This window comes from Dendrobates tinctorius, unplaced genomic scaffold (genome assembly GCF_039654945.1).
Source record: "Dendrobates tinctorius isolate UK_male_01 unplaced genomic scaffold, ASM3965494v1 ptg000079l, whole genome shotgun sequence".
Classification (NCBI taxonomy): domain Eukaryota; kingdom Metazoa; phylum Chordata; class Amphibia; order Anura; family Dendrobatidae; genus Dendrobates; species Dendrobates tinctorius.
Genome location: NW_027361747.1, coordinates 15,911,966 through 16,056,144, shown reverse-complemented (window position 1 = coordinate 16,056,144; position 144,179 = coordinate 15,911,966). Strand labels below are relative to the sequence as shown.

Sequence of the window (144,179 nt, the reverse complement as noted above, 5' to 3'; positions counted from 1 at the left end):
TAGCATGCATGTAGTATATATGTAGTATGTATGTAGCATGTAGTATGTATGTAGCATGCATGTAGTATGTATGTAGTATGTATGTAGTATATATGTAGTATGTATGTAGCATGCATGTAGTATATATGTAGTATGTATGTAGCATGTAGTATGTATGTAGCACGCATGTAGTATGTATGTAGTATGTATGTAGTATATACACTCACTGGCCACTTTATTAGGTACACCTGTCCAACTGTGTGTTAAGACTTAATTTCTAATCAGCCAATCACATGGCGGCAACTCAGTGCATTTAGGCATGTAGACATGGTCAAGACAATCTCCTGCAGTTCAAACCGAGCATCAGTATGGGGAAGAAAGGTGATTTGAGTGCCTTTGAACGTGGCATGATTGTTGGTGCCAGAAGGGCTGGTCTGAGTATTTCAGAAACTGCTGATCTACTGGGATTTTCACGCACAACCATCTCTAGGGTTTACAGAGAATGGTCCGAAAAAGAAAAAAAATCCAGTGAGCGGCAGTTCTGTGGCCGGAAATGCCTTGTTGATGCCAGAGGTCAGAGGAGAATGGGCAGACTGGTTCGAGCTGATAGAAAGGCAACAGTGACTCAAATTGCCACCCGTTACAACCAAGGTAGGCAGAAGAGCATCTCTGAACGCACAGTGCGTCGAACTTTGAGGCAGATGGGCTACAGCAGCAGAAGACCACACCGGGTACCACTCCTCTCAGCTAAGAACAGGAAACTGAGGCTACAATTTGCACAAGCTCATCGAAATTGGACAGTAGAAGATTGGAAAAACGTTGCCTGGTCTGATGAGTCTCGATTTCTGCTGCGACATTCGGATGGTAGGGTCAGAATTTGGCGTAAACAACATGAAAGCATGGATCCATCCTGCCTTGTATCAACGGTTCAGGCTGGTGGTGGTGGTGTCATGGTGTGGGGAATTTTTTCTTGGCACTCTTTGGGCCCCTTGGTACCAATTGAGCATCGTTGCAACGCCACAGCCTACCTGAGTATTGTTGCTGACCATGTCCATCCCTTTATGACCACAATGTACCCAACATCTGATGGCTACTTTCAGCAGGATAATGCGCCATGTCATAAAGCTCGAATCATCTCAGATTGGTTTCTTGAACATGACAATGAGTTCACTGTACTCAAATGGCCTCCTCAGTCACCAGATCTCAATCCAATAGAGCATCTTTGGGATGTGGTGGAACGGGAGATTCGCATCAGGGATGTGCAGCCGACAAATCTGCGCCAACTGTGTGATGCCATCATGTCAATATGGTCCAAAATCTCTGAGGAATGCTTCCAGCACCTTGTTGAATCTCTGCCACGAAGAATTGAGGCAGTTCTGAAGGCAAAAGGGGGTCCAACCCGTTACTAGCATGGTGTACCTAATAAAGTGGCCAGTGAGTGTATGTAGTATGTATGTAGCATGTAGTATGTATGTAGCCTGCATGTAGTATATATGTAGTATGTATGTAGCATGTAGTATGTATGTAGCATGCATGTAGTATGTATGTAGTATGTATGTAGCATGTAGTATGTATGTAGCATGCATGTAGTATATATGTAGTATGTATGTAGTATGTATGTAGTATGTATGTAGTATATATGTGTTATGTATGTAGTATGTATGTAGTATATATGTGGTATGTATGTAGTATGTATGTAGTATGTATGTAGTATTTTTTTTTTTTTTTTTAACATTTAACACATTAGCCGGATGATGGGACTACTACTGTCCCATCATTGGCTAATGTGTCAATCACTGTCATGGTAGCATGACAGCACAGCACAGCCCCCCGGCAGGCCGGCACAGCCCACCGGAGCCTGCACAGCCCCCCCTGGCAGGCCGGCACAGCCCCCCGGCAGGCCGGCACAGACCACCGGAGCCTGCACAGACCCCCTGGCAGGCCGGCACAGCCCCCCGAAAGGCCCGTACAGACCCCAGAGAGGCTGTACAAGGGAAAAACAGGATTTTTCTTATTCCGATACCGGAAGTCCCATAGACTTGAATGGGACTTCCGGTATCGGAATCGGCGATACCGATACTTTTTTTTAAGATCGGCCGATCCATTCCGATCCGATACTTTGAAGTATCGGACGGTATCGCTCAACTCTAGAGATGAGCGAACCTTTCAAGGTTCGGATAGACGAACAATGTTTGCCAAATGGTTCAATGAACACACCCGATCCTCATTGACTTCAATGGGAGGCAAAACCAAATGCATAGACAACACCTTCCGGGGGACAAAAAGCTGCCAAAACAACTAAATTAGGGGCAGACACCAGGAAAAGTGGCATCATTTGACCCATCAATTGAATTATAAATAAATAATTTAAATAAATTGATGTGGGTTCCCCTGTATTTTTGATAACCAGTCAGATAAAACTGACAGCTGCTGGCTATGACCTTCAGCTGTCAGTGCTAGCAAGGCTGTTTATCAAGAATAGAGGGGTCCCATGCTGTTTTTTAAATTATTTAAATAAAACATTTTAAAAGATGGCATGGGTTCCCCCCCATTTTTGACAACCAGCCAAGTTAAAGCTGACAGCTGGGGGCTGGTATTCTCAGGCTGGTGATGGGTCACGGATATTTGTCCACCCAGTCTAAAAATAACAGCCTGCATAAAAGGCGCATCTATTAGATGAAGGAAAATAAAGTTGGAACCAGCTCAACACACCGGAAACATTTTAAGTTAACAAAGTCTTTATTGGAAAACTTGGAGATAATGCGTTTCCTAGTGTTTTTGCTTTTCTGAGTACAATCCTGACACCGTCTTGCAATATATCCATAACAATGGGATCATCATATAAAATAGGTAAATTGTGCTGCACTGTTCGGGAAATGGACTGAAAGTATGGACTATGTGTCAAAACCAAAGTTAGTGCATTTTTTTGCTTTAGGTTCGGATTTCTTATTGATTAAATCAACTCTGTCCTGATTAGTGGCAATTTTCTGTGCTTTGTTTAAACTCCACGTTGGATAATGACGGTCAGATAAACGTCGTCTGATGTTTTCAGATTCAATCCGAAAGCTCTCAGTGCATTTGTCATCAGACAGGGTTTTGGGAAGGCCGTATCTTATGGTAAGTGTTTTTTTTTTAATTTTTCTATGTCAGCTGCTTTTGATATTAGTGTTAGGACTCACAAATATGGGGATCCTTGACGTGGGTTGCGAGCTTATTTATTTTGGCCAAAATATTAACCAATACCTCATTTAATGTATTTATCATATGCATTAATTTTTTGCACTTTTTATCATATCATTTTTTGCAGGATGCAGCTAATCCTCTTTTTGTTGACTTGGTTTATTAGGGCGTCTGTCCCGGTGTGTTGCATATTATAGTGCTGGAGCAGCCCGCCTGAAAATAAAACGGCGTCATTAATAAGCTGCCAGCCAGACACATTGCATCACACTTACCTGTGTGACTGGCATCCTATGCAAGCCATATCAATGTGCAATTTTTTTCTACTAGGCAGCCAACCCCTCCATAATCTGGTAGGTGTGGGGGTGGCTGTTTTTATCAGTAGTTTGCACCTGTGCTGCCCCTTGCAGGGCTGGCATCAGCACCTGGCGCACCCGGGCAAGTGCCGGGGCCCTGGCGAGAAGGGGGGCCCACTCACGCTGTCTGGGTACTCGCCGCCACGCCCCCCATGCACTAACCCTATCCTTCGCCCTCTCCAAGAGCCACCGTCCACAGCCAGCAATGAGTCATCGCGAAACGCTATGTTCTCTTCTTGTGTGTACGAGGTGTACAGAGCGGAGCCGTATGTGTACGAGGTGTATAGAGCCGAGTGTGTACGAGGTGTACAGAGCGGAGCCGTGTGTGTACGAGGTGTACGGAGCAGAACCGAATGTGTACAGAGCGGAGCCGCGTGTGTACAGAGCAGAGCTGCGTGTGTACAAGGTGTATGGAACAGAGCCAAGTGTGTACGAGATGTACAGAGCGGAGCCGCATGTGTACGAGGTGTACGGAGTGGAGCCACGTGTGTATGGAGTGGAGCCGTGTGTGTGCGAGGTATGCTGAGCGGAGCCGCGTGTGTACGAGGTGTACGGAACAGAGCCGCATGGTTACGAGGTGTACGGAGGGGAGCCGCATGTGTACGAGGTGTACGGAGTGGAGCCGCATGTGTGTGGAGTGGAGCCGTGTGTGTGCAAGGTATACCGAGCAGAGCCGCGTGTGTGCGAGGTGTACTGAACGGAGCCGCGTGGGTACGAGGTGTACGGAGGGGAGCCGCGTGTGTACGAGGTGTACGGAGCGGAGTCTCATGTGTGCGAGGTGTACGGAGCGGAGCCTGAGGTGTACAGAGCGGAGTCGCGTGTGTACGAGGTGTACGGAACGGAGCCCTGTGTGTAAAATGTACGGAGCTGATCCGTGTGTTTACGGAACGGAGCGGAGCAGAGCCGAGTGTGTACGGAGTGACACCACATGTGTATGGAGCGGAGCCGTGTGTGTACAAGGTGTATGGAGCGGAGCCGTATGTGTGTACAAGGCATACAAACTGGAACCATGTGTGTATGAGGTGTGCGGAGCTGTGCGTGTACAAGGTGTATGGTGGGGAGCATTCATAACTCCCAACCGTCCCGGATCCAGCAGGACAGTCATGATTTTGAGAGAGAGACTGCTCCAGCCGGGAGCTTACTTTTCCTGCAGACACAGGATTACACGGCGGAGCCCCAAAGAGCACTTTAAAACTCGCACGTGATGTTCTACCGGAAGTGACGTGCTTGAACTGACTGGAAATGAGGTAATTTCGGGAGGAGGGTTTGACGGAACCATGGAGGCACTTCAGGGAAAGCTTCAGATCCATCACCATGTCCTCCAACAGCGCGAACAGCGGGATCGCCTTGAAATCGAGGATGCCGGCCATGTGAGCAGATCATGATATGTCCTGCATCGGGAGGCTCAGGTGGGCACTACAGTGGGAGCCGGGCTGCTATGGTATCTTTATAGAATATTTCTTTCTGTTTCTTTCTCTCTCTTTGTTCTTTCTTTCTGTTTCTTTCTCTCTCTCTGTTCTTTATTTCATTCCCATCTTTCTTTCTCTCTCTCTGTTCTTTCTTTCTTTCCCCTCTTTCTTTCTTTCTTTCTTTCTCTCTGTTCTTTCTTTCTGTTCTTTCTCTCTCTGTTCTTTCTTTCCTCTCTTTCTCTCTCTCTGATCTTACTTTCTTTCTCTCTCTCTGATCTTTCTTTCTCTCTCTCTGTTCTTCCTTTCTCTCTCTCTCCGTTCTTTCTTTCCCATCTCTCTCTGTTCTTTCTTTCCCCTCTTTCTTTCTCTGGTCTTTCTTTCTATCCCCTATTTCTTTCTTTCTTTCTTTGTTCCTTTCCCTCTTTGTTTCTCTCTACCTTTCTGTTCTTTCTTCCCCTCTTTCTTATTTTCTCTCTGCTCTTTTTTCTGTCTACTCTTTCTTTCTCTCTCCCTCTCAGTTCTTTTTTTCCCTCTTTCTTTCTTTCTTTCTTTGTTCTTTTTTTCTGTCTACTCTTTCTTTCTCTCTGTTCTTTCTTTCTTTCCCCCTCTCTGTTCTTTCTTTCCCCTCTTTTTTTCAGTTTCTCTCTGTTCTTTTTTTCACTCTGTTCTTTCTTTCTCTTTCTTTCCCCTCTTTCTTTCTCTCTCTAATCTTTCTTTCTTTCTCTCTCTGTTCTTTGTTTCCCTTCTTTCTTCTTTCTTTCTGTTCTCTCTGTTCTTTCTTTCTCTCTCTGTTCTTTCTTTCTCATCTTTCTTTCATACGTACACTACTAATCAATAGCCTCCTACACATGAACGCGTTTTGCCACAGAGCGTGTGTCCGTGTGGATCACATGCGTGTCCGTGTGATCCACACGGAGACAAGTCCAATTTTGGCCGGCACCACGGATGCCACACGGCATGAATCGTGGTATGTGTTAAAGGGGGGCCCACTGAGACTCTTTCGCCCGGGGCCCTCAAAAACCTGGAGCCGGCCCTGGCCCCTTGCCTTTATTTGTGGAGGCCTGCTGCATCCTGCTAGGTATGCAGTTGTCATCAGACAGGGTTTTGGGAAGGTCATATCTTATGGAATGTTTTTTTTTTAATTTTTCACTGTTACCTGTTTCAAATAAGAACCAGCAGAATTGTGAACATGCTGCAACTCCAGATCAGCAGTAGCTTAGCATTCTGCATTTAACCTATAAAATCATATACCCTAATGTACAGATCAATAGTCTGGTGTGCTACATAGATTGACTACTCTTTCTGTTGTAACCAAACTAATTTGGTACTTGTGTGAGTGAATGGCCATAAGTATTTGACAATAATCTTTCAAGAAATGTCACAATACAAACTGCATGCATTATTAAATCTTACACCTGATAAGGCTGGTCTACTTACCTTGAAAATTCATGCTAGAATAATTATTTTTGGAAGTTTACACTCAATCTCTGCTCAGCAAGCCTGACTGACAGCTCCTCAGTATCCCTCCTCTTCACTGCTGAGATCTCATACTGCTCAGTAGAAGCTGTAGCTGTCAGGTTGGTTGGGCAGAGACTGAAAATAATGAGAAGTCAGCAAATCATATAATATTTTACAGGTGCTGCATTCCTAGAGAAAGATGATGACATATAACAGTTTAGGTACAGGCATTTAAAAGAAATGACACCTTGTATTCTAAGTATATATTTACGAGATGTTTCTAAAAATGAGATGGGAATATTCCTTTAGTGTATGTTCCCACAGAGCATATTGCGGATTTACTGTGGATCTCCAGTGCTATCCACAGTGGTATCTACAAAGAGTGAAATTCGCGCTGAGATCTGCAGCATAAATTGACATACTACAAATCTCAAACCCACGGCTCTTGTCTTTATACACTCTAGTAAAGCAGCTCTATACGGAGGTTGGAATGTATAGGTAACAGCTTACACACCTTTAGAGATAGAACTGCAAACTACTTCACTTAGAAACATGCTTTAAGGTAGAAAGGAAACTTGAGATAGTTGGATCTTTGAACTCAACTGAAATATTCTGAGCACTATTTTCTCAAGATTATTTCATGTCATGGAAAAACCTCACTGAAATTTTTTAGCTTTAGGTTCAGAAACCTAAGTTGCTCAGAATATGAGAAATGAATACGGTAAATATGATTGCTATGAAAGGTCATAAACCTTTCTTTTAGGTCCATGTTCCAACGTGAGAAAACATTGCTTTTTTTATGCATTTCTCCACATCAAAATGTGCAGTGGAAATGTATTCTGATTATTGCATTTTTTATGTGTCCTTATGATGTAATTTCCCTTTTTTATGCATTTTTTGGGTGCAGCTCTGGTGTTCAAAGTCTATAAGGTAAAAACGAACATAAGTATAAGTTTTCATGAAATCACTTCCAACTTGCTTGACCTGTTAGGCCTCATGAAAAACATTCTTTCATATACGAGAAAATTGGACTGATTATTCTGACCAGACTTTGATTAGAGTTTGATCAGAATGCGGTACGAGTGTCATCCGATTTTCTCAGACGTGGTGAAAAAAATTCTCCACCTTCTTTAGGCCGGTTTCACACATCAGTGGTTCTGGTACGTGTAGTGACAGTTTCCTGACGTACCGGAGACACTGACACACATAGACCCATTCAAATGAATGGGTCTATGCATATATCAGCATGTTTTCACGGACCGTGTGTCCATGTGCAAAACATGGAGACATGTCAGTGTTTGTGGGAGCGCACGGTCCGCAAAACGTGCTGAACATGTGCACATGGAGAACAGTTCACACTGTCCTCCGTCTTCACGGATGGCTGCCAGGCAAGAAGCGCTACTGTAAGCCGCTGTTTCCCGGCGGCTGGTGCTGAATGCTGCTGTCATTCTTCTCTCCTGCTCTGCCGGCAACAGAGAGCAGGAGAGAAAAAATGAATGAAAACCCGACGTGGGGTCCCCCTTAGTTTGTGAACCAACCTGGCAAAACTCACAGCTGGGGGCTGCTATTCTCAGGCTGGCTAGGGGCCATTGATCTTGAGCCCCCCAGCCTAAAAACAGTCGGGTTAATAAGGGGTTAATGTCACCTTGCTATTGTAAGGTGACATTAAGCCCGGCTTAGTAATGAAGAGGTGTACCATGTATCCACACGGACACACGGACAGCTCTGGTACCATTTTTTCCGGTACTGGAATTATCTGGACATGTGATACTGCCCTTATTCCGACTGTACGTGAAAATCTGACCCATTGACTTGATTTGCGAATTTTGACTGAACCTTCGGATCAAAATGAGACGTCTCCAATATTTTTCACGGATCACTCAGTTCGAGGAAAAAAAGTTGGACAAGTGAATGGCCCCATAGACTATCACAAGTAAGTGTGCTACCTGTGGAAAAAAGGGATAGCACTCGTACGCAAAAATCGGACATCTGCATGAGGCCTTAAACACAGTAGGTTTTTTTCACCAAAAAGGCCAAAATGTTTTACTGATGTGGCCTGACAGTGACTACAGAGATTTCGAGCTGTAGTATTTTACATTGTAAACCACTTATAATGCATGGCATGATTTAATGTAAATGAAAAAAGCAGGAACTTTATTTGTTTTTTTTAACATTTTGACATTACAAATTTTTTTAACCATTACCGCAAATATTTTCAATGGGACTGAACCTGGAATTACTATGCAGATAGTGCACAAATTGATATTTCAATATATTTGTTTTGTTATTGTTTTATTCACATTGTAGTAAGAGTAGAGGGGATGTCTGATCAGAGACAATAATTTTCCATTTGGAACTGCAGATAATCATTTGATCACTGCACATCTGGCTCCAAGTACTTTAACCCCTTAACGACCGCCGATACGCCTTTTAAAGACGGTAGTTAAGGGTACTTAAACCACAGTGGTGTTAATTAACGGTGCTGTGGAAAAAGTGTATAGCGCCCCCCAGAGTCGGATTTTCTCTAGGGTTTCGGCTGCCGGGGGTAGCCGAGACCCCTGAGAACATGATTCAGGTCAATTGTTACCAACCCCGCTTTTGCAAATGCTGTTATTAACCGTATAACGGCGACAGCAAATAAAAATAGCCGTGATTTTGCTTTCTCTTTCTCTCTCCTCTGATGTGATCGCACATCAGAGGAGAGAGAAATAGGGTCCCCGATCCCCCCTTGGTACCTCCCGGTGGTCCTCGGGCCCTCCTGCCTCCTCCAGTGGGCACCGCTATCTTGGTCTGGGAAGAAAATGGCGGGCGCATGCTTAGTGCGCCCGCCGAATCTGCAGGACGGCAGATTCCATGCATTCATTCAATATACATTTTGATAACTGTGTAAACCCTGTCACAGTGATCAAAATAAAAAAAATGGTAAATAACCCCCCCCTTTATCACCCCCTTAGTTAGGAAAATATAATGAAATATAGAAAATATATTTATTTTCATTTTTCCATTAGGGCTAGGGTTAGGGTTAGGGTTAGAATTAGGGTTAGGGTTGGAATTAGGGTTAGGGTTGGGATTAAGGTTAAGATTAGGGGATAGTGTTGGGATTAGGGCTGGGGATGTGTTGGCATTAGGGTTGGAGCTAGAATTGAGTGGTTTCCACTATTTAGGCACATCAGGGGGTCTCCAAATGCTACAGGGCGCCACCATTGATTACAGCTAATTTTGCGTTCAAAAAGTCAAATGGTGCTCCCTCCCTTCCGAGCCCAAACGTGTGCCCAAACAGTGGTTTACCCCAACATATGGGGCATCAGCGTACTCAGGACAGATTGCACACCAACTTTGGGGGTCTAATTTCTCCTGTTACCCTTATGAAAATAAAAAATAGTGGGCTAAAAAAATCATTTTTGAGGAAAAAAAATGATTTTTTATTTTCACGGCTCTGCGTTATAAACTTCTGTGAAGCACTTGGGGGTTCAAAGTGCTCACCACACATCTAAATAAGTTCCTTAAAGGGAATCTGTAACCTATTTTTTTTACTATAAGCTGCGGCCACGGCCTTTAGGGGCTTATCTACAGCATTCTGTAATACTGTAGATAAGCCCGCGATGTAACCTGAAAGAGAAGAAAAACACGTTATATTATACTCACTCAGGGGCTGTCCGGGTCCGATCTTGGTCCGATGGGTGTCACGGTCCGGTCCGGCGCCTCCCATCTTCTAGTGATGACGTCCTCTTCTTTGCTTTTCATCGCAGCTCTAGGACTCTGCCCTGCCCTTATGAGCTGCGACAGGAAGCAAAGAAGAGGACGTCATAGCTAGAAGATGGGAGGCACTGGACCGGACCATGACATTTTTTTCAATTATTTTTTTAATTAAACAGATATTGCATTTAAGGCCGGGGTCATACTTGCAAGAAACTCGTACGAGTCTCGCGTTTCAATACCCGGCACTGCAAAACTGCAGATCTTTTTGCTGAAGATTTGCCTGACTCAATGGAAGTCAATAGGTGCAGAAAATCCGCAAAAAAGAATTTACATGCTGTGGAAAATAAAACGCTGCAAATCTGCATGTATTTTTCATCAGCATGTGTATAACAAATCTCAATTTCACATTGATTTACATTGGTAGTGCAATACACTGCGGATTTGATGCAATTCCGCACCTCCAAAAGCATTGCTAAAACGCGTCAAAATCCGCAACATGTGCACACAGCCTTAAGGATAATTCAGGTTTTTGCTGATAGGTAATAATACGAAGTTTACCAAAACATTAGAGACAAAAAAATGATATAAAGTCTATAAATGCTTGGTAAAGAGATAGTGAGAGTGGTACTAACGTTTTTTTTCTACAAAAAAGTGGGTTTAATTCAAGACCGCAATACGTATATATACTGACCTGAGATATAAGAGAATATCATCCCCATAAAGGTGACAATCCAGCAGTTTTCGGCTGTCCACTATATCTGACAACTTGCCGTATCACAAATTATCGGTGTTGACACCGTCCATATCTGTTTAACCCCTTAGTTGCTGCTGTCAAAAGTGACTACATCAAATAAATGGTTAAAAGATTGTGGGGGCTTTCACTTTAATCTAATTGACACACCGAGATCATGATTGTGTGGTCCTGATGTTTGCCATAGCTGTTCATGGCCAAATAGCGGCCTTAGAGTCTCCCGGCTATAGCGGTCAGTTCAGAAGTTAGCGACATTTAGGTGGTAAACAAACACTTTTTCATTCCGGCTATACCACTTTGCATTAATTCCTGAAAATCACCTGAAGGGTTAATAAACTACCTTACAGCGGTTTTCAATATGTCAGGGGGTGCTGTTTTTAAAATGGTATCACGTTTGGGGTTTTCCAATATATAGCACCCCTAAAGTCACTTCAAACCTGGATAGGTCCCTCAAAAAAATAAATTTTGTAAATTTCTTTGAAAAAATGAAAAATTGCTGCTACATTTTTAAACCTCCTAAAAGGCTAACAAAATAAATTACAGTTTAAAAAATTGTGCTGATGTAAAGCCGACATGTGGGAAATGTGGTTTATTCATGTTTTTCTGTGGTATGACTATCTGGATTAAAGGGATAATCATTCAACGTTTGAAAACTGCAATTTTTTTTACATTTTTGTCAAGTTTCTGATACTTTTATAAATAAACACAAAACATATCAATCTAAATTTACTATTATCATAAATTATAATGTGCCGCGAAAAAACAGTATCAAAATCACTGGGATTTGTTGAAGCATTCCAGAGTTATGACCACATAAAGTGATATTGGTCAGAATTTAAAAAATTGGCCCGGTCACGAAGGGGTTAAAATATATGAAAGTAAATAAAACTACATGCAAACCAAATGACTCAGTTAGCAGTTATAGAAGCAACATAGAAAATACAAACACTGGATAATAGCTTTATTTTACAATTCTACCACTCAAAAGTTAAAGGAGATTTCCCACAAACAAAAGTTCATTTTAATCAATAGATATTGGAATAATAATAAGCTCCACAATTGGATGTGTTTAAATACGATGTTCCTGTGACAATGTTATAAATGTGATCTACTGAGGACTGTGTAATGGCTGTGTCTGACCGTACAGGAACATGGTCTGATAATACCACAGCTCCTGGGTAGGGGAGAGAAAAAAACTATACAGAAATTACAGCAGGGGATCAAAAATATTTCTTTCTTTGAAGTAAAACATTGTTTAAAAACAGGAAGGGAAATGTTTTATCCAACAAAAAGAATCATTTGTAACCCCAAGCTGTCCTGTTTCCATACTCTCTTTTGCATCCTCCCCTGTAGATGTGGTAAGATCAGTAGTGATGAGCGAGTGTGCTCGTTACTCGAGTTGTCCGAGCATGCTCGGGTGACCTCCGAGTATTTGGACGTGCTCGTAGATTGTTTGTGTCTCCATAGCTTCATGATTTGTGGCTGCTAGACAGCCTGAATACATGTGGGGACTGCGTAACAAACAAATTGAATGCTGCTGACTGGCATTATCAATTCCTTGGATATCTTTTTGTATCCCTATCCTGTTTTATACAGTTCAACTACCTTTTCCCATAGATCCGTTGACAATTCTTTTGCCTTCCCCATGACTCACCATCCAGAAACGTCAGTGGCTGGATGAAAGATGCAAGAGTCTGTCTGGATCCCAGATACTCATTCAGCTTTTATGCACACACACTGATTACAAGCAAACAGGTAACAGGTGAGGATGCTACCTTTAATAGCCAGTCAAACCCATTTGTGTCAACTTCTGTGCATGTTATCAGGCCAAAATCACCAGGATACATGAACTTTTGATCAGGGTCAATTGGATGTTTTGGGTTGTCATCATGAATGAAAAAGAGAAAACACAGTAGCTTGACAATAAATGACTTCATCCAACCACTAACCATAAGTTGGGAAAATGTTTTGGTGTTATCATTCATAGTCTCTGAAAAAAGACCAAGAAAGAAAAAAATCTACCGGGGTATGTAAACTTTTGAGTACAACTGTATGAACAAAATACTCAGACACCTACATATTACTCCTACAGGAGCTTTTATGACCTCCCATTCTAAACCCATAGACATTAAATTGACCCCCTTAGCAGTTATAACAGTTTGGAGAAGGCTTTTCAGATGATTTTGGAGGTGTCTGTGGAATTTTTTGCCTATTTATCGGGAAAAGCATTGTTGAGGTTAGACATTGATGATGGACAAGAAGACCTGACTACAAAAACCCCTGAAAAACCACCCTAAAGCATTATCCTTCCTGACCCAAAACATTACAGTTGGCACAATGGCAAGAGTTCAGTGGCAGCATGCTTTACACCACTCCATCCGAAGCTTGACATTTGCTTGGTTATGAAAATATTGCATTCCACTTTTTGGGAAAGAAAACCCATGCCATGAAGCTTCCATGGCACAGTTTTTGTGCTAAGGTTAATGCCAAACAAGGTTTGGGCCGCCGAGGTTATTGAGTAGCATGCTAATTACTGTTATAACATAACATAGTAACATAGTTATTAAGGTTGAAGGGAGACTTTAAGTCCATCTAGTTCAACCCATATCCTATCCTAACTTGCCCTAACATGTTGATCCAGAGGAAGGCAAAAAAAACCCATGTGGCAACAGTAAGCTTCACATTGGGGAAAAAAATCCCTTCCCGACTCCACATACGGCAATCAGACTAGCTCCCTGGATCAACGCAATATTAAGGAGACTAGTGTATATACCCCGTAATATTATACTTTTCAAGAAAGGCATCCAGTCCCTTCTTAAATTTTAGTAGTGAATCACTCATTACAACATCATATGGCAGAGAGTTCCATAGTCTCACTGCTCTTACAGTAAAGAATCCGCGTCTGTGAGTATGCTTAAACCTTCTTTCCTCCAGACGTAGAGGATGCCCCCTTGTCCCCGTCACAGGTCTAAGAGTAAAAAGATCATTAGAAAGGTCTTTGTATTGTCCCCACATATATTTATACATTGTAATAAGATCACCCCTAAGCCTTCGATTCTCCAAACTAAATAACCCCAAGTATAATAATCTGTCTTGATATTGCAGACCCCCTAGTTCCCTAATAACCTTGGTCGCTCTTCTCTGCACCCGCTCCAGTTCAGCTATGTCTTTCTTATACACCGGAGACCAGAACTGTACACAGTATTCTAAGTGTGGTCGCACTAGTGACTTATATAGAGGTAAAATTATGTTCTCCTCATGAGCATCTATGCCTCTTTTAATGCATCCCATTATTTTATTTGCCTTTGCAGCAGCTGCTTGACTCTGGCCACTAAATGTGAGTTTGTCGTCCACCCATACACCCAGGTCTTTTTCAGTGACTGTTTTGCCCAGTGTTTTACAATTAAGCACATAATTATACAACTTGTTCGTTCTACCCAAGTGCATGACCTTACATTTATCCCCATTAAAGCTCATTTGCCATTTATCAGCCCAAGCTTCTAGTTTACATAAATCCTCCTGTAATATAAAATTGTCCTCCTCTGTATTAATTACCCTGCAGAGTTTAGTGTCATCTGCAAATATTGAAATTCTACTCTCTATGCCCCCTACAAGGTCATTAATAAATATGTTAAAAAGAAGCGGGCCCAAAAAACTGACCCCTGTGGTACCCCACTGCTAACCGTGACCCAGTGTGCTCCATTAATAACCACCCTTTGTTTCCTATCCCTGAGCCAGCTCTTAACCCACCTACACATATTTTCCCCTATCCCCATTGTTCTCATTTTATGTATCAACCTTTTGTGTGGCACCGTATCAAAAGCTTTTGAAAAGTCCATGTACACCACGTCCACTGCATTCCCTTGGTCCAGTCCGGAACTTACCTCTTCATAAAAGCTTATCAGATTAGTCTGACAGGAACGGTCTCTTGTAAACCCATGTTGATATTGGGTCATAAGGTTATTCTTCTCCAGATACTCCAGTATAGTATCTCTTAGAAAACCCTCCAGGATTTTACCCACAGTTGAGGTTAAACTTACTGGCCTATAATTTCCAAGTTCAGTTTTTGTCCCCTTTTTGAATATTGGCACCACATTTGCTATACGCCAGTCCTGTGGTACAGACCCTGTTATTATGGAATCTTTAAAGATTAAAAATAGTGGTCTATCTATGACTGTGCTTAATTCCTGCAGTACTCGGGGGTGTATCCCATCCGGCCCCGGGGATTTGTCAATTTTAGTGATTTGTAGATGCCGCCGTACTTCCTGCTGGGTTAAGCAGGTGACATTTAATGGAGAATTTTTATCCCTGATCATGTTATCCGTCATGGGATTTTCTTGTGTAAATACTGTTGAAAAAAAGTCATTTAGCATATTGGCTTTTTCCTCATCCTCATCCACCATTTCACCCAGACTATTTTTAAGGGGACCAACACTATCATTTTTTAGCTTCTTACTATTTATGTAGTTAAAGAATATTTTGGGATTATTTTTACTTTCTCTGGCAATGAGTCTCTCTGTCTCAATCTTTGCTGTCTTGATTTGCTTTTTACAGAATTTATTTAATCTTCTGTATTTATTTAATGCCTCATCACTACCTACTTGCTTTAATTCTCTAAATGCTTTATTTTTATCTCTTATTGCACCCCTTACAGCTCTATTTAGCCATAGTGGTTTCCTCCTATTTCTCGCATGTTTATTCCCATACGGTATATATTGTGCACGGTTCCATGACAATTGTGTACAAGATAATTGTGTACGGACAATTGTGTACAGAAAATTGTGTACAGGCCAATTGTGTCCAAGGACAATTGTGTACAAGGACAATTGTGTACAGGGCAATCGCCTTGTACACAATTGCCTTGTACACAATTGTCATTGTACACAATTGGCCTGTACACAATTGTCTGTACACAATTGTCCGTACACAATTATCTTGTACACAATTGTCCTGTCACCATTGTGCACAGGTCCTATTCAGGATGCTAATAAACGTCTCCCATTTTCTTTGTGTATTTTTATGTCTCAGGATATCGTCCCAGTTAATTGCACCAAGATCATCTCTCATCCGTTGGAAATTTGCCTTCCTGAAGTTTAGTGTCCTTGTAACCCCTCTACTACACATCTTATTAAAGGATACATGAAAACTTATTAATTTGTGATCACTATTACCCAAGTGACCCTCAACCCTTACATTTGATATGCGGTCTGGCCTGTTGGTTAATATTAGGTCTAGCAGTGCCCCCCTCTTGTTGCGTCCTGAATCAGTTGTGAAAGGTAATTGTCTCTCATCGTTGTCAGAAACCTGTTACCCTTGCTGGAACTGCAGGTTTCGGTTCCCCAATGTATTTCAGGGTAGTTGAAGTCCCCCATAATAATGACTTCTCCTTGAGTCGCTGCTTCATCTATTTGCTTTATGAGGATATTCTCTGTAGCTTCCATTATTTTTTGAGATTTATAACAAACCCCTATCAGTAATTTATTATTTTTCCCCCCTCCCCTTATCTCTACCCACAGGGACTCTACATTTTCATTAGATTCATATATATTATCACGAAGGATGGGTTTTAAGGATGATTTTACATATAAACACACGCCTCCCCCTTGCTTATTTGTACGGTCATTTCTGAACAGACTATAGCCCTGTAAATTAACAGCCCAGTCATGGCTCTCATCCAGCCATGTCTCAGATATCCCCACCATGTCATAATTATGTTCCAACAACATTAACTCCAATTCCTCCATTTTGTTGGCGAGACTTCTGGCATTAGTATACATGCACTTTATGTATCTCTCTGTACCTCTATTCTTTCTTAAATTATTAACTGTTCTAACCCCACCCCCCATGCCACCTCCACCCCCAATGTCATTATTTGTGCCCAGGTCTCTATCTGCACTGTCTTCCCCTCCTATAAAAGGAATACCCTCCCCCCCGTCCCTAGTTTAAACACTCCTCCAACCTTCTAGCCATTTTCTCCCCCAGCACAGCTGCACCCTCCCCATTGAGGTGCAGCCGGTCCCTAGCGTAGAACCTGTAGCCAACTGAGAAGTCGGCCCAGTTCTGCAGGAACCCAAACCCCTCCTTCCTACACCAATTCCTGAGCCACTTATTAACCTCCCTAATCTCCCGTTGCCTCTCTGGCATGGCACGTGGTACAGGAAGTATTTCCGAAAATACCACCTTGGAGGTCCTTGCTTTAAGCTTACAGCCTAATTCCCTGAAATCATCTTTAAGGACCTTCCACCTACCTCTAACTTTATCATTTGTGCCAATGTGCACCATGACCGCTGGATCCTCTCCAGCCCCTCCCAGTAATCTGTCAACCCGATCAGCGATGTGTCGGACTCGAGCGCCAGGTAGGCAGCACACCGTTCGACGATCCCTGTCTTTGTGACAGATTGCCCTATCTGTTCCCCTAATAATTGAGTCTCCCACTACCAGAACCTGTCTGGCCTGCCCCGCTCTCCTATTTCCCCCCTTACTGGAGCAGACACTCCTCCGGCTTTCAGAGGACATGCCTTGCTGCAGCAGTGCTACTCCTGCACTAACACTCCCCTCATCTGCCAACTTAGCAAACTTATTGGGGTGTGCCAGATCAGGACTAGCCTCCCTGGTGCTCTTCCCTCTACCCCGCCTTCTAACTGTCACCCAGCTAGCTGCTTCATTGTCCTGCAGCTCCAACCCAGCATCCCCCTCATCTATCCCATTGAGCGTCTGCTCAGTGAGCAGAAGACTCCTTTCCATATTGTCTATGGATCTCAGTGTTGCCAGCTGCACATTTAGATCCAGTATCTGGGCTTCCAAATGCACAACGTGCTCACATCTTGCACAGCAGTATGCACCCTCGACTGGCTGTTCAAGGATTTCATACATGCGGCAAGACGTGCACTGGATGGCATTGGCAATAGTGGAGCACATCCTAATGGGGATTGCACCAGACAATAAGATAAGCAAAAAAAAAAAAAAAAAAAAAAAAAAGTATTAATATAACAGCAAATCAGTAAGACCTCCCTTGGAAACTCCCTGAATCCAAAGTCACTGAATTTCAAGTCACACACTTACCACAGTTCGCACTTACGCTCAGGTCACACTCAGCTCGTTCACACTCGCTCAGGAAGAAGCTTTAAAAGAGTTTTTTTTTTTCCCCTTTTACCAGCACACCACCTTGCTGCTCAATGCACTTCCACCTTGGTACTAGGTGACCCCGCCCTCTACTTTTATGTGGTCTTCACTTTGTGGCTGAGTTCTGTGGTTATTAAATGTTTCTGCATTTCAAAAAATGATTGAATGACATTAACAGTGGAATATCTAGAAAGGAAAAAACTTCACAAACTGACTTGTTACATTAGTGACATCTTATTACGGTACCAAACTCGAATTCGGTGAGCTCTATTGAACAAGCCATTCTTTCTCAAATGTTAGCAAAGGTAAGCTGCATCGTGACGGGTTGGATTTTATACATCAACGGTCAAAAGTTTGGACATTTCCGTTCATGCAAGGGTTTTCCGTGTTCTTGCAGCAAAACCATGAATAGAAAGACAACACAGGTTGCACAAGCTTCTTTGCCTAGCAGGAGAACATGGGTCCCCTTCTTCTTCATTTAGCACTGTAAAGACGAACAACATTGTAGTACCTGCTCTATTAATTTCTGAGGTGTTATACAGAGGTCAAATGATCCCATTCTCTCAAGATTGCCATACAGTGGACCATTAGTACTTGCATGTCCCCTGTTCCCACGCTGGGTGCCACTCCTCTGACGTGATAGTGTGAGAGCTGCCATCAGGCACAAACAGGCAGGCTGTGGATCCCCTACTCTAATGTCATGTGAAAAGAGCCTGAAGCATAGGAAAGACTGCTTCTTACCTTCACTACTTTCAACATAAAGTTGAAGGCCATTGCCTTCTAAAAAATAAAAAAAAAGCAAGTAAAGTCATCTCCTATGATTCCTGTGATATTTTGTATATTTTAAGCCATTTCTTAATTATATCTAATTCTGAGAATAATGGATGGAATCATCACATGGGCATTACCCTGACTGACCCCTAATGTCAGATCTGTCATAATTCTGCTCATCTAGGAATTTTTTTTTAATCATGTTTTTTATTGAATTTTTTTCATTTTATATAAACAAACATCAGAAAATGCAATAAATATGGCGGTCGTTAAGAGACCTTATTCCCACATTGCCAAAATGGCAATCGGAAATAAGTCTATAGCACGGCCCGGCAGACAAAATTCCTGCAGGTAACAGCTGTACATGATAACTGGCACCCTGCGGTATTGGTCCTGGCCAGTTTTGTAACCAATCGCAGCCAATTAACCCCTTAAGTAAAGCTGTGAATCGAGACAGCGTTATTTAATTGGTGAAAGGGGGTTAAAAGACCCCCTTTGTAATCATCGGACCCCCTGCAATGAGAATTGTGGATGCCGAGGGTTAACCTGTAAGATTCTGCTTTAAGCAGGGTCTTAAAAGCACAGTCACTGTGTCTTTGGCAGGTCTCATGCAATGCAGTACACGAGTACTGCATTGTATGAGACGAGAAATCAAAGTATATATGTCCCACAGTGGAACTACCGTATATACTCTTGTATAAGCCAACCCTTGTATAAGCCGACCCCCCTAATTTTGCCACAAAAAACTGGGAAAACTTATTGACTCGCATATAAGCCTAGGGTTAATGGTGGTCTAAGAAGATGCTCCATAGATAAAACCCCACCATATGCTGCTGCACAAGGGTTAATGCTGGCCCAAGAAAATGGTCCATAAACACCCCCCATATGCTGCTACACAAGGGTTAATGCTGCCCCATAAGATGTTCCATAAATACCCCCATAATATGCTGCTGCACAAGGGTTAATGCTGCCCCCGTAAGATGCTCCATAAATACCCCCCATATGCTGCTGCACCAGGGTTAATGCTGCCCCATAAGATTCTCCATAAATACCCCCCATATACTGCTGCACAAGGGTTAATGCTGCTCCATAAGATGCTCCATAAATACCCCCCATAATATGCTGCTGCACAAGGGTTAATGCTTCCCCATAAGATGCTCCATAAATACCCCACATATGCTGCTGCCCAAGGGTTAATGATGCTTCATAAATACCCCCCATATGCTGCTGCACAAGGGATAATGCTGCCCCATAAGATGCTCCATAAATACCCCCCATATACTCCTGCACAAGGGTTAATGCTGCCCCGTAAGATGCTCCATAAATACCCCCCATATGCTGCTGCACCAGGGTTAATACTGCCCGATAAGATGCTCCATAAATACCCCCCATATGCTGCTGCCCAAGGGTTAATGCTGCCCCATAAGATGCTCCATAGATACCCCCCATAATATGCTGCTGCACAAGGGTTAATGCTGTCCCATAAGATGCTCCATAAATACCCCCCATAATACGCTGCTGCACAAGGGTTAATGCTGCTCCATAAGATGCTCCATAAATACCCCTTATTTGCTTCTGCTGCAATAAAAAAAAAATGACATACTCACCTCTCCATCGCTGGGAGCCAGGTGACGGTGTCCTGAGCCCCCGACACCGGCGATATTTACCGGTCACTGTTCCATCGCCATCCACAGCTGTGTCTCCCGGGTCTCTGCAGTGACGTTCATTCATCAGAGGGCACGCACTGACTACATCATCGTGCCATCTGCCGTCACAGCAGGAGGACCCGGAGAGATAGCAGTGCACGTCGATGGAACAGGGACAGGTGAATATTTCTCTGCCCCATCATACTCACCCCCTCCTGGTGCAGTTTTCTCTGCAGCCCCTGCTTCTCCATCGGTCATCTGCTTCCTGCATTCAGCGGTCACGTGGTACCGCTCATTAAACTCATAAATATGTGCATATTCATGAGTTTAATGAGCGGTACCACGTGACCGCTGAATGCAGGAAGCAGACGACCGAGAGAGAAGCAGGGTCTGCAGAGACGTGCCAGGAGGGGGTGAGTATGTTCTCTAACACCCCCACTTCCCCTCCCACCCCTGGTATATGACTCGCGTATAAGCCGAGAGGGGGACTTTCAGCCCAAAAAATGGGCTGAAAATCTTGGCTTATACACGAGTATATATGGTAAGTGGAAAAGTAAAAAAAGTAACATAAAATATGTAAAAAAGTAAACAAACAAAAAAAAAAGCACACACGAATCACAGCCGTTTCGCCACTCAAAATGCAGCATTTGTGATAAAACAAAAATAAACAAAGAAAACTACAAAAATGGTATCCCTGTGATTGGAATGACCAGATCTATAAAACTGTCACATTATTTATTCCGTGTGGCAACCGCCGTAAAAAAATAAGTAAAAAGCATGCCAAAAATGCAACTTTTTTCATCGCACTGACTCACACAAAAAAAAAAAACACCACAGACAAAGCACAGTGATAAAGTCCAAGACAATAATATATATATTGCAAAAATTTATTGTATCAAAACAGATCATAAGACAGACAACTAAGCTAAAAAGTGACAGGCAGAAACCGCTTAAGCCAAGGCGGTGAAGACATAATGAAGAGCCCAGTAGATAACCAGAGGGCACATAATTATGTGGGTAAATGTAAACAGAAGCTCATGTGAAGTTCATGGCAGTGCACAATAAAGTGAAGTCACTGAACTGATTCATTAATTATAAATACCCCACATAAAGCAGTCATATAAGAGGTTAGCCACACATAAAGAATGCAACCAAAGGAAAAGTTGTGAACATACCGAGTACCACCCTGTCTCCCGCCCACCCCGACATACGTTTTGGAGGTTTTCCTTCCTCAGGGGGCGTCCCTACTGGGATCTCCATTATGTCTTTACCGCCTTGGCTTATGCCGTTTTTGCCTGTCACTTTTTAGCCTAGTTGTCTGCCTTATGATCTGTTTTGATACAATAAATTTTTGCAATATATATATCATTGTCTTGGACTTTATCACTGTGCTTTTTCAATGGTGTTTTCTGTTCTGACATACAGTGTGTCTTACACTGTCCTGCTATATAGGCTAGTGGTACTTCGCATATAAATCCTTACTATTCAGGATATTTGTAATATGACATTCCATTATAACGATGTTATACCATACTAGTCTTTAGTGCTTTTCCTGTAGCTATGACTCACAAAAAAAGTGAATAAAAAACAATCAAAAAGTCATATGAAAATAAAAATGGTATAAATGAAAACATCAAACCGTCCCACAAAAAAAAAGCCCTAATTTGGCTCAATTGGCAAAAAAATAAAAATGTTGCAGCTTTCAAAATATGGCAATGCAAAAACAAACTCATTTTTATAAATTAATGTTTTTAGTGTGTAAAAATAACAAAGCATGAAAAACCATATAAATCTGGTATCGCTGTAATTGTACCGACCCAAAGAACAAAACTGTCTTATCACTTTTACCGCATGATGAGTGGTGCAAAAAATAAAAAGTTAAAACAATAACTGAACTGGGTTTTGTTCATCATGTGTCTGAAAAATCTGCATAAGAAGCGATCAAAAAATATTATGTACCCCAAAATGCTAATTAAAAAAACTGCAACTCGTCCCGCAAAAAATAAGCTTTCATACAGCACTGTTCGCCAAAAATTATAAACGTTACAGATCTCAGAATATGGCGACAAAAAAACTATTTTTTTAAAAAAAGCATTTTTACTGAGTGATAGCATCAAAACCTAATAAACAAATACAGGGGTCTGTGCACACGGTGCGGTTTCTACTGCGGATCCACAGCGGATTTGCCGCTGAGGATCTGCAGCAGAACTGCAGGTGATTTACAGTACCATTATAGCCTATGTAAAAAAAAAACGCTGTGCACATGCTGCGGATTTTTCCGCGCGGTTTTTGTGCGGAAAAAAGAAAGCAGCATGTCACTTCTTTTGTGCGGTTTTGCTGCAGTTTTCCACCTGCTCCATTCTACAAATCCGCAGGTGGAAAACTGCACAAAAACGGCAGCAAAACCGCAAAAAAAGGAAGAAATCTGCAGGAAAAATGCAGGTCATTTGACCTATGGATTTAGTAAAATCCGTGCGGAAAAATCCGCGGGAGGATCCGCACCGTGTGCACATAGCCTAATACTGGTATCCCTGTAATAACAATGACACAAAGAATAAATCCTCCTTATCACTTATACTGCACGGTGAGCCGCGAAAAAATAAAAATAAGAACTATTCTTGTACTGCTGTCTATTTGTTCATTCTACCTCCCAAAAATAGGAATAAGGTTCACTTTCGTCCTGCGCTCTCTGCTGAGTGCATATATCGGGGTTTCTGTAGAACCACTCACTTATGAGACAGCTGGAGTCACTTTGGAGCCATGTGAGCCAACAAGAGACTCAAGTAGAAGAAGACCCTGCTCACATGGCTCCAGCTCTTTTACTCTGATAATAGCAGGTTTGAATTCCGACCATTTTCTGCAGATGCAATTTAATTATAAGAAACGTCTTCCTGTTATTAACCTGCTTTATTGTTCATCTGATATCTTTTTTTTGGCTGGGGTCACACTTGCATGTGCAATTCGAGAAACTCGTGCGAGTCTCTCGCATCAATACCCGGCACTGCTAAAAACACGGACCTATGCGGAAAATAATGAGCATGCTGCGTTTTTAGCCGCGAAGCATTTTCTGAGCGGAAAAAAACGCATGCATTGGCACAAAAAGCCAAAAATGCATTAAATTGAATGGGAAGCTTCTTTTAACCCCTTACTCCCATGTGACGTACTATCCCGTCCATGTGCCCTGGGGCTTAATTCCCAGGGACGGGATAGTACGTCACAGCGATCAGCGGCGCCCACTTGGTGAGCGCCGCTGATCGCGGCCGGGTGTCAGCTGATTATCACACAATGTGTCAGGGGTGGTCACGGACCGCCCCCGACATGTTAACCCCTTGCACACCGCGATCAAACACGATCACGGTGTACCGGGGGTTAAAGGGAAGCATCGGCAGGGAGGTGGCTCCCTCCATGCTTCCCTGAGCCCCCCACAGCAGTGCAATGTGCAGCGCTGATGTGGTGGGCTCTATCCCTGCAGGTCCCCAAATCCAAGATGGCGACGGGGGGGCCTGCAAGGAGCTGGCTTCCTCATGCCTGCAAAGCGTAGGCAAGGAGGAAGCCATGTGTAGTGCCTGTGACAGATCGCTGATCTGTCACAGTGATCTGTGATGTGACAGATCAGCGATCTGTCACAGGACAGTGCTGTCCCACCTGGGACAATGTAATAAAGTTAAAAAAAAAAAAAAAAGTGTAAAAATAGTTTTTTAAAAATCGCTAAATAAATTTAAAAAAAAACAAAAGTACACATATTTGGTATCGCCACGTCCGTAACAACCCGCCCTATAAAACTGTCCCATTAGTTAACCCTTTTAGCGAACCCCTTAAAAAATAATAATTAAAAACTAAGCAAAAAATAATGATTTATTGTCATACCGCGGAACAAAAAGTGCAATAACGCGCGACCAAAAAGACGCATATAAATATCCATGGTTCCGCTGAAAACATCATCTTGTCCCGCAAAAAACAAGCCACCACACAGCATCATCAGCAAAAAAATAAAAAAGTTATAGCTCGCAGAATAAAGCGATGCAAAAATAATTATTTTTTATATAAAATTGTTTTCATTGCATAAAAGCGCCAAAACATAAAGAAACGACATAAATGAGGTATCGCTGTAACTGTACTGACCCAAAAGAATAAAAGCGCTGTATCAATTTTACCGCAGGCGGAACGGTATAAACGCGCCCCCCAAAAGAAATTCATGAAATTCATGGTTTTTGTTCATTCTGAGTCCCAAAAATCGGAATAAAAAGCGATCAAAAAATGACACATGCCGGAAAATGATACCAATAAAAACGTCAGCTCGTCCCGCAAAAAATAAGACCTCACATGACTCGGTGGGTCAAAATCTGGAAAAATTATAGCTCTCAATATGTGGTGATGCAAAAACTATTTTTACAATAAAAAGCGTCTTTTAGCGTGCGACAGCTGCCAAAAATAAAAACCGCCATAAATAGTAAATCAAACCCCCCATTATCACCCCCTTAGTTAGGGAAAAATAATAATATTAAAAGAAAATGTATTTATTTCCATTTCCCATTAGGGCTAGGGTTAGGGCTAGGGCTGAGATTAGGGTTAGGGGTGTGTTGGGGTTAGGGTTGGAGTTAGAATTGGGGGGTTTCCACTGTTTGGGCACATCAGGTGCTCTCCAAATGCAACATGGCGTCTGATCTCAATTCAGCCAATTCTGCGTTGAAAAAGTCAAATGGTGCTCCTTCCCTTCCAAGCTCTGCCATGCACCCAAACAGTGTTTTATCCCCACATATAGGGTATCAGCCTACTCAGGACAAATTGCAAAACAACTTTTGGGGTCAAATTTTTCCTGTTACCCTTAGGAAAATAAAAAATTGGGGGCAAAAATATCATTTTTGTGGAAAAAATGATTTTTTTATTTTCATGCCCGGGCGTTATAAACTTCTGTGAAGCACTTGGGGGTTCAAAGTGCTCACCATACATCTAGATAAGTTCCGTGGGGAGTCTAGTTTCCAAAATGGGGTCACTTGTTGGGAGTTTCAATAGTTTAGGTACATCAGGGGCTCTCCAAACGCACATGACACCCGCAGACCATTCCATCAAAGTCTGCATTCCAAAACGTCACTACTTCCCTTCCGAGCCCCGACGTGTGCGCATACGGTAGTTTTCTCCTACATATAGGGTAATAGCATACTCAGGACAAATGGTACAACAACTTTTGGGGTCCAATTTCTCCTGTTACCCTTGGGAAAATAAAAAAATTGGGGACTAAATGATCATGTTTGTGGAAAAAATACGATTTTTTTATTTTCATGCCCGGGCATTATAAACTTCTGTGAAGCCCTTGGGGGTTCAAAGTGCTCACCACACATTTAGTTCCTTAGGGGGTCTAGTTTCCAAAATAGTGTCATTTGTTGGGGATTTTCACTGTTTTGGTACGTCAGGGGCTTTCCAAACGCGACATGGTGTCCGATCTCAATTCCAGCCAAAAACGTCAAATGGCGCTGCTTCCCTTCCGAGCTCTGCCATGCGCCCAAATAGTGGTTTACCCCCACATGTGGGGTATCAGCGTACTCAGGACAAATTGCACAATAACTTTTAGGGTCCTGTTACCCTTGGAAAAATAAGAATTGAGGGTGAAAAGATCATTTTTGTGGAAAAAAATGATTTTTTAATTGTACGGCTGTACGTTATAAACTTCTGTGAAGCCCTTGGGGGTTCAAAGTTCTCACCACACATCTAGATAAGTTCCTTGGGGGGTCTAGTTTCCAAAATGGTGTCATTTGTGGGGGGTTTCCACTGTTTTGGTACATCAGAGGTTTTCCAATCGCGACATGGTGTCCGATCTCAATTCCAGCCAAAAAAGTCAAATGGCGCTGCTTCCCTTTTGAGCTCTGCCATGCGCCCTAATAGTCATTTACACCCACATATGGGGCATCAGCGTACTCAGGACAAATTGCACAATAACTTTTAGGGTCCTGTTACCCTTGGAAAAATAAAAATTGGGGGTGAAAAGATCATTTTTGTGGAAAAAATATGATTTTTTAATTGTACCGCTGTACGTTATAAACTTCTGTGAAGCCCTTGTGGGTTCAAAGTTCTCACCACATATCTAGATAAGTTCCTTGGGGGGTCTAGTTTCCAAAATGGGGTCACTTGTGGGGGGTTTCCACTGTTTAGGTACATCAGGGGCTCTCCAAACGTGACATGGTGTCCGATCTGAATTCCAGCCAATTTTGCATTGAAAAAGTCAAACAACGCTCCTTCCCTTCTGAGCTCTGCCATGCACCGAAACAGTGGTTTCCCCGCACATATCAGGTATCAGCGTACTCGGGACAAACTGTACAATAACTTTTGCAGTCCAATTTCTCCTGTTACCCTTGGTAAAAGAAAAAAAATTGAACCTGAAGTATTTTTTTTGTGAAAAAAAGTTAAATGTTCATTTTTTTTAAATATTCAAAAAATTCCTGTGACGCACCTGAAGGGTTAATAAACTTCTTGAATATGGTTTTGAGCACCTTAAGGGGTGCAGTTTTTAGAATGGTGTCACTTTTGGGTATTTTCTATCATATAGAACCCTCAAAGTGGCGTCAAATGTGATGTGGTCCGTAAAAATAAAATGGTGTTGTAAAAATGAGAAATCGCTAGTCAACTTTTAACCCTTATAACTTCCTAACAAAAAAAATTTTGGTTCCAAAATTGAGCTGATGTAAAGTAAACATGTGCGAAATGTTACTTATTAAGTTTTTTGTGCCGTATTTCTGTGATTTAAGGGCATAAAAACTCAAAGTTGGAAAATTGCGAAATTTTAAAAATTTTTGCCAAATGTCCGTTTTTTCACAAATAAACGCAAGTTATTTGAATGAAATTTTACCACTTAGGGTACGTGCATGCGCTGCGGATTGGTCTGCGGATTCATCCACACGGATTTTGCAAAATCCGCAGATAAATCCGCAGGTCAAAAAACCTGCGGTTTATCTGCGGATTAGCCTGCGGTTTGGTCCTGCGGTTTCACCATCTCCACAATGAAGGAGATAGGAAACCGCTGCGGACTCAGCAGAAAGAATTGACATGTCAATTCTTTCTGCGGTTTAGAAACCACAGATAATCCGCGCGGAAAATTCCACAGCATCTGCACTGCGGTTTCCATTTCCCATAGGGAATAATGGTACTGTACACCACAGCAAAAACTGCTGTGGATCCGCACACAGCCTAACATGAAGTACAATATGTCACGAGAAAACAATGTCAGAATCACCGGGATCCATGTAAGCGTTTCAGAGTTATTGCCTCATAAAGGGACAGTGGTCAGAATTGTAAAAATTGGCCCGGTCATGAAGGTGCAAACCACCCTTGGGGTTAAGGGGTTAAGCGTTTCTGAAGCGTCTGATCCGGCACAAATAATTCAAAAACGCTTAAAAAAACGCAACGTGGGCACACAGCCTTACTCGGTAATTTTACTCAGCTTATACCAGCTGTACTTATGCACTTTATAGTTGCTTGTTTTGTCCCAAATTACATTTTCTTCTACCTAACAGGCTATGTGCCCATGTTGCAGAAATGCTGCGGAAATGTCCACAGCATTTCCGCAACTCCCTACCGCGGGTAAAATGCATGCGGAATTCGCATGCATTTTCCCGCAAAACACAATCGATTTGCAAGCATTTTTTTATTTTAATTCTATTTTTAACAGGATTATGGTACCCAGGCCAGACCCTGGGTACCATCCGCACATGAAGCGCTCACTTTACGCATGGTGGGCATAGCCACATGCGTAAAGTGAGCATTTCTATGCAATCCTATGGCGGCGGAATCGCCGCGATTCCACAGAAATAATGAACATGCTGCGGATTTTACCGCTATGCGATTCCGCAGTGGTAAGATCTGCAGCATGGGCACAGCAACTGCGGAATCCCATAGGATTCCATGGGGATGCGTTTTTTAAGTGTTTCCGCTGCGGCAAAGACTTGAGAACACTGATTCTGTTAACAACGTAGCAGACAAGGCAGCCCACAACCAGACAGGCCCTTCTGGCATTTGCCAGAATTGCGATATGGCCAGTCCGGCCCTGTGCATACCACATTGCTCCTTAGCATGCATCTGCTGTAACAGAAGATGAGCAGTTAAAGGTGCCATTGCTGTTTAAGGAGAAAAGAAAAAAGCAAAACTCTAGCGAACAAAAATCAGCAGAGCCCACATTTTTGTCGGCAGATGATGGATGCAGTAACCATACGGCCATGTTATTTTTACTTTAAAATGAACACTGTAAATAAAAAACTCAAAACACAAGTGCAAAATTGTGTTTTCTTTGCCATTTTGATATCCTCAGAATTTTTTCCATCTTTCCAGTAGAACACATGATAAAATGGATGGTGTCATTCAAAAGTACAACTCATACCGCAAACATCAAGCCCTCACACGGCTTTGTTTACGGAAAAATAAAAAAGTTATGGCTCTTGGAATAAGGAGAGAAAAAAAGGAAAGTGCAAAAATGAAAAGTGGCCTGGTCCTCTGGTCCTTAAGGGGTTAAGCATCTTTTATGGCAGCTGTTTTATCCTAATACCGAATTAAAATTTTACAATTCTGACCAGTGTCACTCTATGAGGTAATGATTCTGGAAAGCTTGAACGGATCCCACTGATTCTGAGATTTTTTTATGACATATTATACTTTGTGATAGTGTTAATATTTCTTTGATATGTCTTGCGTTTATTTATTTTTTTTAAAAAATAGGAAATTTGGCAAAAATCTTGAAAATTTTGCAATTTTCAAACTTTTAATTTTTATGCCTTTAAATATGATATGTCACACAAAATAGTTAAGAAATAATATTTCCTACATTTCTACTTTATATCAGCACATTTTTTTAAATATATATTTTTTATAAGGGTTAACTTAAAACTTAACCAACAATTTCTCATTTTCCAACAAAATTTACAAAACCATTTTTTTAGGGACCACATCACATTTGAAGTGACTTTGAGGGGCTATATGACAGAAAATACCCAAGTGACACCATTCTAAAAACTGCACTCATCGTGCTCAAAACCACATTCAAGAAGTTTATTTACCCTTCATGAGCTTCACAAGAATTTTAACATTTAACCTTGTTTCACAAAAATTTTACTTCATACCCAAATTCCTTTATATTCACAAGGGTAACAAGAGAAAATGGACCAGAAAATTTGTTGAGCACACTGTTACCCTACATGTGGGGAAAAGGTACTGTTTGGGCACATGACAGGGCATGGAAGGGAAGGAGCACCGTTTGACTTTTTTTTTTTAAATACAAAATTGGCTGGAATTGAGAGTTGGCACCATGACATAAGTGGAGAGCACTTGATGTGCCTAAACAGTGGAAATCCCATGCAAGTGATCCCATTTTGGAAACTATACCCCTCAAGAAATTTATCTAGATGTCTGGTGAGCACCTTGAACCCCCAGGTGATTCATAGAAATTTATAACGTTGAGTTGTGAAAACAAAAAATCAAAATTTCCCACAAAAAAATTATTTTGCCCTCAATTTTTTTATTTTTGCAAGGGTAAAAGAAGAAATTGCACCATATAATTTGTTTGTGCAATTTCTCTTGAGTATTCCAATACCCCTCTTATGTTGGGGAAAACTACTGTTTGGGTGCACGGCAGGGCTCAGAAAGGAAGGAGCGCCATTTCACTTTTTTAATCAAAATTTTCTGGAATCATTAGAGGATGCCATATTGCGTTTGGAGAGTCCCTGATGTGCCTAAACAGTGGAAACCCCCACAAGTGACCCTAAACTAGACCCGTCAAGCAATGTATATAGATGTCTGATGTGATTTATCTGGACTTTGCAAAGGCATTTGACACTTTAACACTTAATAGCCTTATACTGAAGCTACAGAAGCAAGACTAGGGGAAACTAAATGAAGATAGGTAAGGAATTAGCTAAATGACAGGAAAAAAAGAGTTGTCATAAATGGTACATTTTCTAAATGGGATATTGTCAGCATTGGGGCCAAAGGGATCTGTACTAGTACCAAATCTTTTTAACCTCTTTATTAATGACCTAGTGGATGGGATTGAGAGTAAAGTGTAAGTCTTTGCTGATGACACCAAACTATGTAGTAGTTACTACTTACTGTAGTAACTATAACCTGTCTCCTCCATATATCTCTGAACTGATCTCACCATATATCTTCTCTCACGTAATTTCCGATCCTCTCAAGACCCCCTTCTCTTCTCCACACTTATTCGTTCCTCACCCAACCGCCTCTAAGACTTTTCCTGAATAGCCCCCATCCTCTGGAATTCTTTGCCCCAACACGTCCAGCTATCAACCACACTCGGATCCTTCAGACGGAACCTGAAAACATATCTCTTCAGGAAAGCCTACAGCCTGCAATGACCCCGCTGCCTCCTCAACACTACTGGAGCTACCGCCTCACCATCACTGGAGCTGCTGCAACCCCCTAACCTACTGGCTCCTTCCCCACCATCCTGTAGAATGTAAAGGCCCCATTACACATAACGATGTCCCAGTGATCCCACCAACGATCCAACATAATGGGATTGCTGGGACATCATTAGGCTGATCGCTGGTGAGCTGTGACATAGACAGCCCCTCCAGCAATCAGGACCAGCGAGCAAGCTGGTATCCAACGTAAACATCGGGTTTCTAAGAGCCGTGTGGCTCTTAGAAACCCGATGTTTACCTTGGAAACCAGCGTCACGCTGGTATCCAACGTAAACAGCAGATTTCTAAGAGCCGCGCTGCTCTTTGGAAACCCAATGTTTACGTTGGATACCAGCGTGCAGCGCCGCTGATCGCTGGCTCCCGCTGCCACACACAGCGATGCGCGCTGGCCAGCGGGAGACCAGCGATGAAAAAATGACCCAGGACGATCCAGCACGATCAGCGATACCCGGCGGGGGGGCCGGTCGCTGCTGGATGTCACACACAGTGATATCGCTGGAGAGATCGCTGATGTGTCACAAAATCAGCAATCTCGCCAGCGATATCGCTGTGTGCAACGGGGCCTCAAGCCCGCAAGGGCATGGTCCTCTCCCCTCTGTATCAGTCTGTGATTGTTAGTTTGTTTACTGTAAGTGATATCTGTAATTTGTATGTAACCCCTTCTCATGTACAGCACCATGGAATCAATGGTGCTATATAAATAAATAATAATAATAATATTAATAATAATAATAATAATAATAATAATAATAATAATGTAGGATACAAAAATCTGACCTTGACAGTACAATATTGCAAAATGATCTGGATAAGATGACTGAATGGGCAAATACTTGGCAAATGAGGTTTAAGGTAGATAAAAGTAGAGTAATGCACCTAGGATGGAGTAATCCTATTGCTGCATATACATTAAATGGGAATATACTCAGGAATACAGAACAGGAGAAGGACTTGGTTATTCTGGTTACAAATAATCTGAGCAGCAGTGCTCAATGTCAAGCAGCAGCCGCAAAAGCAAACAAGATTTTAGGATGTATAACAATAGAGATAAAATCCCACAATCTCAATGTATTATTACCCCTTTATAAATAATTGGTGAGGTCACATCCAGTTTTGGGCTTCACACTTTAAAAAAGATATTCATAAGTTAGAGAGAGTTCAAAGGCGGGCAATTAGATTATTACAAGGGATGAAAGGCCTCTCATTTGATGAGAGGTTGGAAAAATTGGGCATGTTTTGTTTAAAAAAAAGATGCCTCAGAGGAGATCTCATTTACATGTATACATATATGTGTGGTCAGTCCAAAGGATTTGAACATGACTTATTCCTTCCAATGACCATACTAAGGACCGGGGGCATTCATTACGGGTGAAAAAAAGGCAATTCCAGAAGCTAAATAGGAAAGGTTTCATTACAATCAAGTCCTATATCAGTTCAATTAAACTCAGCTGGACTCCTATGAAGGAGTAGAACCATCTCAAGGAGGATCACAAGGAAATTGACAACATGTGATTTAGATATGAGTGTCTGAGCAAAGGGTCTGAATACTTATGACCATGTGATATTTCAGTTTTTCTTTTTTAATAAATGTGCAAATAATTCTACATTTCTGTTTTTTCAGTCAACATGGGGTGCAGAGTGTACATTAAGGAGAAAAAAATGAACTTTTTTGAATTTACCAAATGGCTGCAATGAAACAAAGAGTGAATATTAAAATTTCCATTTATTTCATCCATTAAAAATAAGGAAATCCATGGTGTAAAAAAATAGTAAGCAATTCTAATGTGTTCTGGCATGACTGCCTTTAGTCATAGAGTATCCAAAAGTGATGCACATTAACATATATAGGAAAAGATTGCTAACCACATGACCACACTTCATTACCTGAAACCACTTAAAATACACGCACAGAAAACACAAATACGATGATGAATGTATAAAAGTATGCAACACAGCTGACAAATATGTCAGGAAAAAATATAGGTCTATCATACAGATAAAGGTTGCATGTCAGTAACACCTTTGCAGACTAATATGTGTAATATGAAAATAGGAACTGTACTCAAGATTATGTTTGTCTAAGGAGAAAAGACTAAAAAAAAACCCTTTTCTAAACTAAAAAAGAAAATTCTATTAGTATTGCCGTTGTGCATATTAATAAAATGCCTTGTAGCACCTCTATTATTGTTGTTGATGTTCTGAATGTGCTCATAAATTCTTTTCGTCAATTTTCGGCCAGTGCATCCATCATACTTGGCACTACAGATCTCACAACCTGTACAATAGACCACATATTGTGTATTACAATTAATAAAGGAATTTATTTTCATCTGACCTGAAACATATTTTGTTTTCCTGGCGTATTTGCACAAATCAGACTTATTGATTGAGCAATTGTAAAAGCTATTTACAGAGAGCCAGGTGGTGTTGTCAGGCATTCTAACATGTAATCTGGGTGATAGAGATGAGTGAAACCGAACTGGAAAGTTCAGGGTTTGTACTGGACACCTAAAATGTCCCCCTCTTCCTGTAGGAATGTCCCCCTCTTCCTTTAAGCTTGTGTCCGATGCTGAAAACCAAACACAGACTTTTTACTGTTTTTATGTCCAGTTTCCTGCTCTGGTTCCCACTCTAATAAAGTTTGTTGAAAGCTTTTAGACTGTGGGTGTTAGGAGTGGCGGAAGGCACTAAATAAAAATATGAATAAAGTGCCTTCGCCGCTCGGGGTCCACCGTGCGGAGGATGGAAAACCGCAGCTAGTAGATGCAGAGCACTATGGCGGTAATGTGCACAGGGTTTAACTGCACCCAATGTGCACTGAAGCAAGCTCTGTTACACTCACAGAGCTGCAGGCAAAAAGCATACACAAAACGTTGAGTCTGTTCAGGGTCACAGAGCCTCAGTGATGCAGACACGGTATTCAGAGTCACAGGAGAAGCCTTAGACAACAGGACTACACCGTCTAGACCTACCGTTAAATAAGGTGCGTAACGTCGCAACAACTGACACAGAGATAAGCTGCAACTGCAGCGCGGCAAGAACTGAGCCGCTGGTAAGGCGCTGCAATAACGCTGGCGCAATGCAGACGCTAAGCTGCTGAGCATGATGGAGCTAGGCGCGCTGGCGCTACTACTGGCAGGAACCAATCACTCACACAAACACATTATCAGAGGGAAGGGGTTTCTTAATAAGTCATTCACCAGTCCAAGCATCCATCATCAAACATACAGCAGCAAGTATGAAAAATACTAGCGCATGGCAGAACAGCCATGCGCGCTTTTTATACCAAACGGGACCTTCCGGAAATCTCCAAGGCTCCAAGAGGAGCAAATAGGATTTGACACAGGACCTGAGCACCTGACTCCCGAACTCCAATGGAAGTTCGTCCCATGAGCATGCTCAGTTAAGGGAACAAAGGACTTAGCCTCTGGAGAAAGTTGCCGCAAGGCACTCTCCTCTACAATCTCCTCTGCAGCAGATGAAGCGCAGGAGACTGCAGGATGTAAGGGTCTAGATTTCAACATAGGAGAGGCAGAAATCTGACTCCTAACAGTCGGCACTTCCTGAGCCATCAAAACCATGCCAAGTATTGGCATGATTGTGATTAGCCAGCGCAGCCTGTATAAAGGCCGGATCACGAGTACCACCTCCATTATGCTCTCATTATTTATTATTATTTATTATGCTTTATTTATATAATGCTATCATGTTCCACAGCACTTTACATACATTATCATCGCTGTCCCCAATGGGGCTCACAATCTAGATTCCCTATGAGTATGTCTTTGGAATGTGGGAGGAAACCAGAGGACCCGGAGGGAAACCACACAAACCTGGGGAGAATATACAAACACCTTGCAGATATTATCCTTGAACGGATTTGAACCCACCACTAACCACTGAGCCACCATGCTCATTAGTGATGGAGATGAGGAACAGATAGTGACGGCATACTCTGCCAAAAAACGCTGTGTGTACTCTGCAACCCATATCTGTAGTAATTTGCTAAAAGCTGCTGTGTGTACTCTGCACTCCCAACCTCTGGGAGAACTGTTCTTTGAGCCACTGAGAGTACTCTGCAACCCCCTGCCTGTGGGAGTACTGTCCTTCAAGCAACTGTGTGTATTCTGCACCCCCCCGCCTATGTGAGTAATGTCCTTTAAGCCTCTGTTTGTACAGTGTGCTCCCCCACCTGTGGGAGCACTATCCTTTAAGCTGCTGTGTGTACAGTGCATCCCCTGCTTGTGGAAGTACTATCCTTTAGGCTGCTGTGTGTACTCTGCACCTATATCTGTGGGAGTACTGTTCTTTAATGCGCTATGTGTACTCTGCACTCCACCAACTGTCCTTTAAGCCGCTGTGCATACTCTGCACCCCCCCGCCTGTGGGAGTGCTGTCCTTTAAGCTGTTGTGTGTACTCAGGACCCCGCCTGCCTGTGAGAGTACTGTCATTTAAGCCGCTGTGTGTACTCTGCACCCCCCGCCTGTAGGAGTACTGTTACTTTAAGCTGCTGTGTGTTTTCTAGCAGTCTGAGAAATAAATAATTTGTTAAAAGCTGTCTTATTGCCATTACTAGGCCAAATAAATAATTTTTCAGGGCCATTGTGTGTTTTCTAGTAGTCTGGGGAAAAAATAATTGAGGCCAAATATTTTTTCTGGACTGGTGTGTGTTTTTTAGTAGTCTGGGAAATAAATCATTGGCAACAGTGAGGGTGATCAATGAGTGGAAAAGGTTGCCACAAGAAGTGGTGAGTTCTCATTCAATGGAAGTCTTCAGAGGCTGGACAGACATCTGCCTGAGATGGTTTAGTGAATTCTGCATTGAGCAGGGGATTGGACACGATGACCCTTGAGCTCCCTTCCAACTCTAACATTCTATAATTCTATGATCATCCGTCTCGTTGCCATTTCTAGGCCAAACCAATAATTTTACTGTACTGCTGTGTCTAAATGAGTAGTATTTAAAAAATAATTGTACTTTGCAGCAGTCTTTTTGTGAGTAGAGTGTCTAAAAAAAATTGTCCTCTACCACTAGCGTCACTTTACGTCTGGGCTGAAAGTAATATAAAAATTAAGCCGAAAAAAAAACAAAACAAGGACCATCTGGCCTGTCTAAGAGTTAAACAGTTGTATGGTCAGAAGGAAGTCCAAGGTCAGGCAACAGACCAAGCATACAGAACTCAAGGCACAAGAATGCACAGCACAAACCTCACAAGATGAATGTACGTCTGGCAGTGTTCTGGGAAGCACAGCTCAACTAAGAAGCATGGCCATTAACTGAAATAATGAACACATGAGCCAGCCGACTCTTCACTGTCTCAGATTGGATAGTCGAGCTGTCAATCAACACACTGACAGCTCAGCCCGCCCCTGTACCAGATTGGATGGCCAAGCTGTCAATCAAAGTACCGACAGCTTCAGCACACCCCTATCCCAGATTGGATGGCCAAGCTGTCAGTAATCGCATCCCACACACACTGAGGGGGTGGAACAGTGACAGTACCCCCTCTTCTATGGGTGACCACTGGACCCCCAGGCTTCCCAAGTAATTTTAGATGGAAAACCAATTGGCCTTCACATCTCGAGAAGGGACCCAGGATCTCTCCTTTGGTCCGTATCACTTCCAGTGAATGAGGTACTGGAGAGAATTACGGACCTTCTGAGAATCCAGAACCTTCTGAACCTCATACTCCAGGCAGCTGTCTACTGAAAGCGGAGGAGGCGTGGATGAGGGAGACAATGCAGAAAGAACATGTCCGTGTTGTGTTACAGAGACTGAGGGAGAACTGCATGCTTGCTAAATTAGAGAAATGTGTTTTTTTCTGTTCAGGAAATCTCTTTCTTGGGGTTTATCTTGTCCGCAGAAGGATTTAAGGTGGACCATGGAAATGTGCAGGTCATAATTGATTGGGTTCAACCTTGTGATCTTAAGGCTTTGCAGCGTTTTCTGGGATTCACCATCTATTATAGAAAATTTATCAAGGGGTTTCACAAATTACTAAACCACTTACTGACCTCACGCGTAAGGGGGCGAATCTCAAGGTTTGGTTGCTGGGTGCTATCAGGGCTTTTGAAAGATTAAGAGTGTTTTATGTCCGCACCCATTCTTATCCAACCTGATCTCCAGGAACCATTCATTATGGAGGAGGTAGTTGATCGATTCAGCAAACAAGCTCATGTTGTTCCTTTCTCAGGATTAACTAATGCCGAGACACTCTCCAGGTTGTTTATTTCTCATATTGTAAGGTTACATGGGATCGCTCTGAACATTGAATCTGGCCATGTTCGTGGAGTACTCGAAGCAGCACAAGACAGCACACACGTTCCACATGAAGGCCCACTCATTGTTCGAGAAGTGGTGTTGTTCCTCAGAGCGACTCATCAGTGCTTGCTGCAGCTTGAACTTCACTATCGCCTGCTGATACTCGCACAGTTTCTCCAGCATATACAAGGTTTAGTTCCACCTTGTGGGTACATCACATATGAGGTGGGGAGCAGGAAGGCAGATGTGATGCTGCACCACAGATAGGCGAGCAGCAGCAGGGATAGAACGCCAAAAGCACGCATAGACTGCCTACACTTTCTAACAGGTAAGGAGATGGTGGAGGAAAGGGAAGTAGAGGGAGGAGGCAACATAGACACAGACATCTGACTTAATGGCTAGGGGCCAGCCGCAGCACACAGTAGCAGTCAACTTAATGGCTATAGGCTGACCTCGGCGCTTTGTAGCAGCTGACGTAATAGCTAGAGACCGGCAGCGGTCCGAAGTAGCAGCCAACTTAATGGCTAGGGGCTGGCCTTGGCACTTTGTAGCAGCTGACATAGCTAGGGGCCGGCCGCGGTGCAAAGTAGCAGCCAATTTAACCCCTTTACGACCTATGACATATACAGTAGGTACATCATAGGTCGCCTCCCCCTCTTCAATGTGGGCTCTGGCACTGAGCCAGCATGTTTTCAGGCACATGACAGCTGATCTGATCAGCAGTCATGTGCCCCTAACAGCCGCGTGTGGAATCATGATCGACCCGCTGCTGCTGATATGTTAAATGCTGCTGTCAATCTCTGAGAGCAGCATTTAACATGTCCCCACCAGAAGCATGTCACTGGCTCTGCCCATTGGTGCCCCTGTCACATGAACGCAGGGCGTTGATGGGTTGGCATGACAACCTCGGGTCTGCAGGAGTCCTCTGTGGTTGTCACTGCCATTCTGTTATGAGCACCACCCAGTGGCTGGCGTTCATAGCAGATGAGCATTTCTGTTACACGTAGCAGGGGCTATGTGTAGCACAAGCGATCAGAAGGTCACAGCTTCAAGTCTCCTATGGAGACTATTGAAGCAAGTAAAAAAAGTTCAATTTTTAAAATGTTAAAATGCTATATTAAAAATATTTAAAACATTTTAAAAATATAAAAGTTCAAATCACACCCCTTTTGCTATATTCAAAATAAAACAGTAGAAAAAAAAACAAATATTTGCTATCGCTGCTTTCAGAAATGCTCTATCAAAATATAAAAGAATTAATACGATCGGTAAACGCCGTAACGAAAAAAAATCAAAATGACAGATTTACGTTTTTATTGTCACCGCAACATTGCAATAAAATGCAATTAGAGGCGATCAAAACATTGTATATACCCACAAATGGTATCAATAAAAATTTCAGATCAAAAATGGAAAAGCTACACTTCTCGGAAAAAGGTGACATTGTTGTTTTTTTTCTTTTTTTTTTCCCTTCACAAATTTTTGATTTTTTGACCATTTAAATAAAAAAGAACCCATACATGTTTGGCATCTATGAACTCATAATAACCTGGAGAATAATAATGGTACAGTAGGTCAGTTTTAGCAATTCATGAACATGGTAAAAAAAAAAAAAATTATGGAATTCCTTTTTTTGCAATTTGACCGCACTTGGAATTTTTTTCCTGTTTTCCAGTACAATATATGGTAAAATGAATGGTGTTCAAAAGAAAATCTCATCTCACAAAAAAAAAGCCCTCACACGGCCATATTGGCAGAAAAAATAAAAAAGTTATGGCTCTGGGAAGAAGGGGAGCAAAAAGAAAATACAAAAACAGAAAAAAGTTAATAGCTAGGGCCCGGCCTAGGCGCTTTTGCACCCTGCTCCCTCATTTGCTGTGCTGCCCAGGGAAACACAGTCACAAGGGTGTCATGTGACCGCATACCCCTCACCAAATAGATATACGGGAGCCGACGGAAAACTAGAGTGCATGTTCACTGTCATTGGAAGAAGGAAGAAAGGATATGGAGGTTAATAGTTGGTATAAACATATTATATGTATCGTATATACTCGTGTATAAGCCAAGTTTTTCAGCCCCTTTTTTGGGCTGAAAAAGACCCTCTCGGCTTATACACGAGTCGTATGCCAGAAAGCTGGCAAGGGAGGGGGAGCGATGGAGCAGGAGACATCATATTCACCCTCCTGACGTCTGCATATCAGGCTCTGCTACATCTCAGTCCCGGCATCTCTTCTCTTAACGTAATGAATATGCTCTCCACCCCTATGGAAGTGGAGACACATCCATATTCTTTACTTTAATGAGCGGTACCATGTGACCGCACAGGAAGAAGACAGGAAGAGAGATGCCAGGAATGAGATGTAGCAGAGCCTGATAAGCAGACACCAGGAGGGTGAGTAGCACTGGGGTAGCGAGCCATGGCATATTCACGTGTCACCGTTCCATCGCTGTGCTCAGTCTCCCGGGTCCTCTAGCTGTGACGTTCAGGTCAGAGGGTGCAATGACATGATTAGTGCGCGCCCTCTGCCTGGTCACTGCCGAGAGATGGCAAAGCTGAGGAGCAAGCGGGCAGTGATGAGAGGTGAGTATGTCTTTTTTTTTAAAAAATAGCAGCAGAAGCATTATATAGGGCATATATTAATATGGAGCATGTTATGGCCGGGGCCACCATTTTACTTTTATTAGTATCGATTTTTATTTTTGAAATTTACCAGTAGCTGCTGCATTTCCCACCCTCGGCTTATACTCAAGTCAATGTTTTCCCAGTTGTGGCAAAATTAGGGGCCTCGGCTTATACACGGGTCGGCTTATACTCGAGTATATACTGTAAGTACGGTAAGTTTTATACACATGTATTTGAAAAAAAATGGTTATGTATGAAGTATAAAACATGATAACAATAATAATAAAATCTGAAAATATGAATTAAAAATTATATACAAATATATAAAAATAATGATGTCCCATCAATTATTATTAAGTGTAAAAGGTAAAATTGTGGTTAGTTATTGATAGAGAATACCCCCAGAAAACATTGGAGAAAACATTGGGTAGTTAATAAGTGTTGACATGTGAAAGAAATAATGATGATTACATGAAAGTGTAAATGGGAGAACAAGTTCAAAGATAAAATAAAGATGTATGACTATAAAGAATAGGATTGTGCATGTCTGAGAAAGGAGATAAACTATATGTGTTGGGTAAAAGAAACAACAGAGGTGAAAAAAAATAACACTGCTGCCTTATCACGTAAATGTAATAATCTGACAATCTGAAACCAAAGCTATCTTTAATTTAAAGGAAACACCAGCATAGTAATTAAAAAATCAGATAAAGCAGGATGTATAGAGGTTATGTATACTGCTCTCTATGAGAAACAGGCTTATGATATTCTTAATAATGTAGAAACATATAGATGCATTCCCTCTGATCCCTCTGAAACGTGTAAAAATATCCTGGTTTCGATAATGGAAGTAATAAGTCTAAAAATGACAAGGCTTCTAATCAAAGATTTTTCCACAATGCCAATATTTCATGGTCTCCATCAAACTCATAAGTTTATCTTTCCACCCCATCTTCGTCCAACTATATCTGGAATTGATTGTCTTAGCGAGGGTTTAAGCATCTGCAACCCACAACACCTGGATTTATGAAGGACATACTCTGTCCTCAAAATTATGGTTCAGTTCACATGGTCTTATGATTTTTCTTTTCTTTTGCAATGCCATTAATCTGTGCTTATGTATAGAGATGAGTGAACTTGTTTGGAAAACGTTTGCCAATCTCAAATTCGGCACAATTGTAGCACGTTTGGATCCGTGTTCGGGTAACCGAGCATTTTTACAAAAAAATCCACCAAATTCGGCCACAGTTCGTTACATGATCACTTTTCCATTAATGCTTTGTAAGGACTTTGGCTAGGACAGTGATGCTGTATGATGAGGAGCGACGTCTATGATGAAGGGACGGGGTGGGAAGAGGTTAGAGAAGCCGCAGACTGATTTTTTTTTCTTAACTTAATGTGTGAAGATTGAGGCAGCCAATCATCGCACAGAAACTATCCACAACGTCCAGACACAAGAGCTTGTGACAGTGGCTGCCGAAGTCACATGTCCCTCTCCATATAAGGCTGGGTTCACATAGCATTTAGGCAGTCCATTTAACGGATTGCGTTAAAATGGCATTAACACGATGTAACGCATCCATTAACGCTGCAATACACTGCCATTACCGAGCGCATCGCTAACGCATGTCATAAGCGGCATATCATAAGCGATCAGAATATTAGAGTAGCGTTAACACAGTCTGTTGAACGCATGCGTTGAACGGACTGCATTAACGCTATGTGAACCTGGCCTAAAGAGCGGACATATTGTTTTTGCACCATTTTGTCAGTGTTAGGCTAGTTTCACACTAGCGTTTTGGAGCGCAGCGACGGCCTGCGCACGGCCGCCGCTAAGCCCCGCCCCTGCCACGCCACGCCGGTAGCTCCGCCCACCGGCGCATGACGCTGCATGCTCCCTGCGTCCCCTATCTTTATCACAGGGGGCGCAGGCCGTGCGCAGTATGCGTTTGGCGGCGCATGCGCCTTTTTGACGGTGCGCCGATGCAACCAAACTGCAGCAGGATGCGCACGGCCTGCGCCCCCTGTGATAAAGATAGGGGACGCAGGGCGCATGCAGCGTCATGCGCCGGTGGGCGGAGCAACCGGTGGGGTGCGGCAGGGGGCGGGGCTTAGCGGCGGCCGTGCGCAGGCCGTCGCTGCGCTCCAAAACGCTAGTGTGAAACTAGCCTAAGGCTACTTATAATAATCTATATTTTTATATAGCGCTAACATATTCCGCAGCACTTTACAGACATTATCATCACTGTCCCTGATGGGGCTCACAATCTAAATTCCCTATCAGTATGTCTTTTGAATGTGGGGGGAAAACCGGAGTACCCGGAGGAAACCCACGCAAACATGGGGAGAACATACAAACTCCCAGCAGATGTTGTCCTTCGAACCCAGGACTCCAGCGCTGCAAGGCTGCAGTGCTAACCACTGAACCACCGTGTTCAGACTAGCGTTCTGAGGCGCAGCACAGGGCCGCCGCTAAGCTCCGCCCCGGCCCGCCTCCTCCGGTCAGCTCCTCCTATGATCGCATGACTCTGCATGCGATCAGCGTACCCTACATTTAGCGTTGGGTACACTGGGCGTGCGCTGGTATGATTTTGCTGGCGCTTGTGCCCTTTTGGCGCTGCGCTGAGCTCACGAAAACGCACTCTGTTGCATTTTTGTGTGCTTGGCACAGCGCCAAAAGGGCACAAGCGCCAGCAAAATCATTCCAGCGCACGGTCAGCGTACCCAACGCTAATGTAGGGTATGCTGATCGCATGCAGAGTCATGCGATCATAGGAGGAGCTGACCGGAGGATGCGTGGCTGGGGGCAGAGCTTAGTGGCGGCCTTGCGCTGCACCTCAGAATGCTAGTCTGAAAGTAGCCTAAGGCTGGTTTCACATTAGCGTTTTTTTGCTCAGCACATCGTGCGCGTCCATGCGTTTTTTTAAGGTGTGCACCCAGGCGCGCCAGACGCAACCCTGTTGCATTTTTGGGTCCGTCCAACGGCGCCAAAAAAACACATGCACACACTTGCGCACAGAATGCGACAAAATAACGCATTACAGTCTATGGGAACGCAGGCATGCGCAAGAACATGCGCACGCCTGCGTTAAAAAACGCATGCGTTTTAAGAGGTAACATGGCTTGAAACTGGTTAAAACGCTTGCACCAAAAAACAGCAAACGCATGATGCGTTTTTTGCATGCTTTTCTATTGCACATGAAGCGCTGCGCCAAAAAACGCTAATGTGAAAGTAGCCTAATAACGCAGAGAGGCTAGCCTTTCTGCTGCTACTGGATAGTCAGATAGCTAGGTAGGCGGTTGTCAGTCAGCTAGTTCAGATACATAGGATCCTGTGTGGCTGTGAAATCATCCTTCCAGCAGATCAATCTTTTTTGCTAATTGTGTGGGTCCAAAGACACCAGGTCACATTTCAGCATGTAGCTATTTTGTGCTGCTAATATTGTGCTTCAGCCAGGAGTCCGCATTTGAAAATCGAAATTGCTTGTTTTAATAGTATAGCCCAGAAAGCAGGCCACATTTCAGTATGTAATAATTTTGTGCTCACATTTTTGCTCCGTCTAGGAGTCCACATTTCAAAATCTAAATTGTTTGTTCTAATAGCATGCTCCAGAAAGAAGGCCACATTTCTGCTAAGAAATATTTTGTGCTGGTAATATTTTTCACCAGTCAGGAGCGCACATTTCAAAATACACATTGTTTGTGCTAATAGTGTGGTCCTGAAACAAGCTGCTGATTGGCAGTATGGATCATAGTACTGATTACTGATGCAGCGGAAAGGCACGGCGAGTCTCTTCTTTTTCCAGATTTGTCTATGAAAAGTTATTTTGTCTGGCCAATATTCTTGAAGAACAATTTCAGTACCTTGTGAAATCTATGCCACAACAAATTATGTGATTATGAATGCCAAATGGTGGTCAGTGTGTTAGTAGGGGAGTGTAATAAAGTGGCCATTCAGTGTACTGATCCTGTTGCGAGCAGATCAGAGAGCTTCCCGAGCACTCTTTTCAGCAGTATCTGTGAATCTATACACTTATGATATTCTACAAAGAGCAGGGAGAGCAAAGGAAAGCAGAGGTAGTAGGGGTGCACAGAGTTGACCAAAGAAAATTTGAATATGAATTACATAGCTACAGTTAAAATCTATCAATATAAGCATGGACTCAAAGCATTATTACGCTACTTTTTCTCTGCAACACACAGTTAGCCCTACTGTAGCTTACTTTGGTCTGTGCCAATTGCAGAAATTTTACCAATATGTAATTATGGCACAGAAATACATCAGTGAATGAATATCTGTTTAGGAAAGTGACAGTTATTCATTTCAGCAGATAGCATAATTCAATTACTCTACTGTTGAGCAATTCTTGGGGTGTGAGGCAAGTTCTCGTTCCATGGAAGTCTTCAAACAGAGGCTGGACAGACATCTGTCTAGGATTTAGTGAATCCTGCTTTGAGCAGGGGGTTGGACCAGATGACCCAGGAGGTCCCTCCCAACTCTACCATTCTATGATTCTACAATGTAAGGCCGGGGTCACACTACCCGGCGCAAAATAGTCCGTATTTTACAGGTGTAATACGGATGAATGACCCCTAAATAGTGCTCTGTAGGTCATCCGTAAGCAAGGTGTGGTTGCGTATTTTGCGCATGTCTGCATCCGTATGGCGAGATTTTCTCGCCGCCTTGCAAAATGAACATATAATGGAGCCCTATGACAGGGTTTCTAACAGAAACGAAATAATAGATATAGACACATAGAATGCATATATATATACTATATATATACCCACAAGTCATTGAGATAAACATATATAAATATATATATTTATATTTCACAGAGTTCTTCATAGCAGAATAGCCGCTAATTAAATTGCCGGCTTCTATCAAATCCATCCCCAACCCGACATGAAATGACACATGGTTTACAATCAGTAAACCATTTCATTTCATGTTTTTTTTATATGTCCCTGACTAATAATTAGATGAGGGTTTGTGTGCAAAATTTGGGAGTTGTAGGAAGTGTACAGTGTGTACATGAAACGCGTAGAGTTTATGGAATAAAAAGAAAGTTATAATCACTGCTTGGTCCTTGGATTAACTCCTTGTGAGCTTTGGACTGGAACAGCGCGATCCTGAAAGCCGGACTTCTCTCCTTCCTATATATGCAGTACCAGGATAAGAATGAAGTGATTAAACAGAGTCAGCATGGGTTTGTAACTAATAAGTCATGTCAGACTAACTTAATTTCCTTCTATGATGGAATCACTGATTGGGTGGATCAAGGAAATGCTGTAGATATAGTAATATCTTGACTTCAGCAAAGCATTTGACAAAGTATCTCATACAATCCTTATTGAAAAAATGACTAAGTATAGAATGGACAAGTCAACTGTTAGGTGGATTCATACCTGGCTTAGTGATCGGACCCAAAGAGTGGTCGTAAATGGCTGCACATCCAGTTGGAAGAATGTCTCAAGTGGGGTACCACAGGGCTCTGTCCTGGGCCCTGTATTGTTCAACATCTTTATCAACGATTTAGATGAAGGAATTGAGGGTAAACTGATTAAATTTGCTGATGACACAAAGCTAGGAGGGATAGCTAATACTAGAGAAGAGAGAGAGAGGATTTAAAAAGATATAAATAAACTGGAGAAGTGGGCAGCAACTAACAGAATGGTTTTTAACAGGGAAAAATGCAAAGTACTACATCTGGGCAATAAAAATGAAAAAGCATATACAGAATGGGAGGAATAGGGCTAAGCAACAGCACATGTGAAAAAGACATGGGTATACTAATAGATCACAGACTGAATATGAGTGAACAGTGTGATGCAGCAGCAAAAAACGCAATTGCAATTCTAGGATGTATTAACAGAAGCATACAGTCTAGATCACGTGAAGTCATTATTTCCCTCTACTCCTCTTTGGTCAGACCTCATCTGGAATATTGTGTCCAGTTTTGGGCACCACATTTTAAAAAAGACATCAACAAACTGGAGCAAGTTCAGAAAAGAGCGACCAGAATGGTGACCGGTCTGCAAACCCTGTCTTATGAGGAAAGGTTGCAGGATTTGGGAATGTTTAGTTTGCAAAAGAGAAGACTGAGAGGAGACTTAATAACTGTCCACAAATATCTCAAGGGCTGTCACATTGTAGAAGGATCAACTTTATTCTCATTTGCACAAGGAAAGACTAGAAGCAATGGGATGAAACTAAATGGGAGGAGACACAGATTAGATATTAGAAAAAACTTTTTGACAGTTAGAGTGATCAATGAGTGGAACAAGCTGCCACGAGAAGTGGTGAGTTCTCCTTCAATGGAAGTCTTCAAATAGAGGCTGGACAGACATCTGACTGGGATGATTTAGCGAATCCTGCTTTGAGCAGGGGGTTGGACCAGATGGCCCAGGAGGTCCCTTCCAACTCTACGATTCTATGATTCTATGAAGACATGTAATGACACGCATAAATGCTCTCCTCACTGATCTTACTGATGTTATCAAATGTGTACATTTATTACTTTGTTTGAAAATCACAATGCATACTGGGATACTCAAATGAGTTGTCATCAGGGATCAGAGACTGTGGTCACTGCCCAGTCTCTGTCACCTCCCTGAAATGAAGCATTATCAGTGATCTCCACTTCAAAGGCCTGAGTAGTACCTGCTCTACTGCGCATGCTTTGGATGTCAATTCCGATGGATGCTCTGTAAGATCTTACCACTGTGCACAGTTATTGTCATTGCACAGTGACAATATGCTCGCTCGCTGGCTCTGATCATGTGAAACAAGCTGGTAACACAGCGCACTGTCATTGCAGATTGTAAGTAAAAAAACAAGCGAGCAGAGACCAGCGCTGACATCGCTTACGAGGACGGGGCTGGTCTCTGCTCGCTTGTTCTTTACTTAGAATACAGTGCGCTCTGTTGCACTGAATTGCACTCTGTGTCACTTCTAATCAGAGCCAGCAAGAGAGCGCATTGTCACTGTGCACTGAGAAGAACAGAGCACAGTGACAAGATCTTACTAAGCATCCGTCAAAATTTACATCAGACATTAAAATTTGTTTGCATATCCCAAAAAGTAAGTAGCAGAAAAAAGAAAGCAGTGAAATAATGAGGGAAGAATAGGTATATTTAATTAAAGTATATTAGAAAAGTATTAGATGACATTAAAAGGGAATCTGTCACCTCATTTTTGGCCTATAAGCTGCGGCCACCACCATCAGGGGCTTATCTACAGCATTCTGTATTGCTGTAGATAAGCCCCTGATGTAACTTGAAAGATAAGAAAAACGAGTTAGATTATACTCACCCGGGGATCCGATCCGGTCCGATGGGTGTCGCGGTCCGGTGCCTCATATCTTCTAACGATGACGTCCTCCTTCTTGCTTCTGCCTCGGCTCCTGCGCAGGCGTACTTTATCTGTCCTGTTGAGGGCAGAGCAGAGGACTGCAGTGCGCAGGCGCCGGGAAAGGTCAGAAGTCCGGCGCCTGCGCACTGCAGTACTTTACTCTGCCCTCAACAGGACAGATAAAGTACGCCTGCGCAGGAGCCGCGGCAGAAGTAAGAAGGAGGACGACGTCATCGCTAGAAGATGGGAGGCGCCGGACCGGACCGCGACACTCACCGCATCGGACAGCGCCCCCCGGTGAGTAAAATCTAACTTGTTTTTCTTATCTTTCAGGTTACATTGGGGGCTTATCTACAGCATTACAGAATTCTATAGATAAGCCCCTGATTGCGGTGGCCACAGCTTATAGGGCAAAAATGAGGTGACAGATTCCCTTTAAGTAGATCGAAATTTAGGAGTAAAATAAAATTTTGTTTCAGCCACCCCTTTAAGCATTTTGAATTGGTCTTCATGTTTGAAAGCAAAAAGGAAAAAACAGTAACATGACTAAACATTTTATTATTAACAACTCTTCTCAACAATCAGGCAACATATCCCAAAAGTTTTGAAACTTGCAACACTTATTATGCCTATATACATACATACAAAAATACTTTGAGTAGAGGGTGGGGGTAAAAAAAAAAAAAAAACGTATTGCTACATTTCCATATTTACAGAAACAAAACACAAAATAAAACATAAGAACGAAATGTTAACATCCAGTCACATTTAAAGTAACAGTTGCCGTAAAAGTGTACAAAAATATAACATCTTAAACCATTAAAATAAAAGTGTCAGACTAAGTGCCCCCAAAAGTACCTTTCGTATTAATGGTTTGGTTAACAAGCATATTTGAAGTGATTTGTCCAAAATCATACAGTGGAATTTCTACTTGACCCCTCCCTGAACAGCCATGAGCAAAAGTTCAAAGCATTTAATTTTTTTTTCTTTTAGAAAATATTTAACATTTTAAAAAGGTGCAAAAACAGACAAATGCAGTGCAAATACGGGGGGGATGGCTCACGCCTTTCTGTAGAGAAAAGGAAAGGATATTGTTAAAACAGGGAGATGCTATTGATCCAACAAGTTTCTTATGTATAGTGGCTTGCTAAAGTATCCACCCCCTTTTTACCTATTTTGTTACCTAACAACCTGTGTTTAAATATTTTTGTAATCTGATTTGTGTGTGATGCATCAGCACTAAACAGTCTAAGTTGGGGAAGTGAGATTTTGCAAAAGACATATGGGAGACTCCCCAAATGTATGGAGGAAGGTGCTGTGGTCAGAGGTGACCAAAATGTAACTATTTGGCCACCAAGGAAAACGCTATATCTGGCGTTCATTACCCCAAGACCAACATCCCCACAGTGAAACAAGGTGGTGGCAGCATCATGCTATGGGGATATTTTTCAGCAGCAGGGAAAATGTCAAGGGGAAGATTGATGGTGTGAAATACAATGATATTCTTGAGCAAAACTGTCAGTGATTTGAGACTGGGATGGAGGTTCACCTTCCAATAAGGCAATAACTCAAAGCATACTGTTAAAGAAAGCACTTGAGTGGTTTAAGGGGAAACATGTAAATATCTTGGGGTGACCTAGTTAAAGCCCAGACCTTAATCCAGTTGAGAATCTGTGGTCAGACTTGAAGATTGCTGTTCACCAGAGGAAACCAACCAACTTGAAAGAGCTGGAGCAGTTTTGCCTTGAGGAAAGGGAAAAATCCCAGTGGCAAGATGTGGAAAGCTCATAGAGACTTATCCAAAGCGACGTGCCGCTGTAATTGCCACAAAACGAGGTTCTAAAAAGCACTGGCTTTTTTTTTTTTTTTGGGGGGGGGAGTGAATAGTTACGCATACTTTAGTTTTTCAGTTATTTTGTGCTATTTGTTGATTGCTTCACAATAAAAAGAAAACCAAAATGTTCACAGTTGAAGGCATGTTCTTTGAAATTCCAGGTTATGAAGTAGCAAGACAAATGGGGTGAATACTTTCGCAAGACACTGTATAACAGTTGTGAATCATCCAAAGATGACGGTAGTGGTAACTCCTCAATTTGCCAATCAGTAATTTGTGCTTTGACCCTCTCTGTAACTACACAAGGCAAGGCATCTGTCTGGCACTAAAGATGAAAGTTATATATCCAAATAATTTAACTCTTAACTATATTTGCTGCATCTATCAATGTGAATAAGTGCATGAGAATGGTCAATAAATATAGGCATGAAATATACTGTAGGGGAAAAATGAATCAGTAGCAAGACACTGGAGACGTATGTGTTAGGTCACACGGCAGAAGCGGTTCAGCAGGATTCTGGTTTCGCATTCGTTTTGCAACTGCAGGACTTCAACAATTGTGTGTTTTTCTAATGCTACAATTCAACAACTAGGTTCTTAAGTTTCTTCAACAGTTTCTAGATCCGAGATCTCAGCAGACTGAAAAGCAGGAGCTGAAGTCTTCATCCATAGTCGGTCACTGGTCACGGAGACATGTGCCTAGCCTTCATGTGGTAGGGTGTTTCTATATCGTCTCCACAAAGAAACACAAAACAATATGTTGGATTACAGACAGAAGTCAGAATAGGACGTGGCCGACGTTTGGATCATCACTGCTGGAGAACACTGTCTTAAAATTCAGCAGCTCAGTAGGATTATGGCAATGTTGTAACAGGTGGAAATGTGTGTGAGGATAAAATCCACAAGCAGCGAGCGGCAATGTGAAAGGCGTTCAGCGTTCCCCGCTGGTCAGTAAGGGCTGAGTAGATGACGTGTTGCTTCCCACTGAGTTGATCCTCACAGAATGATCCACGGGAGTATGGTTTGGACATACAGGAAAGGCGTTAGAAATCTTCTGATTTGTGGAGAAAAAAAAGAAACAATGTTAGCATAATTGGCAATAAATATAGCACATCCAAACTGTATGCATGTATTATTTATTTTAGTAAATTATATAGCGCCATTATATTCCACAGCACTTTACAGACATTATCAGCACTGTCCCCATTGGGGCTCACAATCTACATTCCCCATCAGTTTGTCTTTGGAGTGTGGGAGGAAATTCACAAAAACACGGGGACAACATACAAACTCCTTGCACATGTTGTCCGTGGTGGGATTCGAACCCAGGACCCCAGTGCTGCAAAACAACAGTGCAAACCACTGAGCCATCGTGCTGCCCACATGTGTAGCCAACTCATGTTTCTGCAAGTCCAAAATATGAGAAGCCAACTGTACAGACTACATTCTGGGCTAGGAGTATAGCACACCCATACTTATGTGTTGTGCTTAGTCATAGCATAATTGCGATCCCGAGCACTAAAACTAATCTGAATTGTCCCAGCACCTTTAAACTATTCATAGGCATGTTGTTCTGGGCTGTGTCAAAGACCAAGACAACATGCCTACCCCAGTATAACAAACATGCACAATGTCGGAGTCGGCCCAATACAGTCTGGTAGAGCTTTACTTGCAGCTTAGGAAATGATCATTGTAAAAGCTTCTATGGTTATAGTAACATTTTGGAACATTAGTATTAGTGCTTATAAAAGCTAGAGTGTTAGGTCTAGGCCCAAGCTCAGATGTACAGAGCTGTAATAATATCACTGCAGCCATCCATGCTCCATCAGATACCACTTTATGAAAGTAATCTCCCCTAGACACACTGCCTTTGGTGGAGAATACCTGTGTCATACAGAGATGCCACATGGCAGCAAGTGAAGTGCACGCAAAGCAAGAGGTACAATGCCGGCTCTGGGTACACCGCCCTGCCGAGCGACAGGCTACTTCTGTGTAAATAATATGTACATAAGAAAATATAGGAGGGAAGTGAACCTGAACAGCCAACTCTCAGCGCTAACACTACAGCCATCACAACTTGTCTGTCTTCATCATCATCTACTAAACAATTTCAAGCATTTCAGCAGAAGTTCTCCGATAGCTAACAACATTATACTCACATGCCCTTTGCTGTCTGAAAGCTGCTGTTCCACCATCTGTACAATCTGTTTGAAGGTGGGTCGCTTCACTGGGTCAGAGTTCCAACAGCTCTTCATTATATCATAGCTACAATTAAAAATAAAAAACATATGACTAATGAAACCAGATGTATTGATCCTACAAAATTTTACATTTTCAACCTCTGCAGTTCCTAATAAGTAAAAAGTGATGAGCCCGACGCAGGCCTCATGAGAACCATCCTATGGGCCCAACACACTGTTACAGGCCCATCACACTAGACTGCTTAATGTAGAAAATCAAATAAGACTTAGGTCAATTTGACGTTTTTAATATAATTTGACTTTTATGCTGTTTATTTATGTTCATGGTATTTATACTTCTCTCTATGTAAAGGCTTTCTATAGAAACGAATCGTAATAACTGTAAGTGTACTCACAGCTCATCTGGTGCACATTCTGGGCTCAGCATGCGGTAACCATCCTTTATCATTCTGTAGAACTTGGAGTCTACCGGTATTCGAGGGTAAGGGCTGCTTCCTGTTCATTAATCAAACAATGAAATGTATAAACAGGGCTGGAATTACTGAATAAGAAAACATTAGTATGGTGAGGGTGAGGCTGACAATAACCACTTTTTTATTTTGTAAATTACAACTTCCTTGAAGGCCACTTTTCCTCACAATTCATTTTTTACCACTTTATTCCTTTAAGTTTCAGACCTAACAGCTAAAACTAATTTACTAAGGTTCCACGTTCTGTGAGCAGACAGTAAAGTAAGGGTTGTCATGGGGGCAGTGGAGCAGGAGAAATGCCGCCTGTGTATTTTTCATATACTTATGCTGTACCTAAGAACAATTTAATAAATAATGAACTCAACATACCAAGAGAAAAGATCTCCCAAAGCAGGATCCCATAAGACCAGACGTCACTTTCAAATGTGTATACGCAATGAAAGATACTTTCAGGAGCCATCCACTTCACTGGGAGTCGAGCCTATAAAAACACAATGTTAGGAACTAATTAGAAAACATAGGTTACTGCAAATCATTGATTGCAAAACACTGTAGCTAGAGCTGCAAGGACCCACTGCCTCTAGAGCTGCAAGGACCCACTGCCTCTAGAGATGGAGGGACCACCTGCCTCTAGAACTGCAAGGACCCCAGTCTCTATAGCTGCAAGGACCTCCTCTACCTCTAGAGATGGAGGGACCCCTTGCCTCTAGAGCTGTAAGGACCCCCTCTCTGTCTCTAGAGATGGATTGATCTGCTGTGGCTCTAGAGATGGAGGGACCCCTTGCCTCTAGAGCTGCAAGGATTCCCTCTGTCTCTAGAGATGTAGGGACCCCTTGCCTCTAGAGCTGTAAGGACCCCCTGCCTCTAGAGCTGCAAGGACCCCCTCTGCCTCTAGAGATGGAGGGATCTGCTCTACCTTTGGAGAGATGCATCACCACTGAACTGTCTTGAACTGTCTATATTTTGTTATAATCTACTGTATGTGATTATTGTTATGCTGTAATGTCTATTGTCTATACAAATCCCCTCTGAAATGTAAAGTGCTGCGGAATATGTCAGCGCTATAGAAATAAAATGTATTATTATTATTATATTTGTGATCCATTTGCACGCACTGCGATGAAGAAATACTACACCTAAGTATAATGTCACAATAGGACCTCATCTGACCTATAAAGTATACTGACCATATGAATACATTTGTTAGATCTTGCATAGTGACCCAGATAGAGGAGAGGCCACAGCACATCAGTCCCGTGACCTGGTTCTTTACCAAGAATGCCACTTTTTGTTCTGTGAAGTTTCCTTGCTTAGTCTGAGGAATGGCAGTTCTCTATCTGCTTATGTTACCTTATAAATAAAACAACTTTGTTTCTATCTTGCTGCTAGTAAAAGATGAAATTTCATCTGTTATATCTCCATTTTACAAGGCCATAATTTCATGACATGTCATATCTCACTCATAGTTGGTACCTTATCATGCATCTAATATTAAATTGTTAAAATGCTTAAAGGGAAAGTCAGGTGTAGAAATCTCCTTGTGATAAATCCTAGTATGGCATGAAGAGATAACTTAGGAGGAAACGCCATGTAGCACAGCTCCTTAGAATTAGCGGACAGTTCTGGAGAACCTTAGGCGTCCTTGATTAAAAGGCTCAGACTGCTTAAAAAAACTATAAAAAGTAGTAATACTCTCAGTGATGCCCCACATCTTGCATTTTGATGCTTACTTGGCATCTGGCAGTCTAAATTTCCTTGTCCTGTCTCAGCTGAAAGGACAGCGTCAATCATACTATTGGTGCAACCTGTGAAGCCACACAGGGGTCCAAGAGGTAAGGGGGCCACCACCACCTCCAGAGCAGATGGAATGTGAATTATGATGAGCTATTGGACAGCAAAAGGGGTCATTAATTATTCTTGCAAAGGGGCCTCTTCTGTCTGTTGTCCGTTCCTGGGACAAAAAGTGGTGGCAGTGACCCACCTTGGTCAACGAATGGGTGGGCTTTTCCATGCATTCCTGGTGTGTCATGATGGACTCAGAAAGCAGAGACCAGGTTAAATGTGGGAACACAGCTGCTGTGGATTGGAGAATAAGAGTGACCTCCTTCATTTTACTTTTTTAGGCTGTTGAAGCCTTTAGCTATTTTTTTTCATGGAAACACATCTTTAATCCATGCTGTGGCTGGAAGTGATGTGCATTAATAGCGTAAGCATATAAGGAAGAAATATCCGAGGAGCCCAGTCTTATCTGCCATTACTGAGAAGTAACACATTCCAACGTTATAACTTTGTTAATAAGGACGATAATAGTAAAGTATAGACCTCATCTTGTGATTTCCTGATATATTAGTATGTTATGGCCAAACTATATTACCTTTTCTGTCAATTGCTAATCAGGTTAAAAAAGATCAATACATTTTATTTATTTTTCTCCAAAAACTGCATTAAGTCCAGTGCGTCCATTAGTTCAGTAAAATGTGCCTAATAGATCTACTGAAGTGTCATTTTTACATGAAATTTTACATTATATCACCAAATCATTATGTTCTCTGTAAGATAGAGTGTCCTGATGTGATTTGCCATCTTCTTGGGTTTTTCTACGGGAATTTGAGAACACTGAGTAGCACTAACTGAATTATACCTGCCAAGACTTACATTTCCTTTAACCACATAATTTGAGTCATTCTTTATGTCTCTAGCAAGGCCAAAGTCACAGATTTTTGTTATTCGACCATGAGTGAGGAGAATATTTCTTGCTGCGAGATCTCGGTGAATGCACTAAAAACACAAAAATACATATATTACTAAAAGTACAACAGGACGAGTACAACACACTAGTCACATCATTAGATTGTGTACGGGCGACTTCATGAACACATCTCCATCCCTAAACCTAGAAATGGTAGCCTAGTGGATAAGATTAGGAAGGAACTGAGATTCCAATTTCTGGATAAAAGGAAGTTCTGAATCCTTGGTTGGAGACCAGTAATAAAGGGGCTATCCAGGAATAAACAATGGAGAAACTATTGTTAGGATAGGTAATGAATAGGAGACCGGTAGAATTCCAACGCCTGGCACCTCCACCGGTCAGCTGAAAAATGCTTTAATAGCAATCTTAGAACTATGAGATTTTCAAGCAGAACATAGCAGCCATGGACATTATTTAGTTGCCGCTGTAGGGAAGGTGACCTGACGTATGGACGGACGTGTCAGAATGGAGAAAGATAGGTTTGCACAGTTTAGGTAGGTGTCAGTAATATAGTGGGAAACAGCTAGGAAAGTGTAGGTGACGTGCAGTACCTTGGGATGACCATTAGATGGCACGGTGGAGTGTGAGCAAAGGACGTGACATCAGCTTAGGGCTTTAGAAACCGTTGGTCATGGGGGGCGGAGTGACAGTTAGAGTGACAGTTTCAAGGAACCGGGAGAGCTATAAATATTGAGGGAGGGTTCCAGAAAGTTCCAGTCCCCAGGGGGAGCTCAGGTGACAGGAGGACTGTGACAGTCTTTGCGCTCTGAGGAGAATCTTACTAGGGGGACTGAGGAGAGAGAACGTCAGGGGGGTGGTCCTGACAGGAAGATACCGCAGAAGAGACGAGGCAGTGAGTGCTATATACCGTATTTGACACGACGACTGACCAGTGAAAGCGCTGTTGGTTATTGGGCCTAGGGCGGCCACAGTGGCGGACCTGTCAGGAGCGTCAAACAGTGAAGGAGGGACAGTACGCATATGTACGTCCCTATTGTAAAAGTACGGTGTGTAAACGGAGGGCCGACAAGTGAAGAAACGTGCGGTGTGCTGTGAAGGCCGTCAGGCGGACGGCAAGTAAAGAAATAAACTTGGACCTGTTGCACCCAGTACCTGCCTCCATCTTGTCTCTGTGTCATCTTTGCGCGGTAAGAATAGGGATCACCCCCCCAGCTCGGCCCACCGACCCTACACCGCCGCCGAGTACTACATCATATCTCCCATATATTTGAATAGGAGATAAAGTGTAGTACTTGGCAGCCACAACTAAGCAATGCATGGGGCAGAGGTGTTCTGTCCCAAACATCATAAAGTTCTGGCCACTTCCAGAGCAAGTTTTCAGCTAATCAGTGGGGAAGGGGGTTATGTGTCGGACCCCCACCAATCTAATTTTTTGACTTATTAAATGATGACCCATTAGATTAATTCCTGGACAGCCCTTTGAAAATGCAAAACAAAGTTTTAGATGTCAATAGATACATTGTAGGCTCTCTAATAATAGATGCCATCGTAGATACATGATTAACAGTGGTTTTAAAGAGGACCTGTCTTCAGGTCAAAGTGGCCATTTTTTGCCCTTACTTTATTCTCACTTTTCTCTTGAGTATTCAGTTTTTTATTTTTCTTAAAATCCGCCATACAGATCCAGAACTATAAACCTTTTCATTTAGTGTCAATTCGTATGCTCTTTACAAGGGGGTGTGGCTACCAGGACTATGGGGGTGTGTCTTCAGGCTGCTCTGCATAATTACCCTGCGAGCACCGCCCACTTAGTAAAGACAATAAGAATTAGCACAAAATAAAAAGACCCATATCTCCGGGACAGTATCGTGAATTTAAGAAAAACCAAAAGCAGAATACTAAGGGTAACAGTAGAAATACAATAAAAGCAACAATTGGACACTTCTGACCTGGTGACAAATTCTCTTTAAAAATGGATTTTAACATAATTGCCGAGAGTATACAATGTCTTGCCTACTGCAGCTTTGCTACTGTTGGACTGAACCTTCCTAACGAACATAGATCAGTAACTGTATCTTTGCCTTGCATGTCTGTCAAGTACACATGTGTGTGAGCATCTGTGTATTAACTCACATTTTTAGACGCCAGGAAGTTCATGCCCTGTGCAACCTGATATGAAAAGCTAATCAGATCTTCGGTATCTAGGGCTAAATCATCCTCCTCGGGCATTGCGATGGTGACATCCTGATCAACATAGGAACCTATTCAAGATAAACCGTTTAAACCGTTGGATGGAAATTTCAAACAACCAAATCAAGGGCCTGAGAAATGACCACTTTACGGTATTCTTCCACGCAAGCAAACAGATTTATTGCTCTGGCAAGGATTTTATGTGAAACTTAAAACAAAAAAAAAAAAAGCTTGTTTTTTAAGAACTATGGTATTTTAGAAAAATTTCACACAAGCTTTCACTTTGCTGTGAATTGCATTCATTGACGAAGTGATGACGGATCAAGCTACTTAGAATTGGAAATTTTGGAAAAATTTAATTAATCTCACCAGATTTTCTTTTGTCTGCCTTGGTTGGCACCACGTAAGATACTCCTGGCTTCATATCCATGTACTCACTCAATACTTCACTGTAAAACAAGAGGAAGGATTGCTTTTGAAAAACATTGCCACTATTTACGGCTCCTCGAATGATGGATCCAAGAACAAAAGACAAGGATATCAATGTTTTACTTGGCAGGAGAACAAGCATAACAACTCCTGACATCCATGTACTGGAGGAATTGTAGCACAGGATGCACAGTCTAATCACAGAAGAGACGACCACTGGGGGCAACAACAAAAATTGTTGGATACATTGAAATAAAAAAATTCATACATAAAATCCCACCAGCACATAGAACATAATCTCCTTACAAGCCATATGATGCTTTATTTATACAAAAGAGCAAGATCAGGTGCACCGCCATTTCTTAAACTGATTACTCGTGTAAGGAGCAGAAGTTATACCCATTACATTGTTTCAGGAGGGAAGACAGCAAGTGATGAACAATAGATCAGTCCCCGGGGATGTTTTAAGTTGCTGTGGTTTACATGAAACAAGACCTTGCACAAATGCTGTTCAGGGGTCAAGGAGAACACTGATTAAGACTTCAGCTGCTGTAGTCGGTGGTGCGTCTGTGAATATTCATTTTTATTTGTAGACCGGCTAAACCTGCACTTTTAGTTAAGCCTAATGTCCTTGTCTACATTAGTGAAATTAATTACTGTGGTAGAGTGAGTCATGTAATTTCGTTCTTAGAAGTTTCTCAACTTTTATGGCTGATATGTTTAGCCAAAGAGCTAGGTTTTCTTTATTTAAAAAGCAAGGGGTCATCAGAAAATGACCTATTATTTAGAGTGCCTTGCGAAAGTATTCGGCCCCCTGGAACTTTTCAACCTTTTCCCACATATCATGCTTCAAACATAAAGATACCAAATGTAAATTTTTGGTGAAGAATCAACAAGTGGGACACAATTGTGAAGTTGAACGAAATGTATTGGTTATTTTAAATATTTGTGGGAATACAAAAACTGAAAAGTGGGGTGTGCAATATTATTCGGCCCCTTTAACTTAATACTTTGCTGCGATTACAGCTGCAAGTCACTTGGGGTATGTCTCTATCAGTTTTGTACATCGAGAGACAGAAATTCTTGCCCATTCTTCCTTGGCAAACAGCTCGAGCTCAGTGAGGCTGGATGGAGATTGTTTGTGAACAGCAGTTTTCAGCTCTTTCCACAGATTCTTCATTGGATTCAGGTCTGGACTTTGACTTGGCCACTCTTCCATAAAGGCGAGATTTGTGTAGTGTACGACTGATTGTTGTCCTATGGACAGACTGTCCCACCTCAGCTGTAGATCTCTGCAGTTCATCCAGAGTGATCATGGGCCTCTTGGCTGCATCTCTGATCAGTCTTCTCCTTGTTTGAGACGAAAGTTTAGAGGGACGGTCGGGTCTTGGTAGATTTGCAGTGGTATGATACTCCTTCCATTTCCATATGATCGCTTGCACAGTTCTCCTTGGGATGTTTAAAGATTTGGAAATCAGTTTGTATCCAAATCCAGCTTTAAACTTCTCCACAACCGTATCACGGACCTGCCTGTTGTGTTACTTGGTCTTCATAATGCTCTCTGTGCTTCACACAGAACCCTGAGACTATCACAGAGCAGGTGTTTTTATACGGAGACTTGATTACACACAATACTTTCGCAAGGCACTGAAAATCTGGATTTTATGCCAAAGTGTAACTTAACTTTGGAAGTTTTTTTATATAACTATTCTGCAAATCAGTGGGGGCATAATGGCTTGTTCCCCTCAAGTCTGGAGGAAATTTAAGAGGCTACAAAAAATAAATAAAGACTCCAAAATTCAGTCACACGTTAAAAATATATATTTTATTATTCATGATTATTTTTCATGTATCATAGAAAAATGTAATTTTCTCTCTAATGACTGGACCTAATAGTACACTCCTACATTCTGTTGGCAACATACACATGTTAAGACCCTACAAAGTATGTAAAGAGCTTGCTATCATTAGGGCAAAGATCATTGTGAAGGCAGCGGGTGGTGAGGGAGCTTTACCTATTGTAAAAGATGGATCCTGTGTTATCTACTTTACATAGAGGTCATTGCAATCTTGACTGTGATGAAAATGAGACTGCAGAGAAGTCTTCTGTAAAGAACAGGAAGTGTGAATCTGATATAAGACCTAGTGACCGGAGTGAAAATTGCAAGATTTTTTATTCAAACAATAGATGACACTGAAAAAGCCCCTCAGTTATCAGGGCAGCTGCAAATGCTCATTTTCCTTGTAACATCATCTACAATGGTTATTATGAGTCCTAAGTCATTATTATGAGGCAGGTTATATATTAGATGGAAAAGCTTATAAAGGAGGTATGGCCTCCATTATCTCAAGATCCATAAAGGGGGTTGTCCGGAGAATACAAATGATCACCTACAGGGCACTATTATTTCCAATCTAAAATGTAGTGCTGGGTTGGACTCAATCATTGCTCCATTCAATGTCTATAGGGCTGGTGGAAAAAGCCGATCGAAGTTCTCAGTGACTACAAACGGAATGAATGGAGAAGTAAGTGGTTGAGGTCCATCCTAAAGGTGAAATAAGTGCCAAGTTCTGACGATTGGTGCGGGTTCTAGAAGTTAGACTCCCATTGATCAATAACTTGCTTTCATTGGACAACCCCTTTAAATAGGACAAATGATGACATGGTTTTAATCGATACTACTTTGGAAGGGACATTCAGGACCAGAATAACTTTCTGAAATTCAATCTTTGAATATTTTCAGCATTATGTGTGATTTAAAAACTTTGACCCCCTCAAAGCACCTCACGTTTTCCTAGTAAATTAAGAAAACAAAAAATAATTTTTAATAAAGTGTGATACAGTATATAAGAAGAGATAATATGCTGCTCACCAAACATTTTCCCTTGAGTTAAGAAGGTTCTTGTAAAGGGCACTTTCGGAATGGTCTTCAAACTTTTGGCAGATGAAGGCATCACGTTTTCTCCTTAAATAATTCAGAAGGTCTCCGTAACAACAATACTCTGTGATGACAAGAGTTGGACCTGGGAAAGACATTTTAAAGCCCATTTGAAATAAATACTATAAATCAGGAGCAGATGTGATAAAATAATGACATTAGCCCGGGGTCACAAGATCACAACACTACGTGCTTTACTGATGCCACTACAAGAGCATGGCATCACAGTATCACATGCAGTCAATTTGATGTCCCAAGCTGCAAATTACGGCTCCAAGCGCAAATCAAATTAACTTCTCATTTCAGATTTCCCAGCCACATTTTACATTACAAGCAAGCGGCTCTACTCTAAAGAACGCATTAGATACAAAGGTTTTTCTTTCCAGTGAAGGCATAACTTATATTTCCTATTAAATTAAATAATGCAAAGAGATGAAAAAAAAAAAATTGTATGACCGATGAAATCAGCATCAGTAAAGAAATGAAGACATCACATGCTCCTCAATAATAAATGTTAATATCCAGATCCAAAAATGAGCAATGCAGACGTGGTTCTTATGTACCCGAGACGTTTTCTGTTGAACCAATCATTGCAAGTAGTGAAACAACCAATTTCTAAAGAATGCAAATTACACCATGCACCAGAATGCAGCCGGAGACCACATAACACGTTTCTATTTGGAGAAGTGATCCACTTAAAGAGGCTGTCAACGGCGTAAGGACGACCTGCCGGGTCACTGCATGAGATTGTACAATGCCATTTCTACAGTCACCTCAATGATAGTCAAAGTTTCTGCATGGTTTCTGCACACAAGAATTTTTTACTTCTTTTATGAGCAAGATCCCCCTATATCAAACTTTTTTTTTCCCTTTCCTAAAGTGGCTTTTGCAAACCCTAATCTAACCTAGGTGCACAGGTTTAAACACAGACTGGAGCTGTAGTCCAACACTTTTCACAAACAGAAAAGCTTGATAAATGAGTACATGGACTAGGACTCTGAAGACCACCGCATTTTTCTGACACGTTCATACCGGTGATAAAACGTGGTGCAGGGGTTTCCGATAAATACATTGAAAGTGTGTTGTTTTAGGTCAGAACCCTTTACTAAAAGCTTTAATAAATCTGCACTGTTGTCTGCAAACTGGATAGACACAAATTACAAGCTTAAGCGTGACTTGTAAATACTTCGAGAAATATTACTTTTTAGTTAAAGGATATGATACCGTAATTATCTTTTATGACATTTCAATAATTTGCCTGCAACCCCACCTTACTTGAAAAGGAACAGCTCAGGCTAGTTTCACACTAGCGTTTATTTCCTGCAGCGCACGGTGCCGCTAAGTGCCGCCCCCTCCCGGCTCCCTGCCCGCCCCATCCGGTCATCGCCGCCTACTAGCGCACATGGGCGCTTGCGATCTGCGCACCCTATCTATAGCATAGGGTGCGCAGATCGTGCGCTGGCCGTGCGCTAGCAGGATTTTGCCGTGCGCTGCGCACTTTTGAAGGTGTGCCCGTGTGTGCCGAACGCAGCATGTTGCATTTCGGCACGCACGGCGCACCTTCAAAAGTGCGCAGCGCACGGCAAAATCCTGCTAGCGCACGGCCAGCGCACGATCTGCGCACCCTATGCTAAAGATAGGGTGCGCAGATCGCAAGCGCCCATGTGCGCTAGTAGGCGGCGATGACCGGATGGGGCGGGCAGGGAGCCGGGAGGGGGCGGGGCTTAGCGGCGCCGTAGGAAATAAACGCTAGTGAGAAACTACACTCAAAGCCCCGGATTTCAGTGGAGAGGAGTCTGTCCCTGAATGTTTTATCTCCATTGAAATCTGGAGTCAGTCAGTCCCTTTATACCAGATTGACAGGGCACCGATAAATTTTGTGAAAATCTCCACAAAGAGCAGAACTGTTATCCAGGCAGTTTTTCACAATAGACTGTCATGTACATGAAGAATAACACTATTTCTGGCCATTATCTGCATTCTATCCTGCATTTTTCCCCACTGCACACTATCTCTAGTTTTCAGTTGTCTCCAAACTAGTGGGTGAAAACTAGCTATGGTGCCTCCTGTACCCAGCACAGAAACCACGCATATAATCGTATATAGCAGTACTGAAAAGTGTAGTTATGAATCCAGCTCAAGCTTGAGATAAAACTCTTAATGGAAAGGAACACTGTCTGCTTTCTGCTTATAGTCAGTAATCAGCTGTACTCAGTGCGTTGGCAGACTGTCTTGATTTGAGCAAGACAGATTTTAACTTCACTTCTTATTCATTTAGAAATAAAGGCAGGCAGGGCAGAAAAGTGGCTTGTAGGTGGAGAAAGACTCGCATGTTTCCGATAAGATATACTGCAAAGTTTCTTGTATTTGCTTTTACAACTGATTTATGCAAAGTTTGTTGAATTGACAGTGACCATTCATTTAGGATTACTTATTGATTCTTGACTATTCTGGAATATGTAAAAGCTCAATTAACGAATAAGAAAATGTTCTCATTTGCATGTGTCTGTTCCATTCGTAGGATACATTTAACATGGGCTGCTGGTGAATCGTCCTACTAAAAAGGTATAAGCAAGTTCTAGTAAATCCAAACTCAGAGGTAGCCCCTCTTAAAAGGGCTTTAAGTTTAAAAAAAAAAAAAAAAAAAAAAAAAAAGAAAAACCCTGTTCCCAATTTGTTAAAAAAAAAAAAAAAAATGTACTCACCCTCCCAGTGTCCAGCGTTAAGTCTACGCTTCTGTTTCAATGAAATGAAACTGAATGGGAGGAGACACAGATTAGATATTAGAAAAAACTTTTTGACAGTTAAGAGTGATCAATGAGTGGAACAGGCTGCCACGAGAGGCGGTGAGTTCTCCTTCAATGGAAGTCTTCAAACAGAGGCTGGACAGACATCTGACTGGGATGATTTAGCGAATCCTGCTTTGAGCAGGGGGTTGGACCAGATGGCCCAGGAGGTCCCTTCCAACTCTACCATTCTATGATTCTACTGCTCCTGGAGTCCATTATTGTCAAAAGTGCTGCAGGCAATCGGTAAGCTCAGCGTCTCTACCTATGTGTATAACATGAGTTGGTGAGCTTAGCGGTTGGCTGTAGTGTAAACAATAAAAACACCGGGAACGGGAGCAGCGGTGGAGATTTATTGCTGTATCTGGGGAGGGTGAGTGAAGTGTAGTTTGTTTCTTTAAAACAAATTGAACCTGAGGACAGGTGTTTTCTGACAATAGAAAACCCATTTAAAATAAAAATGTGCAGAATAGTTCATTTTTTGGGCCAGAATCAAATCAATTTTCACATACATTGCAGTAAGTTGTACTTATGAAAACTTGCTTTCGTCTCTGGTAATGAGCTCTCTCTCTATGGAGAAAGAGTGGGATGTTGGAGAGTATCCTTGTGCCCATGCACATGTTTGCTCACCACATAATCTGCCAGGGAGCGATGGCAATTTAAAGCGTATCGCTGCCTGAACTCCACTGAATAGATGATGTGTTTCCGTCTGATGAAGGAGGATTGATGATGCATTTACTATGCTCAGCCTGCAACGACACAAGTCCATCTGAACAGCTTTTCAGTTGTCGCTGGCTCCATAAAGGCTTAGTCACACATCGAGACTTAAGCTGAACTCACAATTAAGCGATTATCATTAACCCCTTAGGCAACCAGGTGGCCGTTGTATTATAAGCACGCGTGAGTCAGTGCATAATAATACCTATAAAATTATGCAAAAACAAAATACTACAGAATAATTTATAATCTCCGGCTGTAATCCTGTACGAGGAATTAGTCCATACAACCCATGTCACGAAGCGCAGACGACGTATTGTTTGTGTCTCCAACTTCCTCAGTTGTTACCATGTTAGGGGCTATGTTTATTGCACATGTAAAAATAAAGCATAAATGATACAACCGATTTCATCATACAGGAAGCTAAGCGATGAAATCGAAGGCTACGTCGCGGTGCTGACATTGTTCTTAATTGTAACATATGAAAGCAAATCTTCTAAATTTCAAAGAACATCAATGCTACTTAATAAATACATGTATATGTGATGGAGGGAATGCTACTTATGAGGTGGATTCTCTCTCCTTACATCACATGGCAGCAGGGACACGACTCAGATGAAACCTCTTTATTTGGTACAACAAGGTATGGCATTATGCCACACGATCCTTCCAGACGGTGAGAGTGATCAATGAGTGGAACAGGCTGCCACGAGAGGTGGTGAGTTCTCTTTCAATGGAAGTCTTCAAACAGAGGCTGGACAGACATCTGTGTGAGATGTTTAGTGAATCCTGCATTGAGCAGAGAGTTGGTAGGGACCTCCAGGGTCATCACGTCCAACCCCAACATTCTATGACGGATATAGATGGCTTGGAAGAGTGTGGCACAATTTGCTCCAAATCATGAGCATTCTAGAATTCATTCGCTACATACCTGCTTTCCCACTAATTGCACATCTTATTTCTAGAAAGTACATGCCGTCTCAGAGGTAGATATTAGCTAACAAAACCAGGCATTTATTTACCTCCCACGGTGCAGGCTCCCAGCAGATTTACTATGTTTTTGTGATGGCCAAGATAGCTCAAGACCTTCAGCTCAGACATAAGGGCTTCCCTCTCCGTAGCATGGGCACTTGCTGAAAGTAAAGAAATTTCATGTCAGGCGCGCACGGTGTTAACAATTCTTGGAAATTAAACCTAAGTAAGAATAACACTTACGTTTCAGCATTTTAACTGCAACTGTGAGCGCATTATCTTCCTTAAATAAGCCATACGCTGTGGCTTCAACCACTTTACCAAAGGCACCAGCACCCAAAATCTTACCTATTAGGAAATTAAAGATAATTGAATGAATGTTAAAAAAAAATAGAATAGATTATTAAATAAAATAGTTTAAGATATGATAAAACACAGATTGTTATAAACATGGGACTGAATAATAGGGATATTAACAAGTCTGTAGAGCACCATAACAGCTGTAGCCAAAGCCAATGAGTCCCCCAACTGATCCCGGTGGGGTGTGTTATTACCCATCTATTTTCCCTTAGAACTAGTCTAATGCCAAACAGAACAGGACATGATTTTTGCTCTGTCGGGTTCATATAAAAGGGAGTGTGACATCAGAAAATGAACTATTGTTTAAACCAGGTTTTACGTTAAATGTAATTTTTAACGTTTTTACCCAAACACACATTAGAAATCCTGCAAGTTTCATATTAGTCACTGGGGCTATTTTAGACTCCTATTTCTTGGTCTTTAGAGAAGGCTTTTCAGAAGTCTCATTATCATCACAAGCAAGATTACAATGACAGAAAACTGACCCTGCTCCCCTTCTGTCACAACGACCATTGCAAAGATGCATCAATGAAAAACATACGGTCTGAGTCAATCTATTGCTGTTAATGTACATGTGGGTTTCTTAAAAAAAAACAAGCAAAATAAAAACGTGGTGAAACAGGAAATAGGCGTTCAGAATTGTCCTATCGACCACCATGAAAACTGGAAGATTTCTATTTTTTTTTACCAAAATACAGATCGTGATAACAAAAAAAGTCACAATTTAAAAAAATGCATAAAGCAAAAATCTGATTTAAATAGTAGGTCAATTTCTGTTGGCACGTGATCATTAAATACACGCAATTTCAAATAAAATTGGAGGCATATGGATGTACAACTTGGCTTTATAGCTGTAGGCATGAGTTTTTACCACAAAGAATAGTTCATTTTATTCATTAGATGTGTTTAAATAAAATGTTCCTGTGCTGAGATAATCTTATAAATGTGCCCCTGCTGTGTACTGTGTAATGGCCGTGTCTGACTGTACAGGGAACATAGTCTGATCATACCACAGCTCCTGAGCAGGGGAGGAAGCAAAAGAGTATACAGACATTACAGCAGGGGATCACAACTGATTCTTTTTGTGAGGTAAAACATTGTTTAAAAACAGGCAGAGAATTTTTTTACCTCACAAAAAGAATCAGCTGTGATCCCCTGCTGTAATGTCTGTATATGATTTTGTGCTCCCCCCAAAGCTATGGTATGATCAGACCATGTTCCTGTACAGTCAGACACGGCCATTACACAGTGCACAGCAGAGACACATTCATAACATTATCTCAGCACAGGAACATTTTTTTTTTTTAACACCTCCAGTTGTGGAACTTACCGGATTTTTATTCCAAGATCTAGTGAATAAAATGAACTTTTGTTTATGGGAAAACCGCTTTAAGTCTCAGAGATTGCAAAGAACCGTAAAAATAGCAAAGTACAATATCACCAGAGAAATGTACGTCGTTGTCACGTAGATTATAGTAAAAAAATACGACACAAAATTGTACAATATAGTAGTGAAATAACACAATATACAAACCAAAACACAGCCGGTCTCTAGGGAACTCCCACTTGTTATCATAAGGAAGTTGGGTTGGATCAATATACACATAATTATTTCCATTGATTTCTTCTACTACCTTCCACTGAATTTCATACTTTGGTTTCTGTATTAAGTAAAGAACATATACTAAGTAAAAGGAGAACAAAGCCATGTTAAACATTGGTAGGAGAACCACGCAAGTGTCTGCCGTACCTGCAAGTATTTGTACATGAGGACTGACATGGCGACACACAACACAGCGGCAGCTACTATGAATCCGGTCAGCAAGGGCGTAAAGAGTTTGTGGGAATTCCTTTCTGCTGGAGACAGAAATGTTTTCTTACAAGAGGAAGGCAAAGTAAAACAGATCAATGTTTATTCTATAGATGGACTAATTTCAGCAAAACAGAGAGAACAAACAGGAGGATCTTCTCATGAAGCGACCGCTGTTTGATAGGTCGGTCAGCAGTCTGGGGCCATTGTACGACTAAAGTATACAGGCGGTCTATATACTATTTCTATACATTTGTGAGATGTGTCAGCCTTTCTAGGAGGTTCTATTTAATTACTTAAAGTTTGCTTAGGACAGCAAAATGAACAATTATATTTACCTCTAACGGCAAAACTGAAAACGGACATAATCCTCTCCACCCCATTGTTCGCGAAGCACTGCACGGTGCCGTTCTTTTCCTTAATGTTGCTCACATCAATGATGCTTTCTACAACTGTGCGCCCAAGAGAGGAGTTTTCCATGCTCTGTTTTGTATCAATTGGCATTATTGCTGCACACCTGCAATAACAACGTCGCATCATATATGTTTCTTTAGGAAGATTTGGTGCGAGATGCAAATGGAAGCTACACATAAAGCAACAGGGACATCAATAATATAAGTACAAAAATGGAGTCGCCTGTGTTGATACATGAGGCGCTTGCAAAGTAGATTAAAGTGTCACTCCCACAAAGTAGGATGACCTGTAAGTAATTGTACTAATGTCTCCGAGCAGGACTTAAATAGCACCTACGTCAATAATGCACGGAAACATAAGTCAGCAGCGAGGTCTGGCTGTCAACAGTGTGCACTCAGGACACCAGTCTATGTCTTACATATTAAAAATTGGTGCTCCTGCTTCAAAATTGGGTTGAGATATCAGATGGGGGCTCGTGCAGACGCCCGTACTTTCGGTCCAAGTGCGATCCAACAAAACATTGGATCGTGCTCGGACCACTGTTATTCTATGGGGCTGTGCACGTCTGATTTTTTTCCCTTGGACAGAGACGGTCCAGGAGAAGAAAAAAAAAACATTGAATTCCCAAGTTTGATCAGATATTCGGATTGCACTCAGCCATAAAAGTCAATGCTTGCATGGAAAACATGGGACTGCACTCGGATAACAAAGTCCGATTTTCACGGACTGATACAATGGAGAAGATGGAAAACAATTTTTCTCCATCTTCTTCTCATGTTGTTTTGCCATTTCTCATAATCAGATAACACTATGATCACACGCTATGTAAATTACACTATGATCAGAGTTTGCTCAATCGACCCGATTCTCTCGGATAAAAGAATATAGACTTGTGTGACCCTAGCCTTAAACTAAAAAGACAGTAAAAATATACAAATATGGATTACTAATGAGCTCTGGGTAGTGCCTGATACCTGGATTCGAATCCTGAACAGAATAACCAGTCAATAGACGGCACAGGATATCCCGCGGCCACGCACTGCAGCATGTCATGACTAAGTTGATCAATAAATAGGATTTCTGGTTTGGCTGCAGAAATACAAAAGAAACCCATTAGTAGAAATTCTTCTGAAAGTCTCCACATTGTAACCAAGTAAAACTTTGCGCTTACTCTTCACCGATACGTTGAAGCTGACGGATGAGTTGGCATCAGAATTCGAGGCATAAAATGTATAGATTCCCTTCTCATTCCCTTTAAGACGGATCAGATGTAGCTCACTAGCATACCTATCAGGAGTAAAACAGCAAATTCAATTAAGGGGGATACAGCTATATATAGATTTAAGCACAAATCGATTTTATATTTTTTCTAACCTCTACCTTTTCCATCTGAACACAGTCAAAAATTTCTCCTTTTCGGGAACGTTCCTGTATTTGCTGAACGAGCTCTTATAATTGTGAATATATGACTGACGTACCTATTGTTGCCTTCATCTCTTGACTGTACAAAATGGTCAGAGGTGTTGAGAACAGTCTCATTCATAAAGGTCCATAACTCTTCATCTGGTCGGGGATATGCATCAATGTAGACCTCCAGCACAATGTTCTCCCCAGCATTAATAGACACATCAAGTGTGGTGTTGTCCATCACAGTCAGACTGATGTATCCAGTTTCTGAAATAAAATAAAAATATAATAATTATAATAATCATAATGGATGTCAACAATTTGCAGAAGGCCAACTAGAGGAGGAATACATGTGGCAGGGGATCACAGGTAACTTGTCACAGGTTACAAATTTAATTGACAAAAAACGTGAAATAAATGGAATAAATGTGGATAAAATTGAGAACAAAGTAAAAACTACCGGGATGGTTATAAGAGATGTGAATGAAAAGAACGTTGTAAATAGTTGCTGCTTTACACAGCAAAAACTACGTACTGCCCAAAGCAACAATTAGATTTCAGCTGGCGAATACAGATCTAAAGAAACTGAATATGCCTATGTATACACAGAGAAGGGGGCTGGCTAGCTATGGAAATGAGAACTCTGTCACTGAACCCCCTTAACAAACAGTATTGATGATGGTGTGCTTGACACAGGAAACGCTCTGCTCTAAGGGTGCCGTTACACTTAGTGATGCACCAGCGATCCCGACAACGATATGGATCGCTGGTGCATTGCTAAGTGGTCGCTAGTGAGCTGCCACATAGGCAGATCTCACCAGCGACATCGCAGGGGTCAGGGGTCGTTACTTACCTGTCAGACGCGGCGATCCTGACGTCCTCCCGCCCGCGTCCACGCGTCGCTCGTCAGCGCCACAGGAAGCCCAGCAGGAAGTGGCCGACGAGAAATGATCCAGGACGTTCTCGCGCGACCAGCGATAACTAGCAGGGGAGCGGTTGGAGGTAAGTATCAGACATAGCGATATCGCTAGCAATCTCTGCTACGTCACAAAATCGGTGACGTTACAACGATATTGCTAGCGATATCGCTATGTGTAACGGGGGCTTAAGGCACAAACTGTATGATGACATGCCAGGACTCAAGATTAAAGCGGAGAATGGCCACTTTTGGCACATGAATCATTAATACATTGCAAAATGTATTAATGTAAGAAAATTTTAGTAAATTGTTTCTTTTTTCACAAGTGGACAACCCCTTAAACCAAAGATTTTACAACCTAATTTAAAGCTTGGTTGCCAATTGTCATCTATAGCAACCAGCCTGTCCCAAATGTCTCAAAGCGGTATTGGCACTGAGCAGCCTACGGAGACCAGCTGTCAAATCTCCTGTGTTGTTGATTCAGTACTTCTTACATAGTTATACACTGTAGGTTTAAAAAAAGACGTAGGTCTATAAAAATATCTTTAAAAGGGATTTCCAGGCTGAACCCTAATGTGACTATAAACTGACAAATCTTGACAGTGAACAACATGCACACTGTCACGATTCCACCACTAATGGTGTCCTATGGACGCTGTGACTGACAGCTCTGCCATACTATGAGATCTAGGGCTTGCTGAGCTGTCCGGATTCTGAGTGACCACCCAATCTGATGTAGAGGTGTTAAAATTGATGGACGGATCAGCCGTCCTATCTTGTTGGGTCTGCTGGATCTCCTCCAGGTGTCATCTGTTCTGGGTGATTACAGGGCTATTTAGCACTCTGTTTTCACACCATTGCCAATTGTAGCTCTGCTCAAGTGGTGCATGTGTTGGCTCTGTGCTCTGAGTTGTATGCTGATCTCCGCTGCTGACCTGGGATTTACCTTTTCGACCATCCGTATGACTTACCCCTTTGTCGTGAATTGCTACCTTCCTGATTCTCTGACCTCGAACTGTGTCCTGACTATGCTTTTGTCCCCTCTGTTCATTACGAGCCTTCTTGGTACTGACCCCAGACCTCTTGACTATCTTGCCTCATGGCGAATCCATGAGTAATTACTAGCATCACGCACACTATTGGGATTCTGCTCTATTGCCAGCTCTAGTGGTCATTATGTGACCGGCAGCCAGTATGCTTTTTGCATAGTTGCGGTCATGTGCCAACTAGCTTCTCATCTGCCGCTCAATAAAATACTAAGAGAAGCAGAAAGAGAAGCTAGTTGGCAATTGACCGCCAGAGGGGAATCCTAATAGTGTGTATATTCCACAAACTCATCAAACTGCAGTCACATAGAATGACTGCAGAAGTGTATGTTCTGCCTGGAAAACCCCTTTAAATGGAAATCTCATGAACTCTATATTTAGTATATTTAGCTGTGAAGGCGTGTAGCGACTTACCAACAACATCTAATGTGAATGTGGCATTGACAACCCCAACATTGTTCTTCGCTTGACAGGTGTATATTCCAGACTCACTAAGTTGAACTGAACGACTGCTGAGAGTGTTGTTCCTCTGAAATATAGTTTCGGATAGGTACTTGCTATTTAAAGTCGACTTCTGTAAAGAAATTATTAATGACATATTAGCCAGATTTGCCCTAATTTTCATTCCTTAAGTCATAATAAGCACCTAAAGAATCAAAATTACCACCTGTCATACTGTCTAGAAAAAACGATATTTTATTGTAATGACAGATAAGTAGATTAGATTTGCATTGTTAATACAGAGTACCGGGACGGTGCAAGATTGTGATGTCCCCGATTGGTAATTCACCTTTCCTGCTTCATTAAAATATGCTAATGACGGAATAGCGGCCGGCTGAATCTCTATATGCAGACAAAAGAAATATAATGAAATGACAGATAGGAAATGGTGGATGATGAGCGAGGACTACGAAAGGAGAGGAAGGAAGGAAGAGGGGGCTTCAAGATTCCACAAACACAGCTTCATTTTTTTTTATAAGATGTCGAATAAAAAAAATGCTAATGATTGGTTAAGAAGATGAAGATCGTGTGAAAAATGAGCCATTGTGATGTTCATATGAATTATATTTTCTGAATATACACCATAACGAATTTATATCTTTCTTTTAGCTACTTGCAAAGGATGGCAGAGCACTTATTTTCACAGGACCGTCATGTTTACACTGAACTTCCAACCAAACAATACATTGACATCACAAACTCGGAGACAACTTCCCATATAAATTCAGACACCTGTGTTTATACTACAGGATGTGCTAGCAATCTTATCTTTCATGTTTAGAATAAAAATTAAAATAACAAAAAAAACCTCGGCATCTTGAAGCAATCCCTTTATATGTTGTGGCTGTCCAACAGCCGGGAGACATGCAGCAGCGGGGACTCGAACACACTTTTCAAGCACACCAAAGACACACCTTATCCGGCACATCATCACTGCCCCCGATTCATCATTCACATTTCTTTTTTTTTTACTCTTGCCTCTTTTTTGTGTTTGCAGATTGGAACAAATGGAACACAATGCTTGATGAATTTTGCACAAAATCCAAGTTGCTCTATTTAGCTTTGAATCTTTCCAAGACCACGTGTACACGGTCAGTATTTGGTCCGTATTTCATCAGTATTTGTAAGCCGAAATCAGGATCGAGTACAAAAACACAGAAGTGGTGACGTGTTTCTATTATACTTTTCCTCTGATTGTTCCTCTCCTGGTTTTGGCTTACAAATAATGAGGTAAAATACTGACCAAATACTGAACTTGTAAACGTGGCCTAAAGTAAAAAGTTGCACAATCCTTTTAAGAAGCTTTAAAATGTCACATGTTAAAGGGAACCTGTGAGGTCCTCCATGCCCTCCAATCCAGCAGCATTCACCTATATAGGACTAAATTCTAGTCTGGAGAAACCGACGCCCGACTGACTAGTTACAACACTCATTAGCATAGGAAGTGGGGGAATTATAGATGCTTTCTTTAAAACCTCATTTTCACTGAATAACCTTATACAGGGCTAGTTAGACAGGGAATTTAGTCCTACAGTTGTGGCCAAAAGTATTGACACCCCTGCAATTCTGTCAGATAATACTCAGTTTTTTCTTCCTGAAAATGATTGCAAACACAAATTCTTTGGTATTATTATCTTCATTTAATTTGTCTTAAATGAAAAAACACAAAAGAGAATGAAGCAAAAAGCAAAACATTGATCATTTCACACAAAACTCCAAAAATAGGCCAGACAAAAGTATTGCACCCTCAGCCCAATACTTGGTTGCACAACCTTTAGCCAAAATAACTGTGACCAACCGCTTCCGGTAACCATCAATGGGTTTCTTACAATGCTCTGTTGGAATTTTAGACCATTCTTCTTTGGCAAACTGCTCCAGGTCCCTGATATTTGAAGGTTGCCTTCTCCAAACTGCCATTTTTTGGTCTCTCCACAGGTGTTCTATGGGATTCAGGTCTGGACTCATTGCTGGCCACCTTAGAAGTTTCCAGTGCTTTCTCTCAAACTATTTTCTAGTGCTTTTTGAAGTGTGCTTTGGGTCATTGTCCTGCTGAAAGACCCATGACCTCTGAGGGAGACCCAGCTTTCTCACACTGGGCCCTACATTATGCTGCAAAATTTGTTGGTAGTCTTCTGACTTCATAATGCCATGCACACGGTCAAGCAGTCCAGTGCCAGAGGCAGCAAAGCAACCCCAAAACATCAGGGAACCTCTGCCATGTTAGACTGTAGGGACCGTGTTCTTTTCTTTGAATGCCTCTTTTTTTCTCCTGTAAACTCTATGTTGATGCCTTTGCCCAACAAGCTCTACTTTTGTCTCATCTGACCAGAGAACATTCTTCCAAAACGTTTTAGGCTTTTTCAGGTAAGTTTTGGCAAACTCCAGCCTGGCTTTTTTATGTCTCTGGGTAAGAAGTGGGGTCTTCCTAGGTCTCCTACCATACAGTCCCTTTTCACTCAGACGCCGACGGATAGTACGGGTTGACACTGTTGTACCCTTGGACTGCAGGGCAGCTTGAACTTGTTTGGATGTTAGTCGAGGTTCTTTACCCAACATCCGCACAATCTTGCGTTGAAATCTCTTGTCAATTTTTCTTTTCCGTCCACATCTAGGGAGGTTAGCCACAGTGCCATGGGCTTTAAACTTCTTGATGACACTGCGCACGGTAGACACAGGAACATTCAGGTCTTTGGAGATGGACTTGTAGCCTTGAGATTGCTCATGCTTCCTCACAATTTGGTTTCTCAAGTCCTCAGACAGTTCTTTGGTCTTCTTTCTTTTCTCCATGTTCAATGTGGTACACACAAGGACACAGGACAGAGGTTGAGTCAACTTTAATCCATGTCAACTGGCTGCAAGTGTGATTTAGTTATTGCCAACACCTGTTAGGTGCCACAGGTAAGTTACAGGTGCTGTTAATTACACAAATTAGAGAAGCATCACATGATTTTTCGAACAGTGCCAATACTTTTGTCCACCCTCTTTTTTTATGTTTGGTGTTGAATTATATCCAATTTGGCTTTAGGACAATTCTTTTTGTGTTTTTTCATTTAAGACAAATTAAATGAAGATAATAATACCAAAGAATTTGTGCTTGCAATCATTTTCAGGAAGAAACTGAGTATTATCTGACAGAATTGCAGAGGTGTCAATACTTTTGGCCACAACTGTACATAGGAAAATAATGCTGGGTTGGAGGGCATAGAGAACATGACAGATTCCCTTTAAGTCTTCAACTGCGCCCAAAAACAAAAAAATAGACAGATTTTGTCACAACTTTTCATGCTCGGCTAACTTTTTGATAAATGGACGGTGCATAGTGCACACCTTTTCCTGAATATAGAGAATCTTAATTCAGAGGACTCTTCATCAAGACTGCCCTACAAAAAGCCAAGATGAATGGGCTCATAGGTCAAATCGAAAAAAAAAGGTGCAAATGAAATGAGGAATAAGGTACAAATAAAAAAGTCACTATTTGGGCACAGTAAAACAGCAGTATAAGGCCGGGGTCACACTTGCGTGTGCAATGCGAGAAACTATCGCAAGTCTCTCGCATCAATACCCGGCACTCAGGACTGGAGTGTGCGGCTGCATGTATTTCTATGCAGCCACACACTCTGGTCCCGAGTGCTGGGTATTGGGTATTGATGTGCGAGTTTCTCGCATTGCACACGCAAATGTGACCCCGGCCTAACAGGAATGACGGTCGCATCATAATGCTCGGACTGGCCATCGGCTCTCCTGACCCAATAGCTGTCAAGCTTAGATCAAGGGATCCGTCGGCCAGTCCGGAAATTGCAATGCGGCAGTCATCTGTGTTATACGGCCGCCTGACTGCGCCCTTGGGATGGGGCTAGACAGTGACTTTGGCCACGACATGTTGCATGGCCTATGATCATTCTGTGTTGCTGGTATCGCAGCATTATGGTGGTGAATGGGATCACTTACGGTATGGCATCCATAACAAGCAAATTGTAAATTCTAAACCAATTCTGACTAATTGCGACCTCCTTTGCACTGTATCCTATTGTTGACAAGGTGATCTCATTCACCTGCATTATGCTATGTCACAACCAAAGTTGCCACATGGCCCCAGCCTTAATGTTTTCAAGAAAAAAAGCGCAGGAACAATGATGAATCACACAGCTTTCCTAGTCTCTCAAAAAGTAAATATGTCTAACTACGCAGAAATATTTCAGTGAGCGATATTCAATCAAATAGCAATATAAGTTGAACGAATCTTGAAAAAACGTGGTGCAATGTTATATCTCTCCATCTAGAATTTTCATTTTCGGGCAGATTTTTTAATTCCTTTTGATGTCAGGCATAAGTTAGTTTGGGTTGTTAGAAAATGTTTTTATTATTAGACAGCTGTCAGTAACCCGAGATGTGAACCTCCTTCTGTATTTGCTCACAATGCCTTGATGACCCCTGGGTAGGTGGGGAGTGATAGACCGCAAGCCAGGACAATGGAATGAAGATCACACAGAATATTCAATAGGACAACGTGTCATGAGCACGGTTACCACGAAGCTGTAAACAGAGATGTCCATAGCAACACGCATATAGATAAGACGCTCACTTGCTTTTCTTGGAATGCCCTGGGCTAAACAGCAACAGAAAGGTCTTAAGCAATGTAGATAAATACAATGAAGATGTGTCAAGAGTGGCCATAACGCCTTGACAACCTATTTCAGCTCTTCACAGACCCTGAGGCAAGGAGCTGCTGGCTGGATGTCTACTTACCTAGTGTAGGTCATCAAAGTCTACCACATAGTGATTCTCTCGGCCAGGTAAGAGTCTGGTTGGTGGCTACATTGACATTCAGCCCATCAGCTGATAGTCATAACTTCGATGTTCAGCCCAAAATCTTATGGACACTTTAATCATTGTAGAACACAAAAAGGGGCATTGTTATTACCACCGCAATTGTTTAGTATCTACTCAAACAATTCAGCTCTAGAGCTGGCTTCAGATATCTAATGGCATTATCAAATTCTAAACATTGCCATAGAGCTAAAGATAACTTGAAAAATATAAAGTGATCTGTTCATCCAAGCTTCTTTACATTTACATGTCAAGAAGATATAGCAATACTGGAGATAAAATTTGTCAAAATTTGCCAATTTTAGTTCGACAGTGTTCATGAGGAACTCCAACCTCAACCACTTTGGATTTTGACATGATTGGTCTATTTGTACCGAAAGAAGATACGGTAAGTCACAACCAGAGTATTCCTTTTTCCCCAACTGAAAAATGAGAATGAAGTCTACTGGAATAGTTGGGTGGCATCATACTTTGCAATATTACATTTAAAATATGATAAAATGTGTAAAAACAGTTTTTTTCTCATCAGCGTTGAAAGGTCATGTAGGGTAGAGCAGAAGACTATCCTACTTTCTTCCAGTAAAGACGTGCAGCTTTGTGAAATGTGTGCAAACATTCATTTGCGGACAATCCCACATTTCTCTATTTCGCACTGATAGATTTGCTGAGATTGGCTGGCTCTAAGTGGACGTTTCAGAAATACACTCCAGGGCGCCTGCCACTAGATCTACAGACTTCTGTTGATAGTGCACTGAGAATTCAAGACACCGACCAGCTGTCATCGCCGAGCAATCCTTCCCTTCATTAAAGGAGCCTTTCAAAATCACAAAAGCTTTTATGTGGCCAAAACAGCAAATTAATACGTAAGCGGCACAACCACGCTTTAATAATTCAGCACTGTTTGCAGGCCATTATTCAGAGACGTGTTTTCATTTTGCAAATACAGCGAGTGATGTTGTTGAAAAATAAAGTGATTGATATCTTGTGGGAAATGTCACGTTGGGTTCTCATATGATGCGCCTCTAGACATTAGGAAGCGAGGCCTTTGCTTACCATGGTTGGTGCATCTATCCAGTTGACCTCCACAATGTTAACATCCTTCACCACGCAGGTCACCTCAAATGGTTCCCCTGCTTTCACAACCAGCCTGGATTTTGTTAGGGAAAGCAATGGTAATAGTTTTTGAACTTAAGAAAAAGGAAAAAAAAAAAAAAAAGATACAAAGTTACTACAAGTTAAAGCTCAATTCGGTCATCAAGTAACTTCAACTCTTAAGTATACATTAGGCCATGTTCACACGTGTTTTTTCTGTATCTTTTCTGCATATTGAAAACTGCTCTTTACAGTGCTTACACAAACTGAGGTGAAATACCGACCAAATACTGATCGTATGACCCGTGTTTTCCTTATTTAAACCTCTGCTCTTTCAGGGGTTTTTGGTCCAGTAGGCGGTGCTATCAGTGACTGACAGCCATTTTTGCATGCACTCTTAGACAGAGACAGCTGTCAGTCACTGATCAGACTGCCCATTTGACCAAAAATCCCAGAAAGAGCAGAGAATTAAATGATTTAGGCAGGGGTGGGTCCCACTAGTGAATCCCATCTGATGTGAGATGCTAATGACACTCGGCTCCTGCTCTGCTGCAAGCGTGATCTGAGCTGTCAGCGCTCTGTGCATATCGCATGAGAAAATCACAGCACAGCTGCGGAGGAGACGGAGAAACTAATTTCTCCGTCTCCTCTGCTGCCGGCATCGGTGGTAACCGCACTGCACTCGGGTGGTATTACAGTGCAGTGTGATGCTTCACAGGCACCCATAGATTTATATGGGTGCATGCGATCCGAATTCAGCCTGCAATCACTTCATATTGCGATCCGATCGGAGCAGGAAAACAAAACGCCATTAGGAACTGAACAATACGATTAAAATGGAACGAATGCAATCTGATTTTTAATCCGACGGCATTCGTCCGATTTATTCGCAAGTAGGAGCGAGCCCTAAAACACCGGTTATACTAAACCTTTTTCTCCCCAAACTATATAAGAATGTAATCAATCTACTCACTTCCCCTGCTGCATTACATGATCGTTGTAGGCTGGACTGCATTTGCATGAAGTCAGGTTTCCATTAAACATTGTAGACAGAGAACACGTAATTCGCACCCCAAAAATGAGTAAAACCAGTGAAAATGCTAAAACAGGGCCGATTTGAACACAGCATTGTCGCTGTCAAAAGAGCAAGTTTTGGCTGCTGAAAAACAACCCTGCAAAAATGCTGCATGTAACCATAGCCTTACTGCAGGTATAGTCTAGTGGCAAAATCTAAGTGACCTCTTAGGGTACGTGCACACGCTGCGGATTCCGCTGCGTTTCCGCAGCGGTTTTGGCCGCTGCGGACCCGCAGCAGCTTTAGCTGCGGTGTACAGTACCATTCTAATGAATGGGAAATAAAAACCGCTGTGCCGACGCTGCGGAAAAATCCGCGCAGATTTGCTGCGGTTTTGAATCCGCAGAAAGAATTGCGTGTCAATTCTTTCTGCGGAAACCGCTGCGGGTTCCTATCTCCACCATTGTGGAGATAGGGAATCCGCAGGACCAAACCGCAGGCAAAACCGCAGATAATCCGCAGGTCCAAAGAAAAACAACCCTGCAAAAATGCTGCATGTAACCATAGCCTTACTGCAGGTATAGTCTAGTGGCAAAATCTAAGTGACCTCTTAGGGTACGTGCACACGCTGCGGATTCCGCTGCGTTTCCGCAGCGGTTTTGGCCGCTGCGGACCCGCAGCAGCTTTAGCTGCGGTGTACAGTACCATTCTAATGAATGGGAAATAAAAACCGCTGTGCCGACGCTGCGGAAAAATCCGCGCAGATTTGCTGCGGTTTTGAATCCGCAGAAAGAATTGCGTGTCAATTCTTTCTGCGGAAACCGCTGCGGGTTCCTATCTCCACCATTGTGGAGATAGGGAATCCGCAGGACCAAACCGCAGGCAAAACCGCAGATAATCCGCAGGTCTTTGGACCTGCGGATTATCTGCGGTTTTTGCAAAATCCGTGCGGATTAATCCGCAGCGGAATCCGCAGCGTGTGCACGTACCCTTAATGTGGATATTCACAGAAATAAGGCTAGTTTCACACTAGCGTTTATTCAACGCAGCGCACGGCGCCGCTAAGCCCCGCCCACTGCCGGCTCCCTGTCCACCCCATCTGGTCATCGCCGCCTACTATTGCACATGGACGCTTGCGATCTGCGCACCCTATCTTTAGCATAGGGTGCGCAGATCGTGCGCTAGTAGGATTTTGGCGTGCACTGCGCACTTTTGAAGGTGCACCGTGTGCGCCGAAATGCAACATGCTGCGTTCGGCGCGCACGGGCGCACCTTCAAAAGTGCGCAGCGCACGCCAAAATCCTACTAGCGCACGGCCAGCGCACGATCTGCGCACCCTATGCTAAAGATAGGGTGCCCAGATCGCAAGCGTCCATGTGCGATAGTAGGCGGCGATGACCGGATGGGGCGGGCAGGGAGCCGGCAGGGGGCGGGGCTTAGCGGTGCATCGAATAAACGCTAGTGTGAAACTAGCCTCAGTAAATGCATACATTTTTTCACCATGGGCTTCAATCTGATTTTTCATAGAGATGTATCTGAGCCTAGAAAGAGAACTTTATCTTAATATGCCTATTATGGGGATGAGGGAGAGTGCACGATACTCCAGGGAAGAATGGAAGATCATTAGTAGCCGGGGTCACGTGTTAATGGATGAGACAGTGAAGCTCCAGCTGAAGCTCCGCATCATGACTTCATTCAGTGAATTAGAAGAAAAGTCATTTTGCAGGCGGCTTGGGAGAGACTTTTAGGAGAACGTTACCATACAAATGTCAAATCGCGCTTTATGCAATGGGAAGCAGAAAAATGTGCACGATATACAAATTGGTCTAATGTTCTCCAATATAGAAGAAAATTTAAAGTGGGCAAATTCCTAATTTACGGCTGCCTTTAAGAAAAATTTAACAAGGCAAATGCATGCAGGAGATTTTTTTCTAACAACCATTATCAAAGGTTTAGGATTTACAGACATTTTCTTATCCACTATACTAATACACCAATTTCTATAGACCACTGTGAGATTAGGATTCAAAATCTCCCCTAAGGCTATGTGCACAAGGTGAGTATTTGCAGCAGGTTTTTCTGCAGAAAAAAACAGTGAAGGAAAAGAAACGCTGCAGAAAATACATTCATATTTTTTTTTATCTGTTTTTGTACGGTTGAAAAATGCTGCAAATTTTCAAAAAAAAAAATAAAAAAAAAAATAACCCTTTGAGGCCAAGTTCACAAGTTCAGTATTTGGTCAGCATTTTACATCAGTATTTGTAAGTGAAAACCAGGAGTGGGTGATAGTACAGAAGTGGTGACGTGTTACTATTATACTTTCCCTCTGATTGTTCCTCTCCTGGTTTGGGCTTATAAATAGTGACCAAATACTGAACGTGTGAACGTGGCCTGATTGTTCAAAATTGGAAGGGGGATAAAAGCGGCTTGTGCATGAGAGTTCAGAAATCTCATTCACTTTGCTGATATTATAAAAAGTTGCATTTTTTTTTTTCGTGACAAAAGTGTGCAGAAATAAAACATGTGAACAAGTAGTTTGCACAGTTTGGTTAGGCTTTTACATGTTGTGCGTTCCTTTTTTTTCCCTGAACTCAATATACTCTAGGCTTCTCTTTAACGTATTTTCCAATAGGCTTGTCTATAAAAAAAAAAAAGTTTATGCAAAAACACGTCTTTAAAAAAAAAGAATGCCTTAAAAAAAAAGCTGTTCTGATATATGTTGTCTGTTCTTTGCAGCATTATTATTTCTAGACCTATCTGTGCCACAGGATCAATTTTGGAATGTTTCGATTTAATTCGCGTAAACGTTTTCAGAGTGAACCAAGCTAAGGCTATGTGCACACTGCGTCTTTTTCAGGAGGATTTCACTCAGAAAGTGCCGCAAAACCGCTAGATAAAAAGAACATAAAACACAGCAATGTCAAAAAGGCATTGCTGTGTGCATGACCTGTCTTCAGTCACTTCTCAGAACCACTTCAGGGTTAAGAAACCTCCGACTCATTACTTCACAGAATAGAATAATACCCAGTGGTGTCTTCTTAAAGTGACTTTGTCTGGGAAAATTCAACCCAACACTGCTCAGTTTCCTGCAGCTAACTAAAGCTAATCCATTTATGATACATGTCACAACCAGCCGCTGTAATCGGAGTGAAAAATGAAATCCTCATTACACTTCATTAGCTGAAGGGGTCCAACTGCTGTGACCCCCACTCCTCCTGAGAATTGAAGCTTCAGCGTGAATTGTGTGGTGGTCGATCATGTGCACTGCGACTTCTAGCTATTGCTACCTCGGTAGTCCCTTTAAGAATGGAGTGGCAGTGTGCATGTTCAACAACCGCTCCATTCCATTTTTCAAAGACCGGGTTTCCATCATCGGTGGAGGTCCCAGGTGTCGGACCCCCAGTGATCTGGTGGTCATACCTTATATCCCAGGTTTAGGGGAGAACTTTGAAACTTGAGAATACCTCTTTGGCCGAAGCGCTCAGCTATAAAGAAATACATGCAGCCGCACACTCCAGTCTCGAGTGCCGGCGGCAGTGCCGGGTATTGAGACGTGAGACTCGTGCGAGTTTCTCGCAAGTGTGACCCCAGCCTACAAAGTAAAATCAACAGAAGGTAATAAGGTCAGCTATCAATCCAACTCACCTGGAGTCACCACCAATCTGAACATCTGTGAGGTCTTCAAAACTCCAGCGTGATTCACAGAACACATATAGCAATCAATGAAATTCCGCTGGACGTTTTTTATGGTAATACCAGTCTCAATGTTACTTTCATAGACAAAACCTTCCGGCAAGGAGGATTTGTCACATTTTCTTATAGAATAATCTGAAACTTCCGAGTCAGACACAAAACATATTCCAGAAATGTCTGCACCTTCTTTCACATCATAATATCCCCGAATGTCAAGGAATGGATTACTTGAATCTACATGAAAAAAACAACAACAACAAAACAATTGGGACTTTTTGAAGATCAACAATTTTAGCTCCATTTATTTTATTTTCAGTATGTTTCTTAAAGGTTCGAAGAAATCGGTACTGGGCAAAACATAACGGACTTACCTTTAACGAAGAGATAGAAGGTTTGGTTATCTGTAGGGGCGATCCCTTTATTGGAGCAGCTATATATCCCAACATGTCTCTGTTGAGCCTGGAAGATTAGGAGGCTGACACCGTCACTGAATGACTGCAGTTGTAAACGGGAAACGGGTCGTGCTTTCGAATACCCCAGCTTTTGATGATGCCAATCTACTGGGGTAGAATCTTTGCAAGACACTATAAATTTGCTTCCAGCATTCACAAGTTGTCTCCTTCCAGAAACAGATAATGTTGGAGATGAATCTGCTGTAAAATGAAAAACAAATATTCAAATCAGCAGGACATAACTGTAGATATATACAAAATGATATGAGGAATCATTTATATAACAAGCCGATATCAGAGCTGGAGTATCACCCCAGAAAACTAAAAAATGGTCATTATCAATGCCAAGGTGCCATGTATTTATCCAAAATAACCAGAGCTAAGCAAATATTTCAAAGCATTTTTTCACAATACAAACTGCACAGATTATTCACACCTGATGATGCTGGTGTACTTACCGTACTTTGAAAATCCAGGTTAATATAGCTGTATAATCCACTGGAGCCCGATATTGATATTAATTATTTTATTGACTTTAGCTCTATATTCAAAAAGTATTCTACAACCATTATGGTGTGGATTTGTAAAATTACTACACCTCATCAGGTCTAGGAGAGCATGTATGTTTTTAGTGGGGAGAGAAGAAATTACAAGTGCTTCTTACTAAATTAGAATATCATCAAAAAGTTAATTATTAATTTCAGTTCTTCAATACAAAACCATATATTATATAGAGTCATTACAAACAGAGTGATCTGTTTCAAGTGTTTATTTCTGTTAATGTTGATGATTATGGCTTACAGCCAATGAAAATTCAAAAGGCATTATCTGTTGTGAGTTCATTTTCCCCTTCGTCACTGGGGTCTGGTGAACTCCCTATTCTGGTGGAGGAAGGTAGTGAGCCTGATTATCAGGCACCTGAGTCTAATGAGGATGAATGGCTGAGTGGAGTCGCGGACTGGATATAAGGCTGCCGACGCCCTTCTGCCCTGCGGGTGATTTCTCTGTGGACTTCTAGGACACCAGTCTGATTCCTGCTCCTCTAAAGCTAAGTTTCTGTTTTGCCTGTTAGCTTTTTGTTTTGTTTTTTGTTTTCCTTGCTTTTCAGTATTCTGCCATTCCCTGCTGGGAAGAGCTGAATCTCCTTTTGCCTGTAGCTCTGTCTTCAGTATATGCCTGAGTACTGACATAGCTTTTTTGAAGCCTAGCGTCTTCAGGGCCTTTTTCACTGTCAGTCTGTTGGCTCTGATTTTCATAGGGTTTTTTACGGATTGCAGACAGCAGCCTTCCTGTCCTTTTCTATTTAGTTAGCTTGGGCCCCTCTTTGCTCAGTCTATCTTTCTGTCTGTGTTAGTATTTTCATCTTGCTTCACCGTCATTATATGTTGGGGGCTGCCTATTGCTTTGGGGTCTGCTCTGGGGCAGTTTAGATTTCCCCTTTCTTTCTTTAGGCCTATTTAATTCTCCGGCTGTGATCGAGGGGTCTAGGGCATCGTAGGAACCCCCCACGGCTACTGCTAGTTGTGTTGATAGGTTCAGGGGTCTGCAATCCGATAGCTGCCAACTTCTCTGGTTTTCTGGACTTAGCTAGCATTTCTGTTTTTGCCTCCTACGGTGACTCAATCATAACAATTATCTCAGTAAGGTAGAATAATTAACAAAAAACACCTGCAAAGGCTTCCTAAGCGTTTAAAAAGGTCCCTTAGTATGTTTCAGTAGGCTCCACAATCAAGGGGAAGACTGCTGACTTGACAGATGTGCAGAAGGCAGTCATTGACATGCTCCACAAGGAGGGTAAGCCACAAAAGGTCATTGCTAAAGAAGCTGGCTGTTCACAGAGTGCTGTATCCAAGCATATTAATGTAAAGTTGAGTCGAAGGAAAAAATGAGATAGAAAAAGGTGCACAAGCAACCGGGATAACCACAGCCTTCAAAGGATTGTTAAGAAAAGGCCATTCAAAAATCGGGGGGAGATTCACAAGGAGTGGACTGCTGCTGGAGTCATTGCTTCAAGAGTCACCCACCACACTCAGATGTATCCAGGACATGGGCTACAAGTGTCCCACTCCTTGTGTCAAGCCACTCATGACCAATAGACAATGCCAGAAGTGTCTTGCCTGGGCCAAGGAGAAAAAGAACTGGACTGTTGTCAGTGGTCCAAGGTGTTGTTTTCAGATGAAAGTAAATTTTGCATTTCATTTTTAAATCAAGGTTCCAGAGTCTGAAGGAAGAGTGGAGAGACAGAATCCAAGCTGCTGGAGATCTAGTGTGACGTTTCCACAATCAGTGATGGTTTGGGGAGCCATGTCATCTGCTGGTGTAGGTCCACTGTGTTTTATCAAGACCAAAGTCAGCTCAGCCGTCTACCAGGACATTTTAGAGCTCTTCATGCTTCTCTCTCCCAACAAGCTTTTTGGAGATGGAAATGTCATTCTCCAGCAGGACTTGGCACCTGTCCACACTGCCAAAAGTACAAATACCTGGTTTACAAACAACAGTATCATTGTGCTTGATTGGCCAGTAAACTCATTTGATCTTAACCCTATAGAGAATCTATGGGGTATTGTCAAGAGGAAAATGAGAGACACCAGACCCAACAATGCAGATGAGCTGAAGGCTGCTATCAAAGCAACCTGGGCTTCCATAACACCTCAGCACTGCGACAGGCTGATCGCCTCCATGCCACGCCGCACTGATGCAGTAATTGATGCAAAAGGAGTCCCGACCAAGTATTGGGTGCATTTACTGAACATACATTTCAGTAGGCCAACATTTCGGATTTTAAAATCATTTTTCAAGCTGGTGTTATAAAGTATTCTAATTTACTGAGATAATTAGACTTTGGGGTTTTCATTGGCTGTAAGACATAGTCATCAACATTAACAGAAATAAACATGTGAAATAGATCACTCTGTAATGACTATGATATATGAGTTTCACTTTTCAAAGAACTGAAATAAATTAACTTTTTGATTATATTCTAAGTTAGTGAGAAGCACTTGTAGCTACTGCCAATCACCTCTGGCTGGGACGGATCTATAAGGAGATCAAATCAGTAGCTAAAATCAAGAGTCAGGAGGTCCTCAAAAAAAAAACGAGAGTCACCCTGTCTGACCGAAATGAGCAAGTTTGGGCAACTTTGAAGTAATGTATATGAGAGGCTTGTAGTTAAAGTGTTTATGCAACAAAACCATAAAGTGACATTTATCGGGAGTAAAAGTGTCTATTGCTGCAGAATAACCAGCATACCCAGCATTATTATACTAATGGAAAAGATTTATTTTTCACAATGCTTCTGATTTTCTATCAATTCACATGTATCTTATATGGATCAATTTGGGCAGCATTTGTTTGTCCATCAAAGCGAGTCCAGAAAATAGCATGAACACATATGAACATATAGTGCAACACAAGAACAAAGGTATTTTAGTAATATTGTAACCCTGCACTCTGTATCTCAAAATACTGAACACAGACTACTCCCGGGGCCTGAGGACTACTGGTGGTATGCTGTCAGTAGCCATGACTGGTGGACTTAGTCCCCATGTGCTAGGGAGATTAATCCTACACCGAGGAAAAAAAGTAGAGGGTCAATTAAACGTCATGCTTCTTTAGGACTTGCTCACACTAACGTATAACTAGATGGATGCTATGCGATGTTTTATCAGATAGCACTCGGACCAAGGCTATACCATGGGGCAGTGCAGAAGAGCAATTTTTTCTCATGTTGTTTCGGGTAACTGCACACTTCGGACAAAGCACACCCATATAAGTCTATGAGTTAGTGTAAAACATCGGCCTGCACTCAGATGTCATCTGAGTGCAGTCCAATGTACGCACACAGAGACAATGGATAAGGTGGAGAAATTACGTTTTCAGTCTTCTCCGCATTTGTGCTTGTTTGAGAAAAATCGGATAATCCGCCTGATTGTCCCACATAAGATAATATGCTCAGGAGCATTCTCTTAAAGTTTTTTCAACTATCTGAAGGGCTCATGATGTCTTCTAAATAAAATTTCTCATGTTAGGATTGAATTAAGTGGTGTTATTGGGCTAAAATAAAGTTGTCATTTCTAAGTTGTAATGCAGTTGAATTTGACTATTTTGGCATTAGCCTACAGCCGATCGGTAAATATTTGCTGATCGGCAATTATTTAAAAGCCTATGTATGCTTTAGATGTGCACTCACCGATCAGCGATAGATTATTCAGTAAGCATAGGCTGCACATGTTCTTGACAGCGCAGGTCCCGCTTACACGTGATGCGATGACGAGAACAGTATTTTTGGGGGTAAGTCAAAATATCATTTCACACAAAGAACAAACATTTGGCTCCTTCAACGTCACCTTACGGGCTCGCTCACACTGGCATATAACACAGACGAGTGCTGTTCTATCGGATGAGAACGCGGCGAGCGACTCCGATATTCGTATTGCACTTATCCATACAGTCCGAGTGCAGTCCGATTACCACAGACACAGGCAATGGAAAAGATGGAGACATTAAGTTCTGTCTACTCCACACCTGTAATGTCAGAGAATCCGATTACATGGATAGGATACTCAGATCAGACTCTGACAGTTTGATCTGAGTGACATTAGCATAATCGGTCCTGATTGTCTAGCATCAGAGAATCAACTGCGGCGAGACCGCGGCCTAACAGTGCCAGAACATGTATTTGCCACTTGGTATAGGCAACAATTATGAGGCAGGACAAGAGCATGACAAGCTTCCATAATGGTTAGAACTCAGTTTGTTTTATGGCTACTCAACTACAAATCCAGCTGGGAATCCAATCTGCTGAAGGCAGACAAGTGGCAGTGCATATCAAGTCCAATTTCCAATTCAGGAGTCCTACTTAGCCAAGTAATAACCAGTTGAGACATAATGGCCATATAGTTTGTCACCACCTCTTAAAAATGTATGCAACAACAAAGCAGAGAAACAGTACGTCTGATCGAAGAGGATGACTGAAGGAATTATAGTCACTGCTAACTTATTCTCTGTAAATGGCAATTACACTCAATTCTGGTTTTCAGAATTCAGCTTTGACTAAAATGACATTTTTATAGCCAATTTGCTATATGTTTACTTATCTTCTCATCCACACTCAGATATGGGTTAAGGACAACACCTCAGAAATGGAAGGTGAAGACAGATTTATAGCGCTTTACCCTCAACCACCAGGAAACTACCGTCTACATCTGTATGACTGTTTTCCTGTGGGGCACATGCCAATTGCCAGTACTGACGTTGACTGGTGTGAAGAATAAAGCCACAGCTAAGAACACTTGTAAAATCGCAATGTATTAACTTTCCACTTTTAAGTGTCCTTGGAGATGGTTCATATCCCGACACAATGCCCACATTTACATCAAGGAATTACGTAAAGCCATGCATTTACCAATCACATGTCAAAGGAATTCCATACAAAAGATATCTTTAATATACTAGTACAGCTAAAGGTTCTGGAATGAACCTTGCACTGTCTTCAGTATGAAGCATGGAGGAGTCCCAGGTTTAGCCGAGTAACTTAATTTGCTAGTATGTTAGGTAATGAATGAGATGACTGCAGTTCCCCTGAAACTAAGCTAATGATCAATTGTTTCCATGATGTACATAGTCTGAGGAACCATACAGCAAGCACAGATTTCCCAAAAGCCGAATGGATTCCATTGATTTCTATACACATAGTTTGTCCACCAGCCCTAAAACACCCTCTCCCTTTAGGGCTCGCTCACACGGCCAAGGGCAATCTGATATTTGATCGGATAGTATAACATTGTTCCGAGTGCATGTAAAACATCGGACTGCACTCGGATGTCATGAGATTTACCGTATGCGGAGAGAGACAAAGGAGAAGATAGACAAACTACCGTAAGTTCTCCATCTTCGCCACACCTGTGCTGCAATTCTCTCACACGAGAGAATCAGATCACACTAAGGTGATCCAACTCTGACAGAATTTGAGCACATCGTCATTAGCATAGTCGTCCCTGATCTCTCACATGACAGAACATACAGATTTCTGACTGCAGGCTCCCATACATATTGTGTTATTGTGTGCCAAACCTGCCAATTCCAGATGGGTTCAGAAGACAAACTAGTACAGGGGCCTCTCGACTGTCACTTCAAAAATAATGTCAGGAAACACCCTGATTTTGGACTTCTATTCCTTTTGTTTTGTTTTTTTTTGGGTTTTTTTTTTTTTAAGAGAAGGGCTACTGCCAGAGATGACTCGCAGTGGCTCTCTCCGAGAACACACGAGTCCTCGGCCAGCTGAGCACTTCAATGTATGGGAGAGTTGGGGGAGAAACCTGTTGTTCGATAAATAGCTATCTAAAGTGTATGGGGGCTTCAGAGCAAGCATCTTTCATTTAGAGTATGTAACCACTTTAGCCAAAGTAAAATGTCAACATATCAGAATTCATGAGAACACCTCTAAAACCCAGGAGAGGACATACCGCCGGTGAAGCTCTACCAGGGCCCAGAGGTGGAGGGGATCCACCAACACTGGCATCTATTTCAACTGGATGTGTGACCAGGGCTGCACATCCAGCTTCAATGTATCACAGTGCTGAGACCTACCGGCTCCCTGGACAGCAAAACATGCCACCAGCAAAGCAAAGGACGGCTGCTGATGTTGGCATGCCTCTGATAGGTGGAATATGGTAGTGACATCATGCGCTATGGCGAGTAAGTCAAAGTCAGCTGCTGGCTCCTGCGTTGGTTATACAAGAGGACCACACGTGTCATGGTCCTGCTTTGAGCAGGGGGTTGGACCAGATGGCCCAGGAGGTCCCTTCCAACTCTACGATTCTATGACTCTATGGTCGTGGGGAAATGTAAGAAGAATTTTTTTTTAATGTTGTGGTAGATCAGCTCACTCGGCGGTACACAGAAACACTGTCTCCTTCACTGGATTATTACTAGGTACATGCAGCATAAACCATAGTGAAGTAAAAATAAACATGGCGCTTTGGGCAAAACAAGAAAAGAAAATGGTATCTCACAATCCACAGTCTGTGAGGATTCACCCGCTTAGGGTTAGCAATAACACATGGTTAAGTTCTGCACCAACACAAGCATTTTTAGTGGAGTTAGTCTCTCCAAGCACACTGAACCCCAAATAACTCAAAAGGCTGGCTATATATATCCCAGATGAAGATAAGGTGGACAACCTCCCACCTGCTCTATGGTTGTCTACGAAAACCCAGACCTTAAGCAAACTTCTGGGTTTGAAATCACTGACGCTAATGGCCTCAGTGAAAAATATCTCCACTCCATCAATTTCCCAGTGACATTGTCACAATGTGTTGAAAAAGAACAGTAAACGTTATTTTTGGAAGTGGCCCAGAATTGGAGACATTATACCATGAAGGAGCCCAGGATGGGGACATTATTAATGGAAAGCGGTGCAGGATGGGGATAATTATACCGAGAAGGAGCCCAGGATGGGAAACATTATATCAGGAAGGGGGACAGAATGGGGGAAATTATACCAAGAAGGGGGAACATTATACCATGAAGGGGCACATTTTACCATGAAGGAACCAAGGATGGGAGACATTAAAATTGGAAGAAGCTCAGGATGGGGATATTATTTCTGGAAGGGGCTCAGGATGGGGACATTATTATGTGGAGGTGAAAACATGTCTTTATAGGATCTAGAATGATACATCTGACCAACATGCACGTGGGGGAACAGGTATTAATTTTTCCAAGTACCTGATAGCATCCTCTCCTAACCCAAATTCATTATAAGACCCTTATTCATTATGACACATTCAGGGACTTCTAATGAATGCGGTGATGGGGTAGGGAAGAGACACAGTATAGGGACTAAAGCCACACACACACACACACACACACACACACACACACACACACGTATAATATGTAGATTTACTGCCAGAAAAGATGAGCCCAGGCACTTTTCTGTCTGCCCCTGCTAAGACAGTCATTATCTTCTCTTTTGCATCATCCCTGTTTTCAATGATGATTTATCTCAAAGCCTGCAGAAGTAGCAAGATAAGCCCTTTACACAAATAATACTTCAAACTCTTAAAAAAATGTTTTGCAAAGATAATTCTACCATAAGTTTGCTTAAAAACAAAAGATGCCTAACTTGTTTAACGATCCTCTTTTTCTTTTTTAAAGATCTTAGGATAGTCCCAATGCTGAGACCAACACAGACTTCCCAGAAGACAACAAGTGTGTTTGAAGGACAAATTTCATTTCTGATGTTGTTTGTAAAAGGGCCTGTCACACTAAGCGATATCTCTAGCAATATCGCTATAACTTGTGACGTTATAGCGATATTGCTAGCGATATCGCTATGTCTGATACTTACCTACAACCCGCTCCCCCGCTGGTTATCGCTGATCGCGCGAAAACGTCCAGGACTGTTTCTCGTCGTCAGCTTCCTGCGGCGCTTCCTGTGGAGAGACAAGCGACGAGCGTGGAGCCGGGCGGGAGGACGTCAGGATCACCTAGTGTGACAGGTAAGTAGCGACCCCCGACCCCTGCTATGTCGCTGGTGAGATCTGCCTGTTTGGCAGCTCACTAGCGACCACTTAGCGATGTACCAGCGATCCTGACCGCGTCATATCGTTGGTCGGGATCGCTGGTACATCGCTAAGTGTGACAGTACCTTTAGCTCCATGTCTCATACTGGTAACTCCCCCCTTAGGGGCCCCATCCCACATAGATGGTTAGCGAGATCGCTAAAACGTCACAGATTTTGTGACGCCACAACCACCTCGCCTGCGATCTCGCTACATGTGACACATAGAGACGACCAGGCCCCCACTGTGATGTCGCTGATTGTGCTCAAATGTCCTGGGCCATTTTTTAATCATTGGCGTCCGACTGGCCAGCATGCATCGCTGTGTATGACGCCGACGAGCGACCTCGTTGGCGACGCAGAACTCATGGACGCAGGCGGGAGTCGTCAGAATAGCTGCTGTGTGACAAGGTCCCAACGACCACCGAGGTCGTTATACGGATCGCCGTATCATTGCTGTGTCATTGAGTAGAGCTGCCTGTTTGACAGCTTACTAGCGACCATGTAGCGACGTACCAGCGATCCTTACCAGGTCGTATCACTGTCGGGATCGCTGGTGCGTCGCTTAGTGTAACGGTAACCTTAGGCTATGTGCCCACATTGCAGTTTTTTAGCGTTTCCGCCGGGTTTTTGCGGCCGCGGAAACACTTAAAAACGCATCCCCATGCAATCCTATGGGATTCCGCAGTTGCTGTGCTAATGCTGCGGATTTTACCTCTGCAGAATCGCATAGCGATAAAATCCACAGCATGTTCATTATTTCTGCAGAATCACGGCGATTCCTCCGCCATAGCTTTGCATTGAAACGCTCACTTTACACATGTGGCTATGCCCACCAGGCGTTAAGTGAGCGCTCACGTGCGGATGGTACCCAGGGTCTGGAGGAGAGGAGACTGTGCGCCATACTCTAGGTACCATATTCCTGTAAAAAATAGAATAAAAATAAAAAATAGGGATACACTTACCTCTGATGGCCCCCGGAATCCTCAGCGACGCTACCGGCAAGTTCCGTTCCCAGGCGTACAAAGGCAGCATCAATAGTAAAAAGTTGGTCACGCTTGTCAAGCACTATGCTTGACAAGTGTGACCAACCTGTCAATCACTTTTCCAAGCGATGCTTCAAATCGCTTGGAAAAGCGCAAGTATTCTGCAAACTAATAACGCTTGCAAAACGCTTGTGTTTTGCGGGAAAACGCAAGCGAATTCCGCCTGTGTTTTACCCGCGGGAGGGAGTTGCGGAAATGCTGTGGACATTTCCGCAGCATTTTTGCAACGTGGGCACATAGCCTTATAGTTAAAATACTGGTAAACTCTAGAAGCAGAGATATCAGGCAGCATCCTCCCTAGAGCCTGGAAGAGGTCATTTACATAAAGTGATAAAAGATGATGGCTCAACAACAAGCATTCTAATCTGAGACATGCAGGTCTCACTCTCTTCAGCATTCTAGAATTTGTATGACCAAAGTTTAGATGTGGTGACAGATTCACTTTAATATACGATACTTGGATGTTTAACTCTTCCCTATTCTGTGACTAAAATACAGTAGCAAATATACAATTACAGATGTTCTCCAGAGAGAAAAAGTAATCACCTATTCTTAAGGTACTGTCACACTAAGCAATATCGCTATAACTTGTGACGTTATAGCGATATTGCTAACGACATCACTGTGTCTGATACTTACCTCCGACCGGCTCCCCCGCTGCTTATCGCTGATCGCGCGAGAACGTCCTGGATTGTTTCTCGTCGTCAGCTTCCTGCGGCGCTTCCTGTGGAGAGACGAGCGTGGAGCCGGGCGGGAGGACGCAGGATCGCCTAGTGTGACAGGTAAGTAGCGACCCCCGTCCCCAGCGATGTCGCTGGTGAGATCTGCCTGTGTGGCAGCTCACTAGCGACCACTTAGCGATGTACCAGCGATCCTGACCGCGTCATATCGCTGGTCGGGATCGCTGGTACATCGCTAAGTGTGACAGTACCTTTAGAACATGTGGCCTAAGGATAAGTGATAAGTTATTGATTAGTGAGGTCCGACTGCTGGGACCCGCACTGATTGGCAGAATGTGCAGCTTTTATCCCCATTATTATGGAGCAGCATGTACGACTATAGACCACTGATCCATTCATTCCTTAAGTGGCTGCATGCTGCACTTGGCTTTTTATGGAAGACCCAAAGAGGATGTGTAGAGCTGTGGTCAGACATCTGACCTGCCGTTCCATTTTAAAATAAGTATAACAGTGCCCTGGTAGCAGGGCTGTGGAGTCAGAGTCGTGGAGTTGAAATCGGGGTTAAGGAAACTGAGGAGTTGAGAGTTGGAGTCTGACTCAGATTTTTGGCTTACCAACTCCACAGCCCTGCTTATCAGGGATAAAAATTCCCCATTCTTCCGAGTGGTGCGGTTTCCAAAGTGTCGGATTCCACCGATTAATAAGTCATCACCTACCTAACTGGTGGATCAGTGATAACTTGTTTTCATCAAAGAACCCCTTTAATGCAAACTAACATAATTGTACATCCCAGTTATGGTGTGCGCACAGCAGACGTGCAGGAGCCACCTGTGTTCTACAGCCCTCCACTACAACAGGGATAATGGCTTACAGGTATTTGCATACAGCTGTAGGGTGGGCCCCTAGAGACCCCAGTCCAACCCTGGTCATAGACCTTTCACTGAGTCAAATTAGATCTGCTTTGCACAGATGAGTGGCTAACAGCACAAAACATATGTCTGCAAATGGATGGTTTGGTTTGGCTACTTAGTTAGTTAAGGCAGCTATAACGCTGGTTTACTTTTATCATTCATCTACAGGTAAATGCTCTTTTAAAGTCAGCCTCTCAATTGCCCGTTTTCATAGCTCAGATAATTTTAATAAAATAATATAGTGTAAATTTATGCTTTTATAGGAAAAAATATATATGGTGAAAATATTATATTTTTTAAATTATATTTCCTGCGCTTACAAATTAACTAACTTAATTGACTTCCTCATTTAACTTCCATAATGCTACTTCCATGAAATTCAACAAAAGGCTACATAAATACGGTAATATGAAAAAACACCAGTAACACATGTTGAAATACAGTAGCAATAAAGCTTAGTTCTTTTTATTTTTTATTACCCCATGTAGTTGGTCTGTCTCAATCATGATCATTCCAATGACTGTTAAATGTCGCCCTAGTCCTAAAAATAATCATCAATAAAACCCTGTTCCCACGAGCTGGCTCTCCCGATGATTTATTAGCCCTGCATAGTAATTCCCCATATTATGTTGCATTGTAAATACTTTTACTGAAAGCACTGAAAATCTAAACTTTACGGATTATCAAAATCAGAACGCAAAGATATTTGTATACTACACATAGTGGTATCTGTATGTACGGCATATAACCTTTAATCTTGAGAACATGCAGTAGGGTTTGGTCTTGGTTAGTTTTAATGTAAATATCATAACTCTTTATATCTCTATAGAGACATACAAAATCACCCAGGTATTGCACAGCTAAGCAGCAGACAAAAATGTCTCTTCTGGCAACTTGCTCACTTTACAACCATTCAGGATTTCCACACTGCATTCACAATGCTCTCAGAAAACCTGGAAAGCCCTGAAAAGCCCCATCTATTGGTCTGGCCCGCTGCCCACTCCTCAAACATACAAACAATAGAAAAAGTGGGTGGCAGACAGCGGAGTAGGGATGTTACTAAAATTACAACAGGAAACGTACGGTATTTGCCTTTTGAAATTAATATATGTTCATTTCCGTGACATAATATCACCAGGCGTCTGAATCGCTCAATTATAACCGTAAATGCAAACAAGTAAAATAAATGAACAAAAAACATTACATTATTCTTTCCATGCGGCAGCCACATCCTAAAACACTGGGGGAAATGCTGAAGTGGTTGTCCACTACTAGGACCTTACCTTATTAAGCTAAATGTTTGGCCCTGTGGTGTGGACACTCGCAGTCCGGGGTTTCTCATGCAGTTATTGTGACACATGAGCCTGGCGCCCAATCAACGCAGGAGGCACTGATCCCGTCTTTGTACGAATTGAACACGAAGACAAAGTAAGGGCTTCGACTGCTCTCTGACTTGCCAGGGCCAGTGATGCAAGTGCTGATTGGGTGTCAGGCTCATGTGTCACAATAACAGCACGAGAGCCCCAGGACTGCGAGTGTCGTCTTCGCTGCAACGGCATTGGCATGGGAGGCGAGATAGGCTTTTTTATTTTATCAGGGTCAAACATTTAGATCAAGAATGGGTTGTCCGGGGCTAATATATTGAGGCCTAGCCATAGGTGTCGTGCACATGACAGCATTTTCCATCTGAATGCGATCCAACAAACATCGGGCCACACTCGGGCCAATGTCCTTCTATGGGGCTGTGCAACATGCCCGAATTTGATTCAATATTCGGATCGCACTCAGCCATGCAAGCCAATGAGTCCGTGGACTGACAGAATGGGGAAAATGGGAGAAATCATTTTTTCCATGTCATCCGAGAAAATTAGATCACACTCAGATCAAACTCTAATCAAAGTTTGATCAAAGTGTGATTACCATAATTAGCCCGATTCTCTCAGATGAGAAAACATACCGTCGTGTGACCCCAGCCTTAGGATAGGTCAAGAAAATGCATTTGGCGGGAGTCACAAACCCACCAACCCCACCAATCAGCTCAGTATTGCTTTGGACCGTCCAGAACTAAGTGGTGTATGGGGCGAGCAGTTCACAACCCATTTATCTTCCAGCATGCCCTGAAAGGATACGAATGATAGGGCACACAGGGAGTTTTAGTTTCTTAAAGAGCTGGAGATTTAAATTTTTTACACTTGATAGGAGGATTTAAAAAAGAAAAAAAAAACACAACTATATTTTTCTGTGAATATGGCCATGTGTTAATTGCTTAAATTGGTAAAAAATCACACAAAAGTGCAAAGTCCAAAATACACAACTCATAATAACCGATCATCTTCAAAAAATATTTAAGGGACCATGACCAATTATTTATAAAACACACACAAACAAGAATGCAGAACAAATAAAGACCTTTACGAACTGTAAAATTTCTCATAATTGAAAAAGTCACACACCCGACAGGTGCTTTAATCCAGCAATAAATTCCCAGCCCTGCACAGTCCACCTTTTGCCATTTAATATTATGTAATTCAATCTGCAGCGACAAACATTAAAAATTAGCCTTCTCAAATAGAGTGAAAGTGCCCACACATGTGGGAAACTACTTATTGTGCTTCTTTTACTTTTTTTCCCGTCAAAGTGGGAGGTCAGCTTGTGTCCAGGGATTATCTTACACACTTAAAGATCTGTAAACTCACCTGAAATTTTTGTATCCCACATGAATTATTAACAATTCTATGGGTTCTTTTCTTATATCTCTGATCTTCCGTTATTCCTCCTACATTTTTATGACCATTTTGACAACTGCGTTGCCATACCCCTCGTCACAGGCTTGTGTTCCTGCACTGTCAGCGTGGATTGGACTGCATCAAACTATGTTGAATAATTGGTGCAACACAGGTGTCCCTGTACTCAATATTTTCTAGGCAGAACATAGGAATGGTACACTCCAGAGTTGTGAGAAAAAAAGTTGCATTACTACTTTAAATAAAAATTTTCTTTAGACATGTGAGGAGGGTAGAAACTCCTCTTTAATTCCTTCCCGACATGGGATGTACTGGTAAATCCTATCCTAGGTGGAGGCGCATAGAGTGGGCACAGGTGTTAAGCCTGCTCAATTAATGGGAGGATGCCTACTGCCTGCACCTGGCTCTAACAACTTAAATGCCTCTTTCAATCTCTGATCATGGCATTTAAGCGAGATGTTGATTCACGCACCCATCACATTTCCCTGTGACTTAATTATCATCTTCGTACTCCCAAGAAACCCAACCATAGGTCATCCCTTATAGGAAGTCATCATTTCTTCCATATATTGCAATACGATCACATATTCAAATCCCTAAGAAAAGTTCAAATTAATGTGGTGTATATATGTACACACACACACACACACACGTGTACACATACACTTGTGAAAGTATTTGCCCCCTTGGTTTTGTACGTATTTTGTTACATTACACCCTGCATTTAAATGTTTTTGTAATAAGATTTGTGTGTAATGTATCAGCACTATATAGTCTAAGTTGGTAAAGTGAGAAAATATAGGCATAAATTAAATATATGGGTTCAAATATTTGAAAATTGCCATGTGCATATATGTTTTCACCCATTTTGCTATGAAGCCCCTAAAAATGTTTAGTGCAAGCAATTCCCTTCATAAGTCACATGCTTAGTGAAAGGAAGTGCACTTGTGTGCAATCTAAGTGTCCCATGGTCTGTCAGTATATACACACCTTTTCTGAAAGATCACAGAGGCTGCAACACTATTAAGAGGCACCACTAACCTAACACCATGAAGACCAAGGAGATCTCCAAACAAGTCAGGAACAAATGCTGAGAAGTACAAGTCAGGGTTGGTTATAAAAAAAATATCCCAATATCTGAAGATTCCCCGGAGGAACATCAAATGGAAAAAATATGGTACCACAACAAATTTGTTGAGAGGGCTGCCCACCAAAACTCTCAACCTGGGCAAGAGGGCGTTAATCAGAAAGCTAACCCTGAAGGAGCTGCAGAGTTCCCAAGCAGAGATAGGAGTATCTGTACATACGACCATAATAAGCCTTACACTACTCAGAGGTGGCCTTTATGAAAGAGTGGACAGAAAAAAGCCTCTATTTCCATACAAAAAAATTATAAGACTCGCTTTGAGTTTGCCAAAAGACATATGGGAGACTCCCCAAATGTATGGAGGAAGGTGCTGTGGTCAGATGAGATCAATATTGAACTTTTTGGCCATCAAGGTAAACGCTATGTCTAGAGCCAAACAAACACAGCTCATCACCCCAGGAACACCATCCCCACAGCATGATGGTGGCACCACCATATTTCACTGTGGGGATGTTTTTCCACAGCAGGGACAGGGAAAATGATCTGAGACAAGGGGAAGTTGGATAGTGTGAAATACAGGGATATTTTTGAGCGAAACCTGTTTCAGTCTGTCAGTGATTTGAGACTCAGACGGAGGTTCACCTTTCAAAAAGACAATGACTGAAAGCATACTGCTAAAGGAACACTTGAGTGGTTAAAGGAGTAACGTGTAAATGTTTTGGAGTGGCTAAAGGTACCGTCACATTTAGTGATGCACCGCGATCCCGACAACGATACAACCCGGTCAGGATTGCTGGTGCATCGCTAAATGGTCGCTAGTGAGCTGCCAAACAGGCAGATCTCACCAGCGACATAGCAGCGGTCGTTACTTACCTGTCAGACGCGGCGATGAAGACGTCCTCCCGCCCGCGTCCACGCGTCGCTCGACGTCGCCAGCAGGGAGCCCAGCAGGAAGCGGCCGACGAGAAACGGCCCAGGACGTTCTCGCGTGATCAGCGATAACCAGCGAGGGAGCCGGTCAGAGGTAAGTATCACACATAGCGATATCGCTAGCAATATCGCTGCTGCGTCACAAAATCAGTGACCCTTTAGCGATATCACTAGCGATCTTGCTTAGTGTGACGGGGCCTGAAGTCAAAGTGCAGACCTTAATCCAATTGAGAATCTGAGGTCAGGTATGAAGATTGCTGTTCAGCAAAGAAAAGAACAGTGAAGTTCCAAGTTATGAGGTAGCAAACAGGAAAAATGTCAAGGGGGGGGGTACTTTCATTGTATATATATATTTTTTTTATATCACCACCATTTTTCCAGATAAAAAATAAAAATAAAAAAAGACACAAAGTCCAATCTATGAAAACATAAAATTAAATTTGTGATGTTAAAGGCAGTAAGTAAAAAAAAAAAAAATGTAAAATAAATTGAACTGGACCTATGTCACAGTTTGGTTATTTTAAATTTTTTTTTTTGCTTACCGCCTTTAACAGTACAAATTTAATTTTATATTTTCATAGATCGGAGCACAGAGACAATGTTTTTGTCTACCAAGATATAAAAAAAAACTAAACGAGTTTGGCCATTAACATTCTGACCTAAATAATCACGTCTCCAAGTCATTTTTACCTCACAATGAATGCCGTAAAAATTAAACCCAAAACAAAAAGGTAGAATAGTGTTTTACTTTTAACCAATTCCCCCAACTTGGTGTCCATCAAAATGACAACTCAACCTGCAAAGAAAAAAAAATTACCTAACATGGCTATGTTAGTGGAAAAAAAAAAAACGCTATGCCTACCCCCTCCTGAAGAAGAGGAGGAAAAATGAAAAATTGGGACCCATTTTGGAGATATCTATAAAAGTCACCCTTATGTATTTTATTAATCGCAAAGGTTGCCCTGAAAGAGTACAAAAGTACTGACAGATCATAGAAAATGGCTTGTGCTTTTATCTCACTAATTTTGTAACTTTCATTGACTTACAGAAAGGTCTACAAGCAGGCACTTCTCCATAGATGTTGGAAGCAGCACCAGCCTATTCTCCAACTTGGAATTAGTATGGTACACAAACCAAATAGTAAAGGATCTGATGAAAAGTCATTATTGAATACATCATTAGCAATATCATTAGGAACAGTGGCTCCGGCTCCTGACTATTATACATAGAAGTCTATATTCCAGAACATATGCTGTCGCATCAAAATAACATGGACTCTTCTATAAATGTTGGATGATCCTTGAACACTGGAGTGCATCCATTTGCATTCCCATCTGAATATGCAACATCCCTGTAGAACTGTAATGAACAGCAATGTGATGGAATGTGATAGAATGCCTCTCTATATTACTGTAGCGTCACGCTACCACCTCCACTATTGATTGGTATTGCTGAAAGCGGAGATTCCCAGTATCACCATGAGGAAAGCGTAATGTATACTCTGACAGAAGATGATGAAGGATAAAGCTGAATGACAAGTTCACATATTGAATGGCATGCAAACATATAATTGCTAGTGGCACGGCCAAAAGGTCATTGAGGATACAGAGATTGTAAGAGTCTCTACATTTCTTACACTCAAGAGATGGGCTGTTTTAATAGATAATCATAAAGGACCTTTAGGCTACTTTCTCATGATTTATTTTTTTTTTTTAACTACAACTACCATATTTTTCGGATCACAAGACACACTTTTCCCCACAAAATTTGAGAGGAAAATGTGGGGGTGTCTTATAGTCCAAATGTAGCCGGTCGCGAGACGAGATCTTGGGAGCCAATATCTCAATCTGTGCATGCGCTGCCTCTGGTTACCAATTTCCCAGAGCCCATGGAGGGAAAGTCAATAGGAAAGTGCGGGGACTCCGCTCAACACCTACATTTTCTGATAGCCCAGTGCCTGAACACTCTCTCCTCCCAGCCCATGGCCCGCAGCATTGCCTCACTTTTGCCATTTCTGGCTTTCTGCAGCAGGGACCCTGTCGGCTTCCTGCAGAATCACCCTAACCTTCTGTGACAGCGCTGTACTACTTCCACCCTCCCCTCCCTCCCAGCAAGCTATTGTAAAATCAGACTATACGATGCCCCGCCATTTTGTTTAAACAACAAAAAAAATATCACATTTTCATCCACAAAATTTTGAGGGCATCTTATGGTCCGGTGTCCCTTATGGTTTGCAAAATACGGTAACCTAGTTCTGGAACATCAAAAACTCACCAATTACTGGATGTGGGAACTGAGCCTAAGGGCTCATACTCACTGGCGATAAAATCGGACGTTTGCAATCCGATTTAAAATCGCATTGCACTCTGACCAATGTTAGTGAATGGGTGACATCTCACTTGCGATTTTTTTTCCCATCCAAAATCGGACTGAGAAAAAAAAAAAATCGCAGCATGCTGCGATTTTCGCCAATGCAAGTCAATGGGTGCGATTAAAAAAACGGACCAAAAACGGACCATCCGTTTTCCATCAGTTTTAAACGGATACATTACCATTCTGTGGCCTAGAACACTGTAAATGGTCCTGTAAATGACTGCAGAAAAATAGTTGCTGAGAAAAAAAAACGGATGCAAAACGGATGGAAAGATTAAAAATCGCATAGAAATTGCATGACACTCGCATAGCACTCCACCCTTTTTTACAGTCCAGAAATCGGACCGTTTTTTTAATCGCAAATGAGGATGAGCCCTTAAAGGGGTTGTCCTATCCGCAAGATAAACAATAACTTACTGATTAGTAGGAGTCTGACTGATAGGATCGGCGCTGATTGGCAGTACAGGGAATTTTTATCTAGGTTACAAAATGGAGCAGTAGGTCAGATGCCTGTCAGCCACTCAATTCATCTTATAAGGGGCCCCTGAAAGAAAATGATGGTAGCGCTCGGCAGCCCTATAGGGAATTAAATGAGCGGCTGTCGAACCCATACATTGCCGCTCCATTCTAACAAGGATAAAGTGCCTTGGCTCACCCTAACGATACGAGTCCCAGCAGGTGGACACCCATTGATAACAAAGTTATCGACAATCCTGTTGAGAGGTGATAGTGCTGCGGCCGGGCATAACACTATTGACAATATTTCTGCAGGGTAATAACATTATTGATCTGACAGGTTCCTTTTAAAGCCCCCGTTACACACTGCGATATCGCTAGCAACATCACTGTAAAGTCACCGATTTTGTGACGTTATAGCGATATTGCTAGCGATATCGCTATGTCTGATACTTACCTCCGACCGACTCCCCCGCTGCTCATTGTTGCGCGAGAAGCTCCTGGACCATTTCTCGTCGGGCACTTCCTGTGGCGCCGACGAGCGACGCGTGGACGTCAGGATCGCCGCGTCTGACAGGTAAGTAGCGATCCCCGTCCCCAGCGATGTCGCTGGTGAGATCTGCCAGTGTGGCAGCTCACTAGCGACCACTTAGCAATGCACCAGCGATCCTGACCGCCTCATATCACTGGTCGGGATCGCTGGTGCATCGCTAGGTGTAACGGTACCCTAAGTGTAACGGTACCCTAAGGCTCCCATGCATATTAGATTGAAATTTGCCAAACCAGCAATTTTTAACCTCCCACCTCTATTCTACCAGAAGATGAGACGTACCGGGCAGTTTGAATTTTTGTTTTCTTCCTCTAAATAAGCTACTGTGAAAGGTGTCTAGTTGTCGATTACTCCACTCTGCCCATAGAGGACACGAAGGCTCAGCCGAGTGTTTATGTGTATGGGGAAATCGTTTATATTGTAATCTAGTCCTATCCTTGTGACTCTGTACTATGGCTGTTGTATACACAAGGGACACGTTTGCAAGCAATCATGTGAAAACTGCGCATTGCTAATGAGCAAACAGCAGGCGACTGTGACTGTCCCTCTATTTGGACAACATGGAAACAGTATTAGGAATTATACCTTACACATGAATCCCTTCACAATGTACAATAACCAGCTACATTCTGTGTACCCAACTGGACAGAAGCACAGTAATGAAGAACACATCTGCCAGGGAGGCAAATTGAGAAGCCAGAAGAAGCTGTTAACCACATACTAAGGTACTAGTCCAGGACGGGAACCTGTCAGCAGGATTGTGCACAGTAATCTACAGACAGTCAGGTCGGCACCGTTATACTGAGTAAAATGATATCTTGGTTGATGAAATCCCTCACTGACCGACCCCCTAGTTTACATAAAGAATATTATACATACATATTGAAAAAATCCCTTCTGCAAGCAGGCACCAGCCGTGTCGCCTGCGCTGCAGCATAATCACATATGTAACATGTATATAATTAATATGTTTAAGGTTATCCCAATAATCCAAAAAAAAATCCATTTGAAAATTACGCCTGCGCAGCAGCAGCTATTGGTGATCTGATAGCTGCTACTGCGCATGCGCCGGCGGCACCATCTTGCTAAAGAAAAAAAAAATTATCTTCCAAGATGGTGCAATTGCAGCTATCGGTGATCTTTTTTCTAGCAATAGAATATCAAAATAACTTAAAACATATTAATTATATACAAAGTACATATGCGATTATGCTGCTTAAATCGGAGCTCGAGCATATCATTATCTCAAAGCTGAAAATAAAGATTAAACAACAACCACAAGACGGATTTCATCATCAGGTATCATTTTCAGTATAACGGCGCCGACCTGACACTGTCTGTAGGTTACTGAGCACAGTCCTGCTGACAGGTTAAGATGTATGTTGGGTAGAAGTAGAGGGCACATGGATGATGGGTGTATGACTACTTGAGCAGGAACTGTAGCAACCAAACAGTGGAAAAGTTGCTTTTTTTAACTTTAGTACTACATTTACGGAGCCCGTAAATACATTTGTTGCACTGTACAAAGCATTATATATGAAATAATAGCATGTGTTTACTTAAAACTGACACAAGATCACAAGTTTCCTTCCCGCAGATAATCAAATGTTAATGGCGATCGCGCCCAGTGAACATGCCTTTTGTTCTTGTGTGAGTGCCTCTTTCATAAACCTTTATAAAGAAGTCCATTCCAATCAATTTATATGAAGTGTAGAAAGCTCCATGCCAAACAAGCCCTGGTTTGTCAGCCGCTGTGGACAAGACTTAAGATTGTTTTCTGTGCACGATAATGTGCCAACTCGACACGTACATGTCATGGGATGGAGGTAGAAAACACTGCATGGGTCTGAGAGCTGGGACAGAACATATTTCCATCGACACTTAAACAAATGTCTTTTCATATACCCATTTTGCTATGAGTAGGACTCAAATAAGACTTCAGGTTTTCTATTTTAAGGTTACGCACAAGGTGGATGATCCGTAAAGACAAGATGAGCTTTACCACACCTGAAAAAATGCTATTCTCATGTTTTACAGCTCTTTCACAGCCACAGACCCTGACTATGTAATCCTGTGTTTATTTTATAATCTGTGAAATTCTTCCTAACCTTTTACAAGAGACAATGATGCACAATAAGACTTACAATAAGCAAGGAAATTACAAATACAAGAATACTCCAATCAGACACAACATTAAAACACGTGATGTGAATAACAAGGATTACATCTTGTGACAAGGACTCGTCAAGGGGTGGGATATTAGGCACCAAGTGTACATACAGTTCTTTAAGTTGTTGTGCTTTTGATGCTTGAAAAATAGGCAACATGGGCAACATGTACAGTTCTGAGGAGACTGACAGAGGCCAAATTCTGGTGGCTAAAGGCCCACATAAAATTAGACTGAAGTCAGCAGAAGTCATTAATATCAGCAGGACTGTCCAACAGCCTAATGTGTTTGTGGGCCTCCTGATTGTCCCCTAACTGATGATGTCAGGGGAGAGAAAGATTCGGCCTGCTGAACGGATCTATGAGATATGCCGATGCCAGATAAGTCTCCTCCTGTGTATGGAGAAATCAGGACAGAAAGATGTCACCCCTGGTCTGACAGACATCTAATGAGTATGAGCCAAAGACTCTCTGAGGAGCCAATTTGTGAAGGGATCTACTGGATTTAAGTGATATGGATCAAGAAAGGAAAACTGGTGAACTGGCGAAAGGTTCTTCAATGTACATGGGGAATGAAGGATAGACTGTTAGTTCTTGTACAAAATTGATACTGTAACTCAAATTTCTAAAGAATTATGTGATGGAAACATTTCAGAACATACAACCGCAGATGGTGGAGAAAACTGATGAAGGAGTTAAGGTACTGTCACACTTAGCGATGCACCAGAGATCCCGACCAGCGATATGACGCGGTCAGGATCGCTGGTGCATCGCTAAATGGTCGCTAGTGAGCTGCCACACAGGCAGATCTCACCAGCGACATACCCTGTTTCCCCGAAAATAAGACACCATCTTATATTAATTCTTGCTCCGAAAGTTGCACCATGTCTTATTTTCGGGGTGTGTCTTATTTTCATGAGAAACATTCCAGCGCGCTCTACCCTTACATAAGGAACGTTCTGTAGCGTAAAACCAGTAGTCAGACATATAGACTGTTCAGCAGAAAAGCAGACAACAAATCAAAGTAACACACTGCGGTACGGTACTGTAATTGCCTGACTCCCACACAGGGCCACAAAACATAAGGGCTCTAAAATGGCTCCCACACACTTTCTGGACACTGTACCGCTACCGTAACAATCACCCACAGCAGTTCCTTTACCATAGCAGCCCCATCATTTTGCAGCCCCAAATATTCCCATCATCCTATTGCAGCCCTCATCATCCCTTTACAGTCCCCAATACAGCACCCCCATCATTCCATTACAGCCCCCATCATTCTACAGTACAGTACTGCAGCCTCCCATCATCCCGGTATCCCACTGCGGCCTCCCATTATCACAGTATCCCACTGCAGCCTCCCATGTGTGTACCGTACACACACACACACACCCATACACAGACACACACACACACACACACTTTCACTTTCTTACTGGTTTCCTCCACGGTGCTGCTTTCAGTGCTTTGGTGGAGCAGGAGCCCTGGGCCAATCAGAGCGCAGGAGCCCTGGGCCAATTGGTGCCCAGGAACAATCAGAGGCTATGGATGACGTCAGCTGGCCCATGGCTCCTGCGCTGTGATTGGCGCAGGGCTCATGGGCGGAGATCGGCACACAGCTCCGAGGCTGTGATTAACTCCTGCGAACAGCGCGGCTGCAGTGGCGGGCACCGGACAGCGGGAGCAAGACACAACTGCATGCCCCATGCACAGAACAAGGTATGCCTTATTTTCGGTGGGGAGTGGTGCCTTATATTAGCAGGCACAGTGCTCCCCCTAGCATGCCTTACCTTCGGGGGCCTATTTTCAGGGAAACAGGGTAGCAGCGGTCGGGGGTCGTTACTTACCTGTCAGACGCGGCGATCCTGACGTCATCCTGCCCGCGTCCACGCGTCGCTCGTCGGCGCCACAGGAAGCCCAGCAGGAAGCTGACGACAAGGAACGGTCCAGGACGTTCTCGCGCGATCAGCGATAATCAGCGGGGGAGCCGGTCGGAGGTAAGTATCACACACAGCGATATCGCTAGCAATATCGCTGCTACGTCACAAAAACCAGTGACGTTATAGCGATATTGCTAGCGATATCGCTTAGTGTGACAGGCCCTACTTAGCTGATGTCTCCCATATACCGCTAAGGAAAATGTCTGCTTTCTTTTTGAGGGGATCCTTCAAATTTCCCAAATCCTCTAAGGGGAGCAAGGTTCATCTAGAAGCTCTTGCTACAGCCGCAACAAGCATTGGTGCTTTGTCTCAGGTAGCCCAGGAAGGCTCAACAAAAGGATATTGCCTCTTAAAAGAGTGGGGAAGGGAGCCTCCCTTTTTGTTTCTTTTCCCACTGAATTAGGGCTTGGATGGCATTATTCAGTGGAAATGACCTACACCTCTTCTGATCTAAACCTCCAAACATAATGTCCTGTACAGATTTTTCGATTTTGGACTCTACTATCCCCATTGTGACCCTAACTGCCTTTATAAGTTTGTCCATCTCCTCTACAGAAAAAAAAGTGTTAAGGCCCTGTTAAACGCATCAATGTCCCAGTGATCCCACCAACGATCCGACGTGGATGGGATCGCTGGGACATAGTTAGCTGATCGCTGGTGAGCTGTCACAGACAGACCCACCAGCCATCAGGACCAGCGAGCAAGCTGGTTTCCAATGTAAACAGCGGGTATCTAAGAGCCACGCGGCTCTTAGTTACCCGCTGTTTACCTTCTAAACCAGCGTCGCTGATCGTTACTCTCCCTCTGCCACACGCAGCGATGCGTGCTGGCCAGCGGGAGACCAATGATCAAAAAACGGCCCAGGACGTTCGAGCACGATCAGCGATACCCGGCAGGGGTGCCGGTCACAGATACATGTCACACACAGCATCACAAAATCAGCAATCTTGCTGGCAATCTCGCTCCTGAAGAGGAGACTGAGGAGAAATTGGAGGAGCTGTCATCATTATCTGAATTACTGTGCATGTCTTTTCACAGGGGACAACTGGCAAGCCCTTTTACCCTTCTTCCCTCTATAAAGCTTTTCTTGGAATAGGGATTTTAGTAAGTGTTTAACTTCTGCCCTATTGATGGGTCTTAAATCAGTGGCAACAATAGGGGTCTCTTCGGTTACCATCTACTCTATACCAGACTCTTTTTTGGTATGAATCAGGCAATAGATTTCTGCAAAGCGTAGACTCCTTGTGCTTAGACTTTGCCACACACTTCTTTCGCTGGCAAATAAGTCACAAGAAAGAAAAAAGCCACATCATCAAATGAAGTTTCACGAAGTTCACTTTCCAGTGTGAGGCAATCAAATGGTACAGGCTGCGTTAGCGACATGCCCCCAGGCCCACATCCTCCTGACCTGCCTCCATGTGCATGTCAACCAGGCACGCCTCTGAACCACTGAATAGGCAAGCCAGCGTGCAGCCACCACACCTCCCAGCATGTACCAGCACCCGACAAACCGTGGCTAACCCTGCTCGGGACACACTCACCTGCATCCACACAACATCAAAGTTCCCTTGGACCAACTGTGGCGCTTCCAGGGACCCCGCATCGGCCGAGGCAGGGAAGATATCCCTGCCTGAGCGCCAATTGGTCGCGCCTAGGAAAGATAATATTTGGTTCTTGAGTCCTCAGGTATGTCTGTAAGAGGCTCCCCTGTCAAGGATAGGAAACCAAATGATAGGAGGGAGAGGTGCAGCCCTTTTTAGCCTGTAGGTTTCCTGCACTTGAAGGGAAGATCCTCTCTCTCAAGGTGCTGTCATGGGTGATCAATAAAAATTTATATATAAATAATGGATTCTAAATTACGCAGGAAATGTTATTGGCGAGTAGAACACAAGGTTCTATAAATTACCATTTCTATATTTATCCTATTAATGTGACGGAATTGCCGCTTACTGATATCATTAGGCTAAATATCTCTAATGAAAGGATAACAATTGAAATTACTTGTTTTCTGTTTCCTACAATGACTATGGTATACGCCAAAGTTTCTTATGACACAACAAACTGAAAGACATTTCCCTGCTAATGTGCACAAGTATTACTTTAGTAGTGACGGAAGGACCGCTCATCAAGGATGTTATGAATGCTTTCCTGTTGTCTTTTTTCTATAATAAAGTTGGGGGAAATTACTCAAATTCCTGAAATCTGCCATGTGGGCAAATGGAAAAATGCAAAATTTAAAAATAATGTCATAAAATGTACCAGCTGTGGTTTGTGGGTAAAACTGAGTTTACAGTAAAATAAACCAGTCTCAGATATTCCACCTTTTACAAGATGTTTTCTTTAAAAGTTTTACCATCTTTAATCCTAAAATGAAAATTAGAAATCCATTGTAATGGTTTTAGTATTGCAACTTTTTCCCTTCTAATACGTTAGAGTACTAAAATCTATTTTGTGGTTGCCATGCGCCCTGTAGTTGTTTGGCACTTATACAGTTTGACTCCCATCTTCCAGACCACATATCACACTTTCAGTGTATCTTGAATTAAGTCCAATATTTCCAAATGTTATTGCATGGCATTAAAATGGGTACGAGGAGGGCTACACTAGTGGGGTCCAGTACAGTTTTTTAAAGACCGTTTGTTGGGCAGAATCATAGCTATTTATCATCACCTTAGGGTCTTAGCTCACAACTGCTTTATTGCTAGCAGAACTAAGTAGGCTGACTTGAGGTCACACAGGTTTTGGAAACTTTAGTGCAATCTATCCTAAGCGCACGGTAATCCATGCCAACCCTTCTGGCAAATGCCAGACTTGCCAAGTTTCAGGTGTCAAGCTCTGTTCATATAGTGTTAAGAGCCTACACTGGAGGTATATATATCAGAAAAAGATCTCAACGGACTTACAATGTCTCATACATACAGTGTGATATCGTACTCATAGGCTCCAATTGTAAAAAAAAAAAAAAAGTATGCTTCATTTTTTACTTATACCCTACTATCCTATTAAATACAACAAGAATTGTATACAGAGGCCTACAAGATGCTTTTTTAGACCGTCAAGTGAAGGAAGCATTATGGATATGTTTGGTGTACACTCTGGGAACTTTCATCAAATGTAAGCGCTAAACAAAATGATAACAGAGCCTAAACTTGACTAACTTCTTATATAAGTCCGGTTTCTTTCAAAAGTAGGAAAAATCCTAAAGAATAGCTCATATAAAGAAAATAAGTCAACTGACTCTTCTAAAAAACATAGTATTCAAACAAGTTAGGTATCAATGCAATGCTTTGGAATATTAAATCCAGCGTTCATTTCTTTACAAAGCAGAATAGCCTCCTCTGGCCAATGTAAAGGAATTGCTCAGCTCACAAATCTGGAGCAGACATGTAAGTAGATATGGTCAGAGTAGACATTACCGATAACGAGAGGATTTCAAGGACCAATTAACATTTACTGTCCACTTAACTCTCTCTTCAAATCAAAATGCTTAGTGGTTTCAGGCCGAGGCCAGCTCCCCTAAAGTCAAATTATGTCATTAAGCCAGTGCTCAATTACTACCCATAATAGCATCCAAGAGGCATCCTGTAGACGGAGATGGTGGCATAAAAATAAAACTGCATCACGTTTATGACCAAAGGTAATCATTCTTACTCTTAACGAGGGGCATGGTTCCAGAAAAACTGCCAAAGTAAAAGCAGCCATTTACACCGCATAGATTACCAGCTGGAAATCAAGCCTCTTGTCTCACATGCTGTCAAAACACTGCCATAAGTATATACCTGTTGTCTTCGACAGAAATCACGTAATCAAGGGCTATACAGAAATTATAGGGATATGTAAATCTCCATTTCTTGCTATGGGTGGGCATGTGAGGCAAAAGCGAAGGTAACTATGCCATGTACAACGCCGCTCATAATGAATGCCTGGCACACCTGACTGGTAGGCAGCATTAGCCACAAGAAAATAGAGACAAGTGGATGAGATTTTCAGAGATGAAAACAGTAGAAATCTGCGATCATTAGAACATTATTCTAAACTGAACAAGATCTCTTTTTTCACAGAAAGGCAAAGCACAGATGAAAGGGAAAGCAGAGCAAAAAAGAAAAAAACATTGCTTTTTGCTGCAAAAAGAAATTCATCAGCTACAGGAGAAACTATTAATTTACAAAAAATGTACTTTACAAGTATAACTAAAGATGGAATGATTGATAAACCTGCTTAGTTACGGCTTTGAGACGTCTTGCAGACAAAGGGTGTGTAAGGCTATTGTACTGCAAATAAAGGACGAGCAAAGGGTCAGTGCAATTTGGTTAACTGTTCTTGATAATGAGTTGACTGCACATAAAAGCTTTAGGCTGAATTTACACTGACAGATAATTGTGAACGAGTGAGCTTAAGACAGTTTGTTCACGATTATCTATCAGTGTGAACAGGCCGCTGATCGCCTGATGAACGCGCAAAATACTAGTTTATAAGTCTAAATAAGCTTTTGTGCTGCTCAAAAAAAATCATCCTTCTCGATTGTGTATCATCCTGCGTAAACAGGACTGGCAGTGCCAAAAACTATGACACTAAGGGTCCCGTTACAAATAGCGACGCACCAGCGATCCCGACAACGATATGACCTGGTCAGGATCGCTGGTGAGCGGTCAAACAGGCAGAAACACCAGAGATCAGGACCAGCGAGGACGCGGGTAAGTAAGCGCGCGTCGCTTAGTTACCCGCTGTGTACCCTGGATACCAGCGTGCTGCTCGCACTGGGAGCTGGTATTCAAGGTAAACAGCGGGTAACTAAGCGCTCCCAGCGTCTGCTTACAGCGCTGGGAACTCGCTGATTGATGGTCTCCCGCCTGCCACATGCAGCGATGCGTGCTGGCTAGAGGGAGACCAATGATCAAAAAAAGGCCCAGGACATTCGTGCATGATCGGCGATACCTGGCGGGGGGTGCCGGTCGCTGATAGGTGTCACCCACAGCGAGATCGCTGTTGCGTCACAAAACTTGTAACTCAGCAGCGATCTCGCTAGCGATTTCGGTTAGTATGACAGGGGCTTTAGCGATCTATTACAGATTGTTGAGTGCATATCCTTTATTGCCTGTGTAAACAGGTCATTAAATGACCTCTGATCGCTAAAGGTTTAGAGTATGTGCACACGTTGCGGATTAGTCTGCGGATCCGCATCGGATTTGGCCCTGCGAATCCACAGCAGTTTTCCAAGGAATGTACAGTACCATGTTATCCTATGGAAAACAAAAACCGCTGTGCACATGCTGCGGAAAAATCAGTGCAGAAACGCAGCGGTTTATTTTCCGCAGCATGTCAATTCTATGTGTGGATTCTGCAGCGTTTTTACACTTATTCCATTCTAGGAATCCGCAGATGTAAAAACGCAGGCAAAATCCGCACTAAATCCGCAGGTAAAATGCAGGCATTTTGACATGCAGATTCTGCAGAATCTGCAACGTGTGCACATACCCTTAACGATCAGCTGACGTTTAGCGTCACCGGTTAGTCTGTATAAATGGATCCTAAATATCCCAACAGAAATACTGAAACAGACTGAGAAAGGAAGAAGGGAGTAAGTTAGATGTACTATCATTTTAATAAATAATAGTTGTTACACCTGTGCATTTAAAGGGGTTTTTTTTTTTGCCCACAATTAAGATTTGCCACCCAGCCATAGTACAAGTGAATATTGTCTTATAACTGAGGCTCCACTGACCACTCGACTGGAGGTCCCGGGTAGAATTGAGTGAATATCTTCAGTTCCCCGCTTATTCGGCAAGCTATAGCGCTTACCGAATAAGCTACAGCAGGAACCTGGCTTCCTGCATCGCACCGGCTGAACAGCTGATCGCCACCGCAGCTGCATGTGTCATGGCTGTGTGACAGGCACGACACATGCATGGAAACCCCAACACACAGGCTCTCCATGCAAGTGCTGTGACAGTGACACAGCCGTGACACATGCAGCTGCGGCGGCGATCAGCTGTTTAGCCAGCGCGATCCAGAAAGCCAGGTTCCTGCTGTAGCTTATTCGGCAAGCGCTATAGCTTGCCGAAGAAGCGGGGAACCGAAGATATTCGCTCAACTCTAGTACTGAGCCACTTGTTGCACAAGGAGGAATTTAAATGGAGTGCTGTTGACCTATGCATCCTGATCCACATATAGGGAAACAGACAAGTTCAATGCTTGGCTCTTTCTGTTGGTCCCATAGAAAAGCGCAACAATGCACATGGTTGACCACCCCTCTATGCCAAACTCTTCCTCACCAAGGTTGTGCAAATCTGGAGTGGGATTCCTACAATCACATTTATCAACTTTACTGTAGATTGGAGATAAATGTCCATTGTGGTATATCCTCTTTAAGGTTACTCTCACACGGCAGTATTTTGGTCAGTATTTCACATCAATATTTGTAAGCCAAAACAAGGGGTAAATCAAATGTGCAGAAGTGGTGACGTGTTTCTATTATAGTTTTCTTATGACTGTTCCTGATCCTACCCATAAAGCGATTTTCATGTCCGATAGTTACTTTTTTGTGGGGGGGGGGGGGTCCGCTTTGGGATGACAAAAAGGGAAATAAAACGATCCAGCACATGATCCATTCATTTAAAGGGGAAAGTCTTAATGTCAGCAAAAAAAATGGATCCATGTTGTAGTTTTTTTAACATTGAAGTCTATGGAAAACTGATAACGGATGACATAACAGATGAACAGATGACGATCTATTAACTTATCCATTTTTTACATGATAGTTCAGCCTAAGATAGCTGTTGGCTGAATTATCATTTGGTTGATGGCTCTCTCCTGACTTTCCTACATTCCTAAACAGGAATGCTCAGATCAACTGAGAGTTGCTGCGCAAGAATCACCTGGCAGCAGCTTATCTCCCAGCCAAACAAAAGATCGATAGACTGAATTCCTGATTCTTATGTCCACCAACATAATCTGTAGGTCATCTGATCCTGCTGAAATCGGCTGGTTCATCAGACTTTTATCTGTGTATTGGGCAGTAAAAGGTTTAGGGTACCGTTACACTAAGCGATGCACCAGCGATCCCGACAAGGATATGGATCGCTGGTGCATCGCTAAGTGGTCGCTAGTGAGCTGCCACACAGGCAGATCTCACCAGCGACATCGCTGGGGTCGGGGGTCGCTACTTACCTGTTAGACGCGGCGATCCTGACGTCCTCCCGCCCGCGTCCACGCGTCGCTCGTTGTCACAGCAGGAAGCCCAGCAGGAAGCTCCCGATGAGAAATGATCCAGGACGTTCTCGCGCGACCAGCGATGAGCAGCGGGGGAGCCGGTCGGAGGTAAGTATCAGACATAGCGATATCGCTAGCAATATCGCTGCTACGTCACAAAATCGGTGACGTTACAGCGATATTGCTAGCGATATCGCTATGTGTAACGGGGGCTTTATTCCACTTAGGACCCCGTTACATGCTTCAATGTCCCAGCGATCCCACCAATGATCCGACGTGGATGGGATTGCTGGGATATAGTTAGCTGATTGCTGGTGAGCTGTCACATAGGCAGACTCACCAGCGATCAGGACCAGCGAGCACGCTGGTATCCAGGGTAAACAGCGGGTATCTATGAGCCGCGCAGCGCTTAGTTACCTGCTGTTTACGCTGGAAACCAGCTCCCAGCATTTGCTTTATGGCGCTGGGAGCTCGCTGATCGTTGGTCTCTCGCTGTCACCCGCAGCAATGTGTGCTGCCCAGTGGGAGACCAACGATAGATTTATGGCCCAGACCATTAAGCAACGATTAACGATCAACCAACTGATCGTTGATCGTTGCTACATGTCACACGCAACAATGTTGTTCCGACATCGCTGCAATGTCACCAAACTGTTGACGTTGTAACGATATCGTTCACAATATCATTGTGTGTAACGGGGCCTTTAAAAAAAAACAACTTATCCTTTATGCATTGGGATAGGGTCCCAGTGGTGGGCTGCTCTTCGATTACAAGATTGGAACTCTGGAACCAGGAGAACGGGACTCCGCAGCCCTCTCTTGAATGGAGCGGAAATGCATGCGTTTGAGACCTCTGGTCCATTCATTGTCAACTGGACTGCTAGCAATAAGAAAGCACTGTAGTCGGCAATTTCTGACAGTTCCTTTGACAATTAATTACGGTAAGTGAAGATCCAGCATGTGCTCCATTTGCTGGTTTTTGACCACTCTGAACTTATTGCTAGGCAATAACTTAGTTATTATTTTAGAATAACCTTTAAACAGGTTATCTGACTTGGTGCAATAAAAGGTGAAGTCAGCACTGTACACATTCCAATGAATTTTGGTCTGGTTAAACTATTAAATATGGTTTATAATCCCACAGCCGAGCAATCAGCCACCGATCCCTTCTCTCAGCTCTTAGAATGAGCAGCTAAAGTGCAAAAAAGAAAATATCCTGCTTGCAAAATGTACATGCAAAAAAGGGACCTAAGCCAGTCTCTGAGATTGTTTTATACACAGGGTCCCCAGTGATGAGCATCCCTCACAGTCCAATTAAATCAATGTACCCCATCTACTGATTCCCAAAAGCAGAATTTTACTGAATGACATAAGGAAGATGACCAGAGGAATCACTTGAATTTGTTAAATATACCTCATTAAGGCTGATAACAAAAGCTTGCATAACCCAGACAAATCTTCTAACAGATAAGAGCCTGGTAGACAGGTTAAAGATTAAGAAGAAAGTTTTGCTGAGTAATGAACATTTCCACAAGAACAAATATGTCAACTAAAATATTTTCTATTCGTCAACAAACACTAAATCTGCAGACACTTCATAGTGCGTTTGCTTTTTTTGCAATCATTTTAGTCCCAAGTGTCAGGAAATATATTACTAAGGTTTTGGAACTCCAAAATAAAGGTACGGTATATCCTAAGTAAAAATGTCGACTTTTTCGAATGATCTATGAACGAATAGTGGTTGGAAAACTCATCCGACACAGAAATGCTCACTAGATTTTTCAATCAGATTTTTTCCAGGTTGCGGATGGGCACGAACACCATGTGCGCTATTGGGGGGATGCGATTACTTTTACATCAGCGTTATCAAGGAAGATAATCGACAACTTATAGATTTCTAACTTTTTTCTCTATTTACAATGACTAATTACAGTTACCAATAATAAAATGGTTTCATGGTTTGGATGACGATGAATAACATGTCTACAAAAAAAATAAAAATCACGTGCCAAGGGTTTGTATTTTAATGGATCTAGAGTATTTTGAGGGTTCGGAACTCAAATGTCCCATTAATTTTGCTGAATTGGTTCTAGTTTTCGAGACAATTCATCCATGAAAATAATGTATTCCCCCAATGCGACTTGTTTGTGATACATGTAATAGCTCTTGGTCTTTTGATGCTTTACAGTGTCTAATGAAATACCCCATAGAATTATTTTCTATTTCAATTTGTAGGCTTACAGTGCTATAAGGGACTCTTTGAAGGCAGAATTCTACTGAAATTAATCCTTAAATATTTCATGTATAGAGCATGTATAGCGCACCTAATCAGCGCCATATACTTAATATAAAACCGTTCCGGCATCGTTGGCACCAAAATCATGGTATATATAATCTTTACATCTACACTAATTCTTAAATTTAAAATTTGCCCAAATCTACTTTCACCACTGGACTGTCTTATTATGTAAACCCATAATAATATATTCAGTATGCACTAAGAGTTGAAGCAAACTAATAACCCAGTGGTCTGCAATTTGGAGCCCTCCGGCAGCGGGGATGTTGGGCATGCTGGAGGTTGTAGCTTTATAACTGGAGCGCTGCAGGTTGCAGGCCATTAATTCAAACATTACAAAACCTTATTAGACCACACTTGGCACTATGTCAACTCCTCACTTTGTAGTTGAGTCATTACAGGACTGTCATGTGGTTCCTGTTTACATCTAACATACTCCACACACAAGAAAACCCTTTGGGGTCCAGATAGTATTAATTTTCATGTGCGGACTAAACGCACTCTACCTGAGTGAGTACAAGGTATGTGGATTTTAGGTCTAGACTCTGACAATGATCAGAGTTGCTTGTAAATTCCTATCCATATTTGTTTTTCAGCAGTTTGTAACATGCAAACCTCCATTTCCCTTTGGAGTCCCCACTAGCTGACACCCCCACCCCCATTCAGGTTTTAACCTGTATTTTATGCCTTCATAAACCTGGACCCTATAATAAAAATGGGAAATGTTAAAATGATTTCAATGAAGTTACTTAATCCTACTCACGGGTATTTTGGTGACCAGCTTTGGAGACGTGTTTTACTGAACTTACAGAACACACAAGATAAACGTATTAACATCAAAGTGCTAAATTAAGAAACAATTTAAATATTGCAAATGATAATAGATCTAATGTGAGAAATATATAATGATTTATATCCATTTTATTTGGCTGATGCGTAAATGGATCCAGGGTCTTTCAGCCTAGTTTCAATCAATAAAATAAAGAGATCAGCTTTAAGCATTGTCTGAGAGGTACGGTAATCATATAAAAGGTCGTCATTAGTAATTAACCTAGGCTGGCAAAATTCCAGGAGGCAGGTAGTCAATGTTCCTAGATATCTGTAGTTGGTGCCAAACTTTCTTTTGAGGTCTATGGGAGGTTTACAGAGTATGTGTCAGAAAGATTGAAAGGAGATTCCACAACGATTATGGCAGGAATTATGGATAGTTGTAGCATAAAGTGTATTTTTCTACATGCAGAGACAAAAAAGTGGAAACCTCACAAAACCGTTGTTCCAAAGCAAAGCAGAACGCCAATAGATGCAAAAGTTGTTCCATAAAATCACAACATGGGGTAAACAGTGTAATCCCTGTGCTACTGTTACTTGCTGCTTCCTAAATGAACAATATGTTTACTTTACAGGTCACTAATCCAGAAACCCTCCAGTGACTAATAATGAATGATCCAAAAAAGAACAAAATGTAGAGATGTCATAAGAGCCCCTGGAATAAAGAAGCCTAGGGTAAATCTGGGGTCACTTCTCTTAGGGTATCTTTCACAGTTCATGTACCAAGAAGATCTATAGAAGGTGAAGAGGGAAGGGGCAGGTTGTGTTATTGTCCCAGTCTCGTATCTCCATAACAACATAAGGAAGGTAGTCATTTTCTAGCACCTTGTATATGTCTAAGGTTTCCCTAAGTTTTCATTCACTTCCAAGGCAACAGATCAGAGGTACAAAACACACACAAAATGACCAATGGACCCGCTGTGCACACATTCCAATATATTCCCCTTCTCTTCAGGTCCTGGTCAGCCTTATACCTGAATTACCTGTACTTTTAAGCCTCAGTTGCGCTCCCTAGATGAAGTGGTGTCACTATGTCAAGTGACAGGAGTTCATCTCAGCTGATTAATAAATAATGAAGGCAGAAGATTGCTAATTCATTGCGTTTAGACAAGGTGACACCTATGTTTCGATGGCTGGAGCGCGGCAGAGTATTTGAAGGAAATACACAGTTTTGCTGGCACCTAATGGAAGGTCGTTAGATGATGCAAATGACAACTGGCAAGCAAGTGTTCAGCAGGACATGTGGAATGATGGCACTGGCAAACTGTACAGAAAACAATCTGCCCCCTGGCACCGGGAGCGCTTACTATTACACATAGCCATAACTATCTTCCAATGTGGTATATATAGTAAACAATGGCATCCGTAGGCATCAGCTATTAGGAGTCTAATTTGCCGGTTCACAATTTGATGGTAGCACTTAGGATCAGACCATTAGGGCATGTGCACACTAATAGTGCAGAAATGTCTACATCTCTTGAAAAGAAAAACGCAGTGTAGAATAGGAGCATTTTTGCAGTGTTTTTGGTGCAGATTTTTCCCCACACTCATTAGTAGCGGTGAGATCTGTAGCAAAAATACTGAAAGAATCGACAAGCTGAATAGTTACCGGTAAGTAAAAAATAAGCACCGTGTGCATGAGACGTCAGGACCCTCATCCACGTAAGACAACCCTTCAGGTTTTGTGACAGATCTGCAGCGTCTGCATTGGCTTCTAAGCAGAAAGCTGCATTTTCTGTCCATTTTAGCCATTCAATTCACAGGACAGGATTTACAATGTGCCAACTTGGTGACCCTACAGCTGATCTCAACAGGGAAGAGGGATCACCGAAAAGATGTCTCCAGTCACAAGATCTTTCCCGTTATTTAGACTGTGGGGTACGAGGAATGTTAGGACTCCCCCCATGTGCTTTCCCAGCTTCCATACTGGTCCATTATATTATGCTGGATCTCTTGGACAACTTCATTTTGGTTCTGCATCTTTAATGGGAAAACTAGTATTGCAGACTTCTCTATTCCTACCATCAGAATGCCAGGAAGGTCTAGCACATGGACACAGAACCCTACAGTGACAGCGCTGACCAAGAAAATCTGGGGGACCAAAACTATAGCACATAAGGGTGAATGGATGAAGCTGATTCTACCAACAAAGCAGAGAAGCTCCTCACATAACAGCAATAAGTCCCCTGCATTACTGAGAACATTAGATCACACGAGTAATGTCCATGCCATGGAACAATCGCGGACCAGAAAGACCCTACTCCACAGCAGCTGTCATCAAGCGCTGAGCTCTGCTGCTGGGGCACTACAAGTGCCAGCCTTCCCAGCAGCAGACACCAGGGATCCTCCAGGACTGGCCGCCGTCAGCCTGGTAGCAGGGGTAGGTTAATAATTACACGCCGGCACAAACAGCCGAGATAAGGAGATCGATCCACCGGTTTAACCCTCTGCCTGCCAGGGAGGATGCGCCGCTCTCTATGCACAGCCCAATGTTTAGTCTGCACTTTTGCTGGTTTTCTCTCCGTCCCAAAGTTTGCAAAGAGCAGTAAGTTCCCAGGCCAGAGAATCGCCACACAGCGCATCAGTGACGGCTGCAGACTGCAGGCTGCGCCAGAGCATCGTGCGCCACACATCCCCACAGCGGTACCGCAAGGTGCAGATCCCGGGCTGACCTGTGTGAAGGGTGACAAGCAGCAGCAGCACGCACAGCACAGCCCAGCAGCCCATGACGGTGCCCAGGAGGTGGCTGCAGCTCACACACCGGCACCGACTCCTCACACGTCTTCTACGATTATCCTCCAGCGGCAGATACTACAAGTGACCTCCTCACCAGGAGCAAGGTGGTAAGTGCCAGACCCGGCCACGCCCCTCACCTTGACCCCGCCCACGGCCCGCCCCCGCCATGCTGCTCCTGCGGAGAACACAACACTGGTCATCCATTGTATGACTGCGGAGAGAGGAGAACTAATAGCCGGACACTGGAGAGCAGAGCTGTGCACCGAGCACTATACAGAGAGCACAGAGCTGTGCACTGATCATTATACAGAGAGCACAGAGCTATGCACTGAGCAATATACAGAGAGCACAGAGCTGTGCACTGATCATTATACAGAGAGCAGAGCTGTGCACTGAGCAATATACAGAGAGCACAGAGCTATGCACTGATCACTATACAGAGAGCAGAGCTGTGCACTGAGCCCTATACAGAGAGCACAGAGCTGTGCACTGATCACTATACAGAGAGCACAGAGCTGTGCACTGATCACTATACAGAGAGCACAGAGCTGTGCACTGAGCAATATACAGAGAGCACAGAGCTATGCACTGATCACTATACAGAGAGCAGAGCTGTGCACCGAGCACTATACAGAGAGCACAGAGCTGTGCACTGATCATTATACAGAGAGCACAGAGCTGTGCACTGAGCCCTATACAGAGAGCACAGAGCTGTGCACTGATCACTATACAGAGAGCACAGAGCTGTGCACTGATCACTATACAGAGAGCACAGAGCTGTGCACTGAGCCCAATACAGAGAGCACAGAGCTGTGCACTGATCACTATACAGAGAGCAGAGCTGTGCACTGATCACTATACAGAGAGCACAGAGCTGTGCACTGATCATTATACAGAGATACAGAGCTGTGCACTGATCATTATACAGAGATACAGAGCTGTGCACTGAGCCCAATACAGAGAGCACAGAGCTGTGCACTGATCACTATACAGAGAGCACAGAGCTGTGCACTGATCACTATACAGAGAACAGAGCTGTACACTGATCACTATACAGAGAGCAGAGAGCTGTGCACTGAGCCCAATACAGAGAGCACAGAGCTGTGCACTGATCACTATACAGAGAGCACAGAGCTGTGCACTGATCACTATACAGAGAACAGAGCTGTACACTGATCACTATACAGAGAGCAGAGAGCTGTGCACTGAGCCCAATACAGAGAGCACAGAGCTGTGCACTGATCACTATACAGAGAGCACAGAGCTGTGCACTGATCACTATACAGAGAGCACAGAGCTGTGCACTGATCATTATACAGAGAGCACAGAGCTGTGCACTGATCACTATACAGAGAGCACAGAGCTGTGCACTGATCATTATACAGAGAGCACAGAGCTGTGCACTGAGCCCAATACAGAGAGCACAGAGCTGTGCACTGATCACTATACAGAGAGCAGAGCTGTGCACTGATCACTATACAGAGAGCACAGAGCTGTGCACTGATCATTATACAGAGATACAGAGCTGTGCACTGATCATTATACAGAGATACAGAGCTGTGCACTGAGCCCAATACAGAGAGCACAGAGCTGTGCACTGATCACTATACAGAGAGCACAGAGCTGTGCACTGATCACTATACAGAGAACAGAGCTGTGCACTGATCACTATACAGAGAGCAGAGAGCTGTGCACTGATCACTATACAGAGAGCACAGAGCTGTGCACTGATCACTATACAGAGAGCACAGAGCTGTGCACTGATCACTATACAGAGAGCACAGAGCTGTGCACTGATCACTATACAGAGAACAGAGCTGTGCACTGATCACTATACAGAGAGCAGAGAGCTGTGCACTGATCACTATACAGAGAGCACAGAGCTGTGCACTGATCACTATACAGAGAGCACAGAGCTGTGCACTGAGCACTATACAGAGAGCACAGAGCTGTGCACTGATCATTATACAGAGATACAGAGCTGTGCACTGAGCCCAATACAGAGAGCACAGAGCTGTGCACTGATCACTATACAGAGAGCACAGAGCTGTGCACTGATCACTATACAGAGAGCACAGAGCTGTGCACTGATCACTATACAGAGAACAGAGCTGTGCACTGATCACTATACAGAGAGCAGAGAGCTGTGCACTGATCACTATACAGAGAGCACAGAGCTGTGCACTGATCACTATACAGAGAGCACAGAGCTGTGCACTGAGCAATATACAGAGAGCACAGAGCTGTGCACTGAGCCCAATACAGAGAGCACAGAGCTATGCACTGAGGACTATACAGAGAGCACAGAACTATACAGAGAGCACAGAGCTGTGCACTGATCACTATACAGAGAGCAGAGCTATGCACTGAGCAATATACAGAGAGCACAGAGCTGTGCACTGATCACTATACAGAGAGCACAGAGCTGTGCACTGATCACTATACAGAGAACAGAGCTGTGCACTGAGCCCTATACAGAGAGCAGAGCTATGCACTGAGCAATATACAGAGAGCACAGAGCTGTGCACTGAGCCCTATACAAAGAGCAGAGCTATGCACTGAGCAATATACAGAGAGCACAGAGCTGTGCACTGAGCCCAATACAGAGAGCACAGAGCTATGCACTGAGCACTATACAGAGAGCACAGAGCTGTGCACTGATCATTATACAGAGATACAGAGCTGTGCACTGAGCCCAATACAGAGAGCACAGAGCTGTGCACTGATCACTATACAGAGAGCACAGAGCTGTGCACTGATCATTATACAGAGAGCAGAGCTGTGCACTGATCATTATACAGAGATACAGAGAGCAGAGAGCTGTGCACTGAGCAATATACAGAGAGCACAGAGCTGTGCACTGATCACTATAAAGAGAGCAGAGCTGTGCGCTGATCACTATACAGAGAGCAGAGCTGTGCACTGATCACTATACAGAGAGCAGAGCTGTGCACTGATCACTATACAGAGAGCAGAGCTGTGCACTGATCACTATACAGAGAGCACAGAGCTGTGCACTGATCACTATACAGAGAGCACAGAGCTGTGCACTGATCATTATACAGAGATACAGAGCTGTGCACTGATCATTATACAGAGATACAGAGCTGTGCACTGAGCCCAATACAGAGAGCACAGAGCTGTGCACTGATCACTATACAGAGAGCACAGAGCTGTGCACTGATCACTATACAGAGAGCACAGAGCTGTGCACTGATCACTATACAGAGAACAGAGCTGTGCACTGATCACTATACAGAGAGCAGAGAGCTGTGCACTGATCACTATACAGAGAGCACAGAGCTGTGCACTGATCACTATACAGAGAGCACAGAGCTGTGGACTGAGCAATATACAGAGAGCACAGAGCTGTGCACTGAGCCCAATACAGAGAGCACAGAGCTATGCACTGAGCACTATACAGAGAGCACAGAGCTGTGCACTGATCACTATACAGAGAGCAGAGCTATGCACTGAGCAATATACAGAGAGCACAGAGCTGTGCACTGATCACTATACAGAGAGCACAGAGCTGTGCACTGATCACTATACAGAGAACAGAGCTGTGCACTGAGCCCTATACAGAGAGCAGAGCTATGCACTGAGCAATATACAGAGAGCACAGAGCTGTGCACTGAGCCCTATACAGAGAGCAGAGCTATGCACTGAGCAATATACAGAGAGCACAGAGCTGTGCACTGAGCCCAATACAGAGAGCACAGAGCTATGCACTGAGCACTATACAGAGAGCACAGAGCTGTGCACTGATCATTATACAGAGATACAGAGCTGTGCACTGAGCCCAATACAGAGAGCACAGAGCTGTGCACTGATCACTATACAGAGAGCACAGAGCTGTGCACTGATCACTATACAGAGAGCACAGAGCTGTGCACTGATCACTATACAGAGAACAGAGCTGTGCACTGATCACTATACAGAGAGCAGAGAGCTGTGCACTGATCACTATACAGAGAGCACAGAGCTGTGCACTGATCACTATACAGAGAGCACAGAGCTGTGCACTGAGCAATATACAGAGAGCACAGAGCTGTGCACTGAGCCCAATACAGAGAGCACAGAGCTATGCACTGAGCACTATACAGAGAGCACAGAGCTGTGCACTGATCACTATACAGAGAGCAGAGCTATGCACTGAGCAATATACAGAGAGCACAGAGCTGTGCACTGATCACTATACAGAGAGCACAGAGCTGTGCACTGATCACTATACAGAGAACAGAGCTGTGCACTGAGCCCTATACAGAGAGCAGAGCTATGCACTGAGCAATATACAGAGAGCACAGAGCTGTGCACTGAGCCCTATACAGAGAGCAGAGCTATGCACTGAGCAATATACAGAGAGCACAGAGCTGTGCACTGAGCCCAATACAGAGAGCACAGAGCTATGCACTGAGCACTATACAGAGAGCACAGAGCTGTGCACTGATCATTATACAGAGATACAGAGCTGTGCACTGAGCCCAATACAGAGAGCACAGAGCTGTGCACTGATCACTATACAGAGAGCAGAGCTGTGCACTGATCATTATACAGAGATACAGAGAGCAGAGAGCTGTGCACTGAGCAATATACAGAGAGCACAGAGCTGTGCACTGATCACTATAAAGAGAGCAGAGCTGTGCGCTGATCACTATACAGAGAGCAGAGCTGTGCACTGATCACTATACAGAGAGCAGAGCTGTGCACTGATCACTATACAGAGAGCAGAGCTGTGCACTGATCACTATACAGAGAGCACAGAGCTGTGCACTGATCACTATACAGAGAGCACAGAGCTGTGCACTGATCATTATACAGAGATACAGAGCTGTGCACTGATCATTATACAGAGATACAGAGCTGTGCACTGAGCCCAATACAGAGAGCACAGAGCTGTGCACTGATCACTATACAGAGAGCACAGAGCTGTGCACTGAGCCCTATACAGAGAGCACAGAGCTGTGCACTGATCATTATACAGAGAGCAGAGCTGTGCACTGATCACTATACAGAGAGCACAGAGCTGTGCACTGATCACTATACAGAGAGCACAGAGCTGTGCACTGATCATTATACAGAGATACAGAGCTGTGCACTGAGCCCAATACAGAGAGCACAGAGCTGTGCACTGATCACTATACAGAGAGCACAGAGCTGTGCACTGATCACTATACAGAGAGCACAGAGCTGTGCACTGATCACTATACAGAGAACAGAGCTGTGCACTGATCACTATACAGAGAGCAGAGAGCTGTGCACTTATCACTATACAGAGAGCACAGAGCTGTGCACTGATCACTATACAGAGAGCACAGAGCTGTGCACTGAGCAATATACAGAGAGCACAGAGCTGTGCACTGAGCCCAATACAGAGAGCACAGAGCTATGCACTGAGCACTATACAGAGAGCACAGAGCTGTGCACTGATCACTATACAGAGAGCAGAGCTATGCACTGAGCAATATACAGAGAGCACAGAGCTGTGCACTGATCACTATACAGAGAGCACAGCTGTGCACTGATCACTATACAGAGAACAGAGCTGTGCACTGAGCCCTATACAGAGAGCAGAGCTATGCACTGAGCAATATACAGAGAGCACAGAGCTGTGCACTGAGCCCTATACAGAGAGCAGAGCTATGCACTGAGCAATATACAGAGAGCACAGAGCTGTGCACTGAGCCCAATACAGAGAGCACAGAGCTATGCACTGAGCACTATACAGAGAGCACAGAGCTGTGCACTGATCATTATACAGAGATACAGAGCTGTGCACTGAGCCCAATACAGAGAGCACAGAGCTGTGCACTGATCACTATACAGAGAGCACAGAGCTGTGCACTGATCACTATACAGAGAGCACAGAGCTGTGCACTGATCACTATACAGAGAACAGAGCTGTGCACTGATCACTATACAGAGAGCAGAGAGCTGTGCACTGATCACTATACAGAGAGCACAGAGCTGTGCACTGATCACTATACAGAGAGCACAGAGCTGTGCACTGAGCAATATACAGAGAGCACAGAGCTGTGCACTGAGCCCAATACAGAGAGCACAGAGCTATGCACTGAGCACTATACAGAGAGCACAGAGCTGTGCACTGATCACTATACAGAGAGCAGAGCTATGCACTGAGCAATATACAGAGAGCACAGAGCTGTGCACTGATCACTATACAGAGAGCACAGAGCTGTGCACTGATCACTATACAGAGAACAGAGCTGTGCACTGAGCCCTATACAGAGAGCAGAGCTATGCACTGAGCAATATACAGAGAGCACAGAGCTGTGCACTGAGCCCTATACAGAGAGCAGAGCTATGCACTGAGCAATATACAGAGAGCACAGAGCTGTGCACTGAGCCCAATACAGAGAGCACAGAGCTATGCACTGAGCACTATACAGAGAGCACAGAGCTGTGCACTGATCATTATACAGAGATACAGAGCTGTGCACTGAGCCCAATACAGAGAGCACAGAGCTGTGCACTGATCACTATACAGAGAGCACAGAGCTGTGCACTGATCACTATACAGAGAGCAGAGCTGTGCACTGATCATTATACAGAGATACAGAGAGCAGAGAGCTGTGCACTGAGCAATATACAGAGAGCACAGAGCTGTGCACTGATCACTATAAAGAGAGCAGAGCTGTGCGCTGATCACTATACAGAGAGCAGAGCTGTGCACTGATCACTATAGAGAGAGCAGAGCTGTGCACTGATCACTATACAGAGAGCAGAGCTGTGCACTGATCACTATACAGAGAGGACAGAGCTGTGCACTGATCACTATACAGAGAGCACAGAGCTGTGCACTGATCACTATACAGAGAGCAGAGCTGTGCACTGATCACTATACAGAGAGCACAGAGCTGTGCACTGAGCAATATACAGAGAGCACAGAGCTGTGCACTGAGCACTATACAGAGAGCACAGAGCTGTGCACTGATCACTATACAGAGAGCAGAGCTGTGCACTGATCATTATACAGAGATACAGAGAGCAGAGAGCTGTGCACTGAGCAATATACAGAGAGCACAGAGCTGTGCACTGATCACTATAAAGAGAGCAGAGCTGTGCGCTGATCACTATACAGAGAGCAGAGCTGTGCACTGATCACTATAGAGAGAGCAGAGCTGTGCACTGATCACTATACAGAGAGCAGAGCTGTGCACTGATCACTATACAGAGAGGACAGAGCTGTGCACTGATCACTATACAGAGAGCACAGAGCTGTGCACTGATCACTATACAGAGAGCAGAGCTGTGCACTGATCACTATACAGAGAGCACAGAGCTGTGCACTGAGCAATATACAGAGAGCACAGAGCTGTGCACTGAGCACTATACAGAAAGCACAGAGCTGTGCACTGAGCAATATACAGAGAGCACAGAGCTGTGCACCGAGCACTATACAGAGAGCACAGAGCTGTGCACTGATCACTATACAGAGAGCACAGAGCTGTGCACTGATCACTATACAGAGAGCACAGAGCTGTGCACTGAGCAATATACAGAGAGCACAGAGCTGTGCACTGATCACTATACAGAGAGCAGAGAGCTGTGCACTGATCACTATACAGAGAGCAGAGAGCTGTGCACTGAGCAATATACAGAGAGCACAGAGCTGTGCACTGAGCAATATACAGAGAGCACAGAGCTGTGCACTGATCACTATACAGAGAGCACAGAGCTGTGCACTGAGCAATATACAGAGAGCACAGAGCTGTGCACTGATCACTATACAGAGAGCACAGACCTGTGCACTGAGCATTATACAGAGAGCAGAGCTGTGCACCGAGCACTATACAGAGAGTACAGAGCTGTGCACCGAGCACTATACAGAGAGCACAGAGCTGTGCACTGATCACTATACAGAGAGCAGAGAGCTGTGCACTGAGCAAAATACAGAGAGCACAGAGCTGTGCACTGATCACTATACAGAGAGCAGAGAGCTGTGCACTGATCACTATACAGAGAGCAGAGAGCTGTGCACTGAGCAATATACAGAGAGCACAGAGCTGTGCACTGATCACTATACAGAGAGCAGAGCTGTGCACTGATCACTATACAGAGAGCACAGAGCTGTGCACTGAGCAATATACAGAGAGCACAGAGCTGTGCACTGATCACTATACAGAGAGCACAGAGCTGTGCACTGAGCATTATACAGAGAGCAGAGCTGTGCACCGAGCACTATACAGAGAGTACAGAGCTGTGCACTGAGCAATATACAGAGAGCACAGAGCTGTGCACTGATCACTATACAAAGAGCACAGAGCTGTGCAATGAGCATTATACAGAGAGCAGATCTGTGCACTGATCACTATACAGAGAGCACAGAGCTGTGCACTGAGCATTATACAGAGAGCAGAGCTGTGAACTGATCACTATACAGAGAGCAGAGCTGTGCACTGATCACTATACAGAGAGCAGAGAGCTGTGCACTGATCACTATACAGAGAGCACAGAGCTGTGCACTGATCACTCTACAGAGAGCAAAGAGCTGTGCACTGAGCACTTTACAGAGAGCAGAGAGCTGTGCGCTGATCACTATACAGAGAGCTGTGCACTGATCACTATACAGAGAGCACAGAGCTGTGCACTGATCACTATACAGAGAGCACAGAGCTGTGCACTGAGCACTTTACAGAGAGCAGAGAGCTGTGCGCTGATCACTATACACAGAGCTGTGCACTGATCACTATACAGAGAGCACAGAGCTGTGCACTGAGCACTTTACAGAGAGCAGAGAGCTGTGCATACAGAGAGCAGAGCTGTGCACTGAGCCCTATACAGAGAGCAGAGCTGTGCAATGAGCCCTAAACAGAGAGCACAGAGCTGTGCACTGATCACTATACAGAGAGCAGAGCTGTGCACTGAGCATTATACAGAGAGCAGAGCTGTGCACTGATCACTATACAGAGAGCAGAGCTGTGCACTGAGCACTATACAGAGAGCAGAGCTGTGCACTGATCACTAAACAGAGAGCAGAGAGCTGTGCACTGATCACTATACAGAGAGCACAGAGCTGTGCACTGATCACTCTACAGAGAGCACAGAGCTGTGCACTGAGCACTTTACAGAGAGCAGAGAGCTGTGCACTGATCACTATACAGAGAGCACAGAGCTGTGCACTGATCACTATAGAGAGAGCACAGAGCTGTGCACTGAGCACTTTACAGAGAGCAGAGGGCTGTGCACTGAGCCCTATACAGAGAGCAGAGCTGTTCACTGAGCCCTATACAGAGAGCAGAGCTGTGCAATGAGCCCTAAACAGAGAGCACAGAGCTGTGCACTGATCACTATACAGAGAGCACAGAGCTGTGCACTGATCACTATACAGAGAGCACAGAGCTGTGCACTGAGCACTTTACAGAGAGCAAAGAGCTGTGCACTGATCACTATACAGAGAGCACAGAGCTGTGCACTGATCACTATACAGAGAGCACAGAGCTGTGCACTGAGCACTTTACAGAGAGCAGAGAGCTGTGCACTGAGCCCTATACAGAGAGCAGAGCTGTGCACTGAGCCCTTTACAGAGAGCAGAGCTGTGCAATGAGCCCTAAACAGAGAACACAGAGCTGTGCACTGATCACTATACAGAGAGCACAGAGCTGTGCACTGATCACTATACAGAGAGCACAGAGCTGTGCACTGAGCACTTTACAGTGAGCACAGAGCTGTGCACTGATCACTATACAGAGAGCACAGAGCTGTGCACTGATCACTATACAGAGAGCACAGAGCTGTGCACTGATCACTATACAGAGAGCACAGAGCTGTGCACTGATCACTATACAGAGAGCACAGATCTGTGCACTGATCACTATACAGAGAGCAGAGAGCTGTGCACTGAGCAATATACAGAGAGCACAGAGCTGTGCACTGATCACTATACAGAGAGCTGTGCACTGAGCAATATACAGAGAGCACAGAGCTGTGCACTGATCACTATACAGAGAGCTGTACACTGAGCAATATACAAAGAGCACAGAGCAGTGCACTGATCACTATACAGAGAGCAGAGCTGTGCACTGATCACTATACAGAGAGCAGAGCTGTGCACTGATCACTATACAGAGAGCACAGAGCTGTGCACTGATCACTATACAGAGAGCAGAGAGCTGTGCACTGATCACTATACAGAGAGCACAGAGCTGTGCACTGATCACTATACAGAGAGCTGTGCACTGAGCAATATACAGAGAGCACAGAGCTGTGCACTGATCACTCTACAGAGAGCAGAGCTGTGCACTGATCACTATACAGAGAGCAGAGCTGTGCAGTGATCACTATACAGAGAGCACAGAGCTGTGCACTGATCACTATACAGAGAGCAGAGAGCTGTGCACTGATCACTATACAGAGAGCACAGAGCTGTGCACTGATCGCTATACTGAGAGCACAGAGCTGTGCACTGAGCCCTATACAGAGAGCAGAGAGCTGTGCACTGATCCCTATACAGAGAGCAGAGAGCTGTGCACTGATCACTATACAGAGAGCAGAGAGCTGTGCACTGATCACTATACAGAGAGCAGAGAGCTGTGCACTGATCACTATACAGAGAGCACAGAGCTGTGCACTGATCACTATACAGAGAGATCTGTGCACTTAGCATTATACAGAGAGCAGAGCTGTGCACTGATCACTATACAGAGAGCAGAGCTGTGCATTGAGCACTATACAGAGATCAGAGCTGTGCACTGATCACTATACAGAGAGCAGAGAGCTGTGCACTGATCACTATACAGAGAGCACAGAGCTGTGCACTGAGCACTTTACAGAGAGCAGAGAGCTGTGCACTGAGCCCTATACAGAGAGCAGAGCTGTGCACTGAGCCCTATACAGAGAGCAGAGCTGTGCAATGAGCCCTAAACAGAGAGCACAGAGCTGTGCACTGATCACTATACAGAGTGCACAGAGCTGTGCACTGATCACTATACAGAGAGCACAGAGCTGTGCACTGATCACTATACAGAGAGCAGAGAGCTGTGCACTGATCACTATACAGAGAGCACAGAGCTGTGCACTGATCGCTATACAGAGAGCACAGAGCTGTGCACTGAGCCCTATACAGAGAGCAGAGAGCTGTGCACTGATCCCTATACAGAGAGCAGAGAGCTGTGCACTGATCACTATACAGAGAGCAGAGAGCTGTGCACTGATCACTATACAGAGAGCAGAGAGCTGTGCACTGATCACTATACAGAGAGCACAGAGCTGTGCACTGATCACTATACAGAGAGATCTGTGCACTTAGCATTATACAGAGAGCAGAGCTGTGCACTGATCACTATACAGAGAGCAGAGCTGTGCACTGAGCACTATACAGAGAGCAGAGCTGTGCACTGATCACTATACAGAGAGCAGAGAGCTGTGCACTGATCACTATACAGAGAGCACAGAGCTGTCCACTGATCACTATACAGAGAGCACAGAGCTGTGCACTGAGCACTTTACAGAGAGCAGAGAGCTGTGCACTGAGCCCTATACAGAGAGCAGAGCTGTGCACTGAGCCCTATACAGAGAGCAGAGCTGTGCAATGAGCCCTAAACAGAGAGCACAGAGCTGTGCACTGATCACTATACAGAGCGCACAGAGCTGTGCACTGATCACTATACAGAGAGCATAGAGCTGTGCACTGAGCACTTTACAGAGAGCACAGAACTGTGCACTGATCACTATACAGAGAGCACAGAGCTGTGCACTGATCACTATACAGAGAGCACAGAGCTGTGCACTGATCACTATACAGAGAGCACAGAGCTGTGCACTGATCACTATACAGAGAGCAGAGAGCTGTGCACTGAGCAATATACAGAGAGCACAGAGCTGTGCACTGATCACTATACAGAGAGCTGTGCACTGAGCAATATACAGAGAGCACAGAGCTGTGCACTGATCACTATACAGAGAGCAGAGCTGTGCACTGATCACTATACAGAGAGCAGAGCTGTGCACTGATCACTATACAGAGAGCACAGAGCTGTGCACTGATCACTATACAGAGAGCAGAGAGCTGTGCACTGATCACTATACAGAGAGCACAGAGCTGTGCACTGATCGCTATACAGAGAGCACAGAGCTGTGCACTGAGCCCTATACAGAGATACAGAGAGCAGAGAGCTGTGCACTGATCACTATACAGAGAGCAGAGAGCTGTGCACTGATCACTATACAGAGAGCAGAGAGCTGTGCACTGATCACTATACAGAGAGCTGTGCACTGATCACTATACAGAGAGCACAGAGCTGTGCACTGAGCAATATACAGAGAGCAGAGAGCTGTGCACTGATCACTATACAGAGAGCACAGAGCTGTGCACTGATCACTATACAGAGAGCACAGGGCTGTGCACTGATCACTATACAGAGAGCAGAGCTGTGCACTGATCACTATACAGAGAACAGAGCTGTGCAATGAGCCCTATACAGAGAGCACAGAGCTGTGCACTGAGCACTATACAGAGAGCACAGAGCTGTGCACTGATCACTATACAGAGAACAGAGCTATGCAATGAGCCCTATACAGAGAGCACAGAGCTGTGCACCGAGCACTATACAGAGAGCACAGAGCTGTGCACTGATCACTATACAGAGAGCACAGAGCTGTGCACTGAGCAATATACAGAGAGCACAGAGCTGTGCACTGATCACTATACAGAGAGCAGAGAGCTGTGCACTGATCACTATACAGAGAGCAGAGAGCTGTGCACTGAGCAATATACAGAGAGCACAGAGCTGTGCACTGAGCAATATACAGAGAGCACAGAGCTGTGCACTGATCACTATACAGAGAGCACAGAGCTGTGCACTGAGCAATATACAGAGAGCACAGAGCTGTGCACTGATCACTATACAGAGAGCACAGACCTGTGCACTGAGCATTATACAGAGAGCAGAGCTGTGCACCGAGCACTATACAGAGAGTACAGAGCTGTGCACCGAGCACTATACAGAGAGCACAGAGCTGTGCACTGATCACTATACAGAGAGCAGAGAGCTGTGCACTGAGCAAAATACAGAGAGCACAGAGCTGTGCACTGATCACTATACAGAGAGCAGAGAGCTGTGCACTGATCACTATACAGAGAGCAGAGAGCTGTGCACTGAGCAATATACAGAGAGCACAGAGCTGTGCACTGATCACTATACAGAGAGCAGAGCTGTGCACTGATCACTATACAGAGAGCACAGAGCTGTGCACTGAGCAATATACAGAGAGCACAGAGCTGTGCACTGATCACTATACAGAGAGCACAGAGCTGTGCACTGAGCATTATACAGAGAGCAGAGCTGTGCACCGAGCACTATACAGAGAGTACAGAGCTGTGCACTGAGCAATATACAGAGAGCACAGAGCTGTGCACTGATCACTATACAAAGAGCACAGAGCTGTGCAATGAGCATTATACAGAGAGCAGATCTGTGCACTGATCACTATACAGAGAGCACAGAGCTGTGCACTGAGCATTATACAGAGAGCAGAGCTGTGAACTGATCACTATACAGAGAGCAGAGCTGTGCACTGATCACTATACAGAGAGCAGAGAGCTGTGCACTGATCACTATACAGAGAGCACAGAGCTGTGCACTGATCACTCTACAGAGAGCAAAGAGCTGTGCACTGAGCACTTTACAGAGAGCAGAGAGCTGTGCGCTGATCACTATACAGAGAGCTGTGCACTGATCACTATACAGAGAGCACAGAGCTGTGCACTGATCACTATACAGAGAGCACAGAGCTGTGCACTGAGCACTTTACAGAGAGCAGAGAGCTGTGCGCTGATCACTATACACAGAGCTGTGCACTGATCACTATACAGAGAGCACAGAGCTGTGCACTGAGCACTTTACAGAGAGCAGAGAGCTGTGCATACAGAGAGCAGAGCTGTGCACTGAGCCCTATACAGAGAGCAGAGCTGTGCAATGAGCCCTAAACAGAGAGCACAGAGCTGTGCACTGATCACTATACAGAGAGCAGAGCTGTGCACTGAGCATTATACAGAGAGCAGAGCTGTGCACTGATCACTATACAGAGAGCAGAGCTGTGCACTGAGCACTATACAGAGAGCAGAGCTGTGCACTGATCACTAAACAGAGAGCAGAGAGCTGTGCACTGATCACTATACAGAGAGCACAGAGCTGTGCACTGATCACTCTACAGAGAGCACAGAGCTGTGCACTGAGCACTTTACAGAGAGCAGAGAGCTGTGCACTGATCACTATACAGAGAGCACAGAGCTGTGCACTGATCACTATAGAGAGAGCACAGAGCTGTGCACTGAGCACTTTACAGAGAGCAGAGGGCTGTGCACTGAGCCCTATACAGAGAGCAGAGCTGTTCACTGAGCCCTATACAGAGAGCAGAGCTGTGCAATGAGCCCTAAACAGAGAGCACAGAGCTGTGCACTGATCACTATACAGAGAGCACAGAGCTGTGCACTGATCACTATACAGAGAGCACAGAGCTGTGCACTGAGCACTTTACAGAGAGCAAAGAGCTGTGCACTGATCACTATACAGAGAGCACAGAGCTGTGCACTGATCACTATACAGAGAGCACAGAGCTGTGCACTGAGCACTTTACAGAGAGCAGAGAGCTGTGCACTGAGCCCTATACAGAGAGCAGAGCTGTGCACTGAGCCCTTTACAGAGAGCAGAGCTGTGCAATGAGCCCTAAACAGAGAACACAGAGCTGTGCACTGATCACTATACAGAGAGCACAGAGCTGTGCACTGATCACTATACAGAGAGCACAGAGCTGTGCACTGAGCACTTTACAGTGAGCACAGAGCTGTGCACTGATCACTATACAGAGAGCACAGAGCTGTGCACTGATCACTATACAGAGAGCACAGAGCTGTGCACTGATCACTATACAGAGAGCACAGAGCTGTGCACTGATCACTATACAGAGAGCACAGATCTGTGCACTGATCACTATACAGAGAGCAGAGAGCTGTGCACTGAGCAATATACAGAGAGCACAGAGCTGTGCACTGATCACTATACAGAGAGCTGTGCACTGAGCAATATACAGAGAGCACAGAGCTGTGCACTGATCACTATACAGAGAGCTGTACACTGAGCAATATACAAAGAGCACAGAGCAGTGCACCGATCACTATACAGAGAGCAGAGCTGTGCACTGATCACTATACAGAGAGCAGAGCTGTGCACTGATCACTATACAGAGAGCACAGAGCTGTGCACTGATCACTATACAGAGAGCAGAGAGCTGTGCACTGATCACTATACAGAGAGCACAGAGCTGTGCACTGATCACTATACAGAGAGCTGTGCACTGAGCAATATACAGAGAGCACAGAGCTGTGCACTGATCACTCTACAGAGAGCAGAGCTGTGCACTGATCACTATACAGAGAGCAGAGCTGTGCAGTGATCACTATACAGAGAGCACAGAGCTGTGCACTGATCACTATACAGAGAGCAGAGAGCTGTGCACTGATCACTATACAGAGAGCACAGAGCTGTGCACTGATCGCTATACTGAGAGCACAGAGCTGTGCACTGAGCCCTATACAGAGAGCAGAGAGCTGTGCACTGATCCCTATACAGAGAGCAGAGAGCTGTGCACTGATCACTATACAGAGAGCAGAGAGCTGTGCACTGATCACTATACAGAGAGCAGAGAGCTGTGCACTGATCACTATACAGAGAGCACAGAGCTGTGCACTGATCACTATACAGAGAGATCTGTGCACTTAGCATTATACAGAGAGCAGAGCTGTGCACTGATCACTATACAGAGAGCAGAGCTGTGCATTGAGCACTATACAGAGATCAGAGCTGTGCACTGATCACTATACAGAGAGCAGAGAGCTGTGCACTGATCACTATACAGAGAGCACAGAGCTGTGCACTGAGCACTTTACAGAGAGCAGAGAGCTGTGCACTGAGCCCTATACAGAGAGCAGAGCTGTGCACTGAGCCCTATACAGAGAGCAGAGCTGTGCAATGAGCCCTAAACAGAGAGCACAGAGCTGTGCACTGATCACTATACAGAGTGCACAGAGCTGTGCACTGATCACTATACAGAGAGCACAGAGCTGTGCACTGATCACTATACAGAGAGCAGAGAGCTGTGCACTGATCACTATACAGAGAGCACAGAGCTGTGCACTGATCGCTATACAGAGAGCACAGAGCTGTGCACTGAGCCCTATACAGAGAGCAGAGAGCTGTGCACTGATCCCTATACAGAGAGCAGAGAGCTGTGCACTGATCACTATACAGAGAGCAGAGAGCTGTGCACTGATCACTATACAGAGAGCAGAGAGCTGTGCACTGATCACTATACAGAGAGCACAGAGCTGTGCACTGATCACTATACAGAGAGATCTGTGCACTTAGCATTATACAGAGAGCAGAGCTGTGCACTGATCACTATACAGAGAGCAGAGCTGTGCACTGAGCACTATACAGAGAGCAGAGCTGTGCACTGATCACTATACAGAGAGCAGAGAGCTGTGCACTGATCACTATACAGAGAGCACAGAGCTGTCCACTGATCACTATACAGAGAGCACAGAGCTGTGCACTGAGCACTTTACAGAGAGCAGAGAGCTGTGCACTGAGCCCTATACAGAGAGCAGAGCTGTGCACTGAGCCCTATACAGAGAGCAGAGCTGTGCAATGAGCCCTAAACAGAGAGCACAGAGCTGTGCACTGATCACTATACAGAGCGCACAGAGCTGTGCACTGATCACTATACAGAGAGCATAGAGCTGTGCACTGAGCACTTTACAGAGAGCACAGAACTGTGCACTGATCACTATACAGAGAGCACAGAGCTGTGCACTGATCACTATACAGAGAGCACAGAGCTGTGCACTGATCACTATACAGAGAGCACAGAGCTGTGCACTGATCACTATACAGAGAGCAGAGAGCTGTGCACTGAGCAATATACAGAGAGCACAGAGCTGTGCACTGATCACTATACAGAGAGCTGTGCACTGAGCAATATACAGAGAGCACAGAGCTGTGCACTGATCACTATACAGAGAGCAGAGCTGTGCACTGATCACTATACAGAGAGCAGAGCTGTGCACTGATCACTATACAGAGAGCACAGAGCTGTGCACTGATCACTATACAGAGAGCAGAGAGCTGTGCACTGATCACTATACAGAGAGCACAGAGCTGTGCACTGATCGCTATACAGAGAGCACAGAGCTGTGCACTGAGCCCTATACAGAGATACAGAGAGCAGAGAGCTGTGCACTGATCACTATACAGAGAGCAGAGAGCTGTGCACTGATCACTATACAGAGAGCAGAGAGCTGTGCACTGATCACTATACAGAGAGCTGTGCACTGATCACTATACAGAGAGCACAGAGCTGTGCACTGAGCAATATACAGAGAGCAGAGAGCTGTGCACTGATCACTATACAGAGAGCACAGAGCTGTGCACTGATCACTATACAGAGAGCACAGGGCTGTGCACTGATCACTATACAGAGAGCAGAGCTGTGCACTGATCACTATACAGAGAACAGAGCTGTGCAATGAGCCCTATACAGAGAGCACAGAGCTGTGCACTGAGCACTATACAGAGAGCACAGAGCTGTGCACTGATCACTATACAGAGAACAGAGCTATGCAATGAGCCCTATACAGAGAGCACAGAGCTGTGCACCGAGCACTATACAGAGAGCACAGAGCTGTGCACTGATCACTATACAGAGAGCACAGAGCTGTGCACTGAGCAATATACAGAGAGCACAGAGCTGTGCACTGATCACTATACAGAGAGCAGAGAGCTGTGCACTGATCACTATACAGAGAGCAGAGAGCTGTGCACTGAGCAATATACAGAGAGCACAGAGCTGTGCACTGAGCAATATACAGAGAGCACAGAGCTGTGCACTGATCACTATACAGAGAGCACAGAGCTGTGCACTGAGCAATATACAGAGAGCACAGAGCTGTGCACTGATCACTATACAGAGAGCACAGACCTGTGCACTGAGCATTATACAGAGAGCAGAGCTGTGCACCGAGCACTATACAGAGAGTACAGAGCTGTGCACCGAGCACTATACAGAGAGCACAGAGCTGTGCACTGATCACTATACAGAGAGCAGAGAGCTGTGCACTGAGCAAAATACAGAGAGCACAGAGCTGTGCACTGATCACTATACAGAGAGCAGAGAGCTGTGCACTGATCACTATACAGAGAGCAGAGAGCTGTGCACTGAGCAATATACAGAGAGCACAGAGCTGTGCACTGATCACTATACAGAGAGCAGAGCTGTGCACTGATCACTATACAGAGAGCACAGAGCTGTGCACTGAGCAATATACAGAGAGCACAGAGCTGTGCACTGATCACTATACAGAGAGCACAGAGCTGTGCACTGAGCATTATACAGAGAGCAGAGCTGTGCACCGAGCACTATACAGAGAGTACAGAGCTGTGCACTGAGCAATATACAGAGAGCACAGAGCTGTGCACTGATCACTATACAAAGAGCACAGAGCTGTGCAATGAGCATTATACAGAGAGCAGATCTGTGCACTGATCACTATACAGAGAGCACAGAGCTGTGCACTGAGCATTATACAGAGAGCAGAGCTGTGAACTGATCACTATACAGAGAGCAGAGCTGTGCACTGATCACTATACAGAGAGCAGAGAGCTGTGCACTGATCACTATACAGAGAGCACAGAGCTGTGCACTGATCACTCTACAGAGAGCAAAGAGCTGTGCACTGAGCACTTTACAGAGAGCAGAGAGCTGTGCGCTGATCACTATACAGAGAGCTGTGCACTGATCACTATACAGAGAGCACAGAGCTGTGCACTGATCACTATACAGAGAGCACAGAGCTGTGCACTGAGCACTTTACAGAGAGCAGAGAGCTGTGCGCTGATCACTATACACAGAGCTGTGCACTGATCACTATACAGAGAGCACAGAGCTGTGCACTGAGCACTTTACAGAGAGCAGAGAGCTGTGCATACAGAGAGCAGAGCTGTGCACTGAGCCCTATACAGAGAGCAGAGCTGTGCAATGAGCCCTAAACAGAGAGCACAGAGCTGTGCACTGATCACTATACAGAGAGCAGAGCTGTGCACTGAGCATTATACAGAGAGCAGAGCTGTGCACTGATCACTATACAGAGAGCAGAGCTGTGCACTGAGCACTATACAGAGAGCAGAGCTGTGCACTGATCACTAAACAGAGAGCAGAGAGCTGTGCACTGATCACTATACAGAGAGCACAGAGCTGTGCACTGATCACTCTACAGAGAGCACAGAGCTGTGCACTGAGCACTTTACAGAGAGCAGAGAGCTGTGCACTGATCACTATACAGAGAGCACAGAGCTGTGCACTGATCACTATAGAGAGAGCACAGAGCTGTGCACTGAGCACTTTACAGAGAGCAGAGGGCTGTGCACTGAGCCCTATACAGAGAGCAGAGCTGTTCACTGAGCCCTATACAGAGAGCAGAGCTGTGCAATGAGCCCTAAACAGAGAGCACAGAGCTGTGCACTGATCACTATACAGAGAGCACAGAGCTGTGCACTGATCACTATACAGAGAGCACAGAGCTGTGCACTGAGCACTTTACAGAGAGCAAAGAGCTGTGCACTGATCACTATACAGAGAGCACAGAGCTGTGCACTGATCACTATACAGAGAGCACAGAGCTGTGCACTGAGCACTTTACAGAGAGCAGAGAGCTGTGCACTGAGCCCTATACAGAGAGCAGAGCTGTGCACTGAGCCCTTTACAGAGAGCAGAGCTGTGCAATGAGCCCTAAACAGAGAACACAGAGCTGTGCACTGATCACTATACAGAGAGCACAGAGCTGTGCACTGATCACTATACAGAGAGCACAGAGCTGTGCACTGAGCACTTTACAGTGAGCACAGAGCTGTGCACTGATCACTATACAGAGAGCACAGAGCTGTGCACTGATCACTATACAGAGAGCACAGAGCTGTGCACTGATCACTATACAGAGAGCACAGAGCTGTGCACTGATCACTATACAGAGAGCACAGATCTGTGCACTGATCACTATACAGAGAGCAGAGAGCTGTGCACTGAGCAATATACAGAGAGCACAGAGCTGTGCACTGATCACTATACAGAGAGCTGTGCACTGAGCAATATACAGAGAGCACAGAGCTGTGCACTGATCACTATACAGAGAGCTGTACACTGAGCAATATACAAAGAGCACAGAGCAGTGCACCGATCACTATACAGAGAGCAGAGCTGTGCACTGATCACTATACAGAGAGCAGAGCTGTGCACTGATCACTATACAGAGAGCACAGAGCTGTGCACTGATCACTATACAGAGAGCAGAGAGCTGTGCACTGATCACTATACAGAGAGCACAGAGCTGTGCACTGATCACTATACAGAGAGCTGTGCACTGAGCAATATACAGAGAGCACAGAGCTGTGCACTGATCACTCTACAGAGAGCAGAGCTGTGCACTGATCACTATACAGAGAGCAGAGCTGTGCAGTGATCACTATACAGAGAGCACAGAGCTGTGCACTGATCACTATACAGAGAGCAGAGAGCTGTGCACTGATCACTATACAGAGAGCACAGAGCTGTGCACTGATCGCTATACTGAGAGCACAGAGCTGTGCACTGAGCCCTATACAGAGAGCAGAGAGCTGTGCACTGATCCCTATACAGAGAGCAGAGAGCTGTGCACTGATCACTATACAGAGAGCAGAGAGCTGTGCACTGATCACTATACAGAGAGCAGAGAGCTGTGCACTGATCACTATACAGAGAGCACAGAGCTGTGCACTGATCACTATACAGAGAGATCTGTGCACTTAGCATTATACAGAGAGCAGAGCTGTGCACTGATCACTATACAGAGAGCAGAGCTGTGCATTGAGCACTATACAGAGATCAGAGCTGTGCACTGATCACTATACAGAGAGCAGAGAGCTGTGCACTGATCACTATACAGAGAGCACAGAGCTGTGCACTGAGCACTTTACAGAGAGCAGAGAGCTGTGCACTGAGCCCTATACAGAGAGCAGAGCTGTGCACTGAGCCCTATACAGAGAGCAGAGCTGTGCAATGAGCCCTAAACAGAGAGCACAGAGCTGTGCACTGATCACTATACAGAGTGCACAGAGCTGTGCACTGATCACTATACAGAGAGCACAGAGCTGTGCACTGATCACTATACAGAGAGCAGAGAGCTGTGCACTGATCACTATACAGAGAGCACAGAGCTGTGCACTGATCGCTATACAGAGAGCACAGAGCTGTGCACTGAGCCCTATACAGAGAGCAGAGAGCTGTGCACTGATCCCTATACAGAGAGCAGAGAGCTGTGCACTGATCACTATACAGAGAGCAGAGAGCTGTGCACTGATCACTATACAGAGAGCAGAGAGCTGTGCACTGATCACTATACAGAGAGCACAGAGCTGTGCACTGATCACTATACAGAGAGATCTGTGCACTTAGCATTATACAGAGAGCAGAGCTGTGCACTGATCACTATACAGAGAGCAGAGCTGTGCACTGAGCACTATACAGAGAGCAGAGCTGTGCACTGATCACTATACAGAGAGCAGAGAGCTGTGCACTGATCACTATACAGAGAGCACAGAGCTGTCCACTGATCACTATACAGAGAGCACAGAGCTGTGCACTGAGCACTTTACAGAGAGCAGAGAGCTGTGCACTGAGCCCTATACAGAGAGCAGAGCTGTGCACTGAGCCCTATACAGAGAGCAGAGCTGTGCAATGAGCCCTAAACAGAGAGCACAGAGCTGTGCACTGATCACTATACAGAGCGCACAGAGCTGTGCACTGATCACTATACAGAGAGCATAGAGCTGTGCACTGAGCACTTTACAGAGAGCACAGAACTGTGCACTGATCACTATACAGAGAGCACAGAGCTGTGCACTGATCACTATACAGAGAGCACAGAGCTGTGCACTGATCACTATACAGAGAGCACAGAGCTGTGCACTGATCACTATACAGAGAGCAGAGAGCTGTGCACTGAGCAATATACAGAGAGCACAGAGCTGTGCACTGATCACTATACAGAGAGCTGTGCACTGAGCAATATACAGAGAGCACAGAGCTGTGCACTGATCACTATACAGAGAGCAGAGCTGTGCACTGATCACTATACAGAGAGCAGAGCTGTGCACTGATCACTATACAGAGAGCACAGAGCTGTGCACTGATCACTATACAGAGAGCAGAGAGCTGTGCACTGATCACTATACAGAGAGCACAGAGCTGTGCACTGATCGCTATACAGAGAGCACAGAGCTGTGCACTGAGCCCTATACAGAGATACAGAGAGCAGAGAGCTGTGCACTGATCACTATACAGAGAGCAGAGAGCTGTGCACTGATCACTATACAGAGAGCAGAGAGCTGTGCACTGATCACTATACAGAGAGCTGTGCACTGATCACTATACAGAGAGCACAGAGCTGTGCACTGAGCAATATACAGAGAGCAGAGAGCTGTGCACTGATCACTATACAGAGAGCACAGAGCTGTGCACTGATCACTATACAGAGAGCACAGGGCTGTGCACTGATCACTATACAGAGAGCAGAGCTGTGCACTGATCACTATACAGAGAACAGAGCTGTGCAATGAGCCCTATACAGAGAGCACAGAGCTGTGCACTGAGCACTATACAGAGAGCACAGAGCTGTGCACTGATCACTATACAGAGAACAGAGCTATGCAATGAGCCCTATACAGAGAGCACAGAGCTGTGCACCGAGCACTATACAGAGAGCACAGAGCTGTGCACTGATCACTATACAGAGAGCACAGAGCTGTGCACTGAGCAATATACAGAGAGCACAGAGCTGTGCACTGATCACTATACAGAGAGCAGAGAGCTGTGCACTGATCACTATACAGAGAGCAGAGAGCTGTGCACTGAGCAATATACAGAGAGCACAGAGCTGTGCACTGAGCAATATACAGAGAGCACAGAGCTGTGCACTGATCACTATACAGAGAGCACAGAGCTGTGCACTGAGCAATATACAGAGAGCACAGAGCTGTGCACTGATCACTATACAGAGAGCACAGACCTGTGCACTGAGCATTATACAGAGAGCAGAGCTGTGCACCGAGCACTATACAGAGAGTACAGAGCTGTGCACCGAGCACTATACAGAGAGCACAGAGCTGTGCACTGATCACTATACAGAGAGCAGAGAGCTGTGCACTGAGCAAAATACAGAGAGCACAGAGCTGTGCACTGATCACTATACAGAGAGCAGAGAGCTGTGCACTGATCACTATACAGAGAGCAGAGAGCTGTGCACTGAGCAATATACAGAGAGCACAGAGCTGTGCACTGATCACTATACAGAGAGCAGAGCTGTGCACTGATCACTATACAGAGAGCACAGAGCTGTGCACTGAGCAATATACAGAGAGCACAGAGCTGTGCACTGATCACTATACAGAGAGCACAGAGCTGTGCACTGAGCATTATACAGAGAGCAGAGCTGTGCACCGAGCACTATACAGAGAGTACAGAGCTGTGCACTGAGCAATATACAGAGAGCACAGAGCTGTGCACTGATCACTATACAAAGAGCACAGAGCTGTGCAATGAGCATTATACAGAGAGCAGATCTGTGCACTGATCACTATACAGAGAGCACAGAGCTGTGCACTGAGCATTATACAGAGAGCAGAGCTGTGAACTGATCACTATACAGAGAGCAGAGCTGTGCACTGATCACTATACAGAGAGCAGAGAGCTGTGCACTGATCACTATACAGAGAGCACAGAGCTGTGCACTGATCACTCTACAGAGAGCAAAGAGCTGTGCACTGAGCACTTTACAGAGAGCAGAGAGCTGTGCGCTGATCACTATACAGAGAGCTGTGCACTGATCACTATACAGAGAGCACAGAGCTGTGCACTGATCACTATACAGAGAGCACAGAGCTGTGCACTGAGCACTTTACAGAGAGCAGAGAGCTGTGCGCTGATCACTATACACAGAGCTGTGCACTGATCACTATACAGAGAGCACAGAGCTGTGCACTGAGCACTTTACAGAGAGCAGAGAGCTGTGCATACAGAGAGCAGAGCTGTGCACTGAGCCCTATACAGAGAGCAGAGCTGTGCAATGAGCCCTAAACAGAGAGCACAGAGCTGTGCACTGATCACTATACAGAGAGCAGAGCTGTGCACTGAGCATTATACAGAGAGCAGAGCTGTGCACTGATCACTATACAGAGAGCAGAGCTGTGCACTGAGCACTATACAGAGAGCAGAGCTGTGCACTGATCACTAAACAGAGAGCAGAGAGCTGTGCACTGATCACTATACAGAGAGCACAGAGCTGTGCACTGATCACTCTACAGAGAGCACAGAGCTGTGCACTGAGCACTTTACAGAGAGCAGAGAGCTGTGCACTGATCACTATACAGAGAGCACAGAGCTGTGCACTGATCACTATAGAGAGAGCACAGAGCTGTGCACTGAGCACTTTACAGAGAGCAGAGGGCTGTGCACTGAGCCCTATACAGAGAGCAGAGCTGTTCACTGAGCCCTATACAGAGAGCAGAGCTGTGCAATGAGCCCTAAACAGAGAGCACAGAGCTGTGCACTGATCACTATACAGAGAGCACAGAGCTGTGCACTGATCACTATACAGAGAGCACAGAGCTGTGCACTGAGCACTTTACAGAGAGCAAAGAGCTGTGCACTGATCACTATACAGAGAGCACAGAGCTGTGCACTGATCACTATACAGAGAGCACAGAGCTGTGCACTGAGCACTTTACAGAGAGCAGAGAGCTGTGCACTGAGCCCTATACAGAGAGCAGAGCTGTGCACTGAGCCCTTTACAGAGAGCAGAGCTGTGCAATGAGCCCTAAACAGAGAACACAGAGCTGTGCACTGATCACTATACAGAGAGCACAGAGCTGTGCACTGATCACTATACAGAGAGCACAGAGCTGTGCACTGAGCACTTTACAGTGAGCACAGAGCTGTGCACTGATCACTATACAGAGAGCACAGAGCTGTGCACTGATCACTATACAGAGAGCACAGAGCTGTGCACTGATCACTATACAGAGAGCACAGAGCTGTGCACTGATCACTATACAGAGAGCACAGATCTGTGCACTGATCACTATACAGAGAGCAGAGAGCTGTGCACTGAGCAATATACAGAGAGCACAGAGCTGTGCACTGATCACTATACAGAGAGCTGTGCACTGAGCAATATACAGAGAGCACAGAGCTGTGCACTGATCACTATACAGAGAGCTGTACACTGAGCAATATACAAAGAGCACAGAGCAGTGCACTGATCACTATACAGAGAGCAGAGCTGTGCACTGATCACTATACAGAGAGCAGAGCTGTGCACTGATCACTATACAGAGAGCACAGAGCTGTGCACTGATCACTATACAGAGAGCAGAGAGCTGTGCACTGATCACTATACAGAGAGCACAGAGCTGTGCACTGATCACTATACAGAGAGCTGTGCACTGAGCAATATACAGAGAGCACAGAGCTGTGCACTGATCACTCTACAGAGAGCAGAGCTGTGCACTGATCACTATACAGAGAGCAGAGCTGTGCAGTGATCACTATACAGAGAGCACAGAGCTGTGCACTGATCACTATACAGAGAGCAGAGAGCTGTGCACTGATCACTATACAGAGAGCACAGAGCTGTGCACTGATCGCTATACTGAGAGCACAGAGCTGTGCACTGAGCCCTATACAGAGAGCAGAGAGCTGTGCACTGATCCCTATACAGAGAGCAGAGAGCTGTGCACTGATCAC

General features: G+C 43.6%; 1 protein-coding gene across 2 annotated transcripts; it reads right to left on the bottom strand.

Annotated features, from left to right (window-relative positions):
- Window positions 1–47,567: 47,567 nt before the first annotated feature.
- On the bottom strand, window positions 47,568–118,422 carry KIT (KIT proto-oncogene, receptor tyrosine kinase). Of its 2 annotated transcripts, none has more exons than XM_073583551.1 (21): window positions 118,268–118,422; window positions 81,733–82,014; window positions 81,314–81,595; window positions 76,615–76,748; window positions 70,648–70,807; window positions 68,340–68,535; window positions 68,033–68,148; window positions 67,836–67,950; window positions 66,786–66,964; window positions 66,388–66,494; window positions 66,172–66,298; window positions 64,521–64,625; window positions 64,328–64,438; window positions 59,737–59,887; window positions 56,804–56,883; window positions 56,378–56,505; window positions 54,190–54,312; window positions 51,904–52,015; window positions 51,460–51,559; window positions 51,023–51,128; window positions 47,568–49,917 (listed from the first exon to the last, which is right to left on the bottom strand). In XM_073583551.1, exons 1-21 carry the CDS (start codon window positions 118,320–118,322, stop codon window positions 49,795–49,797), a joined length of 2,892 nt encoding a protein of 963 aa, XP_073439652.1. In that variant the 5' UTR covers window positions 118,323–118,422; the 3' UTR covers window positions 47,568–49,794. The 2 variants fall into 2 exon arrangements, with proteins under 2 accessions (XP_073439652.1, XP_073439653.1); XM_073583552.1 differs by having other exon boundaries at window positions 66,388–66,491.
- Between the last annotated feature and the right edge of the window lie 25,757 nt (window positions 118,423–144,179).

Coding starts and splice junctions, on each gene's coding strand:
- KIT (XM_073583551.1), bottom strand. CDS start 118,322: ATGGGCTGCTGGGCTGTGCTGTGCGTGCTGCTGCTGCTTGTCACCCTT. Junction 81,596..81,732: donor CTTCTATCTCTTCGTTAAAG/GTAAGTCCGTTA, acceptor TTTTTCATGTAG/ATTCAAGTAATCCATTCCTT. Junction 67,951..68,032: donor CTTCAACGTATCGGTGAAGA/GTAAGCGCAAAG, acceptor GTATTTCTGCAG/CCAAACCAGAAATCCTATTT.